Here is a 144,179-nt window from a genome sequence, read left to right as displayed (position 1 = left end):
CAGCCAAAAATAGCCAAGGCAGCTTCGTGTATCCTCCATAAAGTGTCCTCCAATCCAGCCAAACCCCCAACCTCACCATGGATGATTCTAGTATTACTGTGGTCACCACACCCAGATAAATAATTATGAGACATTAATTCATGTGAAAGGGAGCAATTAAAATCCAACTCACTTATTTAAAAATTCTACAGTTCGCCTGACCAAGGCTAAAAATAGTATGAAAAGAGGAAATTAAAATATAATATGCTATAGTCCATATCTCAAAAACACAAAAATAATGTATTCAACAATCTACACTCTTTGGCACTTAAATTTTAATTATTTTTTTTCAATTCTGATTATCTGTTTTAATCTAAAAGTATTGCTATCTAGTCAAGCCACTAGAGCCAAATGGAGTGGTTTCAATCCTGCCCTTATATTTGTATACCCAGGACCTAGCAGTGTGCTAGGTATTTAATAAATGCTTGATTGAGGGGGTGGCCCTGGATTCAGGAGGACCTGAGTTAAAATCCAGCCTCAGATTGACACTTACTAGCTGGGTGACCCTGGGCTTAACCCTCATTGCCCAGCACAAAGTAAGTAAGTAAGCAAGTAAAGTAAGTAAACAAACAAACAAATAAATGGAAGATAAATAATTAAATAAGCAAATGAATGAATGAATTGATAAATGAATAAATAAAATAAAATAAATGCTTGATTGAGCCAAGTATATATTCTCTGCTACTGGGAAGGCAGAGGCTGGTGGATCGCTTGAACTCTGGAGTTCTGAGCTGTAGTAAACTTAGCCCATCAGATGTCCACACTAAGTGAAGCACCAATATGGTGATTCCTCTAGGAGTGAAGGGAGTGGGTATCATGTTGCCTACAGAGAAACAAACCAACCCAGATCAAAGCTCCTGTGCTGGTACAGTAGACAGTGTGCTGGGCATGGAGTCAAGAAGACTCATCTTCCTGAGTTCAAATCCAGCCTCAGACACTTACCAGCTGTGTGACCCTGGGCAAGTCACTTAACCCTGTTTGCCTCAGTTTCCTCATCTGTAAAATGAGCTGTAGAAGGAACTAGCTAACCACTCCAGTAGCTTTGCCAAGAAAACACCAAATGGGGTCATAGAGAGTCAGACACAACTGAACAACAAATTTGTTTTGTGTGTATCGCTATATATTGTTAATATATAAATTTTTGTAAGTAGTAGTAATTAGTTATCTAGATTCTCCCATTTTTTTTTTTGCTGGACAATTGGAGTTAAGTGACTTGCCCAGGGTCACACAGCTAGTAAGTGTTAAGTGTCTGAGGCCGGATTTGAACTCAGGTCCTCCTGAATCCAGGGCCGGTGCTCTATCCACTGCTCCACCTAGCTGCCCCCGCTTCTCACATGTTTTTAACAGGACCCCTATACCTATCTCATTTTTTTTTTGTACTGCTAGAGAACCAAACATTACTACAAAGACATATGTTTAAACTAGGAATTGCTAACCCAAGGAAATGAAGGGGAAACTTTGTAATTGTCTTTTTGGCAAGAAAAGCCCCAAATGAGGTCATGAAGATTCAGACATGATTGAAAAGACTGAACAACAAAATGTGGCTTCAAAAGGGTGACAGTTGTCAATTGTCACCTAAACAGTAGTTGTCAAAGGAATGCTTATCGGTTGGGGAATGGCTAAACGAGCTTATTATGCTATAAGAAATGACAAACAGGACAATTTTTAAAAGGCCTGGAAATACTTATATGAACTGATATATAGTGAATTGAGCAGAGCCCGGAAAACATTGTGCACAGGGACAGCCGTATTTTTCGATGAAGAACTGTAAATGACTTAACTTTTCTCAGCAATACAATGATCCAAGATAATCCCAAAGGTCTAATGATGAAGCATACATACTATCCACCTACAGAGAAAGAACTGATATTGATGGAACACAGGTTTAAAGAGTACACACTATGAACAAACATTAGGCAACTGTGGAAAATACAAAGATGTTTGACCTGCTGTAACAATGGACTGCATCCTGTAGAATGGAACCTTCTTGAGAACAGAAGTTTTTCATTTTTGTATCTGTACCTCTAGAGCCTAACCCCATCTAGTCCATAGCAGACACCTAATGAATAAATTCCTGACTTGAATTGAGTCTACTAGGATTCCTAATGGGGATAAATGTTGTTTGATCATTTCAGTCATGTCCGATTCTCTGTCCCCAGTTAGGGTTTTATTTTATTTTTTTTGGCAGAGATCCTGGAGTGGTTTTCCATCTCTGGCTCATTTTACAGATGAGGAAACTGAGGCAAACAGGGTGAAGGGACTCACCCAAGGTCACACAGAGATAAATGTAACATCTCACATTTGGGTTTTTTAAAAAATCAGCTTCACAAATATAGAGAGGGTAAGCATGGCTAGATAGCAAATGGTGTTGAAAAAGGAATGAAAATGCTAGTGGGCTTGTCAGGCTCACTGTAAGACAAAGGTGAAAAAAAAATTTTTAAATAAAAAAATAAATTTTAAAAAGATAAAGGTGAGTGTTGTAAAAAAAAAAAAAAGCTTATGCTATTCTAATCTGTAATAAGAAAGGCAGAGTGTCCTGAATGAAGGAGGTCCCAAGCCCTCTGTACTCTGCTCTGATCTGACAACATTTAGAGTATTGTGTTCAGTTCTGGGCATCTCATTAGGACATTAACAATTTCAATTGCTTCCGGCAGGCAACTGGAATGGTAAAAGTATTGAAGATGTCTTACCAGAATATTCCCCTAGAGAAGGGGAAATTTAGATAGAATCTAATATCAGTCTTCAAGCATTTGAAGCCTCCTATTTGCCTCAGTTACCTCATCTAAAGCTGGAGAAGGAAATGGCAAACCATTCCAGTATATTTGCCAAGAAAACCCCAAAAGGGGTCACTAAGAGTCAAACATGACTGAAAAAAGACTAAACAACAATAACAAATGGAAGAGAAACAAAACATATTGTCCTTGGCTTCTGAGACAGAACTAGAAATAATGGGAGAAACGTGCAGAGGGAAAGACTTTGGTGCAATGTAAGGAAAAACTTTTGAACATTTAGAGCTATCCAGAATGGAAATGGGGGTAGTGAGTTCCCTGGAAATATTTAAGAAGCAAAACTACCGTTTGTTATTCAAGAACTGTGACTTGCACATAGCAGAACAGAAGTTTTTTGCCTCATACTTGTTAAATTTATTGAACATTGTAGTCAAACACTGTTCAAGTATGGTTTAGAGTAGAAGACTTCTGATGCTTTTCCAACTTTAAATTCTTTGATTCCTAGATTGAGAGATGTAATTTAAGAGATTAAATAAATGAAATTTGCAACAGGCAGCCTAAGGTTAAACCATACTAGTAACTTGAAGAAAATTATGTTCATATGAAATGCTCTTAAGTGGAGACAGGTCAGAAAGTAACAAGTTATGAAATGTTTGCAAATTCATCAGTTGTATGGGCACTGTCAGGGTCTGAGCACCAGAAAGATAGTGTGAGAAAGAAGTAAAGAAAGAGTTAGCAAGTTGTCAGCCTGACCAAACCATATGATTTAATAAGATAGGAAAAGAAACTTGGTTGAGTAGAAATCATTTAGGGGAAATCCCATAGCAAAAATATGGCCAGTAGTATTTCTCTGCTACATATGTATTTAGACTGAAAAGAAATTCCTTTCTTTAAAAGGCCCAACTTAGCCTATTAATAAAATCCTCATTGCCATAATTCCATCAATCAATTTCCAACAAGATATTTTATATCCTAAATGTAGGACATAATTGAATTTGCTTTCTACATTTTCTAGAGTCTTAGAATACCTACTAGAATTTAATTTTAGGGAAACGAAAAAGTCGATCTGCCTCCAAACATTTTCCTCATTGGGCCTTAAGCCCCCAATTCCCATCACTATGGTCTGTGATGGGTTTAGTGGAAAGGAGGGTGGTTGGGGCTAAGTCAATAATATTAAAAACCTACTATGTGGGGGCAGCTAGGTGACGCAGTGGATATAGCACCAGCCCTGGATTCAGGAGGACATGAGTTCAAATCCGACCTCAGACACTTAACAATTACTAGCTGTGTGACCCTGGGCAAGTCACTTAACCCCCAATTGCCTCACCAAAAACAAACAAACAAAAAAAACCCCTACTATATGCCAGATAGTGTACTGACTGCTAGGGCTACACAGACAAAAAAGAAGCAGTTCCTATCTTCTTCTTCTTTTTTTTTTTTTTTTTAGCAGTTCCTATCTTGAAGGAGTTTTTACATTCTGTAGGGGGGACAACATGGAAAAGGGTTGTAGATAGGTCTCCTACAGCAGAAAGAAATTGCCTGTTGGCAAGGCACAGACTAGATCCCCTGAGTTGAATAGAGACATAATTCTTCTGGACAAGGCTAAAACTAGGTATATCATGGCAAAGGGGCATAAATAATCAACTAATGAAACTACAATAGAGGGGATTAATAAAGTATGAGGAAGCCAGGAATGAATGTAAGATGACTTATACATACCAAAAATAAAATGGTTCCCATTTGACATCAATCTACACCTGCTTCTATCAAATTTTGAAAGCTGATATAGTACATGAGATGTAGTGTGAGTACAAAATCATCCAGGAGTACCTGGCCTGGGAAGACTCAACCTTGCCTTGCTCTAAAGCTTTTTCTCATGTATGGGCTCAAAAAGCCCAGCAAAGAGAGTCACATTGATGGTTCAGATTTGAAGACAAAAGTTAATAGAGAACCTGTTGCAACTATAGACAATAATCATCCTATTTCTAAAGATGAAAAGCCAAGAGAACAGAAGTCACAATAGCATATTGCAAAATTACCAGCAACACAGTGTAAGTAGAGGAGCCAATTCATCTTCCTTTACAACAGAGTCCAAGATAGACACATGAGGGAGGAATATGACTCAAAAGAAGAATGCAGTATTAGTTTTCAAATAGCTGATTTCCAAACAATAAGCACCAAGAAACAAATATGAATTGGGAGATGCAGGTCATCCCAGACCCTGAAAACAGTAAGAAAGAGACCTTATATCAATTAGATCACAACAAATTAATAAAAGAACACTGCTATCAAAATACAATCAGAGAAGTAGAATGATCTTTGATTATAAATGTGAAATCAGTGGTCACAGTTTTGCCAAGTACATTCAAGAAGACAATTGACATTTGTTTCAGAGGAAATTAGACCTAAGGAATCAGTGTTGAGAAACAGGTGATGCCATGAAGCCTGAGTTTGTTATCAAGAATTTAAGAAAGATGACAACATTTTACTGAAGACTTGTGGTGTTCAGATAATACTGGAGAGACTTAATAACCAGCCAGAAAAGTTTAAATGTGAGTCATCTCATCTGAAGAAGAAAATGGAAAGTGAAGTAAAGTTCTGTTTTCATAAAAAATCAAGAGCCATTTTTAAAATATCAATATAGCACATGCTCTGAGAAGGAGGAACTCACACTCACACTAAAACAGAGTTGGGTTACCTCCAAGCTAAACCACATCTTCCCTTCAGGGTTCTAGTGATCCCCAAAGGGATTGGGGGTATTCTTGTAATGCTATCAGCTTGATTTCCTCTTCTGGTGTGTTCTCCCCAATATCAATCACCTGTGGTTAGTAGCATAGTTTCATTTTAACCAATTAATGTAATTGTTACAAAAGGATACTTACTGAGAAAATATGTAAGAACAAAAGTACAAACATTTTCTCCTAACAGTCCATGACATTCTCTCCCATGAGTATATAACACAGTTAAGGGGAAAGTGCCTCAAGCTTACAGCAGTTGTTACAAAGCAATTGCCTTATCAAATTCACTTCCAAATGAGCAGCAGCAGATGGACAGAATAACTTTCTTGCTTGTAAGACCCAGCGTCTTGGCTGTGGAATGAACATGCTGCCAAGATGTGTCCCAGTCACTCCTTTGTGCTGTGCTGTCAAATTGATCTTGGTTTTCTTACAATTCCTTTGCACATGGTAGACTGTTAGTGTTTGTTAAACTGAAGTTATGAGACTCCACTACCTCACAAGCAAGTGTGTTTTCATTTTTAAAAGATTTACTTTTGATATTTTAATTTATTCTAAACAATATCAATTAATAAAAACAAATATTCAAATAAACAAAGATTGCATAGTAAACTTTAATCGCTGCTATTTATAGTTTGTTACTATATACATACATATACGTATATGTGTGTGTATATATATATATATATACACATATACATAAAACTTATCAAGGGTAATAACAAAAACATCTTATTTGTTTCCATATCCTATTCTGAATTCCATTTCTTAGGTATATTTTTGCATATTCATTGCTGTTAATATTGTTGTTGTTATAGTATATATATTGACCTGATTCCACTTTCTATACATAACTTCATATCTTTATTTCTTTTTTGTTTTGTTTTGTGTTTGTTTTTTGTGGGGCAAAGATGGTTAAGTGACTTGCCCAAGGTCACATAGCTAGTACGTGTCAAGTATCTGAGACCAGATTTGAACTCAGGTCCTCCTGAATCCAGGGCCAGTGCTTTACCCACTGTGCCACCTAGCTGCCCTCTCTTCCTTTATTTCTTTGAATTCTTCCTATTTTATTTTATTTTATGGCACAGGAACATTCTATGATATTCATGTGATACACTATATCCAAGATGTTGAACACATGGACTACCTATACCTCTTTGCTATTACTAATGTAAACTGCAGCTCAAAGCCAATTTGCATGGGTCTTTACTTATTGGTGAAGATTGATAACTCAAGGATCCCTGCCTAAGTGAGGGATAGAGTTGGGAAGAGCCATGAGAGAGAAGAGAGATTGTAGTCTTCTGGCTTCTAGCTTTCAGAGAGAAGACACATGGTTCTAGACTGTCTTCCGGTTGCTAAAGGGAAAGAAAGAGTCTGGAAAGAAGTTGACATGTAGAGGAGCCAGCACCTTGATCATTCTCCTATTCTCAACTTGTTACACTAGAGAGACTTTGGAAATTTTCCCTTTGGGTTAGATCTGAGAACTTCTCTCTTGATTGAGCTAAGATATTTCACTTCCAATGGGAGAGCTCATTCACTGTGTATTGTCTGTATGTATTTTCATCTGTATACTTTGTTATTTCTGTTTGTTATCAGCTTGAATAAATGGGTTTATTTGTTATTTGCTACATGTACTTATTATGGATGTGGTGTATGGTGTACAGAGAGTCAAGCCTTGGATGTGTAGATTGGGACACTTCTTCCCCATTAAGGGATAGTAAATTAGACCTCAAGCTTGAACCTAAAAATTAATTCCTCTAAACTAACAATATTTTGAGGCTAGATATATATAATCCTACCCCACCATGCTTTCTCTGAGAAGACCAGATTACGAATCTTTTTCCCCACTCCTGGCAGGAATCAACATCTGCCTGGGAAAAGGATGAAAAATTCTAAAGATATTTATGTATGCTTCCCTGAAAATCCCATCTAGACAGATCAGTATAGACACAAATAACCCATATAGGCAAAATACACTACATAGTCCCTACATAAATACTGCTATTGTAAATATTTATGTGTAGAAAGGTCCTTGGTATAATTTTTGACCACTCTAATTGCTAGGGAGGTTTTTTAAATTTTTCTTGACATTGTACCAGTCTATCTCCCCATAATTTTTATGCATTTTTCTTAATTCTGGACTTTATGGCTACACAATTCTTCCAATCTCATAAATAGGAGACAATGTGTTGTAGTGGAAAGAAGATTCACTTTGTCAACTCAGGTCCTCATTTCAAACTCAGATTCTGATACTACCGGTGTGATTTTGGGCAAGTCACAACCTCCCTGGTCCTCAGTTCCCTCATCTGTAAAATAAGGAAGCAGGACTAGCTCATCACTAGGAAAACAATCAACATAATTAATCATATTAAAGATGAAAATATCCCAAACCACATGATTAAATCAACAAATGCAGAAAAAGCCTTTAACAGAGTAACACACTCATTTATGATAACACACATTTCCCCATTTGATAAATGGTCAAAGGATCTGGACAGGTAGTTTTCAGACAAAGAAATCAAAGCTATCCATAATCATATGAAAAAATGTTCTAGATCACTTGATCAGAGAAATGCAAATTAAAACAATTCTGAGGTATCACCTCCTACCTACTAGAGTGGCAAATATGACAAAAAAGGAAAATGTTGAGTATTGGAGGGGATATAAGAAAATGGACACTAGTCCACTGTTGGTAGAGTTGTGAAAAGATTCAACCACTCTGGAGAGCAATGTGGAACTATGCCCAAAGAGCTATAGGGCTGTGCATACCCTTTGATCCAGCAATACCACTGCTAGGTTTATATCTCAAAGACACCCCAAAAAGAGCAAAGACCTATTTGTACAAAAATATTTCTAGTAGCTCTTTTTGTGGTGGCTAAGAATTGGAAATCCAAGAAATGCTCATCAACTAGGGAATGGCTAAACAAGCTGTGGTAAATGTATTGTGCCATAAGAAATGATAAGCAGGATGAATTCAGAAAGGCCTGGTAATACTTTTATAGACTAATGTATAGTGAAGTGAGCAGAACCAAGAGAACATTGTGCATGGTGACAGCAATATTGTTCAGTGAAGAACTGTGAATGACTTAACTATTCTCAGCAAAACAGTGATCCAAGACAATCCCAAAGGACTAATGATGAAGCATACTATCCACCTCCAAAGAAAGAACTGATATTTATTGAATACAGACTGAAGCATGCTGTTTTTAACTTTCTTTCATTATTTTCTTCAGGTATTCTTATACAAAATGACTAATATGGCAATGTTTTACATAATTGCACATGTATAACCTATATCTGATTTCTCACTGCCTGGGGCGGGGGGCAGAACCAGGGAGGGAAGAAGGGATAAAATTTGTAACTCAAAACTTTTAATAAAGGAGTATTTAATGAGAAAAAACCACACACACAAACCCTATAAAGCAGAGGGACCTTTTTAAAATATTATTTTAAAAATCTATCTAAAACCAAAAGCCAATATCATATTCAATGGGAATTCATTAAGAGTTTTCCCCCTCATTTCAGGAGTAAAACTATAAAATGGGTTCAAAATCCCAATTCTGTTTCTTACTTTCTATTGTGATCTTGGGCAAGTCAGCTAATCTCTTTGAGCCTCCGTTTCTTCATTTGTAAAAGGAAAGAATTTAACGAGATAATTACTATGGTCCCTTCACCTCTACATCATAGGAATTAGATATAATACATATTTTTGCCACACAGCTAATCTTGCTAGTACATTTTTTTTAGTGAGGCAATTGGGGTTAAGTGACTTGCCCAGGGTCACACAGCTAGTAAGTATTAAGTGTCTGAGGCTGGATTTGAACTCAGGTACTCCTGACTCCAGGGCCGGTGCTCTATTTACTGCGCCACTTAATGTACATTTTTAACAATCAACAATCTTCACAAATAAAAATAAAAATGTTTTCAGTACGGGAACATCATCTTACTCAGTTTCCTTACTTTACAGGTGAAGTGATTAAGGCCAAGACAGGTTAAAGTAACTTGCTTAAGAAATTAAAAATAATTTCATTTATTTCAATGAGAAATGCTTGCTTTTGCCATTACATTATTATTTATTAAAATACTAGTCCTTTGTAAGAACTTACAAAATAGATTTTAATAATCTTATTAAACTTGGCTTTTGTAAACTAAAACAATGCAGAGTAAAGCAAGGATGCTCACTCTTTTCACTATTATTTGATACAGTTCTGGAAATGTTGGCAATATCAATAAAGACAAGAGAAAAAAATGAAAAGTGAAACAATTAGTGGCACAGCAGATAGAGGACTGGGCCTGGAGTGAGGAAGATTTGAGTTCAAATTTAGCCTCAGACACACACGAGGTGTATGACCTTGGGTAAGTCTTCTTGGGCAAGTCAAAGGCTTCTGTTTGCCTTGGTTTCCTCAAGAATAGCACACACCTTGCCAGGTTGTTGTGAGGATCAAATGAGATGATATTTGTAAGTAAGTGCTTAGCGTGATGCCTGGTACATAGTAGGTGCTCTATAAATGCTTATTCACTTTCTCTCTTCTTCCCTATAGACAGGCAAAGAGGAAATAAAAATATTTCTATTTGCTATGGTTTACCTCAAAAATTCTAGGGAATCAGTAAGATACTAATTGAGACAATAGCTTCAATAAAGTTACATGCTGCAAAATAAGCCCAGAAAAATCAATAAAATTTCTATATAATAATAACAAAACCCAAGAAACAAAAATAGAAAGGGAAATCTCTTTCCAAAGGACTTCAAAATTGATAAAAAAAAATATTTGGAAATCAGCCTACTAAAGTGCACAAATATTTGTATAGATTCAATGACAAAGTGCTCATGGCTGGATCCTCAGAAAAATATTGCAAGGTAGGGCTCTTATTAGTAAAAATGACAGTACTATCAAATTTGAATTACAGTTTTAATTCGATACCATACTATCAAAGTGTTACTCTGAAAAACTTGATAAAATAACAAAATTCATTTGTAGAAGCAAAAGATCAAGAATAGTAGAGGAAATGATGGAAAAAAGATATGAATACCACTTCCAGACCTCAAACTATATAATAATACGGTAGATATCAAACTCATCTGGTTTTGGTTTTAAAAAATAGAAGAGTAGGGGCAGCAAGATGGTGCAGTGGATAGAGCACCTGCCCTGGATTCAAGAGGACCTGAGTTCAAATCCGGCTTCACACACTTAACACTTACTAGCTGTGTGACCCTGGGCAAGTCACTTAACACCAATTGCCTCACCAAAATAAAAAATAAAATAGAAGAGTAAATACATGGAATAGATTATACAAGGAAAATGCAGACACAATGAAACTCAGCAATCTAACCAGTGTTTGATAAACTCTAAAACCCAAATACTTCAACTCCCTATTTGATTTATATTTTATTTATTTATCTATTTATTTATTTCCTATTTGATTAAAAAAATTGCTAGGAAAACAGGAAAGGATTCTGGCTGAAATGAAATCTTATGCCATATTCCACAATAAATTCAAAATGAATTTCCCTCCCTTTTGACCATTTTCCTTCTTAACCTAGATATATTAATTTTGTTTGTACTGAAGCTTTATAATTTTGTGCAATCAAAATGATCTATTTTATCTTTTGTAATTTTATATGAAATTGAAATGTTCTACACAAACAAGACTAATGCATCTAAGAAGGAAAGTGGTTAAATGGGAAAATAATCTTTATATCAAATTTCTTCTATAAAAGTTTTGCTATCCAAGATACATAGAAAATTAATGTGGGTAGCCATACATGTTATATTATAAGTATTGTGTCTATCTATCTACATATATTTAATCAGAAGCAAGAAAACAATACACACAAATACTACAACAATGCAAATGGAAAGAACATCAACCACTAAACAAAAGTAAATGTTGCAAAATTACGAAGAAAAGCATGGCCCCAAAGAAGAGATATGAGAAGGTAGAAAAACCTTTTAAAGGCAGAAAGTATGTGGTTATAGAACATTGTATACATTTCCAAATTTGGGGGTTTTGTTTTGTTTTGTGGATTTTCTTCTTTTCCTCTTTTCATTCTTTAAATATATTATTTGTTATATGGAATGACTCTTGGGAGAGAGGAGAGGGAAGGATATTAGTAGAAATTTTGGAGTTGAAAAAAGCAAAAGTTGTAACAAAATTTATTTTCTTTTCATGTTTTATTTTTTGATAATAAACATTTTAAATGATAGTTTTCAGTTCCAATTTTTATCCCTCTTTCCCTTCCCTCTTTCCCCCCTCCCCAAGGCTGCATTATTTTATTTTTAATTTATGGAATAAAACAAGTATTTTCCTAAGAGTATAATAAAAAGATGATTGAACATAAAACTGTAAATCTATTATGTGTAACTTGCTATTCCTTTTAAATATATAATAAAGTTATCATGTAAATTTTTTTCTTTTTCCCCCTTCCCTCTCCTCATCCTAGAGATGGTAACCATTAGACACAAATGTGTATGTGTGTATATAATCTATGTAAAATCATTCTATACATACTCCTATTTATTAGTTCTTTCTCTAGATGCAGATAGTGTCTTCCATCATATGTCCTTTGTAGTTAATTTGGCTATTTATAATACTCAAAATGATTTATTCGTTCAAATTTCTTCTTAAAATAATATTGATATTACTGTTTGCAATGTTCTCTGGATTCTGCTCATTTCATTCTTCATTATTTTATGAAAGTCTAATAAAATTTATTTTTTTAAAAAAGAAAATGGCTAAATGGTACAGTCATATGAATTTTTCCCATTCTCTGAGAACATCATGAAATTCTTTCCAATCCAAGTATACCCTTTTTATACTTTAATAAGAAAGATGGTTTTTGAGTCTCTGAACATTAAAGTCATTTTTGAAACTACTCAACCTCCTCCCTCCCCTTCCAGATTAAGTCCTTCTTTGTAACAAAGGAAACCCCCCACAATAATGACTGCTTTTGATCATGCCTACAAAATTCTGCTATAGGAATCCTCCATCCCTCTGCTGTGAGGAGAGCAGGTTTCATTCATTTCTCTAAGACAATTATTGGGGTTTTTTAATTCATAAAAGTATTTTATTATTTTCCAGTTACATGTAAAGATAGTTTTCAACATTTGTTTTCATAGGATTTTTAGTTTCGATTTTTTCTCCCACCCTCCCTTCACTCCCCCCTCTCCCAAGATGGAAACAATCTGATATAGGTTTTTATGTACAATCACATTAAACATATTTCTGCATTAGTCATATTGCGAAAGAAGAAACAGAATACAAGGGGGAAACTTCAAAAAGGAGACAAAGAAATAATCAAAAAGTAGAAACAGTATGGTTCAATCTGCATTCAGAATCCACAGTTCTTTTTTCTAGATGTGGAGAACATTTTCTATCATGAGTTCTTTGAAATTGTTTTGGATCATTGCACCGCTGAGAAGAGCCAAGTCTATCAGAGTTGATCATTATACAATGTTGCTGTTATTGTGTACATTGCTCTCCTGGTTCTACTCATATCACTAAGCATCAATTAATGTAAGTCCTTCCAGGTTTCTCTGAAATCCTCTTGCTCATCATTTCTTACAGCACAATAGTATTCCATTACATTCATATACCACAACTTGTTTAGCCATTCCCCAATTGATGGACATTCCCTTGATTTCTAATTCTTTGCCACCACAAAGAGAGCTGCTATAAATATTTTTGTACATGTGGGTCCTTTTCACTCTTCTATGATCTCTTTGGAGTACAGACCTAGTAGAGGTATTACTGGATTGAAGGGTATGTACAGTCCCAGAGCCCTTTGGGCATAGTTCCAAATTGCTCTCCAGAATGGTTGGATCAGTTCACAGCTCCACCAACAATGCATTAGTGTTCCAATTCTTCCATAGCCTCTCCAACATTTATGATTCTCCTTTTTTGTCATATTAGCTAATATGATAGGTATGAGGTGGTACCTCAGAGTTGTTTTAATTTGTATTTCTCTAATCAATAGTGATTTAGAGCATTTTTTCATACGCCAATAGGTAGCTTTGATTTCTTCATCTGAAAACTGACTGTTTACATACTTTGACCATTTCTCAATTGGGGAATGTCTTATATTCTTATAAATTTGACTTAGTTCCCCATATATTTTGGAAATTAGGCCTTTATCAGAAATACTGGCTGTAAAAATTGTTTCCCAGGTTTCTGCCTCCCTTCTAATTTTGGCTGCATTGCTCCTATTTGTGCAAAAACTTTTTATTTAATGTAATCAAAATAATCCATTTTGTATTTTATAATATTCTCTATCTCTTGTTTGGACATAAATTGTTTTCCTCTCCATAGATCTGACCTTATTTTGGTATACGGTGTAAGATGTTGGTGTATGCCTAGTTTCTGCCATACTATCTTCCAGTTTTCCCAGCAGTTTTTGTCAAATACTGAGTTCCTATCCCAGAAGCCGGAGTCTTTGTGTTTATCAAACAGTAGATCACTATAGTCATTTACTACTGTGTCTCCTGTGCTTAACCTATTCCATTGATTCATCACTCTATTTCTTAGCCAGTACCAAATAGTTTTGATGACTGCCACTTTATAGTATAGTTTCAGATTTGGTACGGCTAGCCCACCTTTCTGTGCATTTTTTTTTCATTAGTTCCCTTGATATTCTTGACCTTGTGTTCTTCCAGATGATTTTTTTATTAATTTTTCTAGCTCTATAAAATAATTTTTAGGTAATCTGATTGGTATGGCACTGAAAAAGTAAATTAATTCAGGTACAATTGTCATTTTTATTGTATTAGCTCAGCCTATCCATGAGCAATTGATATTTTTCCAATTATTTAGATCTGATTTTATTTGTGTGACAAGTGTTTTGTAATTGTGTTCAGAGTTCCTGGGTTTGTCTTGGCAGGTAGACTCCCAAGTATTTTATATGGTCTACAGTCACTTTAAATGGAATTTCTCTTTCTATCTCTTGATGCTGAGCTTTGTTGGTCATGTATAGAAATGCTGATGATTTATGTGGGTTTATTTTGTATCCTGCAACTCTGCTAAAGTTGTTAATTATTTCAAGTAGTTTTGTAGTTGATTCTTTAGTATTCTCTAATTATACCATCATATCATCTGCAAAGAGTGAAAGTTTTGTTTCCTCCTTGCCTATTCTAATTTATTTAATTCCTCTTTCTTCTCTTATTGCTAAAGCTAACATTTTTCGTACAATATTAATTGATAATGGACATCTGTTTCACCCCTGATCTTATTGGAAATGTCTCTAACTTATCCCCATTACATATAATGTTTGCTGATGGTTTTAGGCAGATACTGCTTAAAAACTCCACCTATTCCTATGTGCTCTAGTGTTTCATTTGTTTGTTTGTTTGTTTTTGCCTGGCAGTGAGGGTTAAGTGACTTGCCCAGGGTCACACAGCTAGTGTCAAGTGTCTGAGGCTGGATTTGAACTCAGGTCCTCCTGAATTAATGGATGGACCTTTATCCACTGTGCCACCTAGCTGCCCCCTCTCTAGAGTTTTTAATAGGAATGAGTGTTGTATTTTGTCAAATACTTTCTCTGCATCTATTGAGAGAATCATATGATTTTGGTTAGTTTTGTTATTGATATGGTTGATTATGTTGATAGTTTTCCTAATGTTGAACCAGTTTTGCATTCCTGATATAAATCCCACCTGGTCATAGTGTATTATCCTAGTGACTACTTGCTGTAATCTCCTTGCTAATATTTTATTTAAGATTTTTGCATTGATATCCATTAGGGAAATTGGTCTATAATTTTCTTTCTGTTTTGGCTCTACCTTGTTTAGGTATCAACACCATATTTGTGTCATAAAAGGAATTTGATAAAACGTTTGGTAGAATTCACTTGTAAACCCATATGGCCCTGGAGATTTTTTCTTAGGGAGTTCACTGATGGCTTGTTCAATTTCTTTTTCTAAGATGGACTTATTTTAGGATTTTATTTCCTCCTTGGTTAATCTGGGCAATTTGTATTTTTGTAAAAATTCATCCATTTCATTTAGATTATCAAATTTATTGGCATACAGTTGGGCAAAATAGCTCCTAATTATTGCTTTAATTTCCACTTCATTGGTGGCAAATTCACCCCTTTCGTTTTTTGATACTGGTAATTTGGTTTTCTACTTTCTTTTTTAAAATCAAATTAACCAAAGGTTTATCTATTTTATTGATTTTTCATAAAACCAGCTTTTAGTTTTATTGATTAATTCTATAGTTTTTTTACTTTTAATTTTATTAATTTCTTCTTTGATTTTCAGGATTTCTAATTTAGTACTTAATTGGGGGGGGGTTACTTTGTTCTTTTTCTAGCTTTTTTAGTTGCATGCCCAATTCATTGATCTTCTCTTTCTCTATTTTATTCATGTAAGCATTTAGAGATAAAATTTCCCCTACAAACTGCTTTGGCTGTATCCCATAGGTTTTGGTATGTTGTCTCATTATTGTAATTCTCTTGGATGAAGTTATTGATTGTTTCTATGATTTGTTGTTTGACCCGCTCATTTTTTAGGATGAGATTATTTGGTTTCCAATTTATTTTCAGTCTACCTTTCCATGGCTCCTTATTACATGTAATTCTTATTGAATCATGATCTGAGAAAGATTCATTTACTATCTCTGACTTTCTACATTTGACTATGAGGTTTTTGTGCCCTAATACATGGTCAGCTGTTGAATATGTGCCATGTACCACTGAGTAAAAGGCATATTCTTTTCTATCCCCATTCAATTTTCTCCAGACATCTATCATATCTAACTTTTCTAAAATTCTATTCACCTCTTTGACTCCTTTCTTGTTTATTTTGTGGTTAGATTTATCTAATTCTGAGAGGGGAAGGTTCAGAACCCCCAATAGTATAGTTTTGCTGTCTACTTTCTCTTGTAACTCATTTGACTTCTCCTTTAAGAATTTGGATGCTATAACACTTGGTGCATATATTTTGTTGTTTTGTTGTGGTGGTGGTGGTGTGGTTTTTTTATCTTTGTTTGTTTGTTTTTGTGGGGCAATGAGGGTTAAATGACTTGCCCAGGGTCACACAGCTAGTAAGTGTCAAGTGTCTGAGGCCCAATTTGAACTCAGGTCCTCCTGAATCCAAGGCCAGTGCTTTATTCACTACGGCACCTAGCTGCCCTGCATATACATTTAGTATTGATATTACTTCATTACGTATCATACCTTTTAGCAAGATTTAGTTTCCTTCCTTATCTCTTTTAATTAGATCTATGTTTGCTTTTTCTTTGTCTGAGATAAGGATTGCTACCCCTGCTTTTTTTTTACTTCAGCTGAAGCATAATATATTCTGCTCCAACCTTTTACCTTTACTCTGTGTGTATCTGCTTCAAATGTATTTCTTGTAAACAACATATTATAGGATTCTGATTTTTAATCCACTCTGCTATTCCCTTCTGTTTTGAGGAGAGTTCATCCCATTCACATTCACAGTTAAGATTACTAACTCTTTATTTCCCTCCATCTTCTTTTCCCACCAGAAGGCTATTGATGAGGGTCTGCACCAGACTGATGGCAGTGTCAGAGGAGAGAAGGGGACACTTGAGAGATATTGCAAAGGTGAAATTGACAAGCTTTGGCAACAGACTGGATATGGGGGGGCAGTGGGGTGAGAGAATGAGGAATTAAGATGACTCCTAGGTTGCAAGACTAAGAAACTGGAAGGATAATATTGTCTTCTACAATAATAAGGAAGGGGGCCAAGGTTTAGGGGAAAAGATAATTAGTTTTATTTTGAACATGTTTAGTTTAAGATGTCTACAGACATCCACTTTGAGACATCTGAAATGCAGCTGGAAAAGTGAGATTGGAGGTCAGCAGAGAGGTTGGTATAGTATAGGTAGATTTGAGAATCATCAGCATAGAGATGGTAATTAAATTCGTGAGAGCTGATGAGATCACCAAATGAAGTAGTATAGAGGGAGAGGAGAAAACAATGCAGAAAAGAATGTTGTTGGACACCTACGTTTAGAGGACATAACTTAGATGATGATCCAGTAAAGGAGACTGAGGAGTGATCAGATAGGTGGGAGGAGAATTAGGAGGGAGGGGTGCTACAAAAACTTAGACAGAAGAGACTATCAGGCAGAGAGTGATCATCAGTGTCAGAGGCTACAGAGAGGTTGGGAAGAAGGAGGATTGAGAAAAGACCATTTGATTTGGCAACTAAAGGATCACTGGTCATTTTGGAAAGAGCAGTTTCTGATGAGGTAAAAAGCTGGTTTATAAGGAGTAAAGAAAAAAGTGGGAGGAGGGAAAGTGGAGGCACCTAGTCTAGATGACCTTTTCAAGGAGTGTAGCCACAAAGGGTCAAAGAGACATGGGATGATAGTTAGACAGGATGGAGCAAGGGATTTTTCAGGATTGAGGAGAGATGGACATGTCTATAAGAAGAAGGGAATGGGGTCAGCTAGATGGTGCAGTGGATGGAGCACCGGCCCTGGATTCAGGAGTACCTGAGTTCAAATCTGACCTCAGACACTTAACACTTACTAGCTGTGTGACCCTGGGCAAGTCACTTAACCCCAATTGCCTTACCAGAAGAAGAAGAAGAAGAAAAAGAAGAAGAAGAAGAAGAAGAAGAAGAAGAAGAAGAAGAAGAAGAAGAAGAAGAAGAAGAAGAAGAAGAAGGAAATGAGCCAGTGGACAGAGAAAGATGGAGAATAAATAATAGAGTGAGGATGACAGAGGGGACAATCTGTTGGAGGAGATGAGAAGGAATAGGATCACTTGAGCAGGTAGAAGAATCAACCTTGATAATGAGTAAGGCCACTTCCTCATTTTAGATAGATGTGAAGGGAGAGATAGTGGCAGAAGACGTCTAGGTGATGGGAGATGAGCAAGAGGGGAGAAGGAGGAACTCATTGAAAATGGCCTCATTTTTTTTTTACTGTAAAATATGAGACAAAATTCTCAACTGAGAGAGTGGGAGGAAAGGGAGGTGAAGCAATGGGGGGTTTGAGAAGAGATGAAAAGATTTGGAAGAGCTGGTATGGAGAGTGAAAGAGTAAGTTGATAAGGCAGATATAGATATAGCAGCATTGAGAGCCTACATGAGGTTGTGCTACATACATTTGTAATGGACCCACTCGAAACAGTTGTGTGGCTTTCTCTACCTTTGTTCAGTAACATGTGTATAGGAACAAAGGTGGTAAATGAGGGGAGTGATCCAAGATTGAGTCTTGGCAAAGCATAATTGTTGAAATGATAGGAAAGCTGGGGAATCAAGGATAGGAGGACTGTAGAGAGTTGAATTGGTTCAAGACAGGGAAAAGAGGGAAAAATGCAGAGGAAATGACCTGGGAGAAATTTGAGAAGACAAGAAATTAGAGGTCATAGTGCAGACAAAGAATAGGGTTTTGTAAGGGAAGACAGAGGAAGATGTAAAAAGCCAATAGATAATGTTGGGTTTTTTTTTCTTTTCTTTTTCTTTTTTTTTTTTTTGGTGAGGCAATTGGGGTTAACTGACTTGCCCAGGGTCACACAGCTAGTAAGTGTTAAGTGTCTGAGGTCAGATTTGAACTCAGGTCCTCCTGAATCCAGGGCCAGTGCTCTATCCACTGCACCATCCAGCTGCCCCGATAATAGTTTGATAAGGGAATTTCAGAATTCTTGATTGTGGAGGTGATACATTTGTGGGTGATGACAATATGGGGGAGGTATTGCCATCTTTGTGTGTGGCAGATGTAGAGTGAAGAAGTGGGTAATAAGAAGGGAATAGGTTGAGGAGCCGAGTAGTTGGGGTGTTTGGGTAAGAGTTATTAAGTATGATGAATAGAGAAAAAATTGTGAGCCACATAACCAAACTCATTGAGGAAGGAAAGGGAGTCACACAGAGGTTTCTAGACAACAGCTACCAGAATTTTGATTGGGTGGTGCATATGAATACCATGAACCTCAAAGGAAGAGAGTTTACTGAGTGGTGGAGGTAGAGGGAGAACCTGGAAGTGGTAATGGGGAGCAAGGAGTATTCCAACTCCCCCCACTTAACCCAGCGCCCAGAAGGGAATAAGCAAAGGTGAAGCCAATGTTGGAAAGGGTGGTCAGGGAGGATGCATTAGCAGGGAAAATCTAGGTTTCAATAATAACTAGTAGATGGAAGGACTAGGAAAGGCAAAGATTTAGGATAAAGAAAAGTGTGTTACCTCTGGAACAGGCATTCCAGTGACACAGTGGAAGAGCTGGATGGTATCTGACCAATGTTCATCAATGAGGGGAGGGTGTCACTCTCCTTCCCAAAGGAGACTGGTGATTGGGCTGCACACAAGTATTGTATGAGATGTCAGGACCATAGTCAGACGATCAAATGGAAGGTCTCTCTCTATTCAGCTTCTCTCAGAAGGGTAGAGATTAGGTAGGAAAGGGCAGCAGGTGGCAAAAGTCATACTGACTTTCTCTTCCTCTTCTCTCAAGGGACAAGTTGCATTAGGACATGGAAGACCTGATGTCAAAGGAAAGGTTGCTTCCTTTTTGCACCTGGGGTTCTCCACATCTCAGCTGGGAGATCAGACAAGCACTATATAAATACTTAATCCCTTCCCCTTTCCTATAAGATAATTAGATGAGGGAGAGGGTTAATGACTTGGGAAATCAGGGAAGGCTACTTAGCAGGGGTGGTAACTGCATTGAACCTTAGAGAAAGATAAGAAATCTGAGAGTAGGACATAGGAAAGGAGCATATTCAAGGCATAGGGAAGAGTTTATTAGATTATATGTATGTACACATCATATAATATTCAGAATGTGTACATGGATAAGTTAATACAAAGCAGCTGGTAACAGTGGATAAAGCGCTAGGTCTGGAGTTAAGACACTTGAATTCAAATCTGGCCTTAGACATGTACTAGCTGTGTGACCTTGGGCAAGTGTTAAGGGCTAAAATTCATCTAATGAGTGGTCGCCAATAAATTATAAGCTTTAGCAAGAGTTAGACTTTTAAGCATTTATTAAGGAGAATAAGAATTTGGTAAAGAGAGAGAGAAAGGCCTAGATCTCTATCTATTAAAAGGAGAGAGCATTTCTAGCTCCACTCTCCACCAGCGTCCTCAGGAAAAAGAGCGAGACTGAGCGCCAGTCTCTTCCTTCCTCCTCCCACTAGCCCGCGTCACTTCCTGACTCCTGGTCTTGCCCTCAAAGACCTTCCCTTCATGGGCAGAACTCTTCTACAGTAAGTATCCAGCAGGTGGCGTTATTCCAATCGTTACACAAGTCACTTGACCTCTGTTTGCCTCAGTTTTCTCATCTGTAAAATCAGAATAACAATAGCACCTACCTTCCAGGATTGTTGTGAAAGTCTGATAAATGAGATCATATTTATAAAAGCACTCATCATACTGCCTGACACAGAGTAGGCACTATATAAATACTTAATCCCTTCCCCTTTCCCATAAAATAATTAGAGGAGGGAGAGGGCTAATGACTAGGAAAATCAGGGAAGGCTACTTAGCAGGGGTGGTAACTGCATTGAACCTTCGAAAAAGATAAGAAATCTGAGAGTAGGGCATAGGAAAGGAGCATATTCAAGGCACAGGGAAGAGTTTATTAGATTATATGTATGTACACATCATATAATGTTCATACACAGATATACATATAACACATGTGTTATATAAAACATGTATGTTATATACATCTATGTATGTGGTGTTCATTCTTTGTTTTTTAAGAGGACCAACAAGATCACAAGTAATGTTTTGACTTGCTCATGAATTGGATTTAAGTGAGACAGAGCTGCACAGTCCTCAGCCTCACTCTATCTTACAGAGTCATCAAAATCCAGTGGCAGGACAAAAGTCAAGATGACTGGCAATGGCCTGGAATGCAGGGATGACCTTGGCGTCTTTGATGTCTGATATGTTCTAAGCACCCCACAGTGTCTGCTTCAGTCGCCTCCATGACTGTTGGAACAAATTGTTCTCATCTGCCCATTCTGTGGGGGAAGTCCACACATGCTTGGGGTAGACATTCCCCTAACTCATTGATGGGTTTGAGGTCCTTGGTTACCCTCAACCTGGTTTAGCCTGCCTGCCCACTGTACATGCTATAGCCTCTTGGAGACACAGGTGAGAGTTGAATGCCAGGTAGATATCCAAAGGTGGATGAGCAGCCCTGAAAAGGGCTCAGCAAGTTCTCACACCAGAGGAGCTAGTCCTCCCTGAATATGTCATATACCATATACATATACATGCATATAATATATAACACATACATGTATATATACATATTATATATAAACACACATATTATATATACTTATGTTGTTCAGTTGTTGGTTTTTTTAGTTATGATTTATTCTTTTATTTATTTATTTATTTTTGCGGGGCAATGGGGTTAAGTGACTTGCCCAGGGTCACACAGCTAGTAAGTGTCAAGTGTCTGAGGCCAGATTTGAACTCAGGTACTCCTGAATGCAGGGCCGGTGCTTTATCCACTGCACCACCTAGCCTCCCAGATTTATTCTTTCTAACCCCATTTAGGATTTTCTTGGCAAAGATACTGAAGTGGTTTGCCATTTCCTTCTCCAGCTCTTGTTACAGATAAGGAAATTGAGGCAGACAGGGTTAAGTGACTTGCCCAGGATCACACAGCTAGTATGTGTCTGGGTCCAAATTTGAATTCAGAAAGATGAGTCTTTCTGCCTCCAGGCCCAGTGCACTATCTACTGCGCCACCTTGCTGCCCTATATACATATACGTTTGTAGGTATATTTGTGTGTGAATAATTTATATTAATTGAAAGGATATATGCAAAGAGCTTTGCAAAACAAAGAACTATATAAACACTAGCTATTATTGTTGTTATTATTAGATTACAGACATGGAAACATTTACCTAAGTGAATCTGCTTATTTGATGTCACTCTGGAAGGAAGTCTCAAGTGGAACACCTCAAGGACTTTCGGTTGCTCGACAATGCTGGTCAGTTTCAGATGACACATACTTGGTTGGAAGTAGTAGCTAAATTATTGGATGATGGAATCAGAGAACAAAAAGAATATTGGTTATCGTGATAACTTGAAGAAGGCTAAATGGGAGGTTCCCAAAATGAACCTTATAAACACACAAGAAGAAGAGGCATGACTACATGACAATTCATCTGAAAATGAACAAACAAACAAAATCCAAAGATTCGAGGGCCTTAGTGGACTGCAAGCTCAATATGACTCAACTGTTTGGCCCTCAAAAAACAAAACAAAATAAAGTTGTGATAGTGTTAATATATTCTATGCTTCTTAGACTTCATCTGTGTGAAAAGGAAAAAGGAATAAGAGTTTATATAGCACCTACTGTATGCACGGGTACTGTGCTAAGCACTTTACAAATATTATCTCATTGGATCCTCACAAAAATATTGTAAGGTTGGTGCTGTTATTATTCCCATTTTGCAACTGAGAAAACTGAGGTTAATTGACTTTTACTAGAGTCACAGAAGTAGGTTTCAACATAGATTTGAGCTCAAGTCTTCTGGGGCAGGGGATAGAGCACTGGGCCTAGAGTTAGGAAGACCCGAGTTAAAATCTGACCTCAGATTTATTAGCTGTGTGACCCTGGGTCAATCACTTAAGCCTCAGTTTCCTCATCTGTAAAATGAGAAGGAAATGGCAAATCATTCCCAGTATCTTTGCCAAAAAGACCTTAAATGGGATCACAAAGAGTTGGACACAATTGAAAATGAACAACTTCCTGACTCCAGGCTTAGTAGGATTTTCACTGTGGCACCACCTAGCCATAGAGTATGATATTCAGTTTTTAGTGTCACATTTGAGGAAAGACATTGACAATCTATATACTAATTATCCCACTGAGGAGAGTGAAGGGTCTTGAGTTTACATCATCTGAGAACCAATTGAAGAAATTGGGACTATTTAGCCTTGGGAAGAGAAATCCTAGGGGTCCCCATGGTATCTATTTTCATGGAAGGCAATAACATGTAATAGAAATGGTATTGTATTTGGCATCAGAGGATCTGGATTTGAATTCTGACTCTGTTACTTAGCCTAGGGAGGTCACAATCCCAACAAGCTGTGGTTTCCTCATCTATAAAACAAAGGGATTGTATTAGATGTTCTCTGTGTTACTTCCAGGTATAAAGTCTCTACATATATAACCCTCTACATATTCAACAGGCTGCCCTTTGGAAGAGGGAGAAGTCTTGTTCTGCTTAGTGGCAAAGGGCAGAACTCAAGCCAATAGGTAAAAGTTGTGACTTATTCAAGGTCATACAGCAATAAAGGACAGAATTGGCATTTGAACGCAGGACCCTTGACATCAAATCAAACATTCTTTCCTCTCCACTACATTATGGTTTATAATCAGTAATCTTAAAATCTACTGCAGCAAAAGGACCATGCCCAGAAGGGGATTAATTAGGACATAACTTAACCCCTCATTTTATACAAAAGAAAACAAATTTTTGGCTACAAAGGTTCATTTTTTGTTTTTTTTTGTTTTTGTTTTGGGGTTTTTTTGGGGGCTAATTTATCAACATGTAGTTGACCAGGCCAACCTGTAGAGGGCCTCCTTGCATTGAGAGCCATAGAGCCTTAGGCAACATTTCAGTTAACTGCAAAATTCTCAGTTAAAATCGCACCTGCAAGGTTAAATAGGAAATCTGTTATTTTGTGATATTAAGACATATAACCAAGTGCCAACCTAGCCTATGTCATTAAAATCCTCTGAAAGCCACCTAACATGTCTTTAATCCATCGTGTAAATGGAAATACATTCTTTGAAGTTCAAAAAAAAGCATACCACTTTGTAAAGGAAAATATTTTAAAACAGATTAAAACTGTTTTGTTGTTTTACAGAAAGAATAGTTGGAAAACACTGTTTTACAAATTTTACATATTTTCAAAACCCCTGAGTTTGCTCGTGGCCGACTTACATATGGGATGCATAGTATTTTCTCCTTTCTAAAAATACTCTGTGACTACATTTGTGCATATGTAGTCAAAAGGGAAATGCTTCAAGGACATACCTTAAGTCAACTTTCCCCGTGGACCAATAGTTTTTCTTAATTAGAAAACCTCCCGTTTTGGGGGTGTTTATTGACTTCTAGGATCCAAGGGCACAGCATCCTTTATTTTATTTAATGTATGCTTCCTGCTTCTGCGTTTTCAGCATTTGTTTGTTTTTTCTTCTTTAGGGATCCACTCTCCCACAAAGAACTAAGGGAAACACAACCTCTAACCCAGACACTCAATCTGTGGCATTTGTCCGGGGGGAGTTAGGGTGCTAAAGAACAAAGAGAAGTAAACAAGGTTTTTCTCAGTACTATAACTTTCTGACATTTAAAAAAAAAAGCCTTTAGGCTCCTTTTGCTTTTGGGGAGGGAGGAGGTCCAGGGAGTCAGGAGGGAAGTAAGAGTAGGGTATTTCTCCTGAGGTCCTGTGTACCCCACCACAGTCCTTGAAACACCTGTGGTTTGGATGCAATTTTTGCCTTAAACCTTAAAGTTTCGGTGATGTTATGCTTGCTCTCTCTCCAAGTCTATAAAGTATAAGCAAATTGAAGGATTCTCACGGTTGCTGGGCACTTAATATTTCATAGTAGGGCTCTGAGTTCAGAAAAATATTTTCTCCGGAAGCTCAGCTCTCATGTGAAACATTTAAAGCAAAAATTCACAACAACCATGCTTAGCACAGAGTTTGGCATATAGTAGGCACTTAATAAATGCTTGTTGACAGATTTACCGACTGATTTGATGGGAGAGAGCCTTGGCTGTGGAGTCAGATTCGAACTCTTCTTTATTTAAGAGTTCTATGACATCAAGCAAGACACAGACTCATCTTTTCTCAACTGCAAATTAAAATTACTGGATTTGATTGGGGTTTTTCCCCTACTCCTCTGAAAAGTTGTTTTAAAAATATGTTGATGATTGCAATTTAATATGATTGGTTTCCTTTTTATGCTTATGTAGATTATTTTGTGCATTTAAAAACACAGTTCCAAGAAAGGGCCTTCCAGATTTCCAAAGGGGTCTCTGACATACAAAAAGGTTAAGAACCCCCTGACTTTATGATCTTTGAAGTTCTTTGCAGCCTCACATCTATGCTCCTTTGACTGACTGTGGAGTTGGAGCAAAGCTCTGATTGATTCCATTCCTGAAGGACTGCCTGTCCTGCTTAGCAGAGCCCCAGCTTTGAAACAGGATTCCTAGAGTTCTATCTGGAAGGAGGCTTAGAGGCAACGGTGTCCAAACCCTTCATTTTACAGAGGAAGAAACTGAGGCTTGTTTAGCACTCCAGCCTTCCTCCTAGCTAGAGTTGAGAAGGGGTGAGATGGAGTGGAGCAAAAGGAATTGGGGAATAGCTGTGGATGAAATCTTTGCAAACAGGGGAAACCTTTGGCTGCTATTTTAGAGGAAGAATAATAGTATAGGAAGAAAGCTGTGCAGGGAGAAGGTGAGGGCATAAGCAATATGGCTTTAATAGTATGAATGGGAGAGCCCATTGGTTTTTGTTTCTTGTAGATTTTTGCACCACACAAATTTTGGGTCTCATCTCATCATTTAGCCGTTTTTATTTGCTTCTCCCCTTTGGACGGAGTAAAGGAAGGGAGCAGTCCCAGCGTCAGAGCACTCTAGGGTAAGGGGTGAGACCATCAAGAACTCTTACTTCTTAGTGTTTGTGTCTACAGCCTCCATCACCAACACAATTCTGGCTTCTTGAGGGATGGAAGGCTTTTTTTTTTCCTTTCCTGCCCCTCCCTGATCAGCTAGATTTTACAGAACGAACTTGGGACTTGGCACTCTGCTATACTTGGTCTGTGCCAAACTTTGGGGTTCTCACATGCCACTGATTAGGTGCTCTAACAGCAGCAGGAGCCCTGGCCTCCTGTTCTAGTTCACCCCAGGCTCTGGTTTCCCAGCATCTTACTTCCAGGGACTTTGTTGCTAGCATTCTCTGTCTCTCTGTGTCTCTCCATCTCTGTCTCTCTCTTTGATTCTTGTTTCTGTTGCTCTCCTTGTTTTTGTCTCTCTCTTTGTGTCTCTTTCTCTCTGTCTCTCTGTTTCTATCTCTCTGTTTCTCTGTCTCTCCATCTTTGTCTCTGTCTCTCTGTCTCTGTTTTATCTGCTACTCTGTTTTGTTTTGTCTCTGTAACTGTATCTCTCTGTCTCCTCATTTTCATCCATTTCTCTGTCTCTTTTTTCTCTGCCTGTTTCTCTGTTTCTTGACTGTCTCTGTGTTTCTATCTCCCTGTTTCTTTTTCTCTCTTCCCTTTCTCTCTCTGTCTGTTTCTGTCTTTCTCTGTCTCTCTCTCTTGTCTCTCTGTGTCTGTCTCTCTGTCTCTCTGTGTCTCTTTGTCTCTCTCTGTCTCTCTGTCTCTGACTCTGTCTCTGTGTCTGTCTCTCTCTGTGTCTCTGAGTCTCTGTCCCTCTCTGTCTCTGTCTGTCTGTCTGTCTGTCTGTCTCTGTCTCTCTCTCTGTCTGTCTCTCTCTGTCTCTCTGTCTGTCTCTCCATTCCCTCTATCTCCCCCGTTCCCCTCCCGTACTCCCTTACTTGGATCTTCTGTCTAGAGGGTTTTGTTTTTTCCACTCTCCTTTTTCCAGTCCCTCCTCCTCTCTTTCCCCCTTTCTCCCTCTCGCCCCCTCCTCTTCCCTCACCCCCTCCCTCTCTCGCTAGCTCATATCCTCGCTCTTTCTGCAGCCAGGAGAGGCCAAAAGACAGGCTCAGCGGTGCAAGGAGGAGCAGTCGGGATAGAGGGAGTAGTAGAGCTAGCGCAGCTCGCAACAAGCTCCTGCGGGTGGGGCCGAGGCGAGAGTTTCCGCGAGGCCAGAGTTTCAGTGAAGTACCAACACTAAATTCCGCTGACCAGCATGGCCCGGGAAAGCTTCCTCTCTTCTCTGACAGTGCGGCTCTGGAGCATCCTCCCGTGCCTTTTTGTCCTACAGACTGAAGCGGGGCCACAGCAAGAAGACAGCTTGTACATGTGGATTGATGCTCACCAAGCCAGAGTCCTACTAGGTAAGATCGCCCTAATTTACCTTTCCCGCTTTAGTTAAGCGAGGAGACTCTTGGGCAATTGACGTGTCCTTAGAACAACAATGACTTTAAACAAATGCTTTCAAAATCAGAGTATTTTTCTCTTTAAAAAACTTCTTAAATTCCACGTTTTTGAAACCCCAAGGAACTTCATCGACCACGTTTCTTGATTACATTCTATCTCACGGCTACTTTTCTAGGTACCCATAAGTGTGGTTGTACATACAACCTTTGTTTTCATTAGTCGCTTTCTTGTACGTTTTTTTCCCCTAGCAGACATCAGTCCTAAGCATCACTCTTTTCCCATATAGATGAATGATCATCTCTGTAGCTTTGCTGTTTCATAAGAAATAGATAAGAAAAGCAGGTGTTTCTGGAAACATAGGACTTCCCTCTGACAAAGTTCACACATTTTTGGTTTGTTTTCTAAAACAGGTTTTGAAGAGGATATTCTGATTGTGTCAGAGGGGAAAATGGCCCCATTCACTCATGATTTCAGAAAAGCTCAACAGAGAATGCCAGCTATTCCTGTTAATATTCATTCCATGAATTTTACCTGGCAAGCCACAGGGAAAGTAAGTGCTGTTAATTTCTAAAGGGTGTTGGAATGCTGTCCTTTGGTAATTCCGTTGCCTGCAACGAAGCAGGAATAATACTGTAAAGTACCTACTAAGATCATTTTAGAATAGTGTAACCTGGAAATTATTTCTCACATGATTTCCCCTTAAATATGTAAAAGCCAGGGCACTTTGTTTTTAAAATTGTTAATCAGATAAATTCAGAATTCTAACAAAAATAATGGAACCTATGTCCAGGAATATGCTGTATGCCTAAGTAATATGCATTGCTATTTGGTGGTTGCTAATATGTTTTCTCTACTCCCTTACATTAAAATGTAGAGTGACATTCAAAATACCACCACCTTTTAATGTGGACTAAATCATGTCGAATTACTTGAAATTTAAGAAAATTCCAACATATGCAATTTAAACTGTATGAATGGATGTAGGGATTTTCATGTTGTGCAATTTATATGAACATATGATTTGAGATGATATGTTGTAACTAACTCATTAATAGACTATATTTCATCTGAAAGCCAACTTGCCAAAAATCTCAGATGAGGATCCATATTAGAAAGTATGAATACTGTTTGGGGCAATTGGTTTTAAAAGTCACCACTTTAAATAATTTAAAATCATAATGGAAAAATTAAATATGGTTTATTCTTCCAAGGAAGCATAGCATTTTCTTCTCAGCACTGTTTTTATCTATCTCTATCTGGTTTATGAATAGTTATCAACAATTGAATTGAACATCAATGACTTCTAATTTTAGGAAAAGAAGTGGGGGTTGTAAAGGCTTAAAATGTACTGACTACATGTCTTTGTATAATCAAGGAATTGACAAAAGAAATGTGGGATGAATGAGACTTCATCCATGAATTTGGAAATTATTCACAGTAATGGTAACATTTCTCTCTTCAGTTTAAATTCCAGAGTTAGAAAAATGACCATTTTCATCAAGAGTCTGGTCCAGTAAGCATTTCCCAACATGATAACTCTTATATAATGAGAAACATTTCCAATTTAATTGCTTTATGAAATCACAGGTACAATCCTTTACACTCTATCCTCTTCAACTTTAATCTTTTTAAAAACTGCTTGAATTTCTATCATTATCTTTTCATCTTCTATTGTATTCAACTTACAAATAACACACTTTAGTTGCAATATAAGTCTTCTTTACATATCAAACCCTTTCCTCTTCCCTATTATGGTTGCTTCTTCATGACTTTTAGGGGGGAAATGATTTCATTGGAGTATTGGGAATAAGTCAGAGCTGTGATTACATTGAGGTAGGGGAAATAGAAGTGTAGAAATTGTCTATAGATGAATCATGGAGACAAGTTGGCTAAGTTCCCCTCCTTTATGTAATTCGTTTATGTAAAACCTTTCAGACAGTTGGTTAAAACACCTCAATATTGATATTGTAGTTTCCTTTAAAAATGAATTTGACTCATAATGTTATTACTTCACATTTGCTTTAGAAGGTAGCTTGAATAACACCTCTCTTCCTGGGGCTGGATGAGAACCCTTGATGCAGTCAAAGATAACTAATCACTTTTGTGTTTGAGATGCAACCTTCTAAACAGGGAATTTCTAAGCAAAAGCTGAAATGGGCTCTTTCCCCTCCTTGTTATATTTTAGTCATTGCAAGGGTTTGCAGACTTTAGGCGATGCATTGAATATAAAAATAAGTTAGGATATTATTTGATCTCAGAGCTGTTTTTGTTGTTGTTGTTGTTGTTGTTGTTGTTGTTGTTAGTTTGTGAGGCCGGAATGGAAATAAAGTCAGAGTAGCATTTGAGTCAGCATGTTGTTTTTCTTCAACCTTTTGTCTACTTACCTAAAATGTTTAGATGTGTTGTTTCCATCTTGAGGGAATTTTTGCTCCATTATTAAATTACCTCTTTATCTTTGCTGAAGTCAGACTTCTGTGGTTAGGTGAATAGAATTTTTTTCCATATTGTGTCATAACAAACTGATAAAAAGGGACAGATTAACAGGATTATAGGAGTGACTTCATCTAGTTCAACTTCTTCTATAGATGAGGAAACTGAGGTCTAGAAAGTTTAAGTGACTTGCCCAAAGTCACACATCTATTAAGTAGTAGAACCGGGATTCAGGTCGAGTCTCTCTTTAAAAAAAAATGTGATCCCCCCCCCCCAAACCACAATGCCTCATCTATTGTCTGGATTGTGTGTGTGTGTGTGTGTGTGTGTTTGTAATACCAAATGACCAGATGTTTCTAAATATCCCAAATATGAAATTATATTAATTAAATTTCAGTCAATATAATCACATAATTTCAGTACCAGGAAGGAATACTATGGGTTTTTTTAATTAAAAGATTCACTGGAATGACACATTTTTTCAATATATTTTAATTTATTTTGTTAAATATTTCCCAATGATATATATAAACTTTGACATTCTTTTTTTTAAAAATAAAGTTCTAAATTCTCTCTCTCCTTATCCCTTCCCCCTCCTTGAGAAGGCAAACAATTTAAATCAATTATACATGTGATGCAAAACACAGTGGAATAACACTGTAATGAAAGGAAAACAGAATCTTGAGTATTGACTGGATATTCACAGATCATCTGTGATTGAGCTTATATGACACTAAACCGCCCGTTCAGTAAACAATTTATTAAACACACACCATAGGCAAAGTCCTATGTTCAACATGGAGGGAGATGCAAAGAAAATTAAGTATGGTCTCACTGAGATAAAAAGTTTTTTTTAAAAAGTCATGCAGGTGCTTTGTCCAAATGATACTGAATTTCAAGATGTTTTTAGTGTATCAACAAAAAGTCTGGGAGATGGGATGATTGTTTAATCTTGTTATACAGATGTTTTGGTACCACATGGGCAAAATCACAGAAAACATTAAGAACACCTATTGGAGGAGAGTATTACCTTCTTTTTTACTCACATATCAGTCTAGTCACTTTTAAAATACATTTAAGGAAAAAATGCAGATTTTAGAGTTAACAGTTATGCAATGTTCTCTATCTATTAGTTGATTTTATAAGGGTATTAAGTATGTCACAAATTGTGTATCTGAATAAATTTTTGGTATCACTTTGGTTTTCCTCATTGCACATTACTTGTCTGCATTTGGAATCAGAGCACTTGGTTTTGAATTATAGTTCTCCCACATACTACTTGTTGATTTTGGATAAGTCACTTGATTCCTCTGGATCTCAGATTTCTTATTTGTAAAACGAGGAGGTTGGATTAGGGTATCACTAAGTTTGTTTCCATCAACATGAGCACAGACAGATTTTGGGAGACAGTGGAGGACACATAGGCCTGGCATGCTGTGGTCCATGGGGTCACAAAGAGTTGGACATAACTGAACAACACTGTTACCTTCTCATTCTAAAGCTGTGATCCTATAATTCTAGCAATAAACTGAAGATAGTAAGCAAATTGGGTGAGTTTAAATAAAGAGTTCATTAATATATACCTGCCTATCACTTGAATTCTCTCCAGGCCTCCTGAAAACCCATAAATGCCTCCACTACCAGAAAACCTCCCACTTTTGTCTCTGAAAACTCACTTTCCAATAACAAAACTCCCTTTCCTGCTGTCCCTCTTAAGAACTCTGTTCTTCCCACTGTAATTCCCTTGGATAGATTGCTGGCCCTGAAGTTGGGAGGACCTGAGTTCAGAAACTTCATAGCTGTGTGACTCTGAGCAAGTCACAACCCCAAGTGCCATCCTGATGTATATCTTGCCACTGGTCCCAGATGGCTCTGGAGGAGAGAGTGAGGCTGGTGACTTTGCACAGCCCTCCCTTACTTAAATCCAGTTCACTGCAAATCATGACATCACCTGCTGGATGTCTTAGTTCTCTTCAAGAAAGATGCACAGGGGAAGCTAGGTGGCACAGTGGATAAATCACCAGCCCTGGATTCAGGAGGACCTGAATTCAAATCTGACCTCAGACACTTGACACTAGCTGTGTGACCCTGGGCAAGTCGCTTAACCCTCACTGCCCCACCAAAAAAAAAGAAAGAAAAAAGAAAGATACACAAACAACAATTCCCTTTCTCATGAGATTTGAGGAACATTTTTACTGATGGGTAGGCATGAAAGGAGCCTTAATGCTAATGGATAGTGTATTTATATCTATAGCCCTTTAATTAGAGGCATCATGGTGTGGTGGATAATGAGCCACTGAGCTAAGAAGACCTGGGTTTGAGTGCTGCCTCTGACATATACTGGTCTTGTGACCCTGGGTAGCTTGGTGAATAGAGTGCCTGAGTCAGGAGGACCTGAGTTCAAATCTAGCCTCAGACATTTCCTAGCTGGGTGACTCTGGGCAAGACAAAAACTGTTTGTCTCAGTTTCCTTATGAGATGGAGAAGGAAATGACAAACCACTCTAGTATCTTTTCCAAGAAAACCCCAAATCAGATTATGAGTCGGATGTGACTGAAATGACTGAACAACACTAAACCCTGGGCAAGTCTCTTGACCTCTCATTGTGTTCTAGGCAATTCTCTAAGGCTAGACCTTTCAGAGTAAACTTGCTAGAGGGAGCTTCTTTATTGGTTGCTACCTAAACCAATGATATCGCAGGTCTGGTCTTTTTTTTTTTTTTTTGGCAGGGCAATGAGGGTTAAGTGACTTGCCTAGGGTCACACAGTTAGTGTCAAGTGTCTGAGGCTAGATTTGAACTCAGGTCCTCCTGAATCCAGGGCCAGTGCTTTATCCATTGTGCCACCTAGTTGCCCCCAAGTCTGGTCTTTAAAAGCAACAATCACTTTAGCATCTTACAAGATGTTTGTCAGAAAGAATTTAGGATCATAGATTTAAAGCTAGAAAAAACCTTAAACAGCATTGGATGTAATACCCTTATTTTACAGAGCAGAAAACTAAGACACAGAGAGTTTTAGTGACTTATCTAGGGTCACACAGCTAGTAAATGAATGATGTAGAATTTGAACTCAGATCTTCCTGACTCTCAATTCAACATTCTGTTCATTACTACCTCAACTGGCTTTGCCTCCCCTAATTCTTAGACATACACCAAAGTAAGAGCTTTATCTTAAGCTAGGAGACCTATTTGGATGGCTACTAGTCTCTCATTTGTAATTGCGCCCCCCCCCCCAACCTTTGATGAACTTATGGTTTCATCAGTAAAGGGAGATCTTAAGTATGGAAACTCTCTTTACCAATACAGGCTTATTTGCAACTTAGAGTCTCAAAGAGTTGCTTGAGGTTATTGACTAGACAAATGACTTGTGCAAGGTCACACAGCTAGAATGTAGGACTTTAATCAAGTCTTCCGACTACAAGGTCAGCCTTCTATCCGCTTTGCCAGGTCATCTGTCTTGGATGCCTACACTAGGAAACAATTAGCAGTATTATCTTGAAAACAACCTACCATGTACACAGTTACTTCTAAGTAAAGTTTTTGTGAAAGCTATGTGTCACACAGATTCGCCTAATATCAACATGAAACCCTTGCTTCCTTTCTGTATTTATCACTTGACAAATATTAATTTGCCATGATGTAGATGTGCCCTTTATTTTGAACTAGATTCGTTTTTTCATTGATGTAGGGAATTCCTGGTGAGGTAATTTTTTTTTTATCAATACAAATCAGTACCTGCTCTGCAAATAATGGTCTTAGACTTGAGTTAATTGGGCCACTGAGAATGTGGATTTTTTGCAAGTACAGATTGTTTCATTTATTTAATGTATACGTATAGCACCTTGGGAAGTTAGGTGATACAGTAGATAGAGCACTGGCCCTGGGGTCAAGAGAGCCTGAGTTCAAATCCAGACTCAGACACTTACTAGCTATATGATCCTGGGCAAGTCACTTAACTTTGTTTGCCTCAGTTTCCTCATCTATAAAATAGGAAATGGCAAACCACTGCAGTATCTTTGCCAAGAAAACCTCAAATGAGATCACAAAGAGTCAGACACAACTGAAACAACTAAACAACATCCACAATACAAGGCACAGTGCCTGACTCATAGTAAGTGCTTAGCCAGTACTTGTCAAACGTGGGACTTGAACCCAGGTTATACTGCGTTGGAGCTGGCTCTCGAGCCTTTACACCGTGCTGAGCTTAATCCCTTTTCATAATGTCTTTTTCCTCATGTAGGAAGATGATATTCCTGATAATAGTTCAGTGGGGCATTTTTTTGGAGTTATTTTTAAAAATTGACATTGGGTTCATATGGAATTATCTGCACTCTGCAAAATAATTCCCCTCCAAAGTGAGATAACTTTTTAAAAATTGAAGTAGTTGACTATAGTTAAGGGTAAAATATGGGCCTGTGGAACAGTTCTTTTCTTCCTCATGGATATCAGCTACCTCATATTGGGATCAAATCTATAACCTGAGTCTTGCCCTGTCTTCTCTTTGATCAATTAAGCTAACATCCTGAGGTTAGTTTAAACCTTTATTTGTGTATTGTTCATAAATCTTTATTACTACCAGAAGTCAGTGTTCAATCTACTCAATTGCAAAATGTTCCAAAAACAAAACTAGGTATTTTGCAAGGGATGTGGGAAGAGGAGAAGGAAAATATTTTGTTTCTGCCTAAGGGACTTTATGTGTAGGAACTTGTATCCTGGATGAAGAAGACACACATAAATATGTGCTCATTAGTCCATCGGGTATGCTGGTAAATGTTTAACAACCAGCTTTCTGGACATGTGAGATACACTTTTAACTTACACGGCATTATTAACATTTTCTCCATCACTTACTTAAGTCTTGACAGTCAACAAAACAATAAATCAAGCCCTGATTTGTAGCATTTGCTGTTTCTGAGATGTGAGTGCACACACTGAAAAATTAATAATTGGTTCTCCAGAGATTGTCCAGGCTGACTTCAGAACATCTCTACATTACTCTATCCTGTAAATCTTTTTTTAAAATTTGGCTCCTGATTTCATTGGTGTCAGATGGACGTCTGCTTCACAACTTACAGTTTTGTTCAGTTGCCTGGAGTATTTGAGAGACTAAGTGACATGTTGCTATTGTTGTTATTTAGTTGTTTCAGTCTTATTTGACTCTTCATGACCCCATTTGGGGTTTTCTTAGCAAAGATACTGGAGTGGTTTGTCATTTCCTACTCTAGCTCATTTTTACAGATGAGGAAACTGCGGCAAACAGGGTTAAGTGACTTGTCCAAGCTCACACAGCTGATGGGTCTGAGGCTCTATCCATTGTACCACCTAGCTGCCCAGGGTCATATTAGCTAGTTTGTGTAAGAGGTAAAACTTGAACCCAGGTCTTACTGATTCCAAAGCCAACTTTCTCTTTATGCACCAAACTGTTTCTCACCCTACAGCTCTTCTGCATTATTAATATCAACATAACAATATTAGAAGAGTTGAAATCATACTTGATGTTCTGAACAAAATGGGCAAATCTTCAGTCACATTCTGGTCACTTACCAAGTTGGAAGAATGGAGCCACTGACCCCAGAATTGATCTCATGACTCTTTCTTTCTTTCTTTCTTTCTTTCTTTCTTTCTTTCTTTCTTTCTTTCTTTCTTTCTTTCTTTCTTTCTTTCTTTCTCTCTCTCTTTCTTTCTTTCTTTCTCTCTCTCTTTCTCTTTCTTTCTCTCTCTCTCTTTCTCTCTTTCTTTCTCTTTCTCTCTTTCTCTCTTTCTTTCTTTCTCTCTTTCTCTCTTTCTTTCTTTCTTTCTTTCTTTCTTTCTTTCTTTCTTTCTTTCTTTCTTTCTTTCCTTCCTTCCTTCCTTCCTTCCTTCCTTCCTTCCTTCCTTCCTTCCTTCCTTCCTTCCTTCCTTCCTTCCTTCCTTCCTTCCTTCCTTCCTTCCTTCTTTCTTTCTTTCTTTCTTTCTTTCTTTCTTTCTTTCTTTCTTTCTTTCTTTCTTTCTTTCTTTCTTTCTTTCTTTCTTTCTTTCTTTCTTTCTTTTTTAAAAGCCCAAAGAGCTAGCTAGACTACTGGGCTGATTCTATTACATTTTTGATTTCCTGAGCAGCCAGCAATTTGTGGTTCTGTGGGAACAGGGCAGTTCCTCTCTAGCCTTTCTACATGACTCACCCATCAGCTTTTCACACCTGCTTCTAGTAAATAAAATTAATCTGATTGGTAATTCCCAAGTGTTGGGAAGTGGAAAGTGGGCTCTAGCTGGATTCAGAGGACCTTACTCTAAATCTCAGCTCTGCCATGTACTCAACTAGCTTTGTATGATTTGGGGCAACCTATTTAGCCTTCCTGAAACTCAGTTTCCTCAACTATAAAATAAGGCTGTTGGGCAGGTTGAGCCCTAAGTTCCTTTTTAGCTCTATATCAAAATAGCTCTAAGACTTTTCGAACTAGTGAATATTATCAGAAATAAGGAAATATCCAGTATGAGAAGAACTAGAGAGTGCTTAATAGCTATAGACATCTTTCAGTATAAATCTACTCCTTAATGCCTAAAATGAATTTCACTATTTTTACTAGAGCAAAAATAAAATAAAATAAAATAAAACAAAGACCACTATGAGAGAAAAGAAATTTGAATCAGATTCTCTTACTGAAATCTAGGCCCATTTTTTGTTTTTTGGATCCAAAAATGTTTATGTGACCATTCTGCTAAATGATTACTATATAACCAGCCACCATCACATTCATTCATTAAGGTGGCCTTAAAACGGAAGGGCCTTTTTTGTGCCCTCCCCAAGTGGCTGTTCTGTGTTGTATAACAGTGTCAGCTCACTCAGATTTGCTGCCTTCTGTCACACCAAGAGGTCCCATTGATCTGACTGAGCTGGGGAGATTTATATTGAAATATTTTCTTCTTTCTTGCCCCCATGCCTTTGACAAAATCAAATCAAAGGCACAGAGAATGAATTTTAATTTAAGTATACTTCCCCTTAATCTTCAAAGGAAATGCCTACCACCGTTAAACACCTCATTCCATCTCTGAAGTTATGGTAACACTTATGATTTTTTTCAAGTCACATAATGGGTATTGCTCACATTTTTTTCCCCTAATGTAGTTATGATTGTTTTGAAAGTTCCAGACCAAGCTGCATACCTTTGCACTCCTGAGACTTACAGTAGTATCTTTACTGTAGTTTTCTGTCACCAAACAGAGGAAATACCTCATTTTCTGACCTCTGTACCACAGTTTCAAAGTGGGAATGTGAATATGTTTACATACTGTGGGCATGATTTTTTTTTTTGAAAGGAGGTTCTCATATCAAAAGCACAGCCTAAAACCTTTACTATTTAGATTCTGTTCTGCTGTGGTATTTTGCATCGTGGTGTTGTAGACATGCCACTAGGGATCAAAGAGTAATGCTGTAGAGATTCAACTTCATTGAGGAAAGCAGGCATGTGCCAGCCATCTGTTGTATCTGCTGATAGAAAACAGTTTCTAGAAACCTTTGCCAGAGGAAAGAAAAAAAAGAAAGAAAGGACTTTATTGCTTAGAGGAGATGAGTTACAAGGCACCTTGTAAGCTACATCTGGTTCCATAGTAATTTACATGGGATAAATGTAAACTACATTATTGCTTCTTTAAGTAGTGGTGTAAAGTTATGGTAAATAAATCCTTCCTTGGCATCCATGGGTGTTTGTTCTTGTATTTTTTTTCCGTTGGTTGCTTGCAGAGTTGAAACAGAGAACTGTTGTGCATTATACCAAAAATATCTCACAGGAGAATTTGGTGTTTGATACTTTTGTATCCATATTAAAAAGGAGAGGTGTGGTGATTTGAAAACATCTGGGATTAAGGGACCCTTCTGAAAATACAGAGGGAGGAAATGAAGAAATGTGTGCCGTAATTGAATCTCTTATGCTGTTGGACAAATTAGTAAAATCCGATCTTCTGATCCTAAAAGAGGGAATGGACTATTGTTAAATGCTACCTCCTCCTGAATGCCAATATGGGGCTTGTCCCCCCTCCCCCTTTCTGTCCTTGATCCCACCCCTTTGCCTTGCTCTGGGATCTTAATCCATCATTAAACAATGTTCTCTCTCATTCTTCCTTCTCTTGTCCAACTTCAACCTCTCATTATTCTACTATCTGTTTCTCTTCTGCCTGCAAATATGCCCAGGTCTCTTGTATCCTAAAAGTAAAATTTTCATTGGCCCCGTTACTCTCTCAAATTCTTCTTTTTCTTCATTACAATTGACCCTTCTAGGGGCAGCTAGGTGGCACAGTGGATAGATCACCGGCCCTGGATTCAGGAGGACCTGAGTTCAAGTCAGACACTTGACACTAGCTGTGTGACCCTGGGCAACTCACTTAATCCTCATTGCCCTGCAAAAAAAAAAAATGAGTACAACTGACACTTCTAGAAAGAATAGTCTATGCTCAATTGTGGCCATTGCTTCAGCCACTCACTCTTTAACCACTGCAATCTGTCTTGAGTTCTTACCACTGTAGTCCACCAGCTCTCTCCTGAGTTGTTATTGGCTTCTTAATTGTCAAATCCAAGAGCATTTCACTCTTTTCCTCCCCAGTTTTTTCTGTGGCATATGACACTATTGATCACTCCCTACTACTTATAATTCTAATAACTCAATGCTCAGGCATGGCTGCATTGTTCTTTATTCAAAAAAACATCAGAAACTACTCATAGCTCATAGGAAAAAACACATACTCTATAGTCTTTCCCTCAAGGCCTTCCATATTCTGGTTCCAGCCTACATTTTCAGTTTGATTTCACCATAATTCCCCATTCTTGAAGTCCTAGTTCATACTTGCCACCACTTACATGAAATCTTTCCAGATTCTCTTAGGTGAAAGTATAGGTAGTTTGGATAGAGCACTGGGCTTGGAATTAAGAAAACATGAGTTCTGGGGTAGCTAGGTGGCACAGTGGATAAAGCACTAGCCCTGGATTCAGGAGGACTTGAGTTCAAATCCAGCCTCAGACACTTGACACTTACTAGCTGTATGACCCTGGGCAAGTCACTTTACCCTCATTGCCCCACAAAAAAGGGGGCAACTAGGTGGCGCAGTGGATAGAGCACTAGTCTTGGATTCAGGAGGACCTGAGTTCAAATTCAGCCTTGGACACTTAACATTTAACTAGCTGTGTGACCCTGGGCAAGTCACTTAACCCCAAATTGACTCACAAAAAAAAGACATGGGTTCTAATGCTGCCTCAGACACTTAATAGCCATGTGACCTTGAGCAAATTGTCTAGCCCCTGTCTGCCTCAGTTTTCTCAACAGTAAAATGGGGATAATTACTGAACCTACCTAGCAGGGTCATGTGCTATCCCTCTGTAAAAGCTTATAGTCTTCCCTTTCCTTCCCTCATCACTTTCCTTATTATGCTTCCAGCCTCTCTTTTGCTCTCCCTTGTATTACTGTAATTATGAATATATCTTATCAAACTTTTTGAGGTCAAGATCTATGCTGTTTTTCACCTTTACATCCGCAACAGCTATTAAAGCACTTTGTTTATAAGTAGGCATTTAATAGATGTTGAATTGTTGAGCAACTTTGAAAGGGACACAACAATCATTTGAGTCTAAAAGTTCAGGTATGTTTGAAAATGAGGCAGCATGGTAGAATGGGTGGAATATTTGCCTCAGAGCTAAAAAGACCCGGGTTCAAATCTTGCTCATAATACCTTCTGGCTTTGTGACCCTGCTTAAGTCACTTAACCTCATAGTTCTCTGGGCAACTCTTTTTTAGTTGCAGAACAGATGCTGGCTTGCATTGATTAAAGGAGTTTCATTATTGGGAGTCCTTTATATCAATGCAAATTCTGGTCTATTCCCCTCCCTGCTGCCAAAAATTTAGAAACAAAAATATTTCTAAAAAGAAAGGGACTTCAGCAAGAATGCATCAGACCAGACGAATCTAACTTTATTTTATTTTTTTGCAGGCTTATGAGACTCATAGATCAGGGGGATGCTACATAGTTTATTTCAATTTTATAATAAAGGTTTTTATGTACTCTTGTGGATAAGATGGAAAGATGCAGGCTAGATGATATTTACATCGAGATGGATTTGAAATCCATCAACTGATCAGACCCAAAGGGTAGTTATTAATTAACAGCTTGAAGTCAGCTTGGAAGGAGGTTTCTGTAGAATGCTCCTAGGATCTGCTCCTGACTTTTTACTGTTTGGCATTTTTATCAGTGACTTGGATAAAAGCACAGTTGGCATGTTTATCAAACTTGATGACATGAAAGTAGGAGGACCAGCTAATAAGATACTTGACAGATTGAAGATCCCAAGAGATCTTTCCTAAACAATTAAGATAAAATTTAGTAAGGACACATGTGCAATCTTCTGCTTGAGTTAAAAAAAAACACCCGACTTCACAAATGTAATATGAAGGAGACATGACTGAAAAAGACCAGCAGTTTTTAGTGGGCTACAAACTCAAAATGAGTCGGTAGTATGATATAAAAGACAAAAAGATCCAAAAGCAATTTTAGTCTTCAGTAAGAGAGGCAGAATATCTAGGAGTGGGGACGATATAGAAGTAAGTCCAGTTATACTTGAGTCCAACTTCTTCCTTTGTGGAAAGCAAGAAGAAGGCTTTCCCTGCATCTCCTAGTGGGAGAAGGGTCCAGGATTGTCATGGTTGGGGTATTTCTCCATGAATCCCCTTTTTCCAGGAACAGTATCAATCTAGGATTATATATTTTTCAATATATTATATTTTATGTTACATAATATGTAATATACTACATGCTATTATATATTATAGGGTAATAGATTATATGTAATAGATTAATTATAAGATATAAAACATAAATACATTATGTAATATAAAATGTATTACCTTGCATATTATATAATTATATTAATAAAATATGTATAACACAGAATGCACACAATATATCATATTCTATATAATATATTAATTGTATAATATATAAGTTTATTACACAATATGTTATTATATGCTATATAATGATGTGTAATATATTATTTATTATATTATACATCTTACATATCTGCTACACATCAAATATTTGTAGTCCATGTGTACAATAAAGGGCTTAGTCTAAAAACCACTTCTCCAGTCACTCTTAAGGGGAGGGTAAGACAGTTACTATCACCATCTTAGCTGCCTCTTTCCAAATGGTGGTTATACAAAAGACCACCATGAATAGCAAGCAAACTTTTCTATCAAAGTAAACATACAAAAATCGGGAAAGTTATATAGATTAGAATAGAGCAAAGAATACACAAGAGTAAATCACCTCTTTAGCTGGCAGTGAGATAAGATTTTGGTTCAACTTAGGAAACATAAAATGGTCTCGTGGAGAGAGGTGTCTGCTCTTAGTAGTTTTAGGATTGCAGTTGCTGGAAATCAAGGGACATGGTTGAGACATCTCATGTCTGTGGCTCCAGGGAGAACTCTTTTCCATGATTCAAAAGACCACACTTGTCTCTCTTGAATTCCCTCTTCTCACTTCCCACTTCTCTTCTTACATAGGTGTGTGGCATTGTAGCTTGGTGGTTTCTCACTCAATTAGGAGTCATATCAGCATATCAGTACATAGGGTCATAATGTTATCACTCGGGAAATCTCCCCCAGAGTTGGGAAGAAGGTGGGGCAGGGTTTACAGTCAAATCAAAGAAAACTTTGCATGATGGTTGTATACTTGAACCTGTAAATACAGTGAGTGGGGTAGGTTCAATTTGCGGGTTAATTCCATGACTTTTTTTCATTAAACTCAGCATTGCTAATAATGGCAAAGACAATGGGGGAAGAGAATCTCCATTGTTATTAGCTTTTCTGTCTAATGACAACATGCTGGCATAGAATAGGCCATGGCACATATACAAATTATTGTTATCTACTACATGGTTAGATAAATGGGTATTAGCCCTTGGAGTCTCAGGCAACTGGTGGAAGCTCTTGGCCTCCAAAATGTTGCAGCTAGGTCGTAATAAAGGTTGTTAAATGTTCATTTTACATCCTCCTCCCTTGTTTGTTGTGACTCAGAGAACTTCAGCTCTCACCCTTCTCCCTCATGTCTATAAAAATACTCCTAATGGACATTATATTGTGTTGACTTTGTCTCTTTAAGATACGTTATTTCAGGGGGTCTGGGCAAACTTGCTCGGCAGTACTGCATAACAATTCTGCTAACAAACTCTGAAATGCTGCTTTTTGAAGTATAAGAAAACATCCCAGTGATGGTGTATAAGTCAAGTTAGACAAACCATTCCTGAATTTAAGCCTGTTATCTGGAATTGTGATGAATGGATTTATCTGAAATATCCTTTCTAGATAAAAAAGGCAGTTTTTCTTAATGAAAACACTTTGTAGGCATCCTTTTTTTCCTTCTTTCTTCTGTTTTCCATTGGACATGAGTATCTGTCTGAGCTGTAAATTTCATTCTCTACTTTTGGTCCAGAGTGTGAATGGGACACAGATTCATCAAAATCCTCAGGTTTTTTTAAAAGATTCATTTTGGGGCAGCTAGGTGGCGCAGTGGATAGAGCACCAGCCCTGGAGTCAGGAGGACCTGAGTTCAAATCCGACCTCAGACACTTAACACTTACTAGCTGTGTGACCCTGGGCAAGTCACTTAACCCCAATTGCCTCACTTAAAAAAAAAAAAGATTCATTTTCTTCATCTCTGTGCTGGGGTCCTTTAACAATCACTAGACAAAATCTCTCTGGGTGGCCCTTTGTTGTGGGTCTGGAGACAAGGGATTGGAGAATGTGTGGGCATAATGAAAAGGGGGATTCAGTTGTCTTCATCCTCCTGTCTTTAAGGTGAAGGAGATTGTGTGTTTGATTTGGCAGCATTTCTGTTTCACTAAATTCATCATACCTAGTTTTTTTGTGTGTCCCCAGCCATGGAAGAGAGTAAATCTCTTCTTTGCCATGAAACATAATTGGCAATGTTTGCAATTCAGACAAATTCAGTAAAATTTGGTAGGGGAGAAAAGATAGTCCAGCTGTGGGTATAGTTGTTCTGGGAGAGACTGCTCTGAGAGACTCTGGCTTGTATCCCATTGATCTGATGGGAGAATATCTTAGTTTTGTAGTATAAACATCCAAGCCTGGGATGATTTTTCTCAAGGACAGTCCTATGACTCTGCCAACTGTATCATGCTTGGCTCTAAAAAGAATAACTGGGGCAAGCTAGGTGGTGCAGTGGATAGAGCACTAGCCCTGGGGTCAGGAGGACCTGAGTTCAAATCCAATCTCAGACACTTAACACTTACTAGCTGTGTGACCCTGGGCAAGTCACTTAACCCCAATTGCCTCACCCCACCCCACCCCCAAATAAGAACTGGGAGTAAAAACCCAGAATCCTGGCTCTGGTATGCCATGGCTGGGTGGCTAAGAGTAGCTTACTTATCCTTTCTGCAGCTGAATTTTCTTTTCTCTAAAGTGGACACAAGCTACTCAAAGCGAATTTGAGAATTCTTTGATTCTGTTTGGCTGTTGACCCTGACACTTTAGCACCTACCCCAAAGAGGCTAGATAGAAACACTCTCTATACTTCTCAGATAATTCTCAAGTTCCTTTTCCAATCTTTCTGCTGTTTCTGTATCCTGGGAGGTATTCCTGCAGTCCATCCCTCCAATGCCTTAGGGTACTTTTCTATTCTGGGAGATGAATACTCTTCATCTAAGTTGTTTCTACCTCTTGGCTGGCTGATCTTCCATTATGCATCCTGACTGGAGGAAAGAGAATACCTAAGTAGTCACATGAGATGCCTTCCTGCTTGTAATGTACAGAAGAGAAACCAGCATCAGTTATTTCTGACTTCAATCTATTTGGGATATGATCATTATAAATATGTCACCCCACCCCATGTTTTTTTCTCAAGGGAAAGTGACATAATAGAGAGCATTACATTAGATTTAAATTATTTATTACAATTTATATTTTGCCTTTCCCTTGACCGGCCTATAACCTTATTTACACAGACCCCCAAATATCCAGAGAAGTTCTGCATGACCCTGGTAATTGTCAGCAGCCAGTTATTTAAAAAATGTTATTGATGACTGACCAGCTCTGAATCTATGACCCTATTGTTCTTTTGTTTTTCAATTGAGGTCATTTCTATAAACACCAAATATATACTCTTAGAGAAATAGATCGATAATTCAATTCAATAAACATTTATTAAGCACCTACTATATGCCCTGTACTATGCTCAGACCACTATCACTTCTGTCTACAACCAAAATTCCTTTCTCCTTTCCAACTCTTGACCTAGAATTAAAGCCTTTTTTTTGTAGCAAGTACAAGTACAAGTGAAGAAACAGAGTAATTGTACCTGATAACATGTATATGAAGCACTCTCCCCTAGTAGTCCCCCATCTCTCTGTCAAGAGGAGAAAAGTGTTTGTTTTATTTGTAGTTATCCAGGACCAGTCTTGATTTGTAAAGTACTCTAAGCTCAGTTTCCTTTTACTGACTTTTTCCATTTTCATTGTGGTGGTTGGTCATTTTTCATGCTAAACTCTTTCTTGAACATTAGTTCAAATTAAGGTGATTTGTTTGGAAACAGACAAATCATTAGCTGAATTTTTCACTTTCCATGCAAATGTTGGACATGAAGTAGAGATAACTTACTTATGCAACTAACTGGTGAATACAGCTCTGGCCTGGAGTGAGGATGACCTGAGTTCAAATCTAGCTTCAGACACTTGCTAGTTGTGTGACCCTGGGCAAATTATTCAACTTCTGCCTGCCTCAGTTCCCTCGTTTGTAAATTGGAGATAATAATAGCACCTACCCCCAGGGTGGTTGAGGATCGAATGAGATAACATTTGTTAAGTGCTTTGCACAGTGACTGGTGCTTTATAAATACTAGATATTGTTGTAGATTTGTTGTTATTTCTAGGGAGAATAGAGAAAATAAGAAGAGATAAATTGCCAGAGAGCTTACTTAATAACTGATACACATGGGAATATGTGTGTTGTCTGACACTCACAATCATGAACTACAGGAAACTTGCAAGAATAATGTCAATGAAATTAAACTAAAATTGGAAAATTACAGTTTTTAAATAATTTGCTCATAATAATACTTGACATTTATATAGAGCTTTAAGGTTTATAAAGCATTTAACATACTTTTACCTCAACTGAGCCTCACAATCACCGTGGGGATATTATTATCATTATGTTATTATAATTATTATAATTGTCGTATTATTTATATTCCTTTGGGCAGAGCACCCACAGATAAGGGTATGATTCCCTATAAATGTCGATCATTGAAATCTCACAAAATATCATTGTCATTGAACAAAGGACAAACAACAACAACATATTATCATTCTTATAACATTATTATCACCATTATACAAATGAAGAGACAGCACTGGTGACTTGCCCATGGTTACACAGCTAATAAGTATTTTCTGATCTTAAAGCTAGCACCTTCTCCATTATGCTCTCATTAAGAGGCATCTGAGTTGATAAGACACATTTCATGTATATTTGAATAGAAGTCACTCAACAGAACTTAAAATAGAAGGTAGTTGGATACAGTTTATGAGGAACATTTTAAGGCAACAATTTTCAGATTCTGGTGAAATATTCCTGAACAATTAAATTACATGGCATAATGGGAAACTCAAGCACTACTGAACTGAATGTATTTTGTTTTTTTGTTGTTGTTTTTTGCTTGCTTGTTTGTTACCTTCCTCATCTCATTTATGGTAACTGCCTTTCACCTGTGCTTCAGCAAAATTAGTAAAATTAGAATCTTAAACTTGGAAAGGAAATACAATAAAACTACCAGAGCCAAATGAAACTTGGTTGTAATATTATCCCCTCTTTCCCATTTCACCACCCACCCTTTGACTTTGAACATTTTCCCTCATAAAAAAGTCTAAATTTGTGGCCCTTTGGAAACTCTCACAAAGAACTTTCTGGATATAACTTTTCTCTCATGTTCCATTTCTCTTCTTCATATAAGAAAGCATGATGTGCTAGCCCAGAGATTCTCAAAGTATGGTTTGGGGTCCCATGGTGATCCCCAAGATTCTTTTGGGGTTCCATGAGGTCAAAACTGTTTTTATAATAATGCCAAGATGTTTGAATTTCTAATGTGGTAAATGTCAATAGATGTAACCGAAATAAACAACAGCTTTTTGGAGGGATCTTCAATATTTAAGAGTACAAAGGGATCCTGAGAGTAAAAAGTTTGAGAATTTATATATGTGTGTGTGTGTGTATATATATATACATATATATATACACACACACAAATATATATACACATGTATGTATGTACATATGTGTGTATTTGTCTGTGTATATATGTGTGTTTATGTCTATCTTTGTCTATCTACCTACCTATTTATCATCTATCTATCTATCTATCTATCTCTATCTACCTACATATCTATCTATCTCTATCTCTATCTACCTACCTATCTACCTATTTATCTATCTGTCTATCTACCTATCTACCTATCTACCTATCTATCTATCTATCTATCTATCTATCTATCTATCTATCTATCTATCTATCTATCTATCTATCATCTATCTATCTCCCTATCTGTTTATCTATGTCTATCTATCTATCTCTCTATCTACCTACCTATTTATCTGTCTATCTATCATCTATCTATCTACCCACCTACCTACCTACCTATCTACCTATCTCTCTCTCTTTTTTTCTGTTTATCTGTCTTTCTAGCTATCTAGCAATCTAGCAATCTAGCTATCTAGCTATCTAGCTAACTATCTGCCAGCTTATAGCCTAGAGGAGACAACATGGTTGGAAGGCATGCTCAACTTTGGAAGAACTGTCTACCTTAATTCCTGAGGGGCCCCACAATAGGAGAGTCCAAGAGGGATCAAGACTTGACACCAGACTAGGCAAGAGTGTCATAGTGCACAGGCAAGATTAAAGAGAGGACATGTGGGGACCAAGAATACAGAAGGGAAGAGCAAGGTCAGAGTCTAAGGTTTCAGGATAAAGCCAAAGGACAGACAAGACACAGAGTACAAGGTAGAAAGATCCGAGATCATGCCCAAGCCACATCATGGAGGGATGAAGTAATGTGTGGGCCATGATTCAGAAGGTAGGGTGTTTGTCTGGATATCCAGAGACAATAGAAAATCAAGGTCAGAAGCACAGTCCAAGCATCTGGGTAAGAAGGTTGGCATCTAAGGGTTTAGACTGAGCATGAAGAAATAGAGTCTGGAAATGGGCAAGTTCACATAACAGCATAACCAGGGTATTACTGTTGGTCTAAGAACAAGGACTATTTGTTCTTTGTCATGTCTTGATCTTAATTACCCTTCTTGTTATGGGCTGACAAGATGAGTAGACAAGGGTTTGTTTGGCTGGAAGGAAACAAGCATTTATTTAATACTATGAACCAGACACCATGGCAAGCACTTTATAGATATTATCTCATTTTCTCCTCACAACCCCCTGGGAGGTAGGAGCTAATATTATTCCCATTTTACAGTTGAGAAAACTGAAGTGACTTGCCCAGGTTCAATTAGCTATTAAGTGTCTGCGGTTGAATTTGAACTCAGGTCTTCCTTACTCCAGGCCCAGTGCTATGACCACTGCACCTATGATGCTAGACCACCTCTGGCAGTCTTCTTGTTTCCCCAGAACAAAGCGAGTCTCTCCCTGTGGCTTGTGACGAAAGTCAATGTTGTTATGTTCTAACAAGCACTAAAGGTGAGAAGTCTCATAGGACCATAGATTCAGAGCTGGAAGGGACCCTCAGATTTTAAGAATGAGAAAGCCGAGGCCTAGAGAGGTCATGACTTACCTATGGTAACACAGCTCATTGAGGTTGGAGTCAAGATCTGAACCCAAGCATTTCTGGCTCCAGGTCTAGTATCTATCCACTATTCACATTGACAGAAAATGACCTAACCTTTTACTTCCCTGAGATCCATGTGAGTATGGATTGTTTCATTCACTGTCCTCATATCCCCAGTCCCTAGTAGGAACTCAATAATACTTGTTAATTTAGTCGATCTGGCATGAATTCATAGAAATGAGACCATCTGGTCCAGCACCCTTCATTTTACACGAAACTGATACCCAGAGAGAATTTTTTGTTTCTCTTTCCATGTAGTATTCACAGAAGAGATATTTTCTGGTACTGTCTTAGCATTCAAAGTCCTCTAAAATCTAATTCAACCTTACTTTTTCCAAACTTAGGCTATATTACCTCCCTCTGAACAATATATATTGCAATTAAACTAGACTATTCTCTGTTCCCCCCAAGTGAACTATACCCTCTTGCCGGCATGTTATTCCCTATGTTTAGAATGCTCCCTTTCCTTTTCACTCCCTAAATGCCTATCTTTTCTTCAAAATCCAACTCAAATGTCTGCTCCTCCAGAAAAATCTTCCATAATTTCCTGGTCAGTAATGTCTTTCCCCTTTAGATCTTAGATAGAGCTATGTTTTTAAACTCTATAATTTCACTTATCCCATAATATTGTTTATAAATATCTGCATTGGTATCTTATCTCCCTAATATTTCCTTGAGGTCAGCACCACGTCTTATGAAAACCTTATGTTTCCCTCAGAATTTGCATGGTTCTTCAAGCAGAATAGGAACTTTAAGAAATGCCCATCATATTTGTTGTTGTATAATTATTTATCCCTTCTTGTCTGTGTTTTTCCTTTGATATAATCATGCCTGTTCTACTCATATCTTTATTGAGTTTTTTACTTTACTTGTCTCCAACAGGTTTAGCTATTTATGTGCAATGATGATTAACCACCCTACTAGCACATGAATTTTGAATGTGAGGGAAAATGCTTCACATATTACTATCCCTACTTTACCTCATATTAAATATAGGAATATTACATATTCAAATGTTACTATCCATACTTTCCTTCATATTCAAAACTCCAATGCTAACGCCCATCTTTTGGGGCAGGGCAAAAGAGCAGTTAGCCCCAGCAGCCCTCAGTGACATGCTCTTCAGGTGAGACATACCCACAATCACAATATAAGAGTTAAACAGATTTTTTTTAAAAAGCCAATTCTGTGATTTTGCTGGTGTAGGGAATTACCAGGTTGAGGAAACTCCTACTACCAATGCAGATGGACAACTGTTCTACAATTAATAATCTATGAGTAAAAAAAAAAAACCCTAAGGTCTTGATAAGTGGCCTCATCACTTCTTGGTACATAGAGGGAGAAGAAGTGGAAGCAGTGTCAGATTTTGTATTCTTGGGCTCAAAGATCACTGCAGACAGTGATTGCAGTCATGGAATTAAAAGACACTTGCTCCTTGGAAGGAAAGCTATGGCAAATCTGGACAGCTGACTAAGAAGCAGAGACATCACCTTGCCAACAAAGGCTCCTATAATCAAAGTTATGGTCTTTATAGTAGCAGTGTATGGCTGTGAGATTTGGACTATAAGGGAAAGCCACAGAATCAGCACTTTTGAATTGATATGTTTGAGAGTCCTTTGCAAAGCAAGGAGTCAATACTTAAAGAAATTAATTCAGTCAATTCAGTGGAAACTCAAATACTGAAGCTGAGGCCTAAAATTTTGGCCACATAATGAGAGGACAGGATTCACTGGAAAAGACCCCGATGTTGGGAAAGATTGATGGCAAAAGGAAAAGGAGACAGCAAAGGATGAGATGGATAGATAGTGTCATGGAAACAATGAACATGAACTTGGACGGACTTCGAAGGATAGTGGAAGATAGAAGGACCTGGCGTGCTATGGTCCATGGGGTCACAAAGAGTTGAACTGAGTGACTGAACAATAACAACAACAAAGGGACAGCAAATTATGACCTATGGCCAAATTCAGCCTACTGCCTGTTTTTATTCAACTAACCACTCTTAGCTGACTGGTGGGACAAAAAGAAGCAGGCTGAATTTGGCAGGCATGTCATAATTTGTTGTCTCTTGATTTAAGAGCACTGCCATGGGCACTAAGGAGGTGTGACTTCCCTAGGGCCACACTATCAGTCTGTGTTGGAGGTTGTACTTGAAAGGTAGTTTTTCTGAGACTGATTATCTCCATTATGACCTACTGCCTTTCTACAGATTTTTTTTTTGAGGCAATTTGGGTTAAGTGACTTGCCTAGGGTCACACAACTATAAGTATCTGAGGCCAGATTTGAACTCAGGTCCTCCTGACTCCAGGGCCAGTGCTCTGTGCCATCTAGCTGCCCCTAGAAATACTCTTGAAAGTGTCTTTTGAACACTTCACAAAGCAATGCTGTTCCATTTATTTGAAAATCCAGCAAATGTTTTCCTCATCCTTTGATGTCTGTTTCAGAATTCTTTTGTGACTGTTGGGAATTTTGTACTTTAGTTGAGTTTAAGTCATTTATCTCAGTATCCAGCAGATGGCAATATGAAAATATCTTCTTCACTGATTTGTCCCCCCTCCCCCCATCCACTAAAATCCAATGTAGAAGTGTCCTTGTGATTGGTAGGTAACCTTGAGATCTCTGAGATTGTGCTAGCAGAGCACAAGTTTTGGTGGGTCCTACAAGTTGGAAATGCTTCCCAGGATGAGTAAAGGATGGTTTGCATATCTATTGTCTGAATACCAGCCTGCCTAAATTCAGAGAGGCTCATCACCAGAGCACCCAGCACCACATGATGATTTATTTTCAGGCCCAAGAACTTGGTAAAATATATGTTGGTTGAGGAAACATCCACACTAATGAAATCAGAGATATTGAAGATCTGAAGAAAGATTTTAAGGCTATAGATGCCCTGAAGCAATTATCTAGCTGATAGTCTCATTTTCAGGGAATAATAGCATATTATCTCTTATTTGTAGTATTATCTTATCCCTTTCAAGACACTGAAAGACACTTTTCCACCTCAGTCACCCTTAGGAATTAGATCATTAAAGCCAAGTTCATCATTGAAGATTACTCTAACATGACTAAAGATGTGAATCATTTGATCATACCCTAATAGACATATCCCTTACTTTCAATTATTTACAGCATTTACTCAAGGTTTCTTTCTAAATTCATCCTTCTACAATTAGTCTATTTCTTCCTTTCCTTTTCTACTTCTCTTTGCTCAGACCCAGGAGCCAAACACTGAAGCAGAACTATTAAATACTCAGTGGTCTCATAGAACTTTCAATGGATCCATAAACATCTACTATAGTACTGTGAGATTTAAAATTGGATATTAGATCATAAATCTCCCCTACTTAACTTTTCCCTTAATTTATCTCCCGGACTAGTAAATGGAAGAAGCTTCTGGTTTTCTAGATAGAGCCTTTTCTAGATAGAGCCATCACCTTGTGACTACAAGGTGATGTTGATTAGAAGGATAGGAAAATAGAAATACAATACAAATCGTCTTAAGTCTAGGCTTAGTCTATATTCCTTATAAAAACTCACCAAACCGAAAAGGCCACCTTTGGAGAGAGGGAGACCATCTGTGCCGCGCTGTCAGGAGTCCCGCCAAGCAGGCAAAAAGGCTTACTCTCGTTCTCTCCACCCCGGAAGTCAAGAGCCCGGCAGGCAGTCTGACATGAGCAGCAGGCGGACTGTTCATCTCCTCCCCAAAAGGGTGGTCCTTGAAAAACTGGCGTCTTTCAGTTATCCTAACCGACTGTTAAAAACTTTCATATTTTACCACATTTCCCCCCTTTGCTTCCTCAAGAAACGGAATGTTTCCTTGATGGAACACTCCCCAAAAGGGTGGTCCTTGAAAAACTGGCGTCTTTCAGTTATCCTAACCGACTGTTAAAAACTTTCATATTTTACCACAGTACCTACTATGTGCCAGGCACATGCTAAGTGCTTCACAGGTAAAACCTGTCACTGCTCTTTAGTCATTTTTATTTTTGCTGTGACCACCTTAGTAAAAAATAACCAAACTAAAAAGAAAAAAAAAATTTTTTTAATTTAAAAAAAAAGGGGGCAGCTAGGTGGCATAGTGGATAAAGTACTGGACCTGGATTCAGGAGTACCTGAGTTCAAATCCGGCCTCAGACATTTGACACTTACTAGCTGTGTGACCCTGGGCAAGTCACTTAACCCCCATTGCTCCACAAAAAAAAATTAAAAAAAAATAACCAAACTGTAATACTTTGGGTTCAAGTTTTTAATTTATGTATTTATTTTGTCTACTTATAGGTGGTATGGTGTAGTAGTAGAAAAATGCTAGACTTGGAGACTGAATTTAAGTTTCACTGCCACTTCCTACCTTGAGCACATCATGTAATAACTTCTCTTAGTAACCTTAGAGTTTTCATCTGTAACTTGTGCTACCTACATGATGGGGATATTGTGAGAAAATTATTCAATCTTAAAGTATTATAGAAAGGTGAATTATCTTCCCTGAGTTTATAAACCATATTACCTAGAATGCAAAATAAATATTTATGTGAATAAACATTTTAGAGAAATTTCAGCTCATACTGAATATATCATCAAAAACATTTTGTTGGGGCAGCTAGGTGGTGCAGTGGATAGAGCACCGGCCCTGGAGTCAGGAGTACCTGAGTTCAAATCTGGCCTCAGAAACTTAACACTTATTAGCTGTGTGACCCTGGGCAAGTCACTTAACCCCAATTGCCTCATAAAAAAAAAAACCATTTTGTTGTGGAAGAGTGACATGGTATAATGGATATGGTGTTGGATTTGGAGTAAAAAAGATTGGCATTTGAATCCTACCTCAAATATTTATTAGTTGTGTAACCCAGGGCAAATCAATTAATGTTTCTGAGCCTTAGTTTCTTCTTCTATAAAATGAGGATTACCATAATACTTATGTTAAGTTGCAGGGCCCATGGGTTGTGTAGCATTAGGAGACTTCTAATGCCAGGAGAAGTGGAATATAAGTACCCTATGCCAAAGGCTACATTTGGATGCAACTTCACCAACACCCTACAACTCTCTGCTTACAGGCTCATTTTCTTGTGAAATTTTTCTTTAAGTTCATAAGCAGTTGAGCAAAAAGAATGCTCAAATTTATTCCAAAGGTATACCCTATCTCTAATCAATTTTCTGCCCAGTCTCCCTCCAACCTGAATTCAGGAGAATCTCCTCTCGCCTAGGATGATTTTCCTCTGTCACAATCCCAAACTCTACACTTAGAGACTTGAATACAGATCATAGTTAATGGCAAAATACTTTGTTTGTTGTTGTTTTTCAGGACTGAACAACTCTTTGTGACCCCATTTGGGGTCTTCTTGGCAAATATACTAGCGTGGTTTGCGATTTCCCTTTCCAGCTCATTTTACAAATGAAGAAACTGAAGCAAAAATGGTTAAGTGATTTTCCCAGGGTTACATGGATCGAAAGTGTCTGAAGTCACATTTGAACTCAGGTCTTTATGACTCCAGGTCTGGCACTCTACCCACTTTGTCACTTAGCTGCCCCCTCCTACTTTAATAGCACTTCCGAAGAGCATACATACCTAGCATCATTAAACAAGGTTTATACCAGACTACAATATGACTTGATATTGGTGACTAGGGCCATTCTTTTCTCCCTCCCCCTCCCCCAACAGTTGAAAGCGGAAATGTGAAGAAAAGTGGCCAGACTGGAGCTTTGCTTGGTGGTCCTTGAAGGAAATAGGGGTAGGGGTAAAGAGGGAAGGAGAAATGGACTATGAGTTAGACTTTGCTCTCATTCAGGGTCATAATTACTGCTTACTGGTCTGGTCTGGTCAACATGTTGCTTCCATTCCTGATCTCACTTGCCAATACTTTGCTCTTGCTTCCAGTTTTTTTTTTGTTTTGGTTTGGTTTTTTTTGCGGGGCAATGGGGGTTAAGTGACTTGCCCAGGGTCACACAGCTAGTAAGTGTCAAGTGTCTGAGGCCAGATTTGAACTCAGGTACTCCTGAATCTAGGGCCGGTGCTTTATCCACTGCGCCACCTAGCTGCCCCTTGCTTCCAGTTTTTATTCTGTTGTTCCTTGCTTTCAGTAGCAGGAGGACCAATACATTCTCCCCAAGCTCCCTGCCAAACTTGACAGGAGACATATGGACCTAAGTGTGACTTTATTTTCTCCTCATAGTTTCTCCTTGAAAGGAGGTCCTTCAAGGTAAAAAGTCTTCAAAACCAGCAGTAATGCAGGCTTTCCTGTATGATTGAATTCACTCTTGCCTATAGTATTCCAGCATCAATGTTTCTGGAGGAGGAATTACCCTTATCCCATAGGGTTATTGTGATTATCAAATGAGATCATGTGTGTAAAGGATTTTGCAAACTTTAAAGTACTACATAAATGTGGTGCTGGATAAATGTTTGTTGACTGAAAGAAGATGTATGGTAATGTGTTAGGTATCGTATATAATCAATTCCCTGATCTCTAAGAGGAGAATGTAATAGTTTGGCAACAGTAGAGTTACAATAAAAGATCAGTAGTATTTAGCTCATGAGTAAGCTAGCCAATCAATGCAATTCAATTTTCAACTGAAGAGTTTCATTAGAAAGTGCATTGTGAGCCAAAGGGCAGCAAGATGGTGCAGTAAGTGGACAGAGTGTAGAATCTGGAGTCAGGAAGACTCACCTTTCCTGAGTTCAAATCTGGCCTCAGACACTTACTAGCTGTGTGACCCTAGGCAAGTCACTTAACTCTGTTTACCTCAGTTTCCTCATCTATCAAATGAGTTAGAGAAGGAAATGCTAAACCACTCCAGTATCCTTGCCTAGAAAATGTCATAAAAGTTAGACACAGATGAAAACCATTAAAACAACAACAATGTCAGGCAAAAGTTTAGAACTTTCTCGTTCCTGGAACCTAATCAGGAAGCTATGTTTTTGAAACACAGATGGTATTCACAGAGTTAATGCAAAGCCACTTGGATCCAAAGTGAAAGGTTTATAGCAATTGCCTTTTGATGCCAAAGTTTGTGCTATGAAACCTGTATTCAGCTTCTTGGCTAGTTGAAGATTTGCTTTAAAAAACTGAATACTTACTATATATTTTTCTCAGCTCCAAAGGTTACTATCTTTTCTACATTAACACCTTTACTAAGTTAGCAGTAAATATAAGGATTGCATAAAAGTGGTCACAACAACCTTTGACCAAAAGCAATACAATTCTGACCTGAACTGTTTACAAAAGCCTTGCACCTGTTCTTTAATGAAAACATGCTTCTGCATTATTAGGAATTTTCTAATAAATGTTGTTGAATGCAATTGCAACATTTTCATTGGGAAAGTTAACAATTATAGTATATTTACTATACTATACTCAACAACTTAACATTTCACATCTATTAGAACTTTGTTTCCAAACGCTACCATATAGTATAGGTGTCTTTACAATATGATAACAAAAAAAGTAGAAAATTATTTCTTTCCTTCATAAGATTTCAGTTTGTTGGTTTTCAAGAAATTGGGATGGATATTGTACAAGAGAATGTCTTTTAAGTTTTCTGCAATCGAAACCCACATGCTTGTAATTGGTTGTTTATACATAAGCACTTGGAAATCAAAAGAGACAATTTTATGCTTTTCAAGATGCACAGTGCAGGGAAAAGATCTCTGGACGATGTTTGTTGTGTGGGTTCTACCACTAATTAATTGCGTGACTTTGGGCAAATCACTATGTCTCTGGAGCTCTGTTTTTTTCATCTGTTACATATGTTACATGTGTCCTCAAAGTTCCTTTACAACTCTGAAGCACTGGGATCCTACTTGATTAATTCTTAGAACTTTTGCACTATTAAAATTTTGTGTTTGAAATAAGACTATAGAATAAAATAAGAGCTCTGATACTGGGACAAAAACTAAGTGAAACATTGAGTATATGTGAATGCTCATCTGAATAATGCTGGCCAGCTCTATTTTTTTAAAAATTTGAAATAATATTTTATTTCCCCTGGTTATGTATAAAGACAATTTTTACCATTCTTTTAAAAAAATTTGAGATCCAATTTTTCTCTTTGTTTCCTGTACCTCCCCTTTCCATGAGACAGTAAGCAATTTGTTATAGGTTATATAGGTCCAGTCATGCAAAACACATATTAGTCATGTGGTAAAAGAAGACACAGACCCAAAGGACAAAAAAAACATGAAAAAAATACAGAAAGTGAAAAATGGTATGCTTCAATCCACATTCAAACTCCATCAATTCTTTTTCTGAAGCTGGATAGCGTTTTCCATCATAAGTCCTTTGGAATTGTCTTAGATTATTGTATTGCTGAGAATAGCTGAGTCATTCACAGTATATAATTATACAGCATTGCTATTACTATGTACACTGTTCTCCTGGTTCTGCTCACTTTACTTTGCATCAATTCATATAAGTTTTTCCAGGTTTTTGTGAAATCTGCCTGCACATTTCTTCTTTTTTCTTTTGGGGGGCAGGGGGGGGGCAATGAGGGCTAAATGACTTGCCCAGGGTCACACAGATAGTAAGTGTCAAGTGTGAGTGATCTGAACTCAGGTCCTCCTGAATCCAGGACCAGTGCTTTATCTACTGTGCCATCTAGCTGCCCCCGAGCCTGCACATTTCTTGCAGAACAGTAATATATCATTATAATCATACACCACAACTTGTTATATTCAATTACAGGTGTATGCCATAATTTGTTCAGCCATTCCCCAAATGAAGAATATGCCCTCAATTTCTAATTCTTTGCCAACACAAAAAGAGGTGCTATAAATATTTTTGTACAAATAGGTCCTTTCCTCTTTTTTTTTTTTGGTCAACTCTATTAAGATTAATTTACATATTTTACCTAGATTGATCATCAGCTTAGCTTTATTTGCCTTAATGAATGAATTGACATAAGTAAGGACTTTGGGGCACTTTCTAAAGCTTTCTCTAAAATCCATCTCACAAATTCCAAGCAGTTCTAGATTAGGCTCTTTAGAGAGAACAGACAAATGATGAAGCAGGTAGGGAACAAATTCAGTCCATTTTCTGTTACAAATTGAATTCTGACATTGCAAGTAGTGTTGGTAGCCATTACAAATTCACAAAATCTATTACTCACTTATGAACATAAGTAGGCCTGTATTACAACTTATAATTTTTAATTCCCTGAGGTTAACTTTTCTTTATGGCTACTGAAAAGGATTTTGAATTTAAGGTTTTATTAGGTACATTACCTTAATTGTTTGTTATTAGATACAATGTTGTGTAATGGGCCTAGAGTCAGGATAGACCTGGGGTTGAATATTGTCTGTTTCATGTGACATTACACAAGTCATTGTTGTGTTTAAGTTTCCTCATCAATCAATGGGGTTAATACCTCATAATATTTCCATGAGGATCAAATGAAGTGATATATGTAAAGTGCTTTGCAAACCTTAAATCTCTATATAAATGTCAGCTATCATTATTACTGAATTGTGACTGTACCTGTTCTGTTATTTTATTTATTTATTTATTTTTTGGTGAGGCAATTGGGGTTAAGTGACTTGCCCAGGGTCACACAGCCAGTAAGTGTCCAGTGTCTGAGTCTGGATTTGAACTCAGGTACTCCTGAATCCAAGGCCAGTGCTTTATCCACTGCACCACCTAGCTGCCCCTCTGTTATTTTTTAAAAAGCTCATCTTTTTTGGAACTGAACTCCATCAGTGGAAGTGGATAATCAATTAGTGGTAGGCGAATGCTGTATGCCTATGTGAGTTTACAGAGTGATCTCAAGGACCATATGTATAAAAGATGTACATAACAGGGGTAGCTAGGTGGAACAGTGGATAAAGCACTGACCCTGGATTCAGGAGGACCTAAGTTCAATTCTGACCTCAGACACTTGACACTTGTAGTGTGACCCTGGGCAAGTCATTTAACCTTCATTGCCCCACAAAAAAAAGAAGAAAAAAGACGTACATAATTATAGTTATTAATCATCAGCATGTCTCAAAAGATTTCAAATAATGAACTATATTCTTAAATAGTTACAATTACCAATTAAATAATTGGTGAAGTATTAAGTTCTTGGGGTCAATGTAATAAATATGACAATACTAACTTAATTGACTTATTCAGTGCCATATCATACTACAAAAGGATTATTTTATAGAACCAGATAAAATAATAAAATTAATTTGGAGGAATTCATCTAAAGTAATGACTTATTATTTGAACAAACTTCTGTGAAAATTGGAAAGCAGCCTGACAGGAATTAGATATTGACCAACATCTTACATCATATATTCCAAATGGATATATAAAAGGTGTACTTTGGATATAAAAGATGACATCATAAGCTGATTGGAGGAGCAAGGAATTGCCTTTTCAATCTAAGGATAGGAAAAGAGTTCATAACCAAACAAAGGATAGAGAGAATAGAGAATATAAAATGGACAATTTTAATTATATAAAATTTTTAAAGTATTTGCACAAATACAACAAATGCTTTTAGAATTAGAAGGAAAACAATAGCAAGGGGAAAAAGTCTTTTCAGCAAATTTCTCTGACAAAGGTCTATTATTCAAAATATATAAATATTGAAATTCATATGAATTCATGCCATTCCCCAATAATTCATTAAGGATAAGAAAAAGTAAATAAAAAAAAGGATCTCAAGGTATAACAACTATATGAAAGAATGCTTCAAATCATTTATAATTTAATCGATACAAATTAAAACCACCCTAAGGCTCTACCTTGCACTCATTAGATTGGAAAAGTTGGCCAAAAAAGGGAAAATAACAAATGTTGGATGGCCTGTGAAAAAATAGTTATATTCATGCATTACTTTTTTTGTTGTTTTGTTTTGGTTTGGTTTTTAGTGAGGCAATTGGGGTTAAGTGACTTGCCTGGGGTCACACAGCTAGTAAGTATTAAGTGTCTGAGGTGGGATTTGAACTCAGGTCCTCCTGAATCTAGGGCCGGGTGCTCTATTCACTGTGCCACCCAGCTGCCCCTTCATGCATTACTTTTGAAGCTATGAATTAGTCCAACCATTCTAGAAGGCAATTTGCAACTAAGCCCCAAAAGTTACTAAAATGTGCCTAATATTGATCCAGAGACACCACTACTTGCCATATGCCCCAAAGAGATAAAAGAAAGAAGAAAAGGATCCAATGTACAAAAATATAATAACTCTTTTTTGTAGTAACAAAAAAACAAACAAACCTAGAAACTAAAAGGGGTTGACCACTTCTTGGGGAATGGCTTGACCAAATATGGCACATGAATATCATATACTATTATTGTGCCATAAGAAATGATGAAATAGATAATTTCAAATAAATCTGAGAAGGATTTAATGAACTGATAAGTGATGAGACGAGGCACAATACAACAAATTATATAATAACATTATAAAAAATAACATTAAAATACTTTAGAATTCTCATTCAATGGTTGACAAACCATGATTCTAAAGGACTCAAGATGAAGCATGCAACCCAATTCCTGACAAAGAAGTGTTGGACTCAAGATACAGAAAGAGACATACATTTTTTGACCTAGTCAATGAGGGAATTTGTTTTGCTTGACTATTCATATTTGTTAGAAAGGTTCTCTCTCTATCCCTCCCCCCCCCCCCTCTCTCTCTGTCTTTCAGAAAGGATGGGGGAGTGGGAGGGGGAAAGAGAGTAAAGGCTTATTAAAATAGAGTTTAAAAAGTAATGCAACCTAGGGGGCAGCTAGGTGGCATAGTGGATAAAGCGCTGGCCCTGAATTCAGGAGGACCTGAGTTCGAATCTGGCCTCAGACACTTACTAGCTGTGTGACCCTGGACAAGTCACCTAACCCCAATTGCCTCACCAAAAAAAAACAAAACAAAAAAAAGTAATGCAACCTAGGGGGCAGCTAGGTGGCATAGTGAATAAAGCACTGTCCCTGAATTCAGGAGGACCTGAGTTCGAATCGGGCCTCAGACACTTACTAGCTGTGTGACCCTGGACAAGTCACTTAACCCTTATTTCCCTGCAAAAAAAGTAAAGCAATTTTAAATGCATATATTATAAGAGAAATTCTTTTCTGTAAAGTATCCTACTGAAATACATGTACTTTTATATGCATATTACTAAGAAGTAAGTGATTAGTGGGTCAGTCCAGAAACAGAAAGATCTGAGTTCAAGCATTGTTTCTGCCACATATTACAATCTGAGTGTCTGTAAACAAGACCTCTGTGCTCCAAGCTCTCTGTGTCTCAATCAGCTCTATAAGACAAGACTCTAAATTACATCATTGCTGATCTATATTAACTGAGGGAATTTCCATGCCAGGAGTATTTTGCACTGTGGAAATCACAAATTCAGAAAGTCCCTTTCTGAGAGAGAGAGAGAATTTCAGTTTTCTGCAAGTTTCCTATAAATATGGGTCAGTATTTCTCCCTAAATATTTTTCAATGATTCTCGTCACCTACAGCTCAGTTTTCAAGATAGTAAGTAATTTTACTTCCCCATCATCACATTATTTCTCCCCATTTTTTTCCATAGAAAGAAGCCAGAGTTGTAATTTAGAGACTTGGTCAGGACCATCAAAGGAATCAGTTTCAGCGTCTGAATTGTTCCTGGGGACTTAAGACAGAACACCAGATCCTATCTCTTCCTAAAAGCTGGAATGGCAAGGCTTGCTAAATTTTATCTAAAGGGAAGAGAACTCTCAGTGACCTACAAATATTTTCATTGGTGCTGAGATGAAGCAATTTATTTGCTTATGAGAACTTCTAAAGCTGAGTATTCAAAGGAGAGGAGCTGAGGAGATGAGAAAAAAAGAAGATAGAGATAAGCTACTAGCAGAACTTCTTAGGCATTCAAATCACTCAGTTTTCCTTGAAGCAACAATCACGAGAGCTGAGTAAATCCCTTGCCTTTCAGCCTTTGAAGTGTCCTCTGACTGGTTGAAGCTGATCTCTTTGGAGTGAAACAGTGGAAAAGAAACAGTCTGGCAGGTAGACTCAAATACCATTGTTTATAAAGTGCTGGTTCCACTTTACTGAGGAGCATCTTCTGTGGCTACTTCAAAGGCCAGGGACATGGGCTTCTCCATGACCTCTCCTGCTGTGTACACATGGGAGACAGAAGGGAAAACCAGCAGTTTTTAGAGTGCTAAAGAACTACCCTTAGTAGGGTACCCTTAATAATCTTTCACATTTTCTCTTTCTCTTCTTTTCTGCCTCCCTCCTTCCTTCTTCCCTTACTTTCCACCCCCTTCCTTCTTTGCTTCCTTCCTTCCTCCCTTTCTTCTTCCCTTCTTTCTTCCTTTCCCTCCTTCCTTCCTCCCTCCTTCTTCTTTTCCTCCCTCCCCTCCCTCCCTCCCTTCCTTCCTTTTTATGTTCCTTCCTTTCTTCTTCCCTTCCTTCTCCTCTTCTTTCTTTCTTTCCTTTCTTCCTTCTTCTTTCCCAAAAACATGAGGAAACTGTCTCAAAGAGTCACTTAGCCCAGTAAGCTAAGGATCAAGTCAAGTCACTCTTCATACAAATTCCCAGTGGCTTTATGTCATGTTAGTGTGGCTACCTCATCTTCAGTGACCTTAAAGGCAATAAGAACGTGTGTGCCTTTATGAGTGCTGCACCCTTGTTTCATATTCGTTCTTTCCAATAGTTAAGCAAACTTTTTATTAACCATCGAATGGCCTGTGAGAATCTCATTTCATTCCCTTATTGGACTTAAACTACCAATGGAACAACTTGATTCAGTCCCAACCCACAATACTAGTCAAGCCTGAACCTCTAAGTCCAGATACTGGAAATGAGCATCCACTTCATGCATACCTGATTTTAAGGAAGCTCATTAAAGATAAAACAAAGTGCCATAGCATGGTTAGAAATCACAGCTTCCCCAGCAAAGTTAATGGAAAGAGAGACTGAGGCTGGGTTGTACCAGCTCACTATTGTGATTTAGCATGGGCTAGGATGATGTCATCAAACTCTGGAGCCACCTTGACAGAAAATAGATACTGGCAGAAAATATGCAAATATCATGCTCTGAATGGTATTTTGCTCATGCTACTTTAGTCACAATTATTGATAGATCTTCTTCTTAAGGCTATTCAATTGATAATATTTTTTAGGGAGGTAACATGTACATACATTTTTGCAGACAATTTATATAATATTGGAATTAATTATTTGACAGATTTCACTTAGAAATCCATCTGGTTCACCCCACCTTTTTTTTGAGATTTTTTGAAAATTTAAATTCTCTTTTGTTTTTGTTCCATTAAAACCAATTCCTAGTTCAATTAATTCCATTTTTGTTTTCAGTTTTATTTATCATTCTCAATTTTTAGAATTTCTATTTTGAGGGATTTTAATTTAATGTCAAAACTTTTGCTTTTCAAACTTTTCAGTTGAATATACAATTCATTTATTTGTTCTTTCTCTCTTTTGATGGTGAAAGTGCTTAGGAATATAGTTTTTTCTCCTAAGGACTGCTTTGGCAGAACTCCCAAATTTTGCCATGTTGTTTCATTGTTGTCACATTTCCTTAATGAAGTTTTTTGTTGTTCCTATCATTTGTTCCTTGAGTTAAGGATTCTTTAAAATTGTTTGGTTTCCACTTAAGTTTGAGGCCATTATAAAGAAAAAGCAGGTGAAGAAAGAAAAAGAAACTTATCAACTAATTAATGATTGAAGTTTTCTGTTCATATTCCTCTGTCTCTTTCCCCATCAAGCCCAGACCCTTTGTTCCAGTTCTTGCACTTTCTTTCTTCCTTTTAAATTCCCTTTTTTTGTGATTAATCCTCTGAAGCTGAAATTTGTTTGCTTGTGATTATTCCTTCTCTGATTCTACCTTTCCTTCCTCTTATTGTCCCCTTTTTCCTCTCCCTACCTTGCCTGTTTCTCTGTTGAGATGAATATATTTTAGACCAAATTCTGTTTGTGTATGTGCACTTGTATATGTGTGTGTGTGTGTTCAACCCTCCTTTGTTTTATATGAGATTGAGGTCATTAGATACCTTTTCCTCTACCCTTTTCTCCATATTTCTATAATTTTCAAAATGGTAAGTTCCTTCTTATTCATTTATTCCCTAGTAGATTTCTTTTTCTACTTCTCTTTCCTAAAGAAGTCACTTCTAAAGGGTTATTTCTCTATCATCCCTCATTAGAGTTGAAGCCCTTTTTGTCTTTTCAAATTGCTCAAATATACTTATTTTTCTAGGTGTCATCTCATGATGACTATGTTTGTATTTCAGAGTTTCTACTTAGCTCTCATATTTTCATCAGGAATTTTTTTCCCTTGTAGGCTTATATTCAGTCTTGCAGGATCTTATGTTTAGTTGTGAGGTGTTCTCTTGTCTTTCAGAATATCACATTCTATTCTTTTCTTTTCTTTATGGTAGTTGTTCTCAAGTCTTGTGTGACTGATTATAGTCTCTCTGTGTTTGAATGCTTTCTTATTGCCTGAAGTGGCGGGGGTTTTTTTTGTTTGTTTGTTTTTAATTGACTTGCCAGCTCTGAATTTTAGAAGTGGCAAGATGGTTTCTATTCTCAAGAAGCCTGAATTCTTAAAGAGCGAGATAAAAATATAAAGGGAAGGTGGAAGGAGAGAGGGCAGTGACAGAAGTATATGAGCATTGGGGCAAATTGGAACAGTTCAGAGTTGAGTCAGAAGTGAAGTGAGAAGCATTACGGGGGCTCCTCAAGAAATGGCAACCCCAGGGGCATCTAGGTGGCACAGTGAATAGAGCATTGGCCCTGGATTCAGGAGGACCTGAGTTCAAATCCAGCCTCAAACACTTGATACTTATTAGCTGTGTGACCCTGGACAAGTCACTTAACCCCAACTGCCTCACCAAAAAAAAAAGAAAGAAAGAAATGGAAACCCCCAGTAGGGACTCACCAATCAGTGAGTAGGGAGGCCAGAACTTTCCAGAAGTGGTCAAGGCAGCTGGTAGGGAAGTAGGAGATGGGTAACTTGAGCTCCAGTCAGAATGTTGTTGTCTCTGTTAACTTGGATGAAACGACTGGCAGTAGACTATATTCTCTGCCATAATCTCTGACTTTTATATCAGTCTACAGGTTCATTATGGGTTCTGGCCGTGTTCAGCTACTATTTTCCTGCACAATCCACCATAGAGAGTTGATTCTGTCCTCTTCTGTGTCACTGACAGACCTCACTGAGACTTTGGAGATGGAGACATCTCTTAAAAACCTCCCCACTGTTAATGCTGGTGCTCAGTCACCAAGCTGGCCCTTAGAGACTTACATTGCTCTATGGAGTGCACAGCTGGGCCCTGTATATCTCTGCGCAGTGACCTACTGGGACTGACTCTGTCCCCTAATTCTGTTCTGATAGTCTAGGGATGAGATTGGCTTTATGTACTTGGAATTTGAGCTTCCTTGTGTTAAGGACTAAAATTCTAGCTATACTGTCTAAAATATCTAATGAGTGGTCGCCAATAAATTATAAGCTTTAGGGGCAGCTAGGTGGCACAGTGCATAGAGCACCAGCCCTGGATTCAAGAGAACCTGAGTTCGAATCCAACCTCAGACACTTAACACTTACTAGCTGTGTGACCCCAGGCAAGTCACTTAACCCCAATTGCCTCACCAAAAAAAAAAAAAAATTATAAGCTTTAGCAAGAGTTAGACTTTTAAGCATTTATTAAGGAGAATAAGAATTTTGTAAAGAGAGAGGGAAAGGCCTAGATTCCTCTATCTATTAAAGGGAGAGCGCATTTCACTCTCCATCAGAGTCCACAGGAAAGAGAATGAGCCAGAGCACCAGCCTCCCCCTTCTTCCTCCCACCAGCCAACATCACTTCCTGATGCCAAAGAAAAGATGCATGGTCCTGCCCTCAGAGGCCCTTTCCTCATGTTGGAGCTTTCCTACAGTAAGTCTCCAGCAGGTGGCATCATTCCAATCGTTACACTTGCAATTCCTCTCTTCGGAGCACTAACTGGCTATAAATCCATTTTCAAGAGCTTACTGATGGATTCCTTTACCCAGATTCCCCTCTCCACCTCCACCTGCTTCTTCTGCATCTACCCGAGTGTATGCTGGCTTCTTTAGCAAAGTTCCTCTCTCCATCTTCTCACCTCTGCAGGTTTTGTTGTGCACTTCTAGACTGTATTGATATACATTGTCCCTCCTATTTTTTTTTTACCATGCAATATCTTCCTGGGACCTTATTCAAATGTTTTCTGAGGCTTTAAGGGAGAACTGGTGATCTTCCATGTCATTACCCTAACCAGAAGTCCCATTTCTCTTAATAGTAGTGGTATGAAACATGTTTCAAATAGTTCATTTGTATTTTGCCATTTTTTCATTTAAAAACCATTCAGACCCTTTAGGGATAGAACTAAGTACATTTATCCCTTCCACATTATAAAAGATAGGGATGCAGCACCCCACAATATGGAAAGCCCACATAACATTTTTAGGCCCTCTCTTCATACCAGAGAAGTCTGATTTTTTTCTTTTTCTTTGATGGGATGTTTACAGTACGTTATTGTAAAATTTGGGTTAAGTATTTGGTTAGAGGCTATGTGTTGTCTGCTGGTCTTTGTGTGTCAACTGGGGCTTCTGCAAACCTTCCCCCAAATTCCCCCTTAGTTTCTTATGCCAACCCTAGCTACATCTAAACTCAGGATGGGGAAAGTCTTGATGTGGAAATGCTAACTGTAGTGGCTCTTGGTGTTATATATTTTTTGTCATTTCCCTATATATCTTGGTTATCAGACTTTTACTGGTGACATTTGAAGCAAATATTTCCCTGTTCTATATTTCTTTTTCTTCTACACATATTAATTTTATTCATGCAAAGATTTTTACATTTTGTGAAATCAAAGCTGCCTATTTTAGGTTTTATTTCTGTACCTTGTCTGCTTAAGAATTCTTCCCCATCCCCAGCTAAACTTATGAAAGATAACCTTCTAATTTTTTAATGGTATGGCATTTTTCTTTTTTTCTAATTCTCTCTCTCTCTCTCTCTCTCTCTCTCTCTCTCTCTCTCGGTCTCTCTCTCTCTCTCTCTCTGGGGCAATGAGGGTTAAGTGACTTGCCCAGGGTCACACAACTAGTAAGTATCAAGTGTCTGATGCCACATTTGAACTCAGGTCCTCCTGAATCCAGGGCCAGTGGTTTATCCACTGCGCCACCTAGCTGTCCCCCTCAAATTCTCTTAGTGCCTAGCTGTGTTTCACTGGATGGAACAACCAATCATTTATGGTTAATATTATTATTGTTATTATTAATTATTCTGATGAATAACATACATTCACATTTGTGTAACACTTCATTGTTATAAAACATTTTGTACATATTATCTCTCTTTGAGCCTCATAATAGCCCTTTCTGATGGTAGGGGCTGTAACCCCAGTTGATAGATAAGTAAAAGGAAGCTCAGAAAGATTAAGTGCATGACTCCCCAAATTTACCTGGTAGAAAAATCAAGACATACTCAGGACTTCTGCTTGTTATACCTTTTATAAAGCCTGCAATAACCAGTACAGTCTTGGAGCCATAACTTAGCTATTCTGATCAAATAGCTACAGCATTAATATGTATGTGTCTTTAATTTCAACATCTGTAGACTGGAAATGATAGATAGGGTGGGAGAATGATATAGTGTGAAGAAAATAGAAGTCAGGAGATATGGGGTCTGTTCCTTGCTCTTCCACTAACCAGCTGTATGAGGATGGACGAATCTTTTAGTGTCTCCGGGCATAGTTTCTTTATTTATAAAATGAGGCTGTTAGACTGGACATTCTCTAAGGTAATGTCCAGCTCTAAAATTCTGTGTTCTATTATTTTCTCCCTTAAGGTCATTGTGAGAATTGATATGCTTTGTGGAGCTCTCTGAGGTCCAAAACTGCAGGAATTTAGCCGAAGATGACGTCAAAAAAGCATGAGGCTATGGATTATCTAACTCAATTATTCCATCTGGCCAATATTTAATAGATGTCAAATGGCATCCATTGTTTTTTGTGCCTGAAGTGCTCATCTCCAAAAGCTGGCCTCTCTCCATAATGGCTCCAGAAGTTTTTCCCTCTTGGATTTTGATTTTCTTCTTTTATCTAATGCCTATAGAAGAAGAATCTTAATGTCAGCACAATTTGTACTCACCCAAAACCTCCCTTCTCTCCTTTTCAGGGTGGGACAAGCTGATCAGACTAAGCTGTGAGGTCATCATCTTTTTATGCTTGGCTCTTTCTCAGAGACGAATGTTGACCCCAGCCTCCATTTATCCTGAAATTCCATCCCATTTCATGCACATTTAAATGCCATTTTTGTGCAGAAAACCCCATTAGATGTTGGGGGGTTATGCAAAGGTTAGATAAGACATGATTACTGTCTAATATCATGACATATGGCACATAACACAAATCAAATACAAAAATCATAAATGAAATAAACATTAAAGTAAATAAATAAAATATTAGAGAAGTGCAAAAAAGTGGTAATGTAAGATTAAGTGAGTTCATTATTGACTTTTAAAAAAATTATAAAAGTATTTTATTATTTTCTAGTTACATGTAGAGATAGTTTTCAACATTTGTTTTCCTAAGATTTCCAGTTGCAAATTTTTCTCCCTCCTTCCCCTCCCTCTCTCCTCCCCAAAATAGCAAGTAATCTGATATAGGTTATATATGTACAATCATCATTATTGACTTTTAAGTCCGTAGGTCTATAATTTTATTCATCCAACAAACATTTATTAGGCACTTATTTTGTATGAAACTTTTTCTTTAGTCCTTGGAGGAGACACAAAAATAAATAAGATAGTATGCCCATTCCTGAGATAATAACAAGGACCCTTGGATACCTTTTTTTTAATAACTTGCCCCACTGCTGGGGATTTCTGCCTGATTTAGGGTTTAAGTGAGATAATCTCTGAGGACCCTTTCAATCAACTCTGAGATGCTATGATTCTATATTTTTAAAGAGCTTGTTTTGCATCATTTTAGGTTTCCAGACCTGGATGTTAGGTATACAGAACTCAGTGAGGGGAACCTGAAAAACTGTAAGGTTCGTTGTTAACTGCAACAAGTTCGTAGCCTTTTGAGAAAGTACCACAATCATGTTTGGGGAATAGATATTTATTACACAGTGCTTCTTGCTTAATGCAGACATCAGAACATGTGGAGTCTATAAAGGTCCAATTACTGATCCATCACTGTTTGCCCCAGTTTTAACGTATGTACTATACGTTATTGATTATACTTTCTTGAGATCACAATCACAAGGTTATTCTTTAGTAATGGTGTGTCAAAAGAGTTTTATCCTGAACTTCAAAGCTATGCTCTGAACCTCAAGAACAAAGGGTCAGGATTTTGAAGCAGAGCCAAAGCCAGTCTCTATGCCTTAATCGTGGTCTAACTTACTATGCAGGAACTGAAGCCACCTCTCTGGCTCCTGGGAACTTTCTCTCATCACATCAGATCAACCATCAGTGCTAAAAGATGACAGATGAGAAAGCTTTAATTTGTCGATTGTTTTATGTGAACTGGCTTAACCAACTTCAGTGTCGGTTCCTATCAGTTTCATAATTGTTTTAAATGGTATTTTACTCTAAAATCAATATATTTCATTGTGAGTTATAGAGGAAGTAATTGTAATTGTTTTTCGATCTGTCCAACTCTTCGTGACCTCATGGATCATAGCACACCAGTGTTTTTCATGGGATTTTCTTGGCAAAGATACTGGAGTGGTTTGCTATTTCCTTCTTCAGTGCATTAAGGGAAGTAGAGGCTGGGTGACTTGCTCAGAGTTATACAGCCAATAAATGTCTGAGGTCAAATTTGAACTCAGGTCTTCCTGATGGAAGGAATTTCTATACCAGGTGTTCTATCATTTTCCCAAATTGCTCCTGCCCCCCCCCCAAAAAAAAGCAAATTAAGTTTTGTCTAAAATATGTTCTCCAATAGCTGCATCAATCTGAGAGGTAGGTTCTGTTATTATCCCCATTTTGCAGATGAGACAATTGAGGCATACAGCTGTTAAGTGACTTATCCAAGGTAACACAACTAAAAAGGGTCTGAGATTGGATTTGAACTCAGGTCTTTCTAATTCTAGGTGCAGTATTCTATCCACTACTCCACCTAGCTTTCTCCACCAGAAGAATACACTGAATGTCTGCTGCACTCAAAAATACCTAAAAAAATTTAAATACATTTTTATTACTATCTTTTGTTTCCACATCACCATTTTCTCCTAGGTCTTTCCTCCTCTTTTCTTTCTTCCTTCCTTTCTTCCTTTCTTCCTTTCTTTCTTTCTTTCTTTCTTTCTTTCTTTCTTTCTTTCTTTCTTTCTTTCTTTCTTTCTTTCTTTCTTTCTTTCTTTCTGTTTGTTGTTGTTTTGTTTTTGTTTTTGTGGGGCAATGAGGGTTAAGTGACTTGCTCAGGGTCAAACAGGTAGTAAGTGTCAAGAGTCTGAGGCCACATTTGAACTCCTGAATCCAGTGCTGGTGTTTTATCCGCTGTGCCACCTAGCTACCCCCTTTCCTCTTCTTTTCAGAGAACCATCCTTTATTTTTTTATTTATTTTTTTTTTAGTGAGGCATTTGGGGTTAAGTGACTTGCCCAGGGTCACACAGCTAGTAAGTGTTAAGTGTCTGAGGCCAGATTTGAACTCAGGTACTCCTGAATCCAGGGCCGGTGCTCTATCCACTGTGCCACCTAGCTGCCCCTGAGAACCATCCTTTATAACAAAGACTATTTTTTTTAATGAAAAAAAAAGAGTAAGAAGAGCAGCAAAACTGATTGATGCATCAAAAAAATCTGACGACATATGCAATGTTCCACACCCATGGGTCCCTTTTCCTTCCTCCATTCTAACCCCTCCTCTGCAAAGGAATTAGGTGAGAGTGTCCTCTCGCATTTGTTCTTTGTAATTTTGTCACATTTGTTACTGATTGTTTTGCAGTGGTTGTCCTTTCCATTTACATTGTTTTAGTCATTATGTGTATTGTTTTCTTGTCTCTATTTACTTCACTTGGCATCAGTTCATATAAGTCTTTTTTTAATTTATTTTTTTATATTCAATTCCAAATTCTTTCCTCCCCTCTCTCTCACTCATCCATTGAAAAGGAAATAAAAACAAAACTTGTTACAAATATATAAAAACATGCAAAACAAATTTCTGGACTAGCCATGTTCCAAGAAAAAAAGTATGAAAAAGTAAGAAATAGAAGAAAATAAGCTGCAGTCTGCACACTGAATCCATCAGCTTGCCATCTTGAGGTAGATAGCATGTTTCATTATGAGTCTTTAGGAATTGTGGTGTGTCAGAGTTACTAAGTCTTCCACAGTTGATTTTCTTTACAATATTGTTGTTGCTATATAAACTGTTCTCCTGGTTCTGCTCACTTCACTTTGTATCAATTCAAAAAAAGTCTTCCCAAGTTTTTCTGAAACCATGCCCTTCATCATTTCTTACAACACAACAGTATTCCATTACATTCATCTATCATAACTTGTTCAGCCATTTCCCAATTGATGGGCATCCCCTCAGGTTCCAATTCTTTGCCACCACAAAAAGAGTTGCTGTAAATAATTTTTACATATGGGTCCCTTTCCTCTTTCTCTAATCTCTTTGAGATATAGACCTGCTAGCAGTATTATTAGGTCACAATTTAGTACAGCTTAGGAGGTCAACAGTACGTTAACATACCTATGTTCCCACATCCCCTCCAGCATTTGTCATTTTCCATTTTTGTCATTTTAGCCAATCTGATGGGTGTAAGGTGGTACCTCAGAATTGTTTTAATTTCATGTCTTTCCATGCTTTTCTATTAATAATCATAGGAGAATGAGGCTGATGACTTTGGAAAGCTCTGCCTCATTTAAATCCAATTCACTTGCAAGTCAAGACATCACTTTCCTGATGTCATTGGTCCTCTTCGAGAACAAAGGATAATAACAAAAAACCACAACATTGTGATAAGAAATAGATAAAATTAACTAATTCTCTTATATACTCTTTGATGAGAAAGGTTAGTATTTAATAATTTAATGCTTTATTATCAGATGGATCAGCTAGAAGCTATGGGATAATTGAAAGAGCATTGAATTTGGATGCAGAGAAATTAGTTTAGAATTCTGCCTCTGTGCCTTACTATCAATGTGAACACACTGGACCTCAGTTGCTTTTTCTCTAACATGAGGAGGCTGGACAAGACACCCTCTAAGGTCCTTTCTAGCTTTCAATCTATAATACTCTGACATTTATACTATCTAATCTCAACTGGGCCCTCACTACAGCTAGATAGTCTTTTACTCTGTTGTCATTGATTTTGTATTTCCTACATCCACTCCTAAGCTCTATTCTCTCCTCAAACTTCCCACAGCATCCCCTTGCCTCAACTCCCTCAACAGAGGACTTATAGGAAAATAGAAACCGTTAATTGTGAGTTTCATCTTCTCCCCCTTTCAATATCCTACAATCTATTTACATCATCCTCCATTCCCTCCTTCTTTATTCCAGTCTCTGATAAAAACATGGCCCTTATTCTTACCAAGACCAATCCTTCACTCTTTTTTTTTCTTTTGCAGGCAATGGGGGTTAAGTGACTTGCCCAGGGTCACACAGCTAGTAAGTGTCAAGTGTCTAAGGCCGGATTTGAACTCAGGTACTCCTGAATCCAGGGCCGGTTCTTTAACCACTGCGCCATCTAGCTGCCCCAATCCTTCACTCTTGATGCCATCCCCTCTTATCTCCCCTAGGAGATTACTCTCAGGACCACCTTTCTTTTCTCTTTTGTCTTCCATCTCTTCTTACTGATTTTCCCCTGCTTCTCATAAGTATATATAAGTCTTCCCCATCCATTAAAACAAACAAAAAAACCCTTTACTTAGCCTTCTTAACCCCTCAAACTATCATCCAATATCTCTTAGACAGTCAGACTTCTAGGGGGAAAAAACTTTCTACTCTCAACCTACAATCCTTTTCTCTCACTTCTCAACCCTTTTCTATCAGACTTTTGACCTTCTCACTCAACTAAAGCTTATTTCTCCAAAGTTACCTTAGATCATACCCTTTTTATCTTTTTCCTCATCTATTGGAATAGCCTCCAAATTGGCCTTCTCGTTCCCCTCTCCAATTTATCCTCCTCAGTGCTGCCTAATTGATATTCCTAAAATACAGACTTAACTATATCACTTCCTTTTCTAAAATCTTCATTGACTTCTATCACCTCCAGGATGATATACAAAATCTTCTACCTAAAACCTAAAACCTTTGGCAAACTCACTCTCATTGAGCTTTCCAATCTAATTTCATATTCCTTCCCTTCACACACTCTACTCTCCTTTGAGATTTGAACCCAGATTTAAGACTATGAAAAGTCACAATTATGGAGTTTCTGCCTCTCTTATCACAGGCATCTTCATTTTTGACTAGTATAGAAGAGCAGATTAAACTAACCACTAGAGGTATACATCTTACATTGTCTCTTGGAGGCAACTAGGTGGTTCAGTGGATAGTACAGAGTCAAGAAGACCTACATTCAATTGTTGTGCTATAAGAAATAAGAAGCAGGATCATTTAGGAAAAACCTGGAAAGACTTACATGAACTGATGTATAGTGAAGTGAGCAGAACCAGGAGAGCAGTGTACGTGGTAACAGCAATATTGTTCAGTGAAGAATTAGGAATGACTTAGATCTTCTCAGAAATATGATGATTCAAGACAATTCCAAAAGACTATTGATGAAACATAGTATCCACTTCCAAAGAAAGAACTGATATAGATTGAACACCAAATGAAGCATTTTTTCACTTTCTTTCTTCCATTTTTTAAATTTTTATTCGTCTTCTTATACAAAATTACTAATCTTCGAAATGTTTTACATTTATGCATGTATAACTTATATCTGATTATTTACCACCTCAGGGAAGGGCAAGGGGAGGGAGGGGAAGAGGAAGAGATAGAATTTGAAACTCAAAACTTTAAATTAAAAATAATTTAAAAAACCTACGTTCAAATCCAGTTTCAAATGCTGTGTGACTCTAAGCAAATTACTTAACCTCTCTTTGCCTCAACCTCCTCTTCTGTAAAATGGGGAACAATAATAGCACTTGGGAATGAGTGTCATATGGCAGCTTTATTGCCTATCACTCCGTTCTAGGTCATAGATCCAGGGCAGAGAGAAGCAATCACCAGCAAGGGCCCTAGCTATCTACTGAGCAAGGAACAAGTTTGGGAAGCAAACAATAGCTGTGTGCCTTTGATTCCAGATTCTGCCTTCCTTTCCTCCTTCCCTCCTTCCTTTCTTTCCTTTCTTCCTTCCATTTTCCTTCCTTTCTCCCTCCTTCTTTTCCTTCCTCTTTTCTTTCCTTCCTTCCTCTTGCCAAAAGAACTCTGATATATGAAAATAGTAAATTACATGAACAAGAAATCAAACCAGGAAATATCTAGTTTGCCAAAAGGGAAGAAAATTACTTTTTTTGTGTCATTAAAATAAATAAGAAAAGCCTAATTTGTTCTGGTTCCTAAGTACTGAATATCTATTTGACTTTACCTTTTGGGGACTCATGTTTTTCATCTATAAAAGGAAGGAGTTGGGCATGGAGATCTCTTTGTCACCTTTCAGCTCTAAATCCTAAGACCTCATGATTCTACAAAATCAATACTGTTTCCCTGAAAGACACCTCCCTCCCTTCTTTATAGAATTAGGGAACTATGGATGTGGAACATTGAACACATTGTCAGAATCAGTTTATGTGTGTGTTGCTTTTGTGGAAATGCTTTTTTCCCCCTGTCTTTTTTATTCTTTCAAGTCAAATGTAAAAGAAGAGTTTACTGTTACTAAACCCCAATTTCCTGGGGAGAAGAGGAAGGGGTAATTTTGAATGCCCTAGACAGTGAGATCCCAGAATCTTGTCTTCTAGCCAAAAAGGGAAAATTTCCTGGGCAGTATCAGCTTTGGAAATTGCTTCATAGATAATCCTCATTTAGGAGTTCCTTAAATACTTGAGTACAGATACCAGATTTTCTAAAGTAAAATTTCTCAATGAAGAAAGCTTCCTGGAGAAAGGAGAAAATAGGTCACATGATTCCTTCATGAGGGACTTAGTTGGAGAATAAATCCAGTGAGTTATTCATAAAGAATAGATATGGGGCAGCTAGGGGGCACAGTGGATAGAGCACGGGCCTTGGATTCAGGAGGACCTGAGTTCAAATCCGGCCTTGGACACTTGACACTTACTAGCTGTGTGACCCTGGGCAAGTCACTTAACCCCAATTGCCTCACCAAAAAAAAAAAAATGAAAGAAAGAAAGTAAGAAAGAAAGAAAGAAAGAAAGAAGGAAAGAAAGAAAGAAAGAAAGAAAGACAGTAAGAAAGAATGAAAAAAGAATAGATATAATGGGAAGGGCTAAGTTATATTATCCAGTAAACTCCACAGATATTGATCTTCCAGGGGCACTCTAACCCATTGGGTGGTACTATGAGCCTTTGGGAGACTTTGTAAGACTATGGGAAGGGGGAAGCTAGGTGGCACAGTGGATAGAGCACCGGCCCTGGAGTCAGGAGTACCTGAGTTTGGATCCGGCCTCAGACACTTAACACTTACTAGCTGTGTGACCCTGGGCAAGTCACTTAACCCCAATTGCCTCACTAAAAAAAAAAAAAGACTATGGGAAGGAGGGAATAACTAGAATGACAGAAAATTGCTTTGATAGCAATCCCAAGTTCACTTCCCCTCTAGAGGAAGTTTTATATTTCTATATTTGTTTATAGGCTCCTAGAGGTCCTTTTCTATCAAGCTGCTCCATCACCAATACTTATACTCATATTCTACATTGAGTCCCTGTGCAGGTATTGGGGATCCTATTACTCATATTTGGGGAAACCTAGACACAAGCTAAATCTTAGCTTTTGGGGAGATTTTCCTGTATTAACTCCACATTTCCTGTATTAACTCCAAAGAATCAGAGAGAGCTTAACTCTTGTGTGAACCCAGAGTACTTTAGGGGCCCCTGAACAATGAGTTACAAGTATATGCCTATTATTTACTTATTTATGTAAATGTTATATCCCTCCAGTAGAATGTAAGGTACTCTTTAACATTTGTGTTTGCATTCTCAGAGCTTAGCACAATGCATAACATATAGTAGTAGGTTAATAAATACTTATTGATTACTAATTGATTGATACCTTAAGGAAACTAATTGAAGTTTGGTTTTTTTGGTTTCTTGTTTGTTTGTTTGTTTTTTTAGTAAGGCAATTGGGGTTAAGTGACTTGCCCAGGGTCACACAGCTAGTAAGTGTTAAGTGTCTGAGGCCAGATTTGAACTCAGGTACTCTTGACTCCAGGGCTGGTGCTCTATCCACTGTGCCATCTAGCTGCCCCTCAGAGGAGTTTTTAAGGAAATTGAGCCATGTGAGCAGAAGCTGGCTTGGTGATCAGCCAAGTTAGGTTTCTAGATATCTTGGTTACTATTAATATGTGGTAACTCTTCTTTCCCTTCCATACTCAGTAGAATGTAAGCTCTCTGTGGATAGGGTCTATCTCTCTTTTGTCTGTGTTATTCACAGTTCCCAACTTAATAAATGCTTCTGAATTGATTGGTTGGTTGGTTGATTACAAAACTACATCTCTATATCCTTCTTTCAGTTTATTCAGGGAAGTCAGAGAGAATCACTTTAGTCACCCCAGACCTTGCTTACCTATTCCTTGTTTCCTTTCAAAGTATCTTGGCTTTTGTTTCAGTTTAGTATGGGATAACCAAATAATCAGCAATGTAAGGAACTGTCTTCAGCTGCTCAGGAATACTTGAGGGAATGTGGAAAGCCAATTATCCTCAGATACCCGCGTCTGGTTTTGGTTTGTACAGGGCAAAGAAAATCCTGAATCCTGAAAGGGGAGAATGGATACCTTGATCATTTCAAATTCATATGAAAATGAGCCCTATGAACCCCTGCCAGCTTTGGTTTACAAAACTCTTATGGATTTAATGGTGTTTATTTGACCCATAAGCTTTAATATTATATTTACACGCCAGTAGTTATAATCTCTCTATTTCACACAATGACTCTTTGTGTATGCACAGAACTAATGTAGGGGAAGGAAGAGCTGAGCTGATCACAGTCTACATTCTCTGACAGCCAGCATTTCAATGTGCATTTAGGCCAGATTTTTTAAACGAAATGTTTAGGGAAGAGGCAGCCTGGTACAGTGGAAAGAGTCGGGTTTGGAGGCAGAAGAGCTGAGTTTGGATTTCTCATCTGCTGCTTCTTGTTGGACAAATCATTTCTTCTCTAGGCCTCAGTTTCTTCAGCTACAACATGAAGAGTTCATTTAGTATAGTCAGCTTTAGCTAAGTAAGATTTTATTTGATTCAGTAAGCATTTATTAATACCTACTATGTGCAAGAAGTATGTCTGTCAGGAAGATAATAATCTAGGGGATAGAAAGCCATTGGTAGAAGACCTGATTTTAGGTTCTGCTTATCACAAATATTGACTATATGTCCCTAAGAAAGACATTTAATTTCCCAATATCCTAAGCAATGTTATAAGACTTTAAGTTGTAGAACAAGTATCAATCTTTATCGGTAGAGAGAGTTTCCTCATTGGCAGTAGCTAATAATACCTAACATTTGTTGTTGTTTAGTCATTTTCTGTCACATCCACTTCTTTGTGACGCCTTTTGGGGTTTTCTTGGCAAAGATACTGGAGTAGTTTGCCATTTCCTTCTCCAGCTCATTTCACAGATGAGGAAACTGAGGCAAACTAGGTCAAATGATTTCCCCAGGGTCACACAGCTGGTATCTGAGATTGGATTTGAACTCAGGTCTTCCTAACTCCAGGCCAGGTGTTCTGAGATGTACTGAATCACCTAGAGGCCTTGTGGCACTGGCCTTTAAACAATAGAGATACAAAGACAGAAAGAACAAGCCACCCCTATGTGCAGCTGCTCAGAGATGTCTTGTTTCTCTGTGGTTACACAAGGCAAGATGCCTAGAGCCCTATGGGAAATGGGAGTGCAGGGCAGCTTTGTAGAAAGTCTTGTTTTAGATCTGGACTTGCTTCATATTATCTTCTCACATTCTTTCTGAGAACCTTGTTGCCAAACATTTGTCCCAGAAGGAACAAGTAATCATCACAAACTACAAGCTCGTTGGCAGGGTATCAAATAGCCACGCTCAATTCTTCTGTTGATTACTTTAAAAAGGAGTTTTAAGTACTGCACATACTTGTCCTTTTGGTCTGACTGGCTGGTTGTTTGGGTGTCTGGCTATACATCAAGGTAAGAGAGAATTGTCTGACCCTGAAGGTAATTTGACTGTTGTGCCTTGAAAAAAAAATCTGTCTCTGAAAATATCAGAGACTAAAACTCTTCCAGAATTAGAATTCTGGAAAACATCAGGTTTAGGCATTGAGATGTTCTTCAGATGTATCATCATTCAATCAACAAATATTTATTGAAAGTTTGCATAAGTGTACAACACTGTGCTAAGGATTATGGGAGAGAAAGAGAATCTTAGAAGTTGAAAGGCACCTTGGAAGCCAGCCAGTCCAACTTGAACCTGAAACAAGAATCTTTTCTACAATATCCCTGACAAAATGTTCATCCAGCCTCCACTTACATCCCTAAAGTGATGGGGAATCTACTATCCCCTGAAGCAGTCTAGATCACTTTTATTAATTGTTAACATATGTTGGGCTCATCTTCTATATCACAACTCCTTACTATGGGTGTTCAACATGTCCAAAACTAAATATATTATCTTTCTATCCAAACCATCTATTCTTCTAAACTCTACTACTTCTGTCCAAGGAACCACTATCTTTCAAGTAACCCATGTGTGTAACTTTGGCTTTATTCTGTACACCTCATTCTTCCTTAACCCATATGACCAATTAGTCACCAAATCTTGCCATTTCTATCATCATGACATTTGTTGTATCCAACTCTTTCTCTCTACTCACCCAGTTACCACTTTAGTTCACATCCTCTTCACCAATCAATCAATCAATCAATCAAAAATATTTATTAAGCACCTAATATATGCTAGGTGGGCAGCTAGGTGGTTCAATTACTAGAGCACTGGGCGTGAAGTCAGAAAGACTCATCTTCATAAGTTCAAATCTAGCTTTGGATGCTAACTGTGTGACCCTGAGCAAGTCATTTAACTCTGTTTGTCTCAGTTTCCTCAACTGTAAAATGAGTTGGAGAAGGAAATTGCAAACCACTCATGTATCTTTGCCAAGAAAACCTCAAATGGGGTCACAAAGAGTTGGACATGACTGAACAACAACAAGGGAAATGGAGTGACTTGGCAGTCATGGCAACATATCAAATAACTGGGGGATTCTGAGGTCCTCTCTTATAGGTTTATCTCTCTAATTTTAAAGACATACACACTTGAGAATATATCAGGGTGCAAAGCTTTAATTGTTAGAAATAAAGTTCTAGATTCCATTTCTGTGGTTCTTTCTCCCAACTCTACCCAAAAGAATGCCAGTGCTGAGACTCGGTAAAATGTCCCATTATGGTATGAGTCTTGTTCAGATTTCTACTAGAGGGAACAGCCCTGATGCTGATCCAAGTCTCTTGGAAGCAATTTCTTACTATCCCATCACTCCTTAGATGGGTGTCCATCTCTTCATGCTAATTGAAGGGAAAAATTATTTTTCATAGCAAACAAGATGAGAAAAATTATTTTAGATTCTTATAAGTACCTAGGCCCATTCTTTGTTCAAATGCAAGGGAATATTTGGGTTTTTTAAAAAATATCATTTCCAGCTAAGCACCTTACCTGCTCTTTTGTAAGTTTCCAATAGCGTATCCCTTAGGGAAACAAAAATGCTATTTTTTCTCATTTAGGTCTTTTTGACCCTTTCTAAAACACCGATTCTCATATTTTTTTGCCTCCCTTTTAATCTAAAGAAATAAATACTCAATTTGTGAAGCTATGTTTTCAAACCCAAAAGCCAGGTCTCTTTTCTTTTCAGCATTCAAAGCAAGTTTTTCTGATGTAGAGACTTTGAATTTAGAGTATTTATTACATTTTGAAGTAAGATAAGAACAGGAAGCCCTGTCTAGGGACTAGACCATTAATATTTCTGGTTTCATCACCTATTTCCTGTGACCCTGGGAGAAATATTTATGCTTTTGTAGTAAAATGAAGCTAATTTTTATTTCCTACTTCAGGCATATTGTAGTATTTATGTAGATATTTCTCTCCTCTAATCCATGTAATGGACCACAGATTTATAGAAAATCAATAAATTTATCAATGAAAATTAAGTATCTTCTATGTGCCAGGCATTATGCTAAATACTAGAAAGACTCTCTTATGATACATATTTTTTTAATTAAAAAAAAGTACTATGGTTGGGGTAGCTAGGTGGCGCAGTGGATAGAGCACCGGCCCTGGATTCAGGAGGACCTGAGTTCAAATCCAGCCTTAGACACTTAACACTTACTAGCTGTGTGACCCTGGGCAAGTCACTTAACCCCAATTGCCTCACAAAACAAACAAACAAAAAACCCCTATGATCAACTTTTAAGGAAATCAATATAAATACATGGGCTATAAAGAATAGCAAATCTCTTACACTGAGTGTGCCATGATTTTTTTTCAAGTAGACACAAATGGGGATACATTGATGTCAACACAGAATTTTTGATTATATGAATGGAATTTCAAGGAAATGCCACACAGTTGTGAAGACTAAAGTATCAGTTTCATCTTCAAGAATTTCCTTTAACTACTCTCACCTGCACTGATCATTTCTAATTCTACATCTCTACTCCTGACTTCTCCTCTGAGCTACAGATTGACATCTTCCCATATCCAAGACATCTTCACCCGGGTATTCCAACAACCCCTAAACTCAACAGATCCAGAACTAAGCTTATTATCTCACTCCCCAAATTTGTTCTTCTCAACTTGTCTTTTTTAGGGGGCAGGGAGACTATTACATCACCATTCATCCTGTTGCCTATATCCTTAATCTTGGTGGTGGTGGTGGGGTAATCTCTGATTCTTGCCCTTTCTTCACTTTTCACATCCAATTAGTTGCTGAGGCTTGTTGAGTCCAGCTCAGCAGCATTTCCCACGTCCATTCCCATTTTTTCTCTCTGACTACTAGCAGGGTCTCATTGTTACCAACTTGGAGTATTGCTGTATTCTTCCCTCTCCATTTTCTATCTCTCTGCTCTCAACCATCTTTTATATTATCACTGACAGAATCACCTGTCTTTTGCACAACTCTGATTATGAATGAATGATTAAAGCATTTATTAAGTGCTTACTATGTATTAAACACTGTATATATAAGCAGAAAAATAAAACAGTCCCTGCTCTTAAGAAGCTCACATTCTTTTTTTTTTTTTTTGGTGGGGCAATGAGAGTTAAATGACTTGCCCAGGGTCACACAGCTATTAAGTGTCAAGTGTCTGAGGTCGGATTTCAACTCAGGTCCTCCTTCTTTATCCACTACACCACCTAGCTTCCCCCCACCCCCCACCCCCCAGGAGCTCACATTCTTATGGGAGGAGACAGTACAAATGAAAGGTTTTGACTACAAGTCAAATGGAAAGGTCCCATGATCCTTAGGGTACAGCAGCAAAGCAGATGGTAATGCCTCCTTTTTAATGTCATCAATTAATATAATTTTCTGATGTTGAACCATTCCACAGTGCCAAGCAAGGATGTTAATAGCTAGAACTTTCTTTTCTGGGTCTTCAGTAGTTGTGGCTGTAACACCTGCAGGAGCACAGGATGCGTCTCCACAGAGGCTGCTTCCCAAGATAATGGCTTTGGGTGTTAGACTGGAAACATTGATATTCTAAGGCTCTTGGGTTCAGGGTCTTGAGCTGGCTCCATCAAACTACAAGGGGAGAGGATGGTCAAGGTGATGGTGGTTCAACTTGCTTGGCACATGCTGCTTCTTTTCTCTCCCTCAGGGGTCTCCACTGATTCACAAATGACGTTATGAATAAAGTCAATGTGGCAGGACCATAAAGGGGTGAGGAATAGATAGAATTAAAATGATAGGAAGAAAGTGTGATGAAATGAGTGATTTTGGTCAGGGTTGGGTGGAAAAAGGACAGAGAAGTAAGATCATATCTCTATAATTTCTTAATGTTTGTCCCATTCCTTCCCACCCTCACTTTCTTTTTTCTTACTAAAGCAGGGGATAACAGGCAGAGAAAGGAATAATTATAGAGCTATGATGGAGGAAAAAAGACGATAACAATCATATTAATGAATGTGAATGGGACAAACTCACTTATGAAATGGAGGAAGGTAACAGATATGATTTGAAAATAGAATCCAACAATATGTTGTTGACAAGAAACACACTTGAAATATAAAGATTCAGAGTTAAAATGAGGCACAAGGGAAACATTTATTATGCCTCAGGTGAATCCAAACAAGTAGGTACAAGGCAAAAGAAATAAGCAGTGAGACTACAACAGAGTGTACTAGTAAAATAATAAAATTCATCTGGAAGAAAAAGGTCAAGAATCTCAAAGGAAATTATAACAAAATATAGAAATGAAGGGGGCCACCTGACAGTAGATCTTAAACCATACTATAAATAGTAATCATCAAAACTATTCTGTTGTATCCTAAGAGGTTTATGAGTTGTCTCTTCCCTCTGGCATTAGCCTGAGCCCCCACTGGCAATGTTTCTCCTTCCCCCATTTTATTATAGGTCTGTGACTAGTGCCTCCCCACCTCCACCCCGTCCCATTTAACTTCTTAATATTAGGTTACTTTACAAAGCTACTTGGATATCTCTATTCAAAGATATAACAAGAACAAAATATAAGCATTACTCACCAGTTCCTCCAGGGTATCCACTCTCCTACACCACCTCAGATTCTAAGGGAATAGAATGAAAAATTAGTTCAATCTTTACATAATCTTGTTTCTACCAAGTTCATGCTCAAATGTGGTATGACTTCTAGGAAAATCCTTCCACTGGGGTCGCAAATGTCATCCCTGACATCCTGTTCCCTTCATCTCAGGGCATTGATGCTGGGATGGCTGTAACAACCAGTCTAATTCCTGATTCCTGAATTTCTGTGGCTCGTTTTCCCAACCAAGGTCAAAGACTCTACTCTTTGTACCTGGAACAGGAAAGAATGACTGAACAAAAAGCTCAAGGAACTAGGCCTGTTTCATGAGTCCATGTAGCCTCAGAAGAGAAGAAAGCCCAGAGATCTTTCCCCTTACAGAAGAGTCATTCACTGGAAGCCATGGAAGAGTCGCCAAGCTTCCTCAGATGAGAGTAAATCAAAGAGGTGGATGAAGTGGTATCCAATCTTTTTGAAAACATTGACAATTCTACCTACTCAGCCAATTGAAAAAGGTTATTCCCGACCATGTGGTTAAGCAACTGGAACCGATTTACACTATGTCCACACATGGTTTGCATTCTCTTCCCTTCTACACCATCATGATTTTCCTAGAATCAATCTTGCCAATGTTTTCTATGTGAAGGTTAATTCAGCTGAGGAAGCCACTGGGGTCTGCGCATGTGACAGACACCTATTACATATAGAAGAGTTGATCAGTGGGCCAGATTAGGTAAATAAGACCCAGAAGCCATTAAGCATATTAGCATAATACTAAATAAACCCAAGCACTCCAGCTACTGAAGGAAGGACTCACATACAAAAATGCTGGGAAAACTGGAGAGCAGTCTGGCAAAAATTAAACTTAGATCAAAATCTCACCTCATATACCATAATATTCTCCAAATGGCTACATGAAGTAAACGAAACCATCATATACTAAATAAATTAAAAGGGAAGGGAAGGAGATACCATTTACAACTATTGTTAGGGAGAATTCCTGAACAAACAAAGAATAAAGATAATCTTTTTTTTTTTTTTTTTTGCGGGGCAATGGGGGTTAAGTGACTTGCCCAGGGTCACACAGCTAGTAAGTGTCAAGTGTCTGAGGCCGGATTTGAACTCAGGTCCTCCTGAATCCAGAGCCGGTGCTCTATCCACTGCACCACCTAGCTGCCCCCCAGAATGATCCTTAAGAATCACTTAGTCCAAGGGCAGCTAGGTGGCGCAGTGGATAGAGCACCGGCTCTGGATTCAGGAGTACCTGAGTTCAAATCCGGCCTCAGACACTTGACACTTACTAGCTGTGTGACCCTGGGCAAGTCACTTAACCCCCATTGCCCCGCAAAAAAAAATAAATAAATAAATTTTTAAAAAGATAATCATTTAAAAGGACAATTTTAATTACATAAAATTGAAATGCTTTTGAACAAACATATTAGAAGTAGACATTAAGATTGGAAGGGAAACAGTGAACTGGTTAAAAAAACTTTGTAACTTTTTTTCCTGATGAAGGTTTGATATTTAATATGCAGAATAATTTAATATAAACATATATTTAAAAAAGAGTCATTCCACAATAGACAAATGGTTGAAGGATATTAACAGAAGTTTCCAAACAAAGAAGTGTAAATTGTTATATAAACTACATACAGTTTATATGGCAACCATATAAATGATATAAAATGCTCTAAATCACTGAGTGAATTACAAATTAAAACTCTGAAGTACTACCTCACATCCACTAGTTTATCAAAACAGAAAAAGAAAAGAAAAATGACAGTCATTGGAGGGACTGTGAGAGAGCACAGTAATGTACTGTTGGCATTCTTGAAAGCCATTTTGCACCTAAAATGACACTGAACTGGGCATATTCTTCAACAACCCAATGATACCTTCCTAGGTACAAACCCCCTAAAAGGTCAAAGACAGAGTAAAAGGACCCATATGCATGAAAATATTTATAGCATTACTTTTTGCTATGATAAAGACATGGAACAAAATTAACACTCATATATTGGAGAATGGCTAAATATATTCTTCCTCTCTCTCTCTCTCTCTCTCTCTCTCTCCTCCCTTATTTAAAAGAAACTCCACATATTTGTATTTGTTCTTGTGATTTAGTTAAGAGAAAAGGTTTCTAATACTCACCACATCCCCAATAATATCTGATGTTAGGGACAGGGCCGATTGACTAAACCAATCAAGTCATCTCAACCCATTTAAAATAAATGGTACAATGCTATGCCCTGGAACTTTTACCACACATGAACTCACCACAATCAATCTATCGTGGATTTTAGACTAAGCGAGGAAAACATCCTTGATCATTTGGAATGAAGTTGCACAGGAAGTATGTTCACATTGGTTGAGAAAACTTGGTTAACACCTTGTGAGCATTTATAAAAACCAGTGAGAGAGTTCAAAACTGAAGATGTTTGACCGAGCAAAGAGGAGAGAGCATTCCAGCTAAATTCAAGAGAAGAAATCAATTAAGAATGGGGAGTGGGGAAGGCTCTATCACAGTCCAATACTCCAAGCCATCTGTGATATCATCAATTTGAGTATTCATTGCCTGTTTTGATATACATCACAACTTCTCTGTTGTTCAGTTGTTTTAATCATGTCCAACTCTTCGCAAATCTTTCTGAGTCTTTTTTTTGGAAAAGACACTGGAGTGGTTTGCCATTTTCTTCTTCAGCTCATTTTACAGATGAAGAAACTGAGGCAAACAGGATCAAGTGATTTGCCCAGGGTCACCCAGCTAGTAATTTCTGAGGCTGGATTTGAACTCATGAAGATGAATCTTCTTAACTCCAGACCCTGTACTCTATCCACTGTGCCACCTAGCTGTCTGACCTTCATACATTTCCTCAAATAGATTCCCTGCAGGGATTCCGCTAACATACTGATGAGCTTCCTTTCATCCTCCTGACATTATGATGATACCAACAGAGCACATGAGCCACCTGGTTAGTACCTCCATCTCTCTCTATTCCTGGCCCATTCCTTTTTTTCTATCTCTCTGATGACACCCTTTAAATCACTTTGTGATACGTTTCAGCCAGACCATGCTCCTCATGCTCCTCTGCATTACATTTGGGATGATTCTCAACTTCGTTTCTTCAAAAATGATAGCCCTATGACCACCATAATGGAAAATAAATTTTCTACAAAGGACTCTTCTTATGTTCCTTTCTTAGAGCTGCTCCCTTTGTGCACACTTCACTGTCTTCTTTAATCCTCCTCCTTTTTGCAGGAAGAACACATACACATTTAGGGAGGCACTTATCTTGCCCATTTCTTGCCTTAGCTTTTGAGTTGCTTATTGATTGTTCTTTCCTTCAAATCAAGAGCAGTCAGTTTCAATGACAGCCCTTTTAATTTAGACTCTGCTTCAGATTCAATTAAGTGTCAAAACTAGGCAGTGAGAGAGAGTGCATAGTTAATGTCAGGGTTACTGTGGATATTTTGAGGAATGGAAAACAATTTTCTCAATAAAGATTTGTTGAAAAAATATATAAATACCCAGAACATAAAGTTATATTATTTGTTTTCATATTGTGACTATGGTGATTGACGTTATCCTTTTGTACCTTTGATTGAATTTTGGCCTTAAATATCATATTCCCAAGGGCAAAGAGAAGAAAATAAACATACTAGCAAAGTCATTGATGTTCTTATTTCATTCACATGTTGGCAACCAAAGCATTGCCAATAGACTGTCATTTCTATCCATTAGCATTGTTGATTATGCTTTTCCACTTTGGGGCAAACTCATTCACTGCAGACTTGAAAGGATTCAAAGGAAGACCCAGAGGCTACCCAGACTCCTTCCTTTGCAAAAGTCCTTCTAATGGCTAGTCAGAGACAGCTTTAAAGTCATTTATCTATAAGAGCATCTTGTCAAAATATTGTACAGGAGACTGGGGAAATAGAAAAAACAGAAAATTTAGAGTTAGAGGACTGGGATTTGAGTTCTGGCTTTATTACTACTGTCAGCTAGGTAACTTTGGGCAAATCACTTAACTTTTCTGGTCCTCAATATCTTTAACTGTAAAATGAGGGGGTGCTAGATGATTCCCAAGGTTTTTTCTAGCTCCAAATTGATAATATCTAAAGAGACCCTTTTTTGTGGGGCAATGAAGGTTAAATGACTTGCCCAGGGTCACACAGCTAGTAAGAGTCAAGTGTCTGAGGCTGGATTTGAACTCAGGTCCTCCTGAATCCAGGGCCGGTGATTTATCCACTGTGCCACCTAGCTGCGCACCCTAAAGAGACTTCTTACAGAACAAACCAGCTAAAGAATTCCTTTAGGTGAATGAATAAGCTAATTCTTTTGGAACACATGCTCTGCTGCTGGTTTTTCAGAACTCACCTCAATGAGAGTTCTCATTTTGGAGAGTTACATCTATATAATGCTTTAGTCTTTGCTTGGTTCAGTGACCCTTTGATGAAATGTGATAAATTTCTATTGAATAGTTATTTCATAGTTGAGTAGTAATTCTCTTGGATTCTGATTTCATTAAGTACTGACTTTTCAATGTATTCTATTGCAGGCTGAATATTTCTATGAATTCTTATCCTTACGATCTCTGGATAAAGGCATCATGGATGACCCCACCATCAACATCCCATTGCTTGGGACAGTTCCCCACAAGGCATCAGGTTGGTGGTTTTCAACTTAGGGAATGCTATTGTGAAAATAGTGAAGTGCAGTTTCATATATTCAACTTAATTTAAAATGTAATTCTTCTTGGGATGACTGGAGGATATGAGGTCTAAGAGCTATAGGCCACTTGGCATAGGTAAAATGGATCAGAGATATAGAACTAGAGGAAACTATCATACCATCAATTCTGGCTTTTCATTTTACAGATGGAGAAACCAAGTTCCATAGAAAATGACTTGTCTTTAGGCACACAGTTAGTGGTGGGGAAAAGAAGAGGGGAGAGAATCATAACCCATCTCTTCCTGACCCCAGGACTAGCATCCTATCTACCATATCATCATGCTTCTCATTTGATCTCAAACCCATTAGGATAGAAGCAAAGAAACAAAAGTTTTATGGTTCCCTAGAAATTTAAGATTACTAAACACATGTATGAAGTAAATGATTTGTATGTAGCTTCTTAAAATTTTTGGCCTTCTTTGGCTATTGGCGTGTTATACAGAATGTCCTAAAAGTCTTACTGAAGTCTTCAGCTATTTAAACTTAAGACTTGGGGGCAGCTAGGTGGCACAATGGATAAGGCACCAGCCCTGGATTCAGGAGAACCTGAATTCAGATCCAGCCTCAGACACTTTGACACTTACTAGCTGTGTGACCCTGGGCAAGTCACTTAAATCTCATTGCCCTGCAAAATAATAATAATAAGAATAATAAAATTTTAAGACTGCAGTGAGATATTAAAACTTAAGACTGTAGTAAGATTTTTGGAATACTCTTTATATGCAACCAACAGACATAAATTAATTTGGTATGGGTAAATTCATAAGGGAGACATGGAATAAAGGATCTCTTGGGGTCAGCTAAGGAAGGTTTTCCTGAGAAGATTTTTAAATAAAGTTTTGAGGGGGCAGCTAGGTGGCACAGTGGATAAAACACCAGCCCTGGATTCAGGAGGACCTGAGTTCAGATCCAGCCTCAGACACTTGACACTTACTAGCTGTGTGACCTTGGGCAAGTCACTTAACCCCCATTGCCTCACAAAACAAAAAAATAAATGAACAGACAAATAAATAAATAATGAATGCATAAATAAATAAACAAATAAGTAGATAGATAAATGAGAAATAAATAAATAATTAAATAAACGAACAAACAGATAAATAAGGTTTTGAAGGAGGGGAGAAATATGGAATGATGGGGAAAAAAAGGGCTATATTCTTCGTCTAATGAACCTCCTTCCCAAAGGACCAATATTTTCTCTCCTAGTTAACACTTAAGTTTCAAGAGGATCTTAAGCAGAGACATACTTTTTCCTGGCCACATCTCCAAAATACTACCAAGCTGTCCTTTGTATTCCACTCACTTTTTCAGAAATAGGAAAAAAGTAGATCAAGTTGACCGAGAATCATGGTTCCAAGAAGCCAGGCTAGAGTTTCTTGACTATCTTACTATTCAACTTCTGACCCATGAAGAAAATGGAAATAAACATTTATACTCCTGAAAGTAAAGATGACTGAGATTAGCATCTAGTTAGCAAGAATATCCCCGGGGTGCTCCTTCCGGGTCCAACCTACACATACATGCTCCCTGTACCCACAGTGGCATGTCTCCCTCTCCATGGAAAAATGCCTTGGGCTCTGAATTGTCTCCCCAAGGTCTTCTATCCCCACCCGTTTCAACTGATTTTGCTTTAAACAGATGGCTTTTTAAAAAAAATTTATATTTCTCATGTTGTTCATCCTAGAAGTGTGTCAGAGTGAATACAGTGCTGAGTTTGGAGTCTCTGGGCCTCAGTTTCCTGATCGGTAAAATAAAGTCTCTAAACTCCTTCCCAGATCCAAGTTTATGATTCTAGGTGGTATAGTAGAAAGAACACTGTACCTGGAGTCAGGAAGACTTAAATTCAAATCCAGCCTCAGATACTTGAGTGAGTCACTAACGAGCAACTAGTTGGCACAGTGGTTAGAGTGCTGGGTCTGGAGTCAGGAAGATCTAAGTTCAAATCCAGCTTCAGACACTTACTAGCTGGGTGACCCTGGGCAAATCATTTAATCCTGTTTGTTGCAGTTTCCTCATCTGTAAAAAAAGGAAATGGCAAACCACTCCAGTATCTTTACCAAGAAAACCCCCAAATGGGATCATAAAGACTGAACAACAACGAGTCACTAAACCTCAGTTTCCCCATCTTTCCAGGATTGTAGGCGAGGATTATATGAGATAATATTGTAAAGTGCTTTGCAAGAGCTAAAAATGCTCTATCAACTCTAGCCATTATTACATTATTATTATTATGTGTGACTGTTTCTACCAGTGTTTTATGTTGTAAGGACGTGACTGAAAGAAGACAAAAGTTTCATGTGAATGTAGGACACAGAATCTTAAGCTTAGGAGAGATGTTAGGGAGCTCCAGGGATCCTATACCTGAGCAAGAATCTCTGGCTTGTCCCTGACCAGCAGCCATTCGATCTACACCTAAAAAACCCCTAGTTATATGGAACTTGTTACCTACTGAGGCAATTTTAATAGAAAGTCATGGCAATAACCTGTAGTGTGAAAAGGGCTTGGTGTCCTCGGTGTTCTGGGTTCAACTTTCTTCTATTTCTGTGTGTTTCAGTTTGGTTTGAATCTAAAGTAGGTAAATCACATGCTGAATTTCTTAATTTGTTCTCAAAGGGAGAATATTAATAATACCCTCAGATTTTGAGCAGTCAGAGGATCATAGATTTAGAACTGATCATCTGGTTATCCCCCAAATTATACAAAGATCCTATATAAATCCCCCAGGGTCACACAAGTAGTAAATGGCAGTAGAATTTAAGTTTGGGAGGGGAGTGGTTTTATTTTTAACTTTGTATTCACAGTAGCTAGTAGAGTGTCTTGAACATAGGGTTTTTTGGGTTCTTTGGGATTTTTTCTTTGGGGGGGTCGATTTAAAGATTCTGAGATTTTAATCAGAGTGGAGGATTCTAATTATGGAAGCATATCCTTTTTCCTCCTAAATATATCAGCAACTTAAAGTCACTTACAGTCTTGGAGCTATGTCTTATGTCAATTACAGTCTTGGAGTTATTTCTTATGCCACTTAAAATTTTAGAATTCGCTAAGGTACAGAGCTGTTAAGTGATCTGCCCTTAGTCACATCATTATGTGTCAAGAGGTAGTCTGACGCTCAAATATTTCTAACTCCAAAGAAAGCCCTCTGCCTGCTAGGGATAAATATTTGTCAAATTTGTAGAAGAGTTGAGACTATTTGAATAGGCTATACAGTCCAAAAGTGGGCCAAAAGTCACAAAGAGATTCCAATTTTTAATAGCTCCTTTATTTTTTTGTTTTTAATTTACAGTGCCATAGCATCATATTTATAGTAAATGAATTTACATTACATGTGAAAGATCAAATCTCATAAATGGTGAAAAATAAAGAAAAAATATTTTCAAATAGTTATTAAAACATCATGACTTTTGGCCCACCCTGTATTTGGATCGGACATAAATTCCAAGGAATCACATCTTAATAACAAAGAGAATTTATGCTTCTTTGAATGAGATGAAGGTAGACACCAAGCATTTGAGATGGGGGGAGGGAGAGAGAATAACTGGTTTGGGGACTCATTCTAGTTCCCTTTGAAGTGATGTCTAGGAACAGGTTTGGAGGGTTTCTTGGTCAGATTTAGGACTCCTTCACAGAAATGCAGGTGCAAGGGTTTTATTGGGACCTTATCCCATTCCCCAGAGACCATAATTGTTGCAGGGCAGTTATTCATTAGCCTAATTAGCACAGACTCCACAGTGGAAGCATGTGTAGGTGGACTGAATTATTAAAAAGTAACCAAGTAAATGTGTCTGCAGTCTTAAATATCCAGGTAGCTTTCATTATCGTGCTCAGAACAAAGCATATGTGCTCTTTTATACCCTCAAAGTGCTTAGGTCCTTAAAAAAAAAGTCCCACAGACCCCTAGATGCCTAAAGCCCCGCATGACAGAAACTCTTGATCTTTAACAATTCCTGAAGGGTCTGCTTTCTGGCATCTGAAAAGAACAAAAACAGGAACCACAAACTGCAGGGTGGTTTCAGTAAAATTATTCCATTGTATGAGAAAAAAAAGATTCACGTAAAAGTGTGGACACTGTCTGTGTCACCTTTGGGTTTATGAGAACCTTTTCAATGATGCTTACAACGGTCCCTGCTTCAGCATACTAGGTCATAATAAAATGAGTTGAGAGTGGAAGCTTGTGGTGACCCAACAGTAGAAAGAAAGATGTGTAAAACTTCTTTGTGGGACTGTATGACAAATGAAGGATGCTATGGAAGGTCAAGGGTGACATATATGTTGAAGCGGCAAAACCAGAACCTAGTTGTGGACAAGCTAAAAGGTTTAGATTAGGTAAGGCAGCCAGGTGATATGGTAGATAGAGCACTGGGCTTGGAATTAGGAAGACTCATGTTCAGGAGTTCAAATCCAGCCTTAGACACTTCCTGGTTGTGTGACCCTGGCCAAGTCACTTAACTCTGTCTGCCTCAGTTTCCTCATCATGAAAAATGAGCTGGGAATGGAAATGAGAAACCACTCCAGTATCTTTGCCTAGAAGACCCCAAATGGGGTTACAAAGAGTCAGACAATTGAACAAGAACAACAACTTTCTGATTCCATGCCCAACACTCCATCCACTATATAATACTATCTCAAATAAGATAAATGGATGTGAGAGTGTTCACAACTATAATGTACAATAGAAATAAAAACAATTATCCCACTCAAAGCAGAGGTCATAACATCAGTAATGGCAAGTGCTGCTTCAGCATACTTTAATACTTTACAATTTGGGGGGCAGTTAGGTGGCGCAATGGATAAAGCCCCGGACCTAGATCCAGGAGTGGGGGAATTCTAATTATTGAAGCATATCCTTTTCCTCCTAAATATATCAGCAACTTATAGTCACTTACAGTCCAAGAGGACATGAGTTCAAATCCAGCTTCAGACACTTAACAGTTACTAGCTGTGTGACCCTGAGCAAGTCACTTAACCTTCATTGCCCCGCAAAAAAACCCCAAACAAACAAACAAACAAAAAACTTTAAAATTTTGTGATGGGTATTCCCTCAGAGAAAGGGGGTGACAACAACCTTCCTCCATTACTCTGCCCCTCACTCTCTGCAGAGGCCAAATAAATATGACCCCCGGTGATAAGCTCTAAACTTATCCTAAAGCTCATACTTGGAGAAAAGTTGCATAATCGATTACTGGGGCTAATACTTGAAATCTTCCCAGCTTGGTAGGACCTAGCAAAAATCTTGCTATGCTGGCCCAGTCTTCAAGAACCCTTGGTCACTTCCATTCTACTCAACAAACAGTGTGTTTGCTGGGGCTGCAATAACTAAGATGAAAAATAGTCCCTCATTCAAGGGACATTCTGTTGGAAAATACAATATATAAATGCTATAGGGATAGGGATGTAGGGCCTGGATAAAATAATCTGGAGAGGAGCAATGCTTTAACTACCAGGGCATTAGGGTCACCTTGAAGAATATTTCAAGGCAACGAAGGATTCCCAGAGACACCACAGTGAAGAGAATGACATTTCAGATATGGTAGTCAGGAGCAACTTTTGCAAAGCTAGTGACTTAGGGAAACAGTTAAGCAGGCCACTTGGGATGGAAAGTACAGTCCATGAAAAAGAGTAACAGAGTAGAGCTTTAGTGAAAATTCCATGAATCTAATGGACCAGAAAAAGGAGAGATGATGTGTTGGGACTAATCTTAATTTCAATGGCTTAGAGGTCATGCAAATAAGAAAGAGCAAACTTTTTCACAAGCATATGGAGTTCACTTATAACCTCTGGAAGACAGATCTGGAAGTGGGTCCTGGAACATGTTACTACCATAGTAATCATTCAACTGACTGTTTACCTCCTCTGCTTTTGAACACATCTGTAAATATGAGTGAATTAATTGATATTACTAACAGATCCGTCCACATGTCTTACCAGACCTTTTTGGTTAATAGTGGCCAGGATACCCTTGGAATTTGACAAGCTGGTAAACAGAGAAATTAGATGAAGGGTTTTCTTGGATTTTGTGCCTCTTTACCTAGGGAACATCTAAAAACTCCAAGAAACTGATGCTGAAACATTTTAATTGTGCCAGATGAACTGGAAAGAGGGAGTTAAATAAAGTCCAGAGGGGGAAAAAGATATATTTGGAAAGAAAGTGACATCATTTCAGCTGTGAGGTGAAGTGGGGGAAGATTCTAAAATTTGTATTTTAAAGCATCCTATCAGATCCAACCACCTCCTAATGTTTCAGGTACTACTTTATTTTTGTTTTTTGTGTTTGTTTTTTGTGGGACAATAAGGGTTAAGTGACTTGCCCAGGGTCACACAGCTAGTGTCAAGTGTCTGAAGCTGGATTTGAACTCAGGTCCTCCTGAATCCGAGGCCAGTGCTTTATCCACTGCACCACCTAGCTGCCCCCAAATACTACTTTATACAATTGATGGGTTCTTGAACAACTGAATCAAATTTTTGCAAAATGAATTGCATTTAACTGCATTAGGTGAAATTTCTTTTTTTCAAAGGTGCAAACAACATATTTATCCCTATTAAGTAAAATCTTCCTATCAGTCCATCATTCCAGTATCCTGAGATACTTAGAAATACTAATTCTCTCATTCAACTTAGTAGTTATTCTTGTTACCTCGCCACCTCCCCCACCAAGGAATGTGTTATCCAGACATTTGATGAACACAAATTCTTACCCAAGTCATTGATGAAAATATTGAAAAAAAAGGGGGGTTAAGTTATAAAACTAGATACTTATGATGTCACAAGGTATGGCTGCTAGGTGGCGCCATAGTGCATAGAGTACCAGGCCTGGAGTCAGGAACATTCATCTTCCTGAGTTCAAATCTAGCCTCAGACATTTACTAGCTGTGTGAACCTGGACAATCACTTAACCCTGTTTGCCTCAGTTTCCTCATCTGTAAAATGAGCTGGAGAAGGAAATGACAAACCACTCCAGTATCTTTCCAAAGAAAATGCCAAATGGGGTCATGAAGAGTCAGGCATGACTGAAAAAAACTTCACATCAGTAACAAAAACAATAATTTTCTGAGAAAACAAACCCAGTTGCTCTAATGAAATCCATGTTTTATAATCTAGCTGAGCCCTTAATCCTGCAGGAGAATAATTGTATTCCTCTTTAGTAGGTTCTTTGTTGCATCTCCCCACACACAATAGACACTAGGGGAAATTTAAACCCAATTTAGTGCAACTAAATCCAACTCAACCTAATTCAATTGAGCATTGCAGCAGCTCAAAGTGTCCTGGGACAATGAAGAAATCTTAGACTATGCTGAGAAAGCCAGAGTTTCCAGGACTAGAGAGGTGATGAATTCCACAGTTCTCTACCCTGGCCACTCCACGTCAGTGATGTCCTATTCTGTCCTGGGTGTCACATTAGAGAAAGGACATTGACAAGCTAGAAAGTTTCAAGAGGAAGACAAATAATACCATGTGATTCTTTTGATAGAGTAGGAGATGGGCAGCTTAGGAAAGACTTGCTAGGGGTGGAGAGAGATGGGAGTCATCTAAAAGGATTTGAAGAACCAAGAGATAGATAGAGTGAAGAGACAAATTTAGATGTGATGGTAGAAAAAAAGTATAAGCCTTAGACTTAGCTGAAAGTGAGAAGGACTTCCCAGGGAGGTGATGTGTTCCCCCTCATGGACTGTTTTCAGAGAAAGGCTAGGTGACTATTTGTCATCCAGCAGGATGTAGCAAAGGATTCTTCTCAAAGAATGAGTTGGACTAGATGGCCTCTAATGTTTTTTCTGTCTCTGAGATTTGGTGATTTGATGATTTAACAAGGCACTGTGCTAGGTGGGAAGAGGGCTGCCCACTGCTCTCAGGGGCTTCCCTCACGTTTCCTTTGGGAGAGGACATTTAAAGAATAACAATATAAGGGCAGCTGGGTGGCACAGTGGATAGAACTCCCACCTGGGAGTCAGGAGAACCTGAGTTCAAATCCAATTTCAGACACTTACTAGATGTATGACCCTGGGCAAGTCACTTAATGCTGATTGCCTAAAAAAAAAAAGAATAGCAATATACTTCATTCAAGGAGAAAGAGAAAACCAATGACTAAGGGATTCCTATAGGATGTAGCAACTGAGTTGAGCCATGAACAAAGTTTGGGATTCTAGGAGGCAGAGAAGAGGAGGGGGTATGTCCCAAGGATGAAGTTGACAAGAGATGGAATACTGAGTTTGGGGAATGGCACGTAGGTCAGTCTGGCTATAAAGAAGAGTGTGTGAAGGAGAGTAGTAAAATGAAATAAGTCTGGAAATGTAGGCTAGACCCAAATTGCAAGGAGCATTAAAAGCCAGGATGAGGCATTTTGTTTTATCCTAGGTGGAATAGAGAGCCACTGAAGGTTCTTGAAGAGGGGCTGATCATCAACAGATTTATGTTTCAGGAAGATTATTTTTGTTGTTATTGTTGTTGTTTTGGGGTTTCTCTTTCGTTCTTTTTAAGCAGTTGGGGTTAAGTGACTTGCTTAGGGTTACATAGCTAATAAGTGTATGAGTCTGGATTTGAACCCAGGTCCTCCTGAATTCTGGGCCAATAATTTACTTCCAGGGCCACTGTGCTACTGGAAAGGTTATTTTTACAGCCATCCAGATACTGAAGGGAAGAAACCGGAAGCAAAGAGGCCAATCAGGAGACCATTACAATGTTCCAGATTAGAGGTGATGAATACCTGAACTAGAACAATGACCAATTAATCAATCGATAAACGTTTATTAAGTGCCTCCTATATGCCAGGCATTGTACTAAGTGCTAGGGGTATAAAAAGTGGAAAAAGATAATCACTGCCCTCAAGGAGCTTGCAATCTAATTGAGGAGACCATATGCAAGCAAATATATACAAAGTAAGCTATACTCAGGATGAATAAGAAATACTTAATAGAAGGAAAGTATTCATTAAAGATTTAATTTAGCAATAATTAATGGAATTAAGAGGGATTGGGAAAGGCTTCTGTAGAAGATGGGATGATAGTTGGAAGCCAGGGATGTCAGTAGTCAGAGGCATGGTGACATGAATGGATAGTCTTATGAGGGAGAAGAGGATGGATGGGAGAAAAAGTACAGAAGTAAACTTGAAAGGCACATCAATTGATTAGGCATGGGGGAGAAGGCAAGTATGTCAACTACAAGGGACTGTATAGGGCTGAAATCTATTGGTGAAATGCAAAAATTCCTTCTGCAATTCAAATAATCCCCTGCCTCCTCTTATATTTTTACTGTTTTGTAAGCAGAGGTTTTCATATATCATTTTTTTAAAAACAAGGCACAGTTCCATTGGGACAAATTCCATCCTTGAATCTCCAAGACCAATTTTGGTTTTATATTTTCCTTTTAAATTGTTGCTGTTTCTTTTCACTTAATCAGTTATTTACATTACTCAAGTCTCAAAGATTCAGGGAAACGAAAATTCCCTGTTATTCTGGGAACTACTCTCTAATAAATGCTGACAATACCAAAGTCCCAAGATGTTCTTTGGGTTGCTAAATACATTGGGAAGGTTTGGGGACTGGCTTGCAGACAGTGCTTTATAGAAAAGCACAGCCTGGTTTCTAGCCCATTTCTTTTTATAAATGTAAGCAAAGAGTTTTATGAAAACCCTAAAGGGAAAGGACTTGCCTTCATCCAAGATAATTTCCCTGAGCTTGGCAGTGATGAGTCAGATGGACAGAACAAAACAAAGGGAAATTCTTAGAGGGCTGAATTTGAAGTCAAAACATCTGAGTTCAAATAGGAGCCCTTGCACTTATTACTTATGTGAATTTGGGAAAGTCATTTGACCTCTCTGGCCTCAGTTTCTTCATCTGTAAAATGGGGTAGGGGATAGATAATATCTAAAGCCCCTTCCTGTTCCAGATCTATGATCCTGTAGTATGTTATTTGTTGGGTAATGTCTCTTTAGGAGATCTCATTTTTGTCAAGGGGGCAGGTTTCTGTCAACAAATTGATTTTCCATAGTTTCAGAGATACAAAGGGCTCTTAGAGATAATCTTATCCAACTTCTCTGCATTTTACCCATGAGGAAACTAAGGTGGTTGGGGTGGAAGAAGGAGGAATTAAGTGACTTGCCCAAAGTCACACAGCCAAGAAGTGTCTGAGGTTGGATTTGAATTCAATTTTTCCTGACTCTAGATTTGGGGTTTCATTCATTTTCCCAATTTGTTCAGTCATTTCAGTCATGTTCAACTTTTCATAACCCCATTTGGAGTTTTCTTGGCAAAGATACTGAAGTGGTTTGCCATTTCCTTCTCCAGCTCATTTTACAGATGAAGAACTGGGGTAGATGGGGTTAAGTGACTTGCCTAGGGTCACACAGCTAGTCAGTGTCTGATGCCAGATTTGAACTCAAGAAGATGAGTCATCCTTACTCTAGGCTCAGAACTTCATCCACTGTACCACCTAGCTTCCACTTAGCTATCTCTGTATTATATGGCCTTACGTGAAGGTTGAAACATCCAGGAGTTAGGACAAGATGTTAAACTAAGGTCCTTTACAGCTATCATTGTGTGCTATCATTGTGAAAGTAGCAATCGCTAGGAAGATATGTCCAAGTATCATTGACCAATGAACCTTCATAAAATTAGTTTAATTAGAAGCTTGCAAACAATTTAGTTTGAAATTTTCACTACTTGATACTCTCCCTGCTCTGTAGCTAGCAGATACTTGTTTCCTGTTCCTCTAATCTCCATGATTCAGGACTATAGCCTATCCAATGTGTGTGTGTTGAGGGGGGGGGGGGAAGAATCCCTGTACTCTCATCCTTATTCAAACTTTGGGTCACCTCCATGATACTGAGTCCTGACCAACCAGACTAAAATTTTATTGGGAAATACTTTTAAATAACTAAAACCACAATATAACATAAATAATGTTAATGTGGGGGCAGCTAGGTGGTGCAGTGGATAGAGCACCAGCCCTGGAGTCAGGAGTACCTGAGTTCAAATCCAGCCTCAGACACTTAACACTTACTAGCTGTGTGACCGTGGGCAAGTCACTTAACCCCAATTGCCTCACTAAAAAAAAAAAAAAAGTTAATGTGGTTTTCTAAGCCAATATGCCACCTGTAGAAATCCTTATGTACAGTTTTTTGATCTGTGTCTATTTGAGTTTGACACCATAAGTGAAGTGAATCAAGAGCTGGCCTCGAAGCTAAACATGACATTGAAAAGAATCATTCTTTCTGCAACCATGTTTTCACTATTGATTTTCTGAGCAAAACCAGCCCAGCCTATCACTGCATTATTGCAGATTTCAAATAAGCAGAACCCAAATGAATGACATTTCAATGCAATGTGAGCATTTCTTGCTTTAGTTTGCATCTTCTATCCCAAGATTTCCAGAGAACTAGAATCAGGTTAATATTTTTTTTTAATTCTTTTTGGGGGAGGGCAATGGGGGTTAAGTGACTTGCCCAGGGTCACACAGCTAGTAAGTGTCAAGTGTCCGAGGCCGGATTTGAACTCAGGTACTCCTGAATCCAGGGCCGGTGCTTTATCCACTGTGCTATCTAGCCGCCCCATCAGGTTGATATTTTTAATATGGTCATAATTTTTATTGATTTTTCTTTTAGTTGTTCAAGTAGGATTCCCATGTCTTGGAAAACAAGATGGAGTAGCAGCATTTGAAGTGAATGTGATTGTAATGAACTCTGAAGGGAACATCATCCTCCAAACTCCCCAGAATGCCATCTTCTTTAAAACATGCCAACAAGGTAATCACTGATGGGTTGAGTAAAGACTACTGGGTCCTTGAATGTGATCTGGGTTAAGGGGAACCTGTACTGTATAATAACCCATTCTGGTTCTATTTGTGGAATAACCTACTTAGCTACCTGGTTACATTATCTACTAGGTCTTTTTTTTTTTTTTCAAAAAGGTAGTGTTGTTTTTAAGTTGTTGCAAAGCTTTGCATTGTTCTAGCTAAAAAGGAGCATGTTTTCATAGAGTCCTGACCTGGAATCAGAAAGACTTAGGTTCAAATTCTTCTTCTGATTATTAATGTGACAGCTATGTAACCCTGAAGTAGTTCCAATTAACCTAGCCAGGCAAAATTTAGTTTTAGTTGTTTGTTTATTTTTTTTTTATGCATTGAAATCCTACCTGCTTTCAGTCCTGACCAATGAACACAAGCATTCCCTATTATGTTGGAGGATCAAGAGTTTTATCTCTAGGTGGAGAAACTAAAATAGATATTCCTTTCTCAAAGATGTGGACTCAGAAGAGACGTTTGATATCTTCCAATATAATGTCCCCATTTTGCAGATGAGAAGAGTGAGACCTAGGGGGTTTAAGTGACATGGCTAGGTTCACACAGGGAATAAGTGCTGGAGAGCCAAGATGTGAAAGAAGTTCCAGGATTCCCTCTCTATCACACTCTCCCCTTCCTACTAAAGAAACCACAGGGTCATAAATAAAAACTCATTACCCATCCCTGAGTCTCAGGCCACATCCTAAAGGAGGAAAATATCTGAGTGTGCATCTCAGATTGATTGGATGTGGGAATTGTGTGCCTCTGTGTGTGCCTCTGTGTGTGTGTGTGTGTGTGTGAGTGTAGGAGAAAAGAGGTGGCCAAATAAAGGATAAAAGTAAGGTTATTGCCATATGAGTGTGGAGTAACCATCATTTTGTATCTCACATTTTAAGAAAGGAAGCCCATAGGGAAGTGGAAATGGTAGACGGCCAAGGGCAGTGATGAGAAGAGGCCTTGGAGCCGTGAGAATGGGTGGAGAAGTATGGGAATGCACAATGTTGAGGGCCACTGATCTACATCTCCTGCTGCAGGAGTGATTTCCAGTCTTCGGGGCTGTGCAAGCCCATCCCCATTTGTTGGATTTTCTGACATTCCTGATTCCGATCTTTTCTTCCCTATCCCCTCTAAAACGGCCGAATGGCATGCTTTTATCTTTGTAATTTTTTTTTCAATGAGAATTTTGTGATGCCTCATAGGATAATTAGAAACATGCTGAGTTTTTGTAAAATTGGGAGTTGGGAATTATACCCTTAGAGCAGGAGTTCGTAATCTGAGGTCTATGGAAAAGAGAGACAGAGAAGTAGATAAATATAGATATAGAAATAGATGTATATAGATATAAATATATATGTGTATCATACATGTATATGTAAGTATATACAGATTTGTAAATGTGTATGTATGTATTATGTATGTCCTATGTGACTCAGTGATTAGAGAGTTGTGCCTGTAATCAGGAAGACCAGTATTCAAATCTGACCTCAGACACTTAGTAACTGTATGATCCTAGGCAAGTCACTTAATCCTGTTTGCCTCAGTTTTCTCATCTGTAAAATGACCTGGAGAAGGAAATGACAAAATGCCCCAGGGTCTTTGTCAAGAAAACCCCATAATGGGGTCAGGACTGACCAACTGAACAACAACAATAATATGTGTCTATATAAGTATATGTAGGGCCAGCTGGGTGGCGTAGTGGATAAAGCACCAGCCCTGGACTCAAGAGGACCTGAGTTCAAATCTGGCCTCAGACACTTGACACTTACTAGCTGTGTGACCCTAGGCAAGTCACTTAACCCCAATTGCCTCATAAAAAAAGTATATGCAAATATAGATAGATATATGATGGATAGATTGATAGATAAGATGATAGATAAGTATATTTCAATATAACTGGTTTCTTTTATAATACTGAGTATATTGTTTTATGAATTTAAAACTTAAAAATTTTAAGAAGGGGTCTATAGGCTTGACCCCATAGTTAAAGGGGTCTATTACATAAAGAAGGTTAAGAATCTCCACCTTAGTGCCTACCCAGAGCACCACCATCTTGATAAGCCTTTCCATTTTCCACTCTATTATTGTTTTTTAGGTAATTGGGGTTAAGTGACTTGTCCAGGGTCACACAGCTAGTAAGTGTCAAGTGTCTGAGGCTGGATTTGAACTCAGGTCCTCCTGACTCTAGGGCCAGTGCTCTATCTGCTGCACCACCTATCTTCCCCCACCGCGCTCCATTATTTTTAATGTGGAAATTGAAGGTTAAGGGGAAAAGTGCCCAGAATATACATACTGCATAAAGGTTGCTTTGGAATGGCATTCCATAGGCTAATAATACATTTAGAACTTGAAGGAAGCTAACATTATCTAGCCCAAACCTCCCATTTTACAGATAGAAAAGCTGAGGCCCATGGAGGCCAGATGACTTGCTCATTACAAATGTGGTAAATGGCAGCATCAGGATTTCAGCTAAGGTCCCTTGCTTTCAAATATAGTACTTTTTCCACTGAATCAGTCTTTATTTTTCTAGTGATTTTAATGAAATTTTAACTTTGGTTTGGCTTTTGCAATTTTGGATTGAGAGCTTATTTTTCTGGATTTAAGAATTTGAATTCTTATTTGGAAAGGAGTTGACAGTGCCAGGACTAAAAACAACTTAATAAGACAGAACCAATTTTTAATGGAAAATTCCAAAATAATGTTTTAAGTGGTCATAAACATGATATTTCGTGTCTTCTCCCTCCAGTTTCCTCTTTTTCAATTGTTTTCTGACCACCTCTAAAAGACCCACAGTATGGAACATAAAAAGAAATCTGTTTTTCCCCTTAGAGGACAGAAGTCTAGTTATAGATAAGCTCTCCTTCCATTATTTATTACGAATAAAACCTCTTGAAATACAAATGAAAACTCAAATTATATTACATTTACATACTTTGGATAGTACAGGACTAGAGCTAAAATAATAACAATAACTACTATTTATATAGTACTTTGATTTCAAAATGCTTTTCGAATATTATCCCGGTTTATCCTTACAACAACCCAGGAGATAGATGCTATTATTATCTCCATTTTACAGTTGAGGAAACTGAGGCAGAGAGAGGTTAAGTGATTTGCTCAAGGTCACAGAGCTAAGTGTCTGACACTGGATTTGAACTCAGTTATTTCTGACTCCAGGTTCAGACTTCTATTCACTCCACCACTGCATAGCTTTCAAATGATATTCAGCAAGCAATTTTAAAACAATAGATTTGGATTTTTTTAATGATGTAAAAGTGAAATCACATTCAGTTAAGGCAAAGTTTTTCAAACTGTGAAGCATTATTCTGGGGCAGGGGAGAAATGATGGGCATGAGACTCTCTAAGGGAAGTTCAAACCAACAGGCTAAATCATTGGCTATTTTTAAATACAAGTCCCATATAAATACGACTCTTTCATAAATACAACTCCCATATAAATATATCCATTTTTTAAAAAGTAAAAACAAAGTTTAAATCCAAATCAACAAGGGCAAGTCTAACAGGGCAAATTCACTCCAACTTATGGTGACTCCAGTGCAAAAACTACTTAATATCATAGGCGTGGATGAAGGAAATGTGAATTGGGACATGACAAATTTGAGTGTGTCCTTGTCAGTTTGTGGCTCCCTCATGATGTAAATGATTTTGTAGTATCGAATCGCTTGCTGCATTTTGACAGTAGATGAATAAATTCAACATTTAACAATCTTTCTGTGTAAATTAAAAGGTACCACAATATCTGCCATTTTTCTTAAGAGCATTTTTAGTACAATATAAAAAGTGATTTTTTAAAAAAATACCAGCAACTTTTTAAAAAATTGAAATAATTTGAGAATGAGTACTTAGAATTGTTTGGAATTTTCAACAAGTAAATTTAAATTCAATTTCCCCCCCAGGGCAATGAAGGTTAAGTGACTTGCCCAGGATCACACAGCTAGTAAGTGTCAAGTGTCTGAGGCTGGATTTGAACTCAGGTCCTCCTGAATCCAGGGCCGATGCTTTATCCACTGTGCTACCTAGCTGCCCCTATGGTCTATCATTTTTAAAAAGTGAAATAAAATTCCTTTATGATAGATAAATACCCAGTTTGAAGGAAAAGCCTACTAGTGACTAAAAATAATACAAAGATAATAAAAATAGTTTAAATAGCAGAAATAAACATGAATTTAAAAGCCCAAATAAAAAAGTGATCTATTATAATTAATATTGGGATTCAAAAATACTATTATTAATGAAGAGGAAAAACCATTTCCTTTGCATGAATGCTTTTGCTGCAGATAGCACAAAACCTAATGAATTCAAATCATATTTTGAAAGTATGTACAGAGAATGTGTTAGCAAGAAACTATAATTTTCCTAGAAAAAAACCAGCACCTCTTCTTTTGCAAAAGCAAACTTTTTCAAGATCTATGCCGATAATGTCAAAAGGACTGCTTGAATGATCAAAGTTTCTTATAGTATGAAGTGTAAAAAGCCTCGTTTTGATAAGAGAAACACATTAGCATTGTTTGCATCTATTAAATAATAATGCTTCTCAAAACAAGTGCAAAGCAGCTTGCACTTGTAATATGGTGTGAAAGAGAATTGCCTATATGTCTAAAAACCTTTATGATCAATTAATTGAGAAACTAAAATATTCCATTTTCATTGCAAATGGTTGAAGCAACAGATGGAGTTAAAAGATGCTTATTTGATTATTTAGGCACGATATATTGTAGAAACTGATGTTAGGAGAACGATTTATTACTTTTGTAAGCTTATTGATGGCAATGACAAATCAAGATATGGTTTCAATGTAATTTATTTTTTAATGAAAATTACATATTGTGGGAGAATCAAATTAGACTCTTCTCTGATGGAGTTCAATTAATACCAGGATGAAATACAGCTTTATAAACATATGGTCCTTTATGCAATACAGACATATATGCTTCATAGAAAACCATTTGTATTGATAAATACAGTCAAAAAGGCATGCGGTGTTCAATTTTTTAAAGGGTAATCAACTTTATTTTTTAAAAGTCTATTAAAAAGAGGGTTCTATACAAAATTGTGTAACACTATAGGGCCAGCTAGGGCACAGAGCATTTCTGTATTATTTCCAAGCATACTGGCTTTCTTGAGCCAAAGCACTTTGAAGTTTCTTAGAGGTATTAATGACAATGAATCATGTTCACTTTATAGCAGAAATTTCCTCCTCAAAGTTGTAGATTTGTTGAACTTTTTAAAAAACTGACTTATCTAAATAAATTAATAACTCCCTTAAATCGATATTCAGATCCAAAAAGATAAAGCAGTAGTCTTTTGTGGAACAAGTTAGAGCTGTAGATAATAATTTTGCAAAATAATATTTTCATATGTTTTATAATCTTTTAAATACTTGGCCTGCAAATGAAATAAAAGTCAATAAAGGAAGATTTATAAATCATTTCAGAAGTAATTTGATCATTTTATTTTTAAGTCTTTGATATTTCTAAATATGAATGAATAAGGAACCCATTTGCCATGCAAAATAATGAAAAATTTGCAGAAAAATACAGGATCACAAAATTTGAGAGTTGGAAGTCTAAAGAATTCCCCTCCACTCTACCCTATGCAACGAGTTGTCATCCAGAGTCCGCTTGAAGAGTTACAAGGAAGGAGAAGGTATCACCTCTCACAGCAGACCAATCCACATTTGAACGACTTTAATTATTAGGAAGTTTTCTCTGACATTAAGCCTAAATTTGATTTTATTTTTTTGGCAACTAAATTGTCTTTATTTCTGCCCTTTGGGGCCAAATAAAATTAGTCTGCTCCCTCTTGCATACGATAATCCTTCAGATAAATAAAGATAGCTATAATATCTCCCCTGAGTCCTCTTAAACTAAACATTCTGGTTCCTTCAACTAATTTACATTAGGTCTTATTCTATTTCAAAGAGTAGTCCATAGACTTGTTTTGGGATAGTTCCTTGAAACAAGTGTGAGAAACAGAAAATCTTTAGATATTTTGGCTATGGATAAATAAAGAATTCTTTGGCTTATCAAACAAAATCATACACATTTGGGGGCAGTGAGGTCGCGCAGTGGATAAAGCACTGACTCTGGATTCAGGAGAACCTGAGTTCAAATCCAAACTCAGACACTTGACACTTACTAGCTGTGTGACCCTGGGCAAGTCACTTAACCCTCCTTGTCCCGCAAAAAAAAAAAAAAAAATCATATACATTTAACTAGTGTTTGTAACTTCTTATTTGTGTGAAATAAGGTATTCTGTAGCAGTTATTAAAAAATGTTGACTTCAATTAGTGGTTGAAAAAGAATTAGGAATAAGAGTACCCCCTTTCTATCTGCTACTTGACTTGTTATTTTATTCATTCTTTATTCAGGTTGTAAGGAAATCAAGGAGCATGTTCAGATATGTCCTCATGAGTTATTAGACTGGCAAAATATCCATCATTAATTAATCATTTATTTCTGAGCTACCAACCCAGTTTATTAACTATTATTAAATAAATGGAAGAAACCTCTTTTCCCATGTTTTCATTTATCTCTGCATCTATCCACATATATACAATATGTGTATGCATGTTTGTTAATGTATATATCTGATATATTCATGTATGCATATATTAACCTCCATCTCCTTATCTTAAACTTTAAAATTATTGGCTATACAAACAATATATCAAACAATAAAGAAAAATATTTATTTATAACTTAGTAGCTAGGAATAAAATCAGAGTCAGAGTCAACTCTAACCATCCTTGCTACTGTCAACTTCTTAATTATAGAAACATAATTCTCCCAATTCAGTTCTCTCAGGATAGTAGCCAAAGTGATTTTTAAAAATTCTCTTTATTATGTTTCTTCACAAGACAAGAGTGGCTCAGGAAAGAAGTTCTCTTAGTTCTTTATGGTGGTGCCTCACCCAGTCTCTCTCCAGCCATCACAACTGAAATAGACTATAGAATCACAATTAAACTGACATACTCTTCAGACCAACTCCTCACAGAAAACATTTAAATAGTAACTCCACATGATTTTATTCTTTCTTAAAGCCACAGGCAAAGTATCCAGAGTCTCTATGGGAGGGGCTGTTGAAGCTGATGCTATACTTCCCATAGCTCTTCACCAGGCAGGTAAACTCCTTGAAGGCAGGGACTATCTCATATTTGTATTTTTATTCCTAATGCTCAGCACAATGCCTGACATAAAGTAAGTGATTTGATAAATGTTTGTTGGGCAGCTAGGTGGCGCAGTGGATAAAGTGCCAGCCCTGGAGTCAGGAGGACCTGAGTTCAAATCCAGCCTCAGACGCTTGACACTTACTAGCTGTGTGACCCTGGGCAAGTCACTTAACTCACACTGCCTCGCAAAAAAAAAACCAAACAAAATAAATGCTTGCTGATTGATTTATTATTGCATCGGATGAATAGAAGGTTGACAAAGAAACTGAAGTATATTAATGAAATTTTCCCCCCTCCTTTGGCTTCTTCCCCAACTATCAAGTAGATTGCTAGATGCAAAAAAAGTCAATTGTATTATAAAAAATATAAAAAGTTTTAGTTAAATAAAGTGAATGCCTGTTTCTGTTAATATTTGTACAAGGAAATGAATGGAATTTGAAATTGAAATGTCATTCCAGCCTCCAAATGTGAATATTTACATCTTGGAACCATGTAATTCAATCCAGCCTTTTTAAAAGGAGCCCTGTTTGGGATGCTGAAGGGTTCATCCTATTCCTTTCTTCCTTTCTTGTTCCATTTTCCAACATAAGTTAGAATGGGTGATGTTTCATATATTGAAGGAGAAGCTTGTGTGAAATGGAGAATGGGAGTGGGTGGGAAGAATGAGGGTCTCAAGCAAAGATACAGAAAAACCAAGATACATCATTGTCAAATAGATTATTAATATTGATATAAATTAGAAAATAATAGCTTCACATTGTTTTCATATTGGATATGAGTCACCTAACTTTTTAATGTATCCAGAATACTAATATTAGAATTATTGTTGTTTTCTCAAGCTGAATGCCCAGGAGGATGCAGAAATGGAGGTTTCTGTAACGAAAGACGCGTCTGCAAATGTACTGATGGATTCTATGGGCCTCACTGTGAGAAAGGTAGGGAGGATCACTATCTCACTGTTTTTTTGCCTTGATATTCCTGTGGCAAGAGTACAGTGCCTGGCACTGGGCAGGCATTTAATAAAGCTCTGTCAATTCATTTACCTACTTTTTTTCCTTCATGTAACTTGTCCGTGACATTGTTGTATGGAAACAGAGACCCAGAGATATCATAAACATAAATTCTCTTGTTTTAAGTCACTTTATGGCAATCACTTCGGTGTGCATTAGTGAAATCTCAGAAAATTACAAAAAGTCTATGAGGGGGGCAGCTAGGTGGTGCAGTGGATAGAGCACCGGCCCTGGAGTCAGGAGTACCCGAGTTCAAATCTGGCCTCAGACACTTAACACTTACTAGCTGTGTGACCCTGGGCAAGTCACTTAACCCCAATTGCCTCACTAAAAAAAAAAAAGTCTATGAGGGACTACAGAGCTACAACTGCTGACTTCTTCAGTCACTTGTATATTGGTGAAACTGGAAGACATTAACGGTTTGTTCCCAAATGCCATCATTGAAGCACCTAACTACTTCAGGATAAGCTCATGAGGCCATATAATATGTGTGGGACTTTCTTCTATCTTGTGAAACTTTAAAAAGCCATTCAGCAACCAAGTCAAATGTATTCAAAAATGCTCATTTCCAGATTTTCAAAAGTAGCTCTAGTCATCAATATCTAGTCTAACTATGTATCATAAAATGGTTATGAGTCTAAGAGCTGAAAAAAACCATCCAATATTTCATAAGAATTCCACCTTTGGGAACAAATGGTTTGTTTAAAGGCTCTTCTAAGAAAAAAAAACCCAACACCACATCAGAAAGATGTGTTTTCAAGTCCTGATGCTGATACTATGTGACCTTGGGCAAGTCATTGAACTTCCTAGTGTCCCAGGAAATTTCCTAAGACTTTCAGTTGTGGGGAAGGTGCCTATTATTTTCCTTTCTTTCTTCCTTCTTTCTTTTGGAGGTAATTAGGGTTAAATGACCTGCACAACTAGTAAGTGTCTGAGGCTGGATTTGAACTCAGGTCCTCCTGACTTCTTTCTACTGCACCACCTAACTGTCCTTCCTATTTCTTTTGATAGAGAGAGTGTTCTCATTGGGAATTCCAAAAAGCCATTGAAATCACAGGTGTGGTCCAAAAAAAAAAAAAAAACAACCTAGAAATAATACTGATCATTACAAATGTTTAATTATTAAGGACTCATGTGGCCAAAGGAAACCTTTTCATCATTAAAAACATTAAGTAAGAAAATTTTGTATTCTTCTTCCTGGTATTTTAATTTAGGAAGGATAACGGGTGTTTACAGTAAAGATTATAGAAATAATGGAGGAAGAATGATATGGGTCCAACTCATGGCCACGAGCATTTTATTAAGCTCCCAATATCTGTCAGATTCTGTGATCAAGCAGTTCTAATGGAAAGATCTCAGAATTCTCTCCTTTAAAATTGATGGAGATAACATCAATAACATAATTTCTCCTACCAAGATTCCATCAAATTGCAGCCTACTTGACTCTTTGGGGAGCAAAACTCTTAGGGTCATAACAAATGGAAAGGCCTATGCAAAATGGTAAAACTCCCAAATCTTATTTGCCTTTAATCATGATTCTTTCTTTCAATTAGCACTCTGCACCCCACGATGCATGAATGGTGGGCTTTGTGTTACTCCCGGCTTGTGTATCTGCCCACCTGGATTCTATGGTGTCAACTGTGAGAAAGGTAATGCAAATTATTGTTTTAGAATAGCCATAGAGGACTTCATATTTATTAAGTGATCTAGTTGTTTGTTTGTTTTTAATTAGTCTCTTTGAAAAACCTCTTTTCATTGATCCTCATACTAAGAGGCCACATTTGCATGTCGTTTAGACATTATCCTAGAAGAGGTTAACAGCTTGGGTACATGGGGCAACTTGTCTCGTTCTTAAATTCCTTTTAGGCTAGTTTTTCATCCATGTCATTTTTACTAAATCGAAGTATCCCTTATGGCTCTGCCGTGGTCCCTCTTCTCTTTTTCCTTTATCCTATCTCATTTGCTGATCTTATCAGTTCCCAATTATCATACTGAATCCACTTCTCAAATTACCCCTATCTTGATATGAAGCCCTGGGCTCTCTCCTGAGCTCTAGTCTTATATCAGCAATTGCCTTTTAGACATCTCAAATTGATTTCTATGCATCTCAAAATCACTATGTCCAAAACATTCTCCTTCTCTCCCCCTCCTTACCCCCAACCTGTCCTTCTTCTAAACTTTCCTGTTATTGATGAAAGTAATTTTTCCAGTCACCCGTGCTCACTATTTTTTTGGGGGGGGGGTGGGGAAATGAGGGTTAAGTGACTTGCCCATGGTCACACACCTAGTGTCAAATGTCTAAGGTCGGATTTGAACTCAGGTCCTCCTGAATCCAGTGCTTTATCCACTGCACCACCCAGCTGCCCCCTCGTGCTCATGGATCTTGATGACACTCTTGCCTTGACTCTTTATTCTCATCCATCCCACATATCCAATATTTTGCCAAGTCTTGTCATTTTTACCTTCATAGCATCTCTTGTAGGGCAGTTAATGGATAGAGCACTGGCCCTGAAATTGAGAGGACCTGAATTCAAATCTGACCTCAGACACTTACTAGCTGTGCAAGCCTGGGCAAGTCACTTAACCCCAATTGCCTTAAACATTCAGTCATCCTGATACTATACCTTGCCACTGGACCCAGATGGCTCTGGAGGAGAAATTGAGGTTGGTGACAGCACAGCCCTCCCTCACTTAAATCCAATCCATTGAAAGTCATGATATCTGTCCTGGTCCTCTTTTTTTGTTTGTTTGTTTGTTTTTTTGCAGGCAATGGGGGTTAAGTGACTTGCCCAGGGTCACACAGCTAGTAAGTGTTAAGTGTCTGAGGCCGGATTTGAACTCAGGTACTTCTGCATCCAGGGCCAGTGCTTAACCACTGCGCCATCTAGCTGCCCACTGTCATGGTCATCTTCAAGAACAAAGGACAAAGAACAACAACAGCGTCTCTTGTATATGCCCCCTTCTCTCCATCCACATAGCTGCCATCTTGGTATAGTCCCACATCACCTTGCATCTGGACAATTGCAATCTGGCATGTCTTAAATGGTGACTCCTGCCATTTAATGTTTTCAAAATCCCATATAACAGAGGAAAGACCTTTTCAGTATTATTTTCTTCAGTGGCATGAAATGAAATTTTGGGACTCATACATTCAGATCTTCCTCTATCTTCCAAAACCATATTACTAAAAGCCATATATCTTGGCAACTTTTTCATATAAATGGGATTTTATTGGTTTGGTTAGGCCAAAAGACAATCAACTCAATTTTTTATTGTGCACATGTTTTTCCTTCTATCTTTCAGCCTTCAGTGATGCTCAGGCATTATTGAAGGGATACCTACCACAGAAATGCAGTACATTCACTTTTTTGGAACATCTCACCTCTTGGATGGGAGATTTTCCTGCTTTGCTTTTAGCTCACATTAGACTGTTCTTTGGAAAATCTTGTGAAATTCCACTTGGCCCGTCTAGAAAGCTGGGAACATTAAAAAACAAAATGTTATTCTTCATCTCCTCAAACAAAAGGGGCTTTTGTGATTCAAAAAGCCTGGGGGGTGGCAGAGGGGGAGGAGCAGCTCCTGAAAAAATTGTTCCATTTCCTCCAAGTACTTTCATCATGTTTTGTACCTCCTTAAAACTCTCTCCTTCATCCAAGATATTCTCTTCATCAAGTTCAAATGGATGGTACCATGTCTCCTGTTTCATTCAAACAACCTGTTTCCCCCGACACATCTTTCAGGTCCCCAAACATGTGTCTCTTTTAATCGAGTTTCATTAATCTTACCTTAGTATTGTGATGTTTAAAGTTAAATGTATGGGGGCAGCTAGGTGGCGAAGTGGATAGAGAACCAGCCCTGGATTCAGAAGGACCTGAATTCAAATCTGGCCTCAGACACTTAACACTTACTAGCTGTGTGACCCTGGGCAAGTCACTTAACCCTAATTGCCTCACCAAAAAAAAAAAAAAAAAGCTCATGGCATAGCTCCTGGTACATAGTAGGTGCTCTATAAAATTAAATGTATGGTGGTCTATTTCTGTCCCAAGTGTAGGGAAAATTAGCTAGGGTTTACTTATAAATTAGAAGCTTTAGCATCAGTTTTAGGCATGGAGTTCAGAAAGTTAAGAAACCTATCCACCCTATAGGAGAGGTAAGAGTTCAGCCTGGCCTGGTTCTTTTCCCAAGTCTTCCACCACGAATTTGTCTGAGAGACCAATTGAGAGAAGAAGCTCTTCCTGTGTCCCTGAAAGAAGCAGTCCTTACACCCTCCTTTTAGCTAATTAGCTATCATCACCCAAATCCATTGGTTCACTGGACTTGAGGGTGGTCTTGTGTTGAGGTCAGAGTTCACAGTTTCTGAGAACAATACCCTCTTCAGAGTCAGGCAGGTGTGGCTTCCATTGAATTAACTTTAAGTGGATTAATCAGCTAAATCAATCACTCTCAGTCAATCCAATCAGTCCAAATCAATCTAGTGCCTTTGGGCGTTGGCAAAAGCCCATTATTTTCTTACAGTTTGCCTAATTTCCTACTCCTTCTTCTTCCACACCACATCATAATTTGTCATTGTATGCACTGTCATTCAGGATATTTGATACATGATACTAAGGCTTCTGGTAAAACTTTGGATGATAAAAAAATAATGATAAATAATAATAAAATAAATAACAATTTAAAAAATAAAATTATGTGCTTTTATTTCTCCTCATACCAATCCCCATTTTGCTAAAATATTCACGTCTACTGGGAGGAATTGTGACTTCCACACCACCTCCCCCAAACCCCCCCCCAAAAAAAACCCTATAGGAATATAGTGTTAGAAGTAGAATGGGGCCTTGAAGTTAATGCAATCAGAGTGTAACAGGAATGGGATGCTGTGGTGGGCAGAGTAATTTAGTCACTCTTATTCACACTCACCCTTCTATTGTAAGAGGTAATTAATAATAACTAATGAAACAATCCAAGGACAGATGATTTATTAGCTAGGCATACAAAAGAATAGGTCAGTGGTTCCCCAGTTAATCCAAAGACCTTGAATACAGAGTAAAGCAGATTTTAAACCCCCCCAATCAAATAAAATCAAAAAGTCCAATTAATCATAACAAAAACAATTAACCAGAATATACAATTAGGTAATCTAATTTCTAATTAAAGGAAAGCTATGGGGCTTTCCAAGTTAGGAGGGGGAAAGAGTAAGTTTTGGTCCAGTTTCAGGGGGTGGGGTGAGTAGTTTTGGGGGTCCTGTATTCATAAAATGAAAAGATGTTGATTAATTACATCCACCTGCATGAAAGAAACAATAGACAGCTTATACAATCTAGTTTCCCATGGATCAATAATAGAAAAGCAACAAAATGGAGAAGCACGCATGTGACAGAAAAATAAAGTCAGTATTCAAAGATAGAATCTGATTGGTCCTGATTCTCCCACTAAACTAACTTCATTTTATACATGGTCTTTTTTTTTTAATCTTACCACTATTAACTCATTACCTAGATGTTTTTCCTTAGTACAAACATTCTTTCTCTGCTATGGGAGGTTGTGTCAACAAAAACCCCAAAAATTTGAGAGAAGAAAGTATTTGTTTTGTTTTTAGCTCTGAGCCCCCATTCATAGAGGGCATTCTGGCAAAACATCTCTATCTCTCTTTTCCCTGAGGATGTTTCCCCTTAATTGTTGCCTTCCAACCATATTTCCAATAAATATGCCTAGACTGGCAAATGTCTGTAGTTCATAAAGTTTATGAACATAAAGTAAACATTTAAAACAAAGAAAAGTAAACAGAGTGTCCCGTGTCTGAAGGGGAAAGCCTTCAAGGGTAGAGAGGACATACAGAATGACTACTTTTAGTCTGTAGTGCATATAATGACACAGTATCTGTCCCAACATTTTGTACCCAATTGGCCCAAACAGCTTCCATTTTCCAAGGCCCAGCCCCCTGCCACCTCTTCCCATATTTTTGTGCTTCCAACTCCCTATATCTCTCAGCCCCATTCAGCTCCATGCATACTCCACGAATCTACACAACTCATTGGGAACTGTGTTCTCCTGAATTTACTAAAACTGCCTTCATCACAAAATGCACCGCTCTTTTTTTTTTTTTTTTTGGATTCACCTGAATATTTATTAAAGACAATCACTTCCACCGCATATAAAAATATTTTCCTAGCTTACACAAAAGTGTTCTGACAGTGGGAATGAAAAATGCCATCCCTGCAGCCTAGATGGGCTTGATCTTGAAATGCAAACCGATAAGACTGAAGACTAAACACTTCAGGTCCTGGACCAGGTAATAAAAGACTCGAAAACCTTCGGGATCCTTGGACTGGTTCACATCAATAAGGGAGCCGATTTTGGATGTAGTAAAAGAAATGTGTTCATCTCCAATCACAATTTCAAGTTCCTGCCGTCCCACCCTGTCAGGCGGAGGCCACAAAGCATCATCTTCTTTTGTAATCTCACTGTCGTCAATGATTCTCTTCAATTCCTCCATCACACTCTTATGGACGTAAACCTCTTTTCTGATCATGACGTCATTTTTGTAATTGCTGTTGTTGGCGTACCGCAGTTTTCCATCCGGCCGAAACTCGAACTCGAGGAACTCGTGGCCGAACTTGCCCTTGTGGCCCACATAGTAGCGCAGGTAGAAGTCGCTGGCCATGGCCGAGACAAGCCGGGCCAGAATCTATGGGACGCGCGGAGGAACAAGCGGCTGCACACCCGTCTCTACTAATCCGACAGGCTCGGCTTTGCCTAGGCTGCCGGATGCCCGGCACTGACCGCTCCACTGCCTTTTAAGGGTGGCTTTGGGGCGTGGCTAGACATTCTTTGGCCAATGTCATTGCTTTCTTTCTAATTCACTCAAGAGACTTGTTCACACTTCATAAAGGGATCCCTGAGGCACAGCCATATTTTTTCAGTTAAACACCTAGTAATTGGCTTTTTACTTTCTATGATTAGGGCCTGGGGTTTCAGAGATCAATCACTTAGTCTAGGATCTTAAGATTTAGACCCACAAGCACCTTAGAATCCATTTAATCTAACCCCTGCATTTTCCAGCTGATGGACTGAAATTCAGAGAAGTTAACTGACTTACCCAAGCTCACACCAGAAGTAACTAGTAGTTGGGGGACTTAAACCCAGGCCCTCTGACTTCAAATCTTACATCCAGTTGCCTCATTTTATAGATAAGTAACCAAGGCCAAGAGAGATACCGTTATTTATCCAGGGTTACACAAGTAGTATGTAGTAGTGTCAGAATTTGAACCCAGGTCTTCTGACTCCAACTGCTTCACTCTGTGATCCATTTAATAAATGAGAAAACAGAGGCTTAGAATATGTAAGTGATATGCCAAGGGATCACATAGGTAGTTAGTAGTCTATCAAGGATTCCCAATTCCAAATCCTTTGCTCACATTCTCCTGTGCCACACTCTGGCCAACAAATATGCGGCTGGTCACTCCTAATCACCAAATTGAAGAGATAGAGTTATTTCATGCAGTTTCTAATATAAATATTGACCCAAAAGGGGGGATATGTTTCCATATGAAAATAGCGAGCCAATTTCAGCTGTTCAGATAAACATCTCAAGAATGAACAATACCTTCAAAAAATCATATTTCTCTTAAATTTAAGACAGAAATGCCCTCAATTGTGCAGCTGAACCAGATGAAAATGTAATTAGGAAGTGCTGAACAAAATAAATAAAAATAAAATACAATAGAGATAATGTTAATTTGTGGTTTTCTAAGTCGATATGTGACCAGCAAGGATTGGTTTCTAATTGAGTTTGAGGCCACTGGTTTAAGCTCAATGTCTGATGCAATACCCTCTTGTTATCTTTTTTTTTCCTCTTGTTATTTTTTAGCCAACTGTTCAACAACCTGCTTCAATGGAGGAACTTGCTTTTACTTAGGAAAATGTGTTTGTCCACCAGGACTGGAGGGAGACCAATGTGAGATAAGTGAGTACTTGATGTTCTGTGTTCCATTATTTTATACCACCACAGAATTTCAGGGTTGGAAGGATCTGTGGGGATGCCTTTACATTTAATTCTTTAAAATTATCAGTTCTGTACAAAGTGCCACACTATCATCCCAAATTAGCCCTGCCTCATGGCAGCATGGGAAGCTAGGTGGCTCAATGAATAGTGTGCCCAGTCTGGAGTCAGGAAGACTCATCTTCCTGAGTTCACATCTGTCCTCAGAAACTTACTAGCTGTGTGACCCTGGGCAAGTCACTTAACCCTGTTTGTCTCAGTTTCTTCATCTGTCAAATGAGCTGGAGAAGGAAATGGCAAGCCACTACAGTATCTCTGCCAAGAAAACCCCAGATAGAATCACAAAGAGTCAGATAGGACTGAAAAACAACTGATCATAGTAGCATGGAAATGACCTTGGGTTCTTGAAGGCTATGTCAATGAATCAAAACATTGGTTCAATTTGGACAGTATATCTCTCAACCAAGAATCAGAGGACCCTATTGTATTGTATTGACCCTATGGTAATGGATGTTTTACACTAAGATAACCCACAAAGACTTCCTACAAAGGTATTCAGAGGTTGTGTTGGTAGAATATGGTCTCATGTAGATGAAATCATAAAGACTTGAAACATTGAATTATGTATGACAAGGGACTGTTGTAGGTCCTGGGGATACAACAATGAAATAAGACAGGCACTGACCTCAAGGAGCTTAGAGTCACTAGCCATATGTATACAGTTTATAGATAGATGATAGATAGATAGATGATAGAGTTTTATCATATATATGTATGTGTATATGTATATATGTGTGTATACACACACAGTTATCTAATACCTGTGGGTAGTGCAAGTATTATTCTCATTTATTCTTTCTGGGGAAACTGAGGTTCTGAGAGGTCAGATACAGAAGCAAGTGGTAAATGCTGGTGGTAGAATTCAAACATATCTCTTTAGAGATCCAGCCTTCTATCCACAATGTTTTTTGGGTTTTTTTTTTAATTTTTGAGGGCAATGAGGGTTAAGTGACTTGCCCAGGGTCACACAGCTAGTGAGTGTTAAGTGTCTGAGGCCGGATTTGAACTCAGGTTCTCGTGAATCCAGGGTCTGTGCTTTATCCACTGTGCCATCTAGCTGCCCTATCCACAATGTTTTGTGAAAAGTGAACAAAGGAAAGGGTTTAGACAAAACAGCAAAAGCAGGACCTTTTATGTGAGAATATTTACTGCAAAAGGCATAGTCAGGAATCTACAAACTTACTTCCCTGATACATGGGAGGTGTGCTTCAGTCTCCAGGGAGGGGAAGGGGATGAGGTTACTTACCTTAGTAAGGTTCCCATAAAGTACATTCCCAGTTCCAAGTCTGAAATGCCCCCAAGCTGGAGCTGCAGGCACCCTGACATCTTGATTCCCAGGTAGCCGCAGGGACCATCTGCAATCTGTATCTGAAACTAAGGACAAACAACACAGAACTGAAACAACCGCCCCCGGGCTCATTTCCCCCTAGCCAGGGTATAAGAAGGGGGGAGGAGGATGGTAAGTCCATCCACCCTCACTCATTCAATTCATGGTATCTATGCTGATTGCAACAGAAAGAGGGTTGTGGAAAAAAGCCATGGAAAAGGGGACAAAGGGTCCATAGCTCAGCCAGTTTTGGTTTTTGGTTTTTTGTTTTTACTGAGGCAGTTGGGGTTAAGTGACTTGCCTAGGGTCACACAGCTAGTAAGTGTCAAGTGTCTGAGGCCACATTTGAACTCAGGTCCTCCTGAGTCCAGGGCCGGTGCTCTATGCACTATGCCACCTAGCTGCCCTACTCAGCCAGTTTTAAAGACACAGCAGCCAATCAAAGAAGGCTACCCATAAGGTAAGGGGAAAGGGCACCCTGTTAGGTAAACTGGAAATGTTCAAAAGGCCCCTCAGGGATGTTTCTATGTTAGAATTGCGTATGCTCAGAGAAGCCCAGGTTCCAAGTAATCATAAGAATTCTGAGAAGCGAGAGATCACTTTCTGCTGGTAGCAATCAAGAAAGCCTTCATGGAGGGGCAGCTAGGTGGTGCAGTGGATAGAGCACTGGCCCTGGACTCAGGAGGACCTGAGTTCAAATCCAGGCTCAGATACTTGACACTTACTAGCTGTGTGACCCTGGACAAGTCACTTAACCCTAATTGCCTCACAAAAAAGACAGACAGAAAGAAAGGAAGAAAGAAAGGAAGGAAGAAAGAAAGAAAGAAAGAAAGAAAGAAAGAAAGAAAGAAAGAAAGAAAGAAAGAAAGAAAGAAAGAAAGAAAGAAAGAAAGAAAGAAAGAAAGAAAGAAAGAAAGCCTTCATGGTAGACATGGTATACCTGAGCTGGGTTCAAAGGAAAAAGCATTGATCAACTTCAACCTAAAAACACATTTTAAAAGGGTTCCAGAGTGGATCAATCATTAGACTCTCTTAAAGCAGAAAACTCTACCCAAATGAAGGTCTTATACAAGATCAGGAGTCATCTTGTTCCCCCATATTGATATCTAGGTAAAGGATCTCTTGTATGACTTAGTGAACAGAGAAGCTGTGGTGCGTGAATGTTATTACCCAAATTCCAGGCCAACTTAACAGATCACTTGTCCACTGGAGTTCTTATATTCCTTATAAAAACTTTTCTTTCTTAATCTTAGCTTCCACCTTCTTTGTGAAACCCTTCCTTGAACACCTCCAGCTTTTGCCACTCTCTTCATCAGCAATCTTTTATTTGCCCCCATCACTCTCAACTTTTGTCTTATATTTGCTTTTGTACCTATTAAGGTCCTCAATTGAATATCATCTCCTTGAAGCCAGGAATGGTTATAATTGTGTCTTTGTATCTCCAGTGCCTAGTGTTTCTGGGGAATATGGCAACTCAAAAAGACAAGTTCAGGAGATCCCTTGACAGACAATATCTTGCACACAGTAAGTGCTTAGTAAATATGTTTGGGGTTTTTTTGGTCCAGATCTGTAATTTCATTGGTATAATGAACTCTTAGAGTGTAAACTTCCCTTCACCAATGCAAATCAGCATCTCATTGTTATCTGATGAAAATTGATTTGCCTGATGTGTCTTGAGCCCCCAGTGACCTGGAGATTGGACATTACTCCTTATGGCACAGTTAGAGTTAAGTTTCCCCTCATTCCTTATTCCTTGTTAGGCAATTCATCAAGTACTCTGAGTTCAGTGGTGTAGACCAAGTGTCCTGTCTTGCCCCACAGATAGGGGGCAGTCTCCTATTTATATCACATCAGCTCTTTGTATAAAGTACTAGAGGGTGTTCCAAAAGTCTTAGTGTAGTTTTAAACTTTGAATAGCTTAAAACTGTAAGTTTGAGACCTGGGTGGCTTTGAGGCCTGTGGTCATAGCACATTCATTCTGCTGAATGCAAAACCGCTAGCCTGCCTGCGGTGCTGGAGACAATAGAAGGGAAGAAGATGGCCACCCATGCTGTTCCCCATTGGCATCTATCCTCCTCCCATAACTACCATCCCTGTGGAATAGTGTACCTCTTTAGAATTGGCTCCCTTCTTTTTTTATCCTGCGGTCAACCTGCTTAGGGGCATTGAGAAGTGCTTGTGATCCCCACCCCATCCCCCACTGCCAGTTAATGGTCCTAGGTCTTCCTGAGCCTATAAATGTTTGTTGAATTGAATTCTTATGACTTTTTGTAGTGAGCCTATAGTTTCTAGGTTGCCAACTAATTCATTTATTGACCTTTACGTACAAAATCAAATGACAGACTTGTTCTTGGTAGGCCGTTGCCCAGATCCTTCCCCCATTTTCTTACCAAGTGCCTTTCATGAATAGTGGGCATTTCTTAGACAAATGATACATAGTTTGTGGCCACTAAAATAGAGAGAAACCCATCTCTCATGGAGGGCTGGAACCTTTGACCTTCATTCTAACTGGGATATCGGCCATAGACAAATTGAATTAGTTGCTAAAGCAGCTCATATTCTTTGAATTTTTGTTAGTAATTCACTTAAATGCAGAGAGAACTACATTCTACATAACTTAGGCAAAGGATCCACCCCTCTGGTCTTAGTGTAGAAAGAACTAGGGGGGCAGCTAGGTGGCACAGTGGATAAAGCACCGGCCCTGGATTCAGAAATACCTGAGTTCAAATCCGACCTCAAACACTTGACACTTACTAGCTGTGTGACCCCCCCCATTGCCCCTCAAAAAAAAAAATCAATATGAAAGAAAGAGCTGTAACACCTTTTTTTCTCTCTAGCTGACCTTTATGGACAGAGGTGTCTAACCTAATTCACCATGGATGATACTCATCTTATTTCATATTCACGTGGCATCCAAAGTCCAACTACAGCCTAGTGAACAGAGAGAACTCATTGCCTCTTCCCTCCTCTCCTTGCTCCTATGTCTGCCTGGGAAGCTGCCTTCCTCCCCTCCTTTTCTGTGTATGTGTTAATGGAAACTTGCAGGTCCTTATTTGTCCCAGCTGTGTTATAGCTATTGCAAACACCACTGTGTCTTGGGACAGTCACAATTCCAGAGACTCCAGAAAGTTCAAAGCCTGAAAACACTGACTTCCTTTTTTTTTAACTTCAACCTCTAATTTATTTGTTTTGTACTTGCAGTGGAAGATGAGATGATTTGAAAGAAGCCTTTTTTTCTTTAATAGCGTTAATGTGTTACCCCAATGGTTTGCATAGGACACGGCTATTTAATTGTCAGGATGTGGTTTTATATTATTAATTACTGTTCTTTGATGAAGCTTGCCTTATTAGTCCCACTCAACTCTCATTACTTCTTGTCCCGTTTAGAACTCACACACAGAGTTGGCACTTGGTTCTAGGTTTCTTTCTCGTTGTCTTTGTTTTCCTCATTTCAATTTCCAACTCCCTTTAGAAAAGGATCAGCTTTTCTCTTTATTCTATATGTCCTCCCCATGGACATTTTGCATGAGATGGTTCCCTAGATATTGCTAACTGACCACTTTTAGGGTCTTCTAGAGCAAAGCTTCTTGAACTGTGGGTTGCAACCCCAAATGGGGTCAGGTAACTGAATGTGGGGATCACGAACAATTTGGCAGTAAATGTTTGATTTGTATATCCTTTTTATATACCTATATACCCAGGGTTGTGTAAAAATTTCTTGGGCAAAAAGGGGCCACAAGTGAAAAAAGTTTAAGAAACCCTGTTCTAGAGAAATTCCTGTTTCTGCCTCTGAGAGCAGATAAATCAGGGTCACTCAACTACAGCAATTAAAATAAAAACCCTCTGAGTGTAAGGAGCTTAAAAGGAGAATTGGGACTTCATCAATTTCTCCTACCCCATTTCAGTGTCTTCATTTGGCTGCAAGTGTCTCTCTCTAAATGAATGATTATGTGCTAACTTAGCATCAGCACTAGAGAAGAGAAAAGAAAGGTCACACATAAGGCTCGTGTGTCCAGAAGAGATTTATTAAAGAATATTATTTACAGCTGGCAGGAGATGGGAGCTGAATGCTGCAGGCCTTTAGATCTGGGTCCAGATTTGAGTAATAGCGTGGCATTTCCCTAGATTGGAGTGGTGGTATGGCATCTCCAAAGATGACTTCCCAGCTTTCCCTTTTTAACAGGAAAAATCCCATCTCTGACATGTGGCATAGATAATGATAATCCTTTTCAGGGGTCCCAGGAGAGTGTTTGATGGGGATCAAGGTATTATCTTTTACTTTTGCCTCAATATCTATGCTCTGGGATCTTTGATCACAGTAATTAGTTGAGGAGAATGAGATGATGAGACTGGAAAGTTTCTTGATTTATTCAGGGGACCAGGGGAATGCACAGGTTCTTATCTGTGATGCCATTTGGATCCAGATGCACAGTCACCTATGGAATTTTCATTGGAAAATGAGGGGAAGACCTTCTTGGCTGGTTCTACAAATGAAATCAAAAGGCAGCAAGAAGCAATTAACATTTACAAGCTATCAGTCAGTGGTCATGAATCTTTCCAGAGAGTATTTTTGTTTTTGTTTTTGTTTTGTTTTTTTTGGTGAGGCAATTGGAGTAAAGTGACCTACCCAGGGTCACACAGCTAGTAAGTGTCAAATGTCTGAAGCAGGACCTGAACTCAGGTCCTCCTGACTCCAGGGCCAGTGCTCTATCCACTGGGCCACCACCTAGCTGCTCCTTTCCAGAGAGTTTTGACACAAATTGCCTAGCTGATATCAAGAGAATGGCCCTGTATTGTTCTCTCAGAGTAAGACTTTGGAGGGAGTGGAGGAATGGATGGCTTTTTCCTTCAGGATTCTGCATATGAAATGCTGATTCATATCCCACAGGGAAGGGAGAAAACTTTCACAAGGATTTTAATGTTAAAGGGAAAAAAAACCCCAGAGTGTATCAACATATAACTTCTATGCATGTACACTCTCTATGGAAGGAAGGAAAAGGAAACAAACATTTATTAATCACTTACTATATGTGCTAAGTGCTTTGGAAATATTATCTCATTTGAGCCTCACAACAACTCCATAAGGTATTGTCGTCATCATCACCACCACCACCACCATCATCATCATCTTTATTTTACAATTGAGGAAACTGAGGCAGACATCAGTTACTTTTCCAAGGTCATAAATAAAGTCAGTGTCTGAAGCCAAATTTAAACTTGGGTCTTTCTGATTCCAGGCATAATGATCTATTCACAGGACCACCTCATTGTAGTATTATCAATTCCATTACATGCCCCAGAGGAAGGCTAGCAATTGAAATGACAAAGTCCTAAGAAGTAAATGTATCCTTATGCACATAACAGGAAGGCCCAAAGAAATCTCAACCACACCTTATGAAATGAATAGTGGCAATCACAATTTAATAGGCCCTACAACACAGGAAAAGATTGTGGAAATAGAGCTTGAGTTAGGAAGGGCTATTCACATAGCTCCATTTCCTTTCCTACCCTGAGGGGGGAGGAAATATAAATGATAGGAAAATTTGCACTCCTAATATTGTATTTAATCTCTTCTCTTCTGGGGTCTATTAAAGCAGAATGGCTCCTCAAACTTAAATCTGGCTGGATTCTGCCATTATGATTACAGATATTTACAACTAAAATGCAAGTTTGAAACATCCTATGGCCAAGAAGAAAGATGCAGATGGGTGGGGTGGGCACTGGGATTGTAATTTTAAATTGGCAAACTTCCCAAGAAACTTTAATGACAGTTCAATGACAAAGCCACTCAAATTATTTAAACTCAATTAGAAAAAGTTTTTTTTTCAACTGTCTTACCAAGTAATGTTTTCTTACCTTAGAAATCTCTCCCACTCCTTCCCTCTGAAGCAGAGGCAGCATTAGATAGAATATTGGGCCCAGAATCAGGAAAATAAAAATTCAAATCTGACCTTAAACATTTACTAGTTGGGTGAGCCTGTGTACCTCTGTTTGCCTCCGTTTCTTCTACTGTAAAATGGGGATCATAATGAGACATACCTCAAAGAGTTGTTATAAGGTGTGATATGAGGTAATATTTATAAAAACACTTATCACAGTGCCTGGCACATAGTAGGTGCTATATAAATGCTTATTCCCTTCCTCCCCTGCCCAAATAGAGAATCAAAATATCTAGAGCTAGAAGGGACATTATTTTCCAGCCTCCTCATTTTTACAAATTGGAGCCCAGGTACCTGAGTTTACATAGAAGAAACAGGAAGAAACCCAATGGAACTATGGCTTCAAATCCAATGCTCTCCTCACCAAGCCAGGCTGCTAGAATAGCTTTGATAGTCTCACCCTTACCCAGCAATGTTAGAAGACTTCAGTTCGAATCCCATCTTTAGTATTTACTTTGCACAAACCATTTAACTTCCCTAGGTCTCAGTTTCCTCATCTGTAAAATGAGGAAAGGTTGTCTTACATGGCCTCTGTGGTCTTTTCCAGCTCTAGAGCTATGATCATGTAATTCTAATTTGTATTTATCTTATCACAAAATAGCTTTTTGGAAAAGGGAACCCATTTTGTCCGGTGGGAACATTGGTGAGATAATGGCAGCTAGGTGGTGCAGCAGATTGAGTGTCCTGACTTGGAGTCAAGAAGACTCATCTTTCTGAGTTCAAAGCTGGCCTCAGAAACAAGCCACTTAACCCTTTTTGTGTCAATTTCATCATCTATAAAATGAGTTGAAGAAGGACATGGCAAACCACTCCAGTATTTGCCAAGAAAACCACAAAGGGGGTCACAAAGAGTCAGGTGTGACTAAAATGACTGAACAACAAGTAACATTGATGGGTGAAAAGGTAGGAGTGAAGAACCGTGGAGACTGGCAATATAGAAGTATGCTAGTTGAATGTCCCTCATCTCTGCCTCGCTTTTTGCTCATCCTCTGATCTAAGCCTGGGAGTGCATATAAGGCCAGTTAGAAGGGATGAGGTGGGAAGGTAAAAAAATGACCCTTATATGGTATAGTAAATAGACTGCTGGGACTGGACTCAACAGAGAGCTGTGTTTGAAGTCTTTCTCTGACACTTATTAGAACATTGACTGTTTTCACTTTGCTATACTTCTGGAAATAAAGACCTTTAAAAGTTAGACTGACTTCACTCAGAGCCAACACCCACCAGCCAAGAAGGTGAGAAAAAAAAGAGGTGCCAAACTTCCTCCCCATTAACTGTTCATGAATTTTAAAATATTTTTTTCCTGAGGAATAACTTTTTTTTCATCCATACTTCAGGGAGTGACAGCATGTTCTTTTGGGAAAATCAGGTGATGCTAAATTATTCTCTTAATTATGATGCTCTTTTTGGGGGAAGGCGTTTCCCAAGTATAGGTAATCCTTTTGTGGATTGGAAATTTCTTTCACAAAGTAGAAGTTAGTATTAATATACTTTGAACATTGGCTCAAATTTTCCTTGAGATGCCAAGATGGGAGGCTTTCCTTGAATCCTTTTTTCTCACCCAACTGAAATTATGCCTTTGAAAGGGAAAGTTGCTGTTACTTAAATTCTTCCTGTATAATACATGCACACATACACACATACACACACAAGCATGTATGTATTCATACACATGTATGTTTGTGTTTTATTTGATGTTTTTTATGTGGTTTGTATGTGTGTGTTTTTGAGGCTGGGTCTTCCTATCTTGCCCTGCCTGAAAGTGCAGTCATTACAACTTAGGAACCGAATCCCATTACTGATTGTCATGGGAATTTTAACCTGCTGTTTCTGACCTGAGCCTACATGTCCCTCCTTAGGCACAGCCTGCCGCCATACCACCATGGCCTGCCCATCTCCACCCACACCCCTTCCTGAAGGCTCACCATATTGTTGCTTGACTCACTACAGACACCCAGTTAGCTTAGCCATTGCATCTTCATATTCCTGAGCTCAAGTGATCCACTATCTTCAGTCTTACTAGGGTATTACAAATTATAGGTACATGCCACCATATCTGGCTCCCTTCTATGCAATAATCAAAATTGGGAGTCCTCCATTCTTTTTTTTTTTGGAGGGGCAATGAGGGTTAAGTGACTTGCCCAGGGTCACACAGCTAGTAAGTGTCAAGTGTCTAAGGTCAGATTTGAACTCAGGTCCTCCTGAATCTAGGGCCGGTGCTTTATCCACTGTGCCACCTAGCTGCCCCCTCCTCCTTCATTCTTACAGTGTTACCTCCATCCAATGTGCTCTTAGAAGAGCAATAGAAACATTGAATTTGCCCCAAAAGAATCATTGCAAAAGAATTCTTACAATCCCATTGGACTTTATGCTCCTTCTCCTGACCTTGGAGGTATCATTGTTGGCAACTTGACACCTCTTGGAATGTGAGGGAGAAGGAAATGGAACTTTTAGAATACTCAGTCAGATGAATGCTGTAATAACTGTCCCATGTCTTACCTGTAGTGAGTAATAGATTACAGAATAGATAGCTTTGTTACCACATGTGAACTGATTCCATTTTGTATGCTGAGAGGATAAAGTATTTGTTGTTCAGTCATGTCTAACTCTTCAAAATCCCATTTGGGGTTTTCTTGGCAAAGATACTGGAGTGGTTTGCCATTGCCTACTCCAGCTCATTTTACAGATGAGGAAAATGAGGCAAGCAAATGACTTACCCAGGGTCACACAGTTAGTGTCTGAGGTCAAATTTGAATTTAGGATGATGAATCTTCCTGATTCCAGGCCTGCTGTTCCACTATGCGACCTGGTATTTATTGGGAAGCAAAAAGAAATTCTCACTTAGATATTCAAAGTATTTAGGGCCGGAAAGGACTCACAGGCTACACTCCTGACCTTAGAGAAGAGAAAATTGAGAGATTAAATGATTTGGCCAAGGCTTCACAGGCATAAGAGCTAGAATTTGAACCTAGGTATTTGGCTCCAGAATCGGTGTACTTCAAATTCTTTTTCACATTGCCTTTCTGAAAATCATATATTCTTTCATAATGACATAGATTGGTGATAGTGTAGGTCTTTTGGTTTGCCTTTGTTTTTATTTTACTAAGGAGTAAGGATCATGGAGAGGACAGAGGATTACCTGGCCCAGACAGAACTTTAATTTACAATCCCTGATTTAGAGAGTTGTAAGGTATATCACCAGGGCTGTTGGTCCTTTAGATACAGGTTGGAAGGCATCAGTTATACCAGAAGTACTTCTAAATTGGGTCTCAATTTCACCCAAAGCTAGCAAAATCTCTCAGACTTAGTGGTTGAATGAAGGAGGTTTGTAGGATATTTATTGCAATTCCTCTTTCAGAAATTTCTCAGGTTAACTGAAGGCAAAAGGTAAAATGGCCTTAGTCACCTTAATTAACAGAACATTTGAAAGTAAATTAGGCTCCTGGTGTCATTAAGAGGTGGGGGGGGGGGCGGCTAGGTGGCACAGTGGATAGAGCACCAGCCCTGGATTCAGGAGTACCTGAGTTCAAATCCGGCCTCAGACACTTAACACTTACTAACTGTGTGACCCTGGGCAAGTCACTTAATCCCCATTGCCCCACAAAAAAAACAAAAAAAAGAGGTGGTGGTGGTGGTGGTGGTGGTGGTTAATGTTTTATGATTAAGAGTTAATCATTTTGGGGGCAGCTAGGTGGCACAGTGGATAAAGCAACAGCCCCTGGAGCCAGGGGGAGCTGAGTTCAAATCTGGCCTCAGACATTTTGACACTAGCTGTGTGACCCTGGGCAAGTCACTTAACCCTCATTGCCCTACAAGAAAAAAAAAAAACAAAAACAAAAAGAGTTAATCATCTTGGCTGATTTGCTTAAATGAGAAGCATACCAGTGAGGGCTCAGGAACTATGGTGGTAAGTAGTAAATCTGTAATTCTCTCATTAAATTAGAGTTACCCCAACTGCCCTAAGAGTGAGCTTTAGCACATGGCTATCCTTTAGAGGAAACACCTTAACTCGCCAGCATGGGTTCAGGTGGCATGAATGAGGCAGCCTCAGCCCAGGAAAAGGGGGTCTAGAGACAATTAAGATCAGCTCCACACCATGCACCACCTCTCCACTCCCACACTGTACTAGGATGGATAGTTAATGCACAGATTGACAGAATAAAAATCCAACAACATTTTGACAGGCAAGAAAACCAGACAGGATTCACTAAAATGAAATTTACTAGGGACAAATGTTTATGCTTTTATGCCTGTGTACAAGAAATCTACTTTAAAAGTAAAAAACAAAATCAACTTCAAAAAATACAAAAAAAAAATGAAGACATGGTTAAGTAGTCTGTATGAAAAATATTTGGGGGTTTTTAATGGATAATGTGAATGAGCAAAATGATATAACAGCCAAAAAAAAGCTAATGCAATTTTGTGCTACGTTAAGAGAGGTATAGCTTTCAAGAATAAGGAGGTGACTATAATAAGTGTTAGACCATATCTGGAGTATAGTCTTCAGTTCTGGGTACTATAGTTTAGAAAGGACATTTATAAGCTAAAAGGCAACTACCATGGAGACATGCCAACTGGAGCGGAGTCTATGCCAACTGAAAGAAGTGTGCATGTTTAATCTGGAGAAGAGAGAGATCATGGGGGACATAAGAGCTGTCTTCAAGTACTGGAAAGATTTTTTGGTGGAAATGGCATTCAACTTGTTCTGTTTGAGCCTAGATGTGAAATCATAAAACAATGATTGGACATTAAAGAAGCAAATTTAAGTGTCATGTCAGAAAAAAAAATTTGCTGATAATTAGAGCTGCCTCAAAGGAGAATGGGATGCCTCAAAAGGTGGGGGTTATGGGGGCAGCTAGGTGACACAGTGGATAGAGCACTGGCCCTGGAGTTAGGAGTACCTGAGTTCAAATCCGACCTCAGACACTTAACACTTACTAGCTGTGTGACCCTGGGCAAGTCACTTAACCTCAATTTCCTCACTAAAAAACAAACAAACAAACAAAAAAAGGCGGTGGGTTCTCTGTCACTTGACTTCAAGCAAAGGCTGGGTAATTGTTGGTTTTTATAATAGAGAAAAGATTATTTTTCAGATGTAGGCTGGATTGTATGACCACTGAGATCCCTTCCAACTCTAAACTTCTTTGATACAGTTTGGAAAACTTTGATGGACATAAATTACTTTTTTGGGGGTGGGGGGGCAGGGCAATGAGGGTTAAGTGACTTGCCCAGGGTCACACAGCTAGTAAGTGTCAAGTGTCTGAGACTGGATTTGAACTCAGGTCCTTCTGAAACTAGGGCTGGTACTTTATTCACTGTACCACCTAGCTGCCCCCGACGTAAATTACTTTTAACAAAACTTCTCTTTTATAAAATAAAAGGAATACCTAACTATATTGCTGTTGTTGTTCAGTCATGTCTAACTCTTTATAAGCCCTTTTGGAGTTTTCTTGGCAAAGATCCTGGAGTGGTTTACCATTTCCTTCTCTAGCTCATTTTACAGATGAGGAAAATGAGGCAAACAGGGTTACTTGACTTGTCCAGGGTCACATAGCTAGTAATTAACTGTCTGAGGGTGGATTTGAACTCTGGAAGCTAATTCCCAGCCCAACACTCTAAGATACTGCACTATGGCACCACCTAGCAGCCCTACCTAAGTATACCCACAGGAAAAGGAAATATTCCTGAAAAGAAATTCAACCTAAAGACCACAAATCAAGATGGTACAGTGGAAACAATGCTGGATTTGGAGTCAGAAGATCTTGAGTTCAAATCCTGGCTCTGTTGCTTACTACCTATGTGAGTTAGGGCAATTCACTTGACCTCTCTGGGCCTCAGTTTCCCCATATCTAATATATGGAGTTGACTAGAGCAAAAAATTTGGCAGTAAATGTTTGATTTGTATATCTATGTACTTTATATACCTATAAACCCGGGGTTGCATAAAAATTTCACGGGTAAAGAAGCCCTGGACTAGATGACATCAGAGAAGTCTTCCAGTCTAAAATCTATTATCTCAAATCATGCATCTCAAAATGTACAACGAAAACCTGTATTTTGAAACATTTCTCTTCCACATTCTATGTAACTCAACTAAAAATTGTAATTATCTCTAAGCCACTGGAATAAGTAAAATTTTTATAGCACTTTAAGGTTTTCAGAGAAATTTACACGTTTTCTTTCCTTTGGTTCTCACCACAACCCTGTGAGGTAGGTGCTATTTTTATCTCTATTTTCCAAAGGGGAAACTGAGTCTAAGAAAGATTAAGTGATTTGCCCACAGTCATATAGCTAGTTAGTGCCCGGGCAGGATTTGACTTCAAGTCTTAGCACATAGCTGTACTAAATGCTTTTTAATATACATGGTTTTCTCTTTTAGGCAAATGTCAGCAAGCCTGTAGAAATGGTGGTAAATGTATTGGTAAAAATAAGTGCAAATGTTCCAAAGGCTACCAAGGAGATCTCTGTTCCAAGCGTAAGTACCTGGTGCACATAATCTATTTGGTCATGGGGCAAATAAAGGCTGTCTCCTGGGACATCACTTTTGTCCTTGCTGTACCTTATTGCTAGACTGACAGCATTTTAACTTTTCTTCACTAACATGTAAGTTACATTTATGTGGGTCCTAGAGATAGATAAATTTCAAAGCTTATAAAAAAGAGGAGAGAGGAAAGAAGAATAGGGGAGAGGGGAGGAAGGGAAAGAAGAATAGGAATTGGGGATTAGGGAGGGGGGAAAAGGAAAGGAGATAAAGAACAGGGCAAAAGAGAGAGGGAAGGAAAGAGAAAAGGAGATAGGGAGGAAAAGGAGGGAAAGGGAAAAGAGAGATGAAGAGAAAGGTGAGGTTGAGAAAGAAGAGCGAGAAGAAAAGAGAGGGAGAGAAAGGTGAGGTTGAGAAAGAAGAGCGAGAAGAAAAGAGAGGGAGAGAAAGGAGAGAGGGAGGGAAAGAGAGAGAAAAGGAAGGGAAAGGGAGGGAACAAAGAGAGGGAGAAGGGAGAATGGGAAAGAAAGAAGAGAGGAAGAGAAAGGAGAGAGGGTAGGGAAGAAGAGAGAGGGAAATAGAGGGAGGGGAGAGATGGAGGGAAAGGAGAGGGGGAGAAAAGAGAGAGGGAGGGAAAGAAGAGAGGGAGAGGAAAAAGAGATGGAAGGAAGGGGAAGGTGGAGGAAAAGGAGAGGAAGAGAAATAAGAGATGGAGGGAAAGGAGAGAGAAAAGAGAAAGGAAAGGAAAGGAGAGAGGGGAAAGAAAAGAGAGGGAAAGAAGAGAGGGAGAAGAAAAAGATGGAGAGAAGGGATGGAGAAAAGGAAGGGAGAGGAGAAAGAGAAAGAAAAGAGGGAGAGAAAGGAGAGGGAGGAAAAGAAGAAAGAGAGGAAAAGGAGAGAGGGAGAGAGAAAGGGAAAGAAGGGAGAGGCGGGGAAAAGGGGAAGGGAGAAAAGGAAGGAAAGGAGAAGAGGGAGGGAAAGAAAAGAGGGAGGAAAGGAAGAGAGGAAGGAAAAGAAGAGAGGGAAAAAAGGAGAAAACAGCTCTCTAAATATTATAAGCTTCCTAAAAGATAATAAAAGGTCTTTAGCCTCCACTGTCAAAGTCCTACTGGCTGGTGATTGACCTTTTGTGACCATCTCTCATAAGTAACTGAGAGTATTGTATGCTAAATCAACTGGAGAATTCCTTTAAAAAAAAAAAAAGCACCCCTCTCCACAAAAGAGAAAGGGATGAGGCCAAAACTAACACATTCTACAGAACAGTGGGAAAAGTCACTGTGTAATTTGGTCTGAAGACAGAAACGAGAAAGCTTTCTTTGTGATATCCTCTGATTCTAGCTGTCTGTGAGCCTGGTTGTGGAGTACACGGGACCTGCCAGGAGCCCAATAAATGCCAGTGTAGGGAAGGCTGGCACGGAAGACATTGCAAACAAAAGGTGAGTGGGGAACTGATGTATTAGAATGTGCCCCAGAACTTCCCCTAACTTTCTGCCAGTAACATCCCATTGACTGTAGCCATTGAGAAGACATCTTGTAACCAAAAACTTTCTGCCTTCTGTTAAGAGTAACTTTGGACTCATGGAGGCAGCAGATTGCAAATGATGAAGTTCATATCAGTTATAACTTAGATCTATTTAAATCAGATTTGAAATTGACTTTCCATTGGCCTTCATCCTTTAGCATAAAGGTCTTCTCTGGTATTTCAAAATGGCCCCGTGCCCAAGGAACATTGAGATAGTGAGCAATGGATATAGCAATTTTAACAATGGACTTGTTAAAAGTTGTATGTAGGGTCCTATGTAGTTTTGGCAATGCTTGGGTGAACTCATTGAGGGAAAAATGAAGTGTGGGGAGGTCTATGCAGGAAATTTAAATAGTCTAAAAATCAAGCAGATATCCCAGGAGTCCTTTGGGCAAGGGATCACCAAGGGCTAGCAAGCCTGGACATCTTAGAGCCAGTCTGGAATGATCATAGATTTAAACTAGAAGGTGACCTCAGAGGTCATTGAGCCCTAACATTCTGGGTCTAGAATGCGTTGAAAGGTATTTTAGAGGTCATCTAGTACAAGGGTATCAAACTCAAGTAGACAGGGGCCACCGACCTGTACATGAGGACACCCGTGGGCCCCAGATTGACAGTTTAAAATGTGAGATCTAGGTTTTATTGTTCTTTTATTTATTTTGCTGAATATTTCCCAATTACATTTTTAAAAAATAAAGGGGCGGCTAGGTGGCACAGTGGATAAAGCACCGGCCCTGGATTCAGGAGGACCTGAGTTCAAATCTGGACTCAGACACTTGACACTTACTAGCTGTGTGACCTTGGGCAAGTCACTTAACCCTCATTGCCCCCAAAACTAAAAAAATTTAAACAATAAAAGTATTTTATTATTTTCCAGTTACATGTAAGGATAGTTTTCAACATTTGTTTTCATAGGGTTTTTAGTTCCAAATTTTTCTCCCACCCTCCCTTCCTTTCCTCCTCTCCAAGACGGAAAGCACTCTGATGTAGGTTATATATGTACCAGATTACATTTTAATCTGGTTTGACTGCCATCAGGAGTGTTTTGGCAACTATGTAGTAAACTGTTGCCACTATAGCCCCATTTTCTAGATTTGGGGGAAATCTATTCAGTGACTTGAATTAGGATTAAGAATTGATACAGAGCTAAGCAAAAGTCATAAGATCATGGACTTGGAATTGAAAGGGTCCTCATAGGTGATCTGGGTCAACTGCTTTAGTTTACAAATGACAAAATTGAGACCCAAAGAGACTGTGTCTCACACAGTACCAGGACAAATATTTGAACCCAGGTCCTTTGACCCCAAACCTAGCAGTCTCTCAACTGAAACACCCTTCCTCTCTATGCTGAGAGGCCCCCTCTGAGAGTTCACAGATGGAACTGGAGCAAGTTGAGCTGCTTGAAATAATAATAGCTGACATTTATTTGGCAAACTAAGGTTTGCAAAGCACTTCCCGTAGATGAACCTATCTGAGCCTCACAAGAACCCTGTGAAATAGATGCCATTATCACCCCCCCCCCATTTTACAGATAGAAAAACTGAGGCTTAGAGATAGTAAGTGGGCCTATGGTCATACAACTTAGTAAATATTAGAGGTGGGATTCAAACTCAGATCTTCCTTATTCCCCATTTAGCAATTTTCCCATGACACCACATTGTCTCTTGGCATATTGCTATCTCTGCACTCCTGGTCTGGGCTGGTGGAGAGCGGGTTCCCAAACAAATATAATCCCTACCCCATCCTCACCCCTTTTCCCAATGAGCTTCCAGATCATCATTGAGAATGAGCTCTTTAGGGGGCGGCTAGGTGGTGCAGTGGTTAGAGCACCGGCCCTGGATTCAGGAGGACCTGAGTTCAAATCTGGCCTCAGACACTTGACACTTACTAGCTGTGTGACCCTAGGCAAGTCACTTAACCCCCATTGCCCCACCAAAAAAAAAAAAAAAAGATTTATAAAAAGAGAATGAGCTCTTTAAAATTATTTGTTTAACTCTAATGGTGAATGGGCACTAAATTTATCCAGGAATGATTGCTGTTTTTTCATTTTGGTTATTGATATAGCTCTAGTAGATGGATCTAGGGACAGCTAAATGGCAAGGAGGATAGAATACCCAGTCTGGAGTCAGGAAGACTCATCTTTCTGAGTTCAAATCTGGCCTCAGACACTTGACACTTACTAGCTGTGTGACCCTGGACAAGTCACTTAACCCTGTTTGCCTCAGTTTCCTCATTTGTAAAATGAGCTGAAGGAGAAAATGGCAAACCACTTAAGCATCTTTGTCAAGAAAATCCCAAATGGGGTCATGAAGAGTTGGCCATGAGTGAACAACAAGATAGATTTGATCATATGGGAGCAGGGGGGAAGGAAGGAGTAGGAAATTAACTCTCATCACTATAGCTTATGTTGATTTTGAAGTGGTCCTCCACAGAGGTTATCATTGTCCCTTTGTGAATCAGCATTATAGATTTAACGGCCCTTGGCTGAAGAACACATTTCCTTTCCTTCTCATAATTGCCCTTGACATTGATAAGAGGCTCCAGAAGATCGAGACCACCACCTTGCTTATGACTAGGCTACTTTGACAGGGTCTTTGTATAAAGATAAGCCTGATCTGATGTGATCAAATCACAGAAGAACTTCTGTGAGCTTGTACCCTTAGCATCTCCTCCCTGTGTAACGTTAGACCGGTCAGTTCTCTGGGCCTCAGTTTCCCCATCTGTAAGGTGAGGGAGTTAGGCTAGATCATAACTTCTTTTTTGGGGGGAAGAGCAGGACAATGAGGGTTAAGTGACTTTCCCAGGGTCACACAGGTAGTGTCAAGTGTCTGAGGCCGGATTTGAACTCAGGTCCTCCTGAATCCAGGGCCAGTGCTTTAACCACTGTGCCACCCAGCTGCCCCAGATCATAACTTCTTAATCTTTTTTTTTGGCAGTCTGATGACACCTATCCTCAGAAGAATGTCTTTAAGTAAATAAAATAAAGTACACAGGATTACAAATGAAACCAATTATATTGAAATGCAGGTATCCAAAACAAAAAATTTTAAGTTCCTGGACCCCAAGCTAAGAACCCATTTGCCAGATGACCTCTGACTTACTTACATTCCAACTCAGAATCCATGCTCCCACAATCCCTACTCAGGTAGCTACATACTGTGGTTTCTGTGGCCAGGCCCGTCGGGCCAGAAAGGGAAAATGGATTCCATAGGAATGGTTAACCATGAACCTGAAGGGTCTGTTTTTGTAGTTTCTTTTCTCTTAAACTGTGGTTAATTTTTCAGGGTATGGAGCCAGCCTCATGCATGCCCTAAAGCCACCAGTTACCAAGCACAAACAGCACACGCCTTTACTTAAAAAGACCGAGGAGAGGCATGTTCTGCCTGAATCCAATTACATCTGGTGAACCCCCCCAGCATCTGAAACGTTTTAAGTTACACCAAGTTCATAGCCTTTGTTAACCTTTCATGTGTTGAATGTTAAGATGCCGTTCATTACAGGGAAGAATACCGGCCTGAATTTTATTAGCTTCATTATAAATCACCAAGCTGATCTTCCTTTTAAGTCTTCTATGAGCTTCTTTAGCGTGGTGGCCTAGGTCTCATTTTGGTACTTTTTAATGACGTTTCTGTTAGAAAGCCCATTGATCAAGTTAAACTTAGCTGCAGATGATTTTCCAAAACTGAAAATGCAATGATAAGATTGTAGCACATTATAGAGGGGGGTGTCCTTGACTTGTTTTAAAAAAAAAAAACCAGAAATCACAGAGAGGGGATTGGGCAAGGCAGTGATTGCTATGATTGGAAAAGTCTTTATTATTTAGATCTAGATCTAAATATCGGGTATTTAGATATAAATATGGGATAGTTAGATTATAAACATAAGACACTTAAATCTGTATTGCTTTTTAAAGAAAAATGAAGGCATCCTAATTTTTTTTTAAATCTCAGCTCAATGTTTTGATTTTCCTGTTTTTTCCTGAATTCTCAGTATTAAAAATAAAAACATTCTGATACGTGGCATTTATACAATATAATATATTGTATACAGTAAAGTAGAAATATAATGTATGAACTTTTTGCATTGGCTTGAAGCAATATAATATATTGTAAACAAAGCACAGCTTTTGTGTAATAAACTGTATACTGACTGATGTGTATAAAATAAAGGTGAGGCTTTAATTTTCTCAAAGTTGCATGATGTGGTTTTTATATGTTATAATCAGTCTCGTGACTAAGAATTAAGAATGCAGCCCTCTCTCTTTTCTTAATAGAGGTTGAGAACTGTGAGTATGGAATATAGCCAGTGGTGTACTGGTAAATAGTTAACAATCAGATCTGGGGCCGGGGCGGGGTGGGGGGGTGCCCACAACCCAGTTTAAGTTTAATCTGAATTATGAATGCTTTTTCATCACTTTCTTAAGTCTAAATGATCAACAAAACAATAAATCACGCTCTGACTTGTAGCATTTGCCAGTTTTCCACATGTAAACACTGGAAACTGGAAATTTAACAACTGGCTGACATGATATGACTCCAGCTCACCCCTGAATAGAGCAAACAGTGTCAGAAACAACGTTTCTGCTGGTGGGTTTTGCTGAATTGTTGTTGGTTTTTTTCTTTAAAAAAATGTTTCAGGGAATGGCTTGATGGAGAGGAGAGTGGGGAGGAATATATTCAAAAATAAAGGGAAGGGGCAGCTAGGTGGCACAGTGGATAAAGCACTGGCCCTGGATTCAGGAGGACCTGAGTTCAAAGCCAGCCTCAGACACTTGACACTTACTAGCTGTGTGACCCTGGGCAAGTCACTTAACCCCCATTGCCCTACAAAAAACAAACAAAAAATAAAGGTAAAAATAAAGATATCAATAAAATAAAAATTTTAAAGCTGGGTATATGATGGTAATTGTGGGTATTTATTATGATGTGGAGATGAAGAAACTTCAGCTACTGTTTTTTCTTTATCTGTCTCAAGACTCATGACAGCAGGATTTGAAAGCCACAGCATAGGTATACTGATTAACCAAACCTCTAGCTTAAAATGTTATGGCAGAGGGGCAGCTAGGTGGTGCAGTGGATAAAACACCAGCCCTGGATTCAGGAGGACCTGAGTTCAAATTCAGCCTTAGAAACTTGACATTTACTAGCTGTGTGACCCTGGGCAACTCACTTAACCCCCATTGCCCCACAAAAAAAAATCCACTGAGCCACCTAGCTGCCCCTGAGTTTTATAATGATGTTCTAGGACATCCAGTAATAACTCCTTTTATATATAGGGTCCTATAGCAGAGCTGTAATTAGTAATTTTGGCCCCTCTGGGACAAGCAGCATGAAATATCTCCTAAAATCAACTTTTAAAGACAAATTCATTTGGGGAGAAGAGACTTGAGGAAACAGGACTCTCTTGGGGGAGGACAAAGAATGTGGGACATTGACCATTATAAATAGAAATCACAATGGGGGATGGGCTGAGCTAGGCAGAGAGGCAGGGAGTGTACCTGGGACGCAGCTGCCAGGGTTGGGGTGTGCTACCTGGTGGGGCTTCTGACTTCAACTACTTCTTCCTAACCAGGGGCTTACCACAGTTGTTGCTACCTGCTGTTACCAGCCCTAGTTATAGCTCTGTGAAACAGACCCCTATTTACACTGACTACTGAGCTAGAACTCATCAAGTGAGGCAGCTGGTGGTGCAGTGGTTATAGAACTGGAGGGTTCAGCATGTATGCCAATTGATGGTTACCTTCCTTGCCAAACTTCTGGAAACATTCACCTAGATCCTTATCACTTACTCATTTATTCTGCAAAATCCTGCACTTTGGCTTCTGTCTTCCTCCAGCAGGTAAGCAATGAATAAGCCTGTCACTGTGTCAAGCACAGCCAAAACGAAAGGCCAAAATGAAAACCCTATCCTCAAGGAATTCACAGTCTAATGGGGAGCACAACATGTAAATAATTTTGTACATAGAAGATATATATAGAGAGAGTTTTGTTGTTAGATCATTTCAGTCATGTCTGACTCTCCGTGATTCCATTTGGGGTTTTCTTGGCAGAGATACTGGAGTGGTTTGCCATGTCCTTCTCCAGCTCATTTTACAGATGAGAAAACTGAGGCAAACCGGGTTAAGTGACTTATCCAGGGTCACACAGGCAGTAAGTGCCTGAGATCGCATTTGAACTCAGGAAGATGAGTCTTCCTGATTCCAAGTCCAGTGCTTTATCCACTGCACCAGATAACTATCCTATACACAGAGTAGGTGGAATGTGATCCCTGAGGGAAGGCACTTGCAGTGAAGGGGATTGGGAAAGACTTCCTGCAGAAGGTCAGATTGAAGCTGAGACTTGAAGGAATCTGGTAAAGTCAGGAGAGAGAACTGAGGGGAGAGAGAATTCTAGGCATATGGGACAGCCAGTGAAAAGGAATGGAAATAAGAGGTGAAATGCTGTTTCAAGAACAGAAAGAATGTCAGTGTCACTAAGTCAAATAGAAGGTAGAGGGGAGTGAAGTATAAGAAACCTGGAAACCTGGAAAGGTAGGAAAGGGCCAGATTATGAAGTGATTTCAAAGCAGAGAATTTTATATTTGATCCTAGAGGAAATAGGAAGTCACCACCAGTGGCCGACATGGTCAGACCTACATCTGATGACAATCACTTTGGCAGCTGCATGGAGGACAGATCAAACTGGGGAGAGACTCGAGGTAGGGAGAATGACCAGAGTATTCCAGGAGTGAGGTGGTGGGAGCCTGTAACAGTGTGGTCATTTTGTAACTTGAGAGAAGGGAATTGATGTGAAAGATGTTCTGAAATCAGACATGGCAAGACTGAGCAATATATTGGGATGTACGATGAGTGCGAGTAAACAGTAGAGAGTGACACAGATTGTCAGCCTTGGTGACTGGGCAGATGGGGGTGCCTTCAACAAGCGGGGATGATTTGTGGGGAAAAGATAATTGAGTTTGGTTTTGGACATCTCGAGATTAAAATATTCACAGCATCCCATTCTAAATATCCAAAACGTAATTGGTGAAGTGAAACTAAAAGTTAGGAGAGAGGGCTAGATAAATAAATCAGAAAATGGTAAACTGCTACAGTGTCTTTCCCAAGAAAACCCCAAACAGGGACCCAAAGAGTCAGACACACCTAAAACAAACTGAACAACAAAAACAGATCTGAGAATCATTTCGTTAGAAATGGTAACTGAATCCACTAGAACTGATGACGGGGCAGCTAGGTGGCGCAGTGGATAGAGCACCGGTCCTGGAGTCAGTACCTGAGTTCAAATCTGGCCTCAGACACTTAACACTTAACACTTACTAGCTGTGTGACCCTGGGCAAGTCACTTAACCCCAATTGCCTCACTTTAAAAAAAAAAAAAAGAACTGATGAGATCGGGGCAGCCAGGTGGTGCAGTGGATAAAGCACCAGCTCCGGATTTGGGAGGACCTGAGTTCAAATTCTGCCTCAGACACGACACTTATTAGCTGTGTGACCTTGTGCAAGTCACTTAACCCTCATTGCCCCACAAAAAAAAAAAAAGAAACAAACAAACAGAACTGATGAGATCACCAAGCAAGACAAGATAGAGGAAGAAGAGGAAAGAATCCAAGACAGATCCTTGGGGGACATGCACAGTGAGTGGATATGACATGGAAGAAGCAGCAAAAGAGAGTGAGGAAGGGGCAGCTAGGTGGCGCAGTGGATAAAGCACCGGCCCTGAATTCAGGAGTACCTGAGTTCAAATCCAGCCTCAGACACTTGACACTTACTAGCTGGGTGACCCTGGGCAAGTCACTTAACACCCATTGCCCCACAAAAAAAAAAAAAAAGAGAGAGAGAGAGAGACTGAGGAGTGGTCAGATAGACAGGAAAAGAAGCAAGAGGAAGCAGTGTAATGAAAACCAACAGAGAAAAAACTATGAGGGATAGGAGCCTGCTTGACAGTGTTAAAGACTGTAGAAACAAAGCCCAGCAGCAAGAGATAGAAAGAGAGATTCCATTTAAAGTAACAGCAGACTTGGGAGTCTACTTGCCAAGACAAACCCAGGAACTCTATGAACACAATAAAAAACACTTTTCGGGGTAGCTAGGTGGCGCAGTGAGTAGAGCACTGGCCCTGGAGTCAGGAAGACCTGAGTTCAAATGCGGCCTCAGACACTTAACACTTACTAGCTGTGTGACCCTGGGCAAGTCACTTAACCCCAATTGCCTCACACACACAAATAAAACACTTTTCACATAAATCAAATCAGATCCAAGTAATTGGAAAAATATCAATTGCTCATAGATAGGCCGAGCTAATATAATAAAAATGACGATTCTACCTAAATTGATTTACTTATTCAGTGCCATACCAATCAGACTACCTAAAAATTATTTTATAGAGCTAGAAAAAATAATAACAAAATCATCTGGAAAAACAAAAGGTCAAGAATATCAAGGGAACTAATAAAAAAAATGCACAGGAAAGTGGGCTAGCTGTACCAAATCTGAAGCTTTACTATAAAGCAGCAGTCATCAAAACTATTTGGTACTGGCTAAGAAATAGAGTGGTGGATCAATGGAATAGGTTAGGCACAGGAAACACAGTAGTAAATGACACTAGTAATGTACTGCTTGATAAACCCAAAGACTCCAGCTTCTGGGATAGGAACTCAGTATTTGACAAAAACTGCTGGAAAAACTGGAAGATAGGATGGCAGAAACTAGGCATAGACCAACATCTTACACCTTAATAAGGTCAAAATGGGTAAGGAATTTAGACATAAAAGGTGATCCCATAGGTAAATTAGGAGAGGAAGGAATAGTTTACCTCTCAGATTTATGGAAAGGAGAACAGTTTATGACCCAATAAGGGATAGAGAATATTATGAAATACAAAATGGATGATTTTGATTACATTAAATTAAAAAGGTTTTGTACAAACAGAAGCAATGCATCCAAAATTAGAAGGGATGCAGAAAGCTAGGAAACAATTTTTATGGTCAGTACTTCTGATAAAGGCCTCATTTCTAAAATATATAGGGAAGTAAATCAAATTTATAAGAATCCAAGCCATTCCCCAATTGAGAAATGGTCAAAGGATATGAACAGGCAGTTTTCTGATGAAGAAATCAAAGCTATCTATTGCCATATGGAAAAAATTCTCTAAATCAATATTGATTAGACAAATGCAAATTAAAACAACTCTGAGGTACCACCTGACACCTATCAGATTGGCTAATATGACAAAAAAGACTGTAGAGAGGTCAACAAGGATGAGGATTGAGAAAAAGTCATAAGATTTGGCAATTAAGAGATCTTGGTAATGTTGGAAAGAACCATTTCAGATGAATGGGAAGGTCAGAAGCTTGTTGCAGAGGGTTTAGTATTGAAATAGAAGAGAGTACATGGAGGTATCATTTGTTGATGGCTTTCCCAAGGTGTTTCACCCCAAAAGAGAAGGGAGGAATAGGACAATAGCTATCAAGGAGGGTCAGATTAAGTGAGGGTCTTTAAGGATAGGAGAGATGTGGGAGTGTTTGTAAGCAGAAGGGAAGCCATCAGGAGATAGGTGGTCATTAGGGACTACTGGGAGGGTTGGGATAATATAGGGGGAAATGTGGCAGAGAAGACTGAATGGAATGAAAGGCCACCTCTTTGTGTAAGACAGGGAGAAGGAAAAGAGTGGAGAAAGACATATAAGTGACGTGAAGTGAGGAGGATACAAAAAAGAGGGAGTTGTTAACAAGCGGCTTTAATTTTTTCAGCGAAATATGAAGTTCTCAGCTAAGAAGGGAGGGAAGGGTTGCCATGGGAGGCTTGAGGAAGTTAGAAAAGGTTTGGAAGAATTGCCATGGTGAGTGGAAAAGTGAATAATGTAAAAGAGCCAAATGGAGATCATGTAATATTGGAATCAGACTCAGTTTTGTAATTTTTTTTTGCTCTTTTTAGCAGCATGCAAATAGGAGCAAAGATGGCAGCTAGAGGAGTAATTCAAGATTGGGGTTTGGCAAAACACAATTGGTGATAAGTCAAGGGGGCAAGGCACCCAAGCATAAAGAATAGGATAAGAATGAACTGCTGGGTGGCTAGGTAGCGCAGGTACTCCTGGATTCAGGAGTACCTGAGTTCAAATCTGGCCTCAGACACTTGACACTTTACTAGCTGTGTGACCCTGGGCAAGTCACTTAACCCCCATTGCCCCACCAAAAAAAAAAAAAAAAAAAAAAAAGAATGAACTGCTTCACCAATGGGTTGAGACAGGGAAGGAAGGAGAGTGTAACCAGTACAAAAGTCATAGCCTGGGAAAAGAATGGAGGATTGTAGGGAGTAGAGGTCACAATGAAGATTTAAAAAATAAAAAAAGAGTAAGAATTGTAAGGCAGAGGAAAAGATGGAATGGGAAAAGACTATAATCAGATACAGGAATTTTAGAGTTCATAGGCATGGAAGCGGAACACTTTCATGAGGAGGAAGGGAGTCCTTGTATAGAGATAATCAGTGATTGCAAGATTGCAGGTATGAACATCTCTGTGCATAGCTGAAGTAGAACAGAAGAGTAAATCATGAAAACTATTCCTGGTACAAGAGCAGGAGTTGGGATAAGGGGGAAAAAAGCCTAAGAGTGAAGCATTAAATCCATTGAAGAAGGAAGGAGAATGTCCTGGGCATCAGTAGACAAAACTATCAGAATTTGGATTGGATAATGAATTTGGATTCAATAAACCCCAAAGGAAGAGGAGTTACTGGGAAGAGTTTGGGAATAGTAATAGTAAATAAGGAGTATTTTGACTCCCTCACTATGACCAGTGACTTAGAAATGTGAGTGAAAGTTCAACCAGTATTGACTGGAAAGTATGACCAAGGATGAAGAATCATTTCATTAATTAATGAATTAATTAATTTATTCATTTATTTGTTTATTTATTTACTTATTTTGTTTATTTATTTGTTTGTTTATTTGATTGTTTATTCATTCATTTATTTATGTATTTATCTATTTATTCATTCATTCATTCGTTTGTTTGTTTGTTTGTTTGTTTATTTGTTTTTCAGGGCAATGAGGGTTAAGTGACTTGCCCAGGGTCACAAAGCTAGTAAGTGTCAAGTGTCTAAGGCTGGATTTGAACTCAGGTCCTCCTGAATCCAGGGCTGGTGTTTTATCTACTGAGTCACCTAGCTGCCCCGATAAATAATTTTTAAGGAGCCAAGACTCAGTGAGAGCTAGAAGATGGAAGGAATAAGAAAGAACAAGGTTTAAGATGAAAACAAGTTTGCTAATTATAGAACTGGCACAGTTCCACAGAGAACATGGAAGGAGGAAGCAGATCTGGGATGATTGGGGGAGAGTTAGGATTGAGGATAATCAGTGATTCAGTATCCCTAGGATGGGGAAGCGTGAGGGGGTGCAAATATGCTAATAACTGCGGAATGGGTACAGGTAACAAACCAGTGGTTGAAGAAAGGTTGATAGAGGGAGGTGAGTGATTAGATTATTCAAAGCTGTCCGTGGAGGTGGAAGGTGGTGATACTTTACAAGACTGAGGAAGCCCATCTCATAGCAAGAAGGAACAAATGAAGGTATGGCTTGGAGGGTATAGTTAGGAAAAAGAAGTTGGCAACTCAAGGTGAGTCTGGTCTGGGGACAGTGGTCAGAGGACTAGGGAAAGCCCAGGGATAAAATCAGAGACAAAGAGGTGGGTGTTCTTAATTTGTGGCTGACACATGGCTTGGTGGGAAGTTACATTCTTTCCTTAGTCAGAATGGCATGTAAAATGTACTGTCTTCAGAGGATCTGGGTTCAAATTGTGGCTCACTTATTCATTCTCAGTGTGTGTGTACAAACATATCATTTATATACTCATGTATGTATTAAATTATACATATACTCATGTATATATTAAATGATATGCACATGAGTTCCATTAGGTGAGCATCGAATGCTTTGCATTTGACATTTTGTCAGATAATTCTTGGGTCACTTCACTCATTTTGACTACTCAGTTAACTTGGACCAAAGGAGATTAAGTGTATGTATATTTATGCTCATGCCTACCTGCCTGTGGCCACAATAGCTAATATTGAGGCAGGATTTTAATCCAGGTTCCCCTACTCTGTTCATTGTACCACGTTGCCTCTCCTTGGGAGACCAGGCAGAAATTTTGGGGTTTTTTTGGTTTTGTTTGTTGGGTTTTTTTGGTGAGGCAATTGGGGTTGACTTGCTTAGGGTCACACAGCCAGTAAGTGTTAAGTGTCTGAGGGCAGATTTGAACTCAGGTCCTCCTGACTCCAGGGCCAGTGCTCTATCCACTGCACCACCTAGCTGCCCCTCAGAAATTTTTAAAAGAATAAAATGATCAAATGATGATATAAAAATGGGATGCCTTGTCACCATAAGCACAGGAGGGCAAATCTTTCATGCGGATGACTGACCCATAAATGCTGAATAAATACATTGAGTGAATAGTTACAAAAGCGCATCAGATAAAATTAGAAGGCCTACATAGGAAACACACTTTGTCTACAATGATCCAAGACAATCTCAAAGGACTAATGATGAAGCATACTATCCTCCTACAGAAAAAGAACTAATATTGTTGGAATACAGACTGAAGCACTGCTATTTTCACTTTCTTTCTTTCTTTTTCTTTCATTCAAGTTTTATTGTACAAAATGACTAATATATGGAAATGTTTTACGTGATTGCACATGTATAACCTATATCTGATTGTTTACCATCTCAGGGAGGGGAGAGGGGAGCAAGGGAGGGAGGGATGGAATTTGAATTCTTTTTTTTTTTTTTTGCAGGGCAATGGGGATTAAGTGACTTGCCCAGGGTCACACAGCTAGTAAGTATCAAGTGTCTGAGGCCAGATTTGAACTCAGGTACTCCTGAATCCAGGGCCAGTGCTTAATCCACTTCGCCACCTAGCCACCCCCGATAGAATTTGGAACTCAAAACTTTTTAAAAAATTAAATGTTTTTTGGGGGATTACACACACACATATAAATATATACAGTTAATATAACATATATAATATATAACATATTACACATATACGTATTATATATGCGATTTCCCCCCAAACATGCTAATGTATATGCACATGTATGTATACGTATAGATATATACTTTTTTTTTTAAAAGAAACACATTGTCATAAGAGATGGTCTTATGTTCAGTATAACACTCATAAAGTTTTCACAGATAAATACAAAATACAAATAAACTCTGCATTGCCAGGAGGATCCCATAACATGCCTCTTTTATGAGTACATTCACATCAATTTTATCTGTCACACTTTTATATCTGGCTATCTCTATGATAATGGGCATTTCCTCCAAAGAAGTAGATTGTAATCCATCTGTGCCTTCCCAGGATGTGTAATCCCTCCCCCAAATGCTCCAGAGGGTATCCCTCCAGCGCTCTAGGAGTCTTCATTTATATTTCTTGCCTTTGCGTGATACTGATTTGGTACACAGACTGTCCATCATCAGTGCTAAGAACCTATTTTGGGGGTGGCTAGGTGGCGCAGTGGATAAAGCACCAGCCCTGGATTCAGAAGTACCTGAGTTCAAATCTGGCCTCAGACACTTGACACTTACTAGCTGTGTGACCCTGGGCAAGTCACTTAACCCCCATTGTCCTGCAAAAAAAAAAAAAAAAAAAAAGAACCTATATTAATGGCATGAACAATTAAAGCCACAAGTAACTAAAATTCAATTTTATTTGTCCTTTGCATTATGAGCTAGAAGATATAGTTTCCTAATTAGGTAGATATTAAAATTACTTTTCATGCCCTGAGAGCAATAAAACCAACGGAAGGCAGGAAGCCCCCCCAAAAAATATTGGTTATCAGGGGAAATCCAGAATCAGGTGATAAATTGCCACAGCTCATCCACAATGTGATTAAGCCACATGGGGATAACTGACATGTGTCTATGCAGGCCCAGGTTATGCCCACTTTCTACTTGTGTTAAAAACAAGGAACTCAGAGCTTCTCTCTAATATCCCTGCATATGTTTCTAAGGGAAGATGTGGAGCAATGATTAAGATAATTGGGGAGGGGGGGAGAGGAGGAGTTCCCTCAATATTCCTCATCCTAGAAGGATATGATCCTAGGCCTGGTTCCCAAGACAATAGGTGTAGGAGGCAAAGTATAATTAGATACATAAGCCTTGAATTTACATCTGATTTCCTTTTCTTAGAATGACGTTCAATGTTGTTGAATGACGTTCAAAAATATTGACAGAAAACCTAATCTGCTTCCCCTGCTTCATCTATTTCCTGGAATTCCGTCCCTGGGCCAGTTCCTAGAATCTGCTAGTGGTGCTAGACATAATAGAATCATTGTCAAGCTAATCGAGTCATCCACAGTTTACTGGATTTCTGCGGTATCAAGGTTTCAGACCCATATAACCAGTATGGTGCCACTTTCTGACAGGATACAAAGGTTTAAGTTGGGAAATAAAAGTGAAAGGGAGATATCCTCCCTCTCTCCCCACCGGCTCCCACCTTTGGAATGTAGGGGTAACCTCTCTCCTCAAACTACACCTTTTCCCTCCCGTCTACTTCCTAGACAACTTCCTCTCC

At 38.5% G+C, this 144,179-nt stretch overlaps 2 protein-coding genes across 2 annotated transcripts; one reads left to right on the top strand and one right to left on the bottom strand.

Annotated features, from left to right (window-relative positions):
* The first annotated feature begins 27,161 nt into the window (after positions 1-27,161).
* WIF1 (WNT inhibitory factor 1) lies at positions 27,162-133,752 on the top strand. Its single transcript, XM_043968011.1, has 10 exons — positions 27,162-27,470; positions 27,924-28,063; positions 86,143-86,251; positions 97,906-98,046; positions 106,110-106,205; positions 107,834-107,929; positions 114,148-114,243; positions 127,985-128,080; positions 129,425-129,526; positions 132,893-133,752. Exons 1-10 carry the CDS (start codon positions 27,323-27,325, stop codon positions 133,012-133,014), a joined length of 1,146 nt encoding a protein of 381 aa, XP_043823946.1. The 5' UTR covers positions 27,162-27,322; the 3' UTR covers positions 133,015-133,752.
* Positions 112,501-112,950, bottom strand: LOC122729258 (protein mago nashi homolog). Its single transcript, XM_043968012.1, has one exon. It carries the CDS (start codon positions 112,939-112,941, stop codon positions 112,501-112,503), a length of 441 nt encoding a protein of 146 aa, XP_043823947.1. The 5' UTR covers positions 112,942-112,950.
* Positions 133,753-144,179: the final 10,427 nt, after the last annotated feature.

This window comes from Dromiciops gliroides, chromosome 5 (genome assembly GCF_019393635.1).
Source record: "Dromiciops gliroides isolate mDroGli1 chromosome 5, mDroGli1.pri, whole genome shotgun sequence".
Taxonomy (NCBI): Eukaryota; Metazoa; Chordata; class Mammalia; order Microbiotheria; family Microbiotheriidae; genus Dromiciops; species Dromiciops gliroides.
This window is presented reverse-complemented; position numbering and strand designations above follow the sequence as displayed.

Excerpts from the sequence above, each read along its gene's own strand:
- WIF1 (XM_043968011.1), top strand. The coding sequence starts at position 27,323 with ATGGCCCGGGAAAGCTTCCTCTCTTCTCTGACAGTGCGGCTCTGGAGC. Across the intron at positions 28,064-86,142 it reads CCTGGCAAGCCACAGGGAAA|GCTGAATATTTCTATGAATT; the intron begins GTAAGTGCTGTT and ends ATTCTATTGCAG. Across the intron at positions 98,047-106,109 it reads CTTTAAAACATGCCAACAAG|CTGAATGCCCAGGAGGATGC; the intron begins GTAATCACTGAT and ends TGTTTTCTCAAG.
- LOC122729258 (XM_043968012.1), bottom strand. The coding sequence starts at position 112,941 with ATGGCCAGCGACTTCTACCTGCGCTACTATGTGGGCCACAAGGGCAAG.